The 137,998-nt window shown below is 42.9% G+C and overlaps 1 protein-coding gene across 11 annotated transcripts; it reads right to left on the reverse strand.

Moving 5' to 3' along the window:
• Nucleotides 1-829: 829 nt before the first annotated feature.
• LOC139386169 (neural cell adhesion molecule 1b) lies at nt 830-107,731 on the reverse strand. Of its 11 annotated transcripts, none has more exons than XM_071131629.1 (22): nt 107,499-107,731; nt 33,022-33,096; nt 32,454-32,663; nt 31,026-31,169; nt 30,415-30,552; nt 30,103-30,220; nt 29,520-29,680; nt 29,086-29,228; nt 27,618-27,641; nt 21,687-21,716; nt 16,252-16,402; nt 15,799-15,986; nt 15,313-15,409; nt 14,998-15,168; nt 14,582-14,710; nt 13,949-13,963; nt 11,034-11,158; nt 9,911-10,091; nt 6,144-6,336; nt 5,545-5,661; nt 3,068-4,543; nt 830-2,270 (listed from the first exon to the last, which is right to left on the reverse strand). In XM_071131629.1, exons 1-22 carry the CDS (start codon nt 107,548-107,550, stop codon nt 2,162-2,164), a joined length of 4,047 nt encoding a protein of 1,348 aa, XP_070987730.1. In that variant the 5' UTR covers nt 107,551-107,731; the 3' UTR covers nt 830-2,161. The 11 variants fall into 11 exon arrangements, 10 of the variants coding, with proteins under 10 accessions (XP_070987730.1, XP_070987731.1, XP_070987736.1 ...); XM_071131636.1 differs by having other exon boundaries at nt 2,170-2,270; nt 3,068-3,165; XR_011629015.1 differs by having other exon boundaries at nt 2,199-2,270; nt 3,050-3,165.
• Nucleotides 107,732-137,998: the final 30,267 nt, after the last annotated feature.

Here is a 137,998-nt window from a genome sequence, read left to right on the forward strand (position 1 = left end):
TGAAAGTGGCAGTACAACATATTAACATTTTGGAGTGTTGTTTTCTTCTGTTGTCAGATTACCAACCTGCCATCTGTCTCTGGCATTATAAAGTCAACAGGCAACAAGCTCATGATGCCTGCTATTGTACAAAAACAAAATCAATTCAAAGACAACATTACAGAACACTTGAACAACAACTGGGGACTAAAATAAAGCGTTTTATAGGCCTGAACAGACCTCATTCTGATAACTCCCTCTCATAACTCAATATGAAACTCACATTGCCTAAATAAATATAGGTATGTCTATTTGGGTTTCTGTTACACATATTTTATAAAGTACAGTTTGAATTCATCATGCCAAAAACTCAACATATCTCCCCAGGCTGTGTTACAGGCCACAGTAGACCGCTGTGTGACGGGGAGAGATCAACAACTGTATATATACTGTATGTGTCACAATGACCATATTAAGTCATTTGCTGTACTGTTTTCATAGATACCATTTTAAAAAGAATATATAGGTAAACCTTTCATGACAAAGCTATGTAGATATTATTGAAAGTGACGACAAGACAATCCACTGACACAGTCACAGTGCACAAGCTCGCAGTCAGGAGTGGAAAAGAAACCTTTCCATTTAGAGAGTACAAAAATGCTTTTAAAGATTTTTGCTTCAAAAACACAATGTTAAACAATAAAAGTCAAGCATTTGATTTGTTTTCTTGTGAATATGATAAGATACTCATCATAGTTGATGTTAAAACACGGAAGTGGTGAAGCTTGGGGCATGATGAGACATTCACTTAGATCACTTAAAGATCTTCTCTACAACCTTTCTCTGGATCTGTTGCACTTTGTTCTATCTTGTGTTCCATTGTGAATACCGGTACAATATTAGCTGCTCAATACGCACTTCTCCATTTAGCACAATATAGTATTCATTTTATGAACCCCTAGGTACAGTGAGTTGAAGACATCTCATATGATAACTCCTGATACGTGGTTTCTCTGAAACCAGAGCATTCCCAGCACTCTGGGGTGCTACAGGTCAGTCTCCGTCAGTTAACTTCTGTTTGAAACATGAAAACAATCTGTATGATAACCCACCCTAATACAGACATAAAGAGTAAAACAGTCAAATGTTTCAAACAAAACATTAAGAACCATTTGCAAATCAGACATGCAAACAAACTATTCGATGAGACTATTCGATGAGACTATTCGATGAGACTATTCGATGAGACTAGCCCTCAAACATTTGAACAATGTAACATGGAAATAATAAAGTAATGTCTATATAGTCAATCTCTTCATATATATATATATATATATATATTATACATTGAGTGTACAACACATTAGAAACACCTGCTCTTTCCATGACAGACCGACCAGGTGAATCCTGGTGAAGGCTATTATTGACGTCACCTGTTAAATCCACTTCAATCAGTGTAGACGAAGGTGAGGAGACAGGTTAAAGAAGGATTTTTAAGTCTTGAGACAATTGAGACATGGATTGTGTATGTGTGCTATTCGGAGGGTGACTGCGGAGGACAAAATATTTAAGTGCATTTGAATGGGGTATGGTAGTATTTACCAGGCACACTGATTTGAGTGTGTCAAGAACTGCAACGCTTCACACTCAACAGCTTTCCGTGTGTATTAAGAATGGTACACCACCCAAAGGACATCCAGCCAACTTGACACAACCGTAAGAAGCATTGGAGTCAACATGGGCCAGCATCCCTGTGGAATTCTGTCGACACCTTGTAGAGTCCATGCCCTGAAGAACTGAGGCTGTTCTGATGGCAAAAGGGGGTGCAACTCAATAGTAGAAAGGTGTTCCTAATGTTTTGTACACTCAGTGTTATGTTCCTGAATAATCCATTGTTTGTCTGCAACCGCACTGAAAACAATTATAACTCTGAGAAATGTTGTTTCCTATACCACTTGAGATCACTCAAATTGTGTTCTTTAGTGTTCAATGGGTGTAGCAAAACAAATCATACGTGACAATATTTTACTTTTGCACAATCAGATGGTGCTCTAATGGACTCTATTGCACAGACGCATGTTGTTGTTCTGAAAATGCAGAAAGGGCACTGGAAAGAAAAACTGCTGCAGACTGTAATGAGTGTTGCTGCCGCCGCCATCTTGGGTGGGCTGAGGCTGCCCAATCATGCCTTGCTGTCGCTTGTCTGTGTGACATCGTTGTGTTCTGTGGTCACCTCTGACTGGGCTGTCTTCACCTCCTCCACTTTACTCTTCTCATCTCCAAATATCTTCCTGCAATGGAGAGAATATTACAAATGAACAGTCATTACAGTCTATCTGCAATGTAATAGAGAAACAACAACAGCTGCGTTCAAACAAAAAGCACCCCAAATACACATTTACATTCTAGCAGACGCTTATGCAGAGAGACTTACAGGATACATTAGGGTTAAGTGCCTTGCTCAAGGGCACATCAACAGATTGTTCACCTAGTCGGCTCAGGGATTCAAACCAGCGACCTTTCGGATACGGGCCCAACTCTCTTAACGCTACTTTTCCAATATATTTTTGGACAATAGCCATAGGTAGTAATTGTTAGACGATTGATACCAGCACAAGTAATATAATTACAGAGCACCTCTGAGTCAAAGCGATAGAGCAGTACTAAGGACCACATAATAACCAAATGATCGTCTGTTGCAGTGTCTGGGTGAGTGAAAGGCCAGATCTAGTCTTTGGCCCTTTCCCCAGCCTAAGAGCAGTAATAATGCCCGGCACTGTCATTACAACACTGCTCCCGCACAACCTCCACAACACACTCTAAAAGGAGTACCATACTACTACACAGCACTGTACACTCCACATGATGCTACCTACACACAACCACTACCATGGCAATGACTACAGCACTTCTGTCACCATTACACAAATCTCATTAATTAACAATTATCACCACTGTTACCACAATTGACTACTACAATTTCACTTCACAGGACAAATGGAAGGTTGGTGACTGAGCGATAATAGAATAGAAGTTAAATGGGCACACAAAAACATTGACACGTATAAACCTCTAGAGGGAGCCATACTCGTTGTTGAGTGGAGCAGCCTTGGCCAGACTGTCTAACTCCTCCAGAGCAGGAGGGCCTGAGGCCTGGAGGTCTGCCCCGAACCCGTCTCCGTTAGCCTGGAAGGAGGAGGAGGAAGGGACAGGGGCAGGGGAGGGAGTGGGACTACTCTGAAACCCAGTGGACCCTGCTGGGGGCAGGGAGGGGCTCTTAGTCGCCACCCCATTGGTCAACTCAAACTCTATCTCTGGGGCTTGGGGCTCTGTGGTGATGGGTATGTGGGGGGTCAGGGTTGGTGTTGGGGTGTCGTAGGTAGTAGAGGTAGGTGTGATAGTGACCGTGGGGGCAGCAGGTGTGGCAAAGCTCGGAGCAGTGGGAGCATTAGGGGCAGGTGTGGGGGCACTTGTGGGAGCAGGAGTGGGAGTGAGAATGTCTGGGAAAACAAGGGCAGATTTGGTTGTGTCCTCATGAACGATAGCAGCAGTTACATCAGCATTGAAGGCAGTAGTAGGAGCACTAGGGACAGATGTGGGAGTGGTAGTGGGGTCTATATTAGGGACAGATGTGGGAGTGGTAGTGGGGTCTATATTAGGGACATATGTGGGAGTGGTAGTGGGGTCTATATTAGGGACAGATGTGGGAGTGGTAGTGCGGTTGATATTAGGGACAGATGTGGGAGTGGTAGTGGGGTCTATATTAGGGACAGATGTTGGAGTGGTAGTGGGGTCTATATTAGGGACAGATGTGGGAGTGGTAGTGGGGTCTATATTAGGGGCAGGAGTGTGAGTGTCTTTGGTAGTAGAGTCAGGTTTGTCAGGGTCAGGGGCTGGTGTACTAGAGCCCAGGACAGTAGGAGTACCAGGGACAGGGGTAACAGTGCTGGTGGCAGTAGGTGCAGGTTTATCGGTGGAGGTGTCAGAGGCTGGGAAAGTGAACGCCATAGGAGCAGGAGAGGGAGCAGCTTTCCTCGTGTTTTGGATAGGAGAGGCAGTGGAGGGGGAAAGAGAGGGACTGTCTGGGGCAGATTTCCTGGAGGCCACAGTGGTGAAGTGGGTAGGTGTGGGGCTCTTGGGAGTGGGAGGAGAAGGAGCAGGTCTGTTAGAGTTTCGACGCCTAGGTGGTATTGGAATAGGGGACTTTTTAAGAGATTTAGGGCAATCTGTGGCACTAACAGCAGTGGCAGACATTTTGTCCTCTGCTCTAGGAGAGCTGTCTTCTAGAAGGTCTAACAGGGGGGTTGCTGTGATGTCAGAGGTGGAGATGAGGGGGGTTGGGGGGGCTGTGTTGGACTCTGAGTTGGGTGCCGGGGCGGGGGCAGCGGCAGGCAGGGGGTCAGTAACGGGGGTAGACAGGGGGTCAGTAGAGGGGGCAGACAGGCTACAGGTGAGTGCGGTGCTCTCGCTAGAGGGGCTGTCCTGGGCGGGGTCATAGATTGTGTTGGCTGTGTCAGAGATGGTGGCTACAGATGAGAGGGTGTCCAGAGCCAGGGCAGCCAGCCTGGGAGAGAGAGCAGGGAGAGAGCAGAGACACACACACTAGACACTGAGGTGACTGGGACCCGATGTGGGGACTGGGGAGGAGGGGTGGACATGAGGAGCAGGCAGGAGGTTAGGGTTAGGGGAGGCATGCAGTTAGATATCACACACACACAGAGCAGCCAACATCAACTAGAGAGAAAGGACACACCAGGGGATTCCATGCAGTGAGGCACATCAAATATCAAAGGACACTGTCCATGCACAGACTAACATGGAGAACATGTAGCGTCTAATGAACTGAAAACACAGAGGTCTTTCTAAAGGAAAGGATCACTACACACAACCACCTGAAGGGTTGAATAGTACCAGACACTCATCTCATGTGACTTCAGTTTTTAATGTCTCAGTTTTTAGACTGGTTTCATCAAGTTCACCATATACAGGAGGACAAAAGCACAGTGGATCTATCCACGTCTTTGACTGGTAGCGATTCAACCTTGATATCGAAAAGCTAAATCTCCTGAGAAATTTCCTGAGAAAATCCTCCTGAGAAAAATGTATTATGGCAGCAAAAACCCTTTCACCCCCCCCCCCCCCAAAAAAACAACCACAGAGGAAACAACAACACACAAGGTTTTTCACACTGCATGTTGTTAGACCAGGGTTAAAACTAGCCTAGGGTTAGCTAACCCTCCTTTTACTCAATCATTTGTTAACCCTGGGCTAAGTGCAGTGTGAATGTGACTAGAAACATTTAAACAAAAAGCATAAACACATGAGCACACGACGGTGCACTATGCTTATAGGAATCACAGACATGTATAAACCAACTACCTATGCTCAAAACGTCAGAAACATTCATTACAATGTACTCAAAATTGTGCAAGAATATTGTGATTTTAACAAGAGTGAACTATTCTTTAGCCTAACAATTATATATATATGTGTGTGTGTGTGTGTGTGTGTGTGTGTATGTGCGCACCCGTGTGTATGTGTGTCTGTATGTCAAGCTTTACTCACTCTGGCTCTGTAAGGGGTGTGGTCTCATTGGGTTCTGTGGGTCCTCCTGCATTGTGATTGGCTGTGCACTCATCCTCTGTCCTCACTTCCACTATTGGCTCTTTGGACTCGTCCTTTCTGTGGACCAAAGAGGATTCTGGGATGATTACATGGACACCATGACACAGAACTACTGCATAATGAGGACGACACAATTAGAAAAATCTTAGACAAAGGTCATTACGGACCCAAAGTTTCGCAAATTTAAACTGTGAAATTGCATCTGATTGAAGTGTGCAGACTCCTTTTTCAGCTTATTGCATCCCAAATGCACCTTACTCCCTATTTTATTTTTATTTTTTACATTTATTTAACTAGGCAAGTCAGTTAAGAACAAATTCTTATTTTCAATGACGGCCTAGGAACGGTGGGTTAACTGCCTTGTTCAGGGGCAGAACGACAGGTTTTTACCTAGTCGGCTCAGGGATTCAATCTTGCAACCTTTCGGTTACTAGTCCAACGCTCTAACCACAAGGCTATCTTCCGCCCCTACGGGCCCTGGTCCAAAGAAGTGCACTATATAGAGAACAGGGTGCCATATTGAGACAATAGACACTCACATGAATGCAGCCTTGCCCTGTTCTAGGTTGTGTCCCTTGGCCCCGCTGCCTGGCTTGCCACACAGACACATGATGAGGCCACACTTGTTGGTGAAGTAGCAGGTGATGTCCACAGCCAGGAGCAGCAGGACGAAGGCCAAGATGAGGATCCCTGCCATGATGCCCGTGGAGAGGGCAGACTCCCCGTCTATATCTACAGTACAGACACAGCATGACTCACTAGGAACATATAGCACCACAGTTAGACAGCTGAATGCATGTGGACATACTGTTAGAATATGGAAATATCTCTGTTTTCTACATAATGGTTTCATAAAACACAGACAACTCACCTGTCATGCACAGTTTCATAGTTTCAAGATATCACAGCATCTAATCGAATGTTTTGTAGATGTTAACTGCATACTGGTACCTTGACGTGCTCAAATTGGGAGATCAATGTCTCCCTGACAAGGCTCAACAGACATCACACGTGACTTGTACCTTGTCTTTGGAACAGTAAAGGCATCTATCTAAATCACCTGCCCTCCAGTAAATGCAAACCCATTAAGACGCATTAAATCAACTTTATTTGATATTAGTCATAACCAAAAACACCTGAAGAAAATACATAATATGTGCTTCAAGAGATCTTTTGTAAACAACCATTTACTAGCTAGTCACTACCCCACACAATACATGATCTCTAGCATTATCTGTCTAGTTTCCATTCTGAAGAAAGCAACCTGAACGTAAACTCTCTGGAAAGTCTGCTTCATTTACAAAAAAATACTATTAACAATTCAATAATGACCTCAGGGTCTATTTATGACGCAGTTGTGGAACAAAATAATCACAATTTCATTTGATTCAAAAATCAATTGCTAGTTTTCAATGACATTTGTAGTTGTTCAAGGAATCAATAACCAACAATCAACTGCTGCAGTTCCCAACTGCTTCAAAACCACTTATATGTATGTACACAATGTGTCATAAAAACAACAATATTAATATTAGCATATTATAATTAGGTTATTTGTTAATTAAATGACTATACTTTTGTCCATGTAAAAATGAATGTTATTACAAATCTTTACAATACAATGTAGTGAAAAAATAATACACATTCTTTACCTAAAGTGTCTGGTACTCACCACCATTCACTCAGTACTCTACCACAGTATTCAAAATAGCATTACCACTCATTCAATACCCTAGTGTTCATTAATGTCAACTGGAGTGCTGCTACTAGCTGTGCTATGTTGCTGAGCAGAGTGGTACTGCACTGAGCTGTAAGAGACAGCTGATACTAGCCTAGTCCCATATATGTTTGTCCTGTTTAGCCAGCTCCTATGGTTGTCGTCAGCGACCATAGGAATTGGCTATACAGCACAAACAGATCTGGAACCAAGCTAAGCTGATACCACTGCCTTTGGTTTAGTTCAGCCAATCGGGCTGGTTTGTTCTGTAGTTACTCCATCACCCACTGAGAGACATGTCTGTCTAGGTATCTATCCAGAGAGACAGCCAGCCAGGGCAGAGAAAGGCTAGCTTTCTTTCCTCCATGTGTGTGTGAGAGAGATAACTAGCTATGAGAGCAGCAACACAGCAACGATGGACATGACGAGGGAGATCAGAGTGTATGTCACAGACGAACAGCCCTGGGTCGCTGCTCAAACCAAATATAGTCAAAACCAACCGAAAGAAGCGACACAGATTCAGAAAAGACGAATACGTAATGAGGAAAATGTTCATGTAGTGAAGTCCACCAGTTTCCAAAACCAGGCAAGAGTGCAGAGACATAGGGAGAGATAAAGAGACAAGGGAAGAGAGAGGGGGAAGGGGGAGGGAAATGAAGAGAGGGAAACGGAGTGGAAATGGACAGAAGGGTGGGAAAATGGGACGACGGAAGAGAGGAGAGAGAAGAGAAAATGTCAAGTTTGAAAACAAAACTGAATCAAGAAAAAAATTAAAGTTAAAGAAGTAGTTTTAAACTGACAAGCAGTTAAATCTGGAATCCACAAACAATAACAATGCGGCACCCCGCCTCTGTTTTGGTAAAAATCTAAGGGATGGGCCTGGAGAAAAGCAACCACTCTTAAATTCATAGACAGAGCTATGGATGCAAGGACTGACCTGACCATCCATTATATCAAAATTATAGTTTTAACCATGTTTTGAGGCTAAACACTGTTTTCACATTTAAGTTGTCTACAAACGTATAGTAAAATATATATATATATATTTTGGGTTCTGATGGTTTACAACTGTTGAACTAAGCTCATGAGGCAAGTTATATTCGTCAAGAATCAATGGGTATATATCATTCATTTATAAGTCAAAAAAATGTGTGTAGCAACTAAGGATTCTAGCTTTAAAGCAAGTTCAAGCAAAAGCACAGCATGTGAGAGAGGACTACGCCACAAACCATGAGTAAGGAAACTGCAGGTTGAACGGTTGTGAATGGGATGTGAGTTTGTCTGGGAGATGAGTTAGAAAGGAAAGCACAAACAGGAGAAGTGAGAAGGAGGGATAAGTCCTGCTATGTTTCAGTAAAGCACTCTGCATCGCCTGAGGCCTGGCAGGGATTTGTTGCATCATAGCTGTGTAGTGTTGCAACACAGGTGTCTGTGTGTGTCAGCAGTCAGTTTCAGCTAGCTAAGACCTGCTATGGAACAGGAACGCTGCTGTACCAGTTAAGGCCAAAATATGTAGAAGCAGACTGCATCCACACAAACGGACAAAGACCATCCATCTTCATACTGTACCCATCACTGTAGCAGGATAGACCATCCATCTACATACTGTACCCTTCACTGTAGCAGGATAGACCATCCATCTACATACTGTACCCATCACTGTAGCAGGATAGACCATCCATCTACATACTGTCCCCTTCACTGTAGCAGGATAGACCATCCATCTACATACTGTACCCATCACTGTAGCAGGATAGACCATCCATCTACATACTGTACCCATCACTGTAGCAGGATAGACCATCCATCTACATACTGTACCCATCACTGTAGTAGGATAGACCATCCATCTACATACTGTACCCATCACTGTAGCAGGATAGACCATCCATCTACATACTGTACCATCACTGTAGCAGGATAGACCATCCATCTACATACTGTACCCATCACTGTAGCAGGATAGACCATCCATCTACATACTGTACCCATCACTGTAGCAGGATAGACCATCCATCTACATACTGTACCCATCACTGTAGGAGGATAGCATTTGTCCATAGTGGAGGCAGCCTGTTGTAACACTGAGAAGGCAAACTCATACAGTGGGTCACACACAACTTCGGTGAAGGAGTTTAAATCTAACAGATTGGAAATTAGAAACAAATTGTGCGATGTATGCCAACATCACAAAAAATAAACTGTTAAAAACAAACTCTGGACATGGTCAAAAATAAGTGTTAGTTTGGGTGGTCCTCGCAGACAAAAATACCTTCTTCACATACCCTCTGGGACAGACAATACCTTCTTCACATACCCTCTGGGACTAACGGTGGAGAGTTCTAGTTCGAACATTTCCTGCTGCACAGCGAACACCCACGAACATCTCTGATCAACAGCTGGCTTGTTTTTCTATTTTCTTAATTTTGCCTGCTGAGAACATCTAGACGTCTAATTCTTATTAAGTGTACTGTCAGATTTATGTGGTTGGGAGAACAGAAAATGCTCCTGTTTGGGACATGATCGAGTTTGCTGCCTCAGCTGTGTGTGGCAGTGCCATTGTGAGTGCCCTGTGCACGGTGTGGGTACCTGGGATGGCAGCGGGTTGTGGAGAGGTTCTGAAGGTCAGGGTTCCAGGTTGGGACTTCCCCTGCTGGTTCTCTGCCACCACAAACACATCGTACTCTGTGTTCCACTCCAGTCCGCTCAGAACCACATACTCACTGCCACTGGGCAGCCGGATCTCTGGCTTCCAGTCGGTCTGATGCTTCTAAAGGACACACACAATCCATGGTCAACTTAATGATACAATACAGTACCTGACAGCCTCTTTTAGGAATGTATTCCTTGAAAGGACATGGGTACATAAGCATCATTTTTTTGCATATAAGAATGCACATTGTCTACAACTGTCTATGGTACTTTGTACAGTGCCCCAAACCCACTGGTTTATAGCAGACTACTGTAGGTATTGTGAGTATTCACTGGTTTATAGCGGACTAGGTAGTGTGAGTACTCACTGGTTTATAGCAGACTAGGTAGTAGCAGTACTCACTGGTTTATAGCAGACTAGGTAGTGTGAGTACTCACTGGTTTATAGCTGACTAGGTAGTGTGAGTACTTACTGGTTTATAGCAGACTAGGTAATGTGAGTACTTACTGGTTTATAGCAGACTAGGTAGTAGCAGGACTCACCGGTTTATAGCAGACTAGGTAGTAGCAGTACTCACTGGTTTATAGCAGACTAGGTAGTAGCAGTACTCACTGGTTTATAGCAGACTAGGTAGTAGCAGGACTCACCGGTTTATAGCAGACTAGGTAGTAGCAGTACTCACTGGTTTATAGCAGACTAGGTAGTAGCAGTACTCACTGGTTTAGCGGACTAGGTAGTGTGAGTACTCACTGGTTTATAGCAGACTAGGTAGTAGCAGTACTCACTGGTTTATAGCAGACTAGGTAGTAGCAGTACTCACTGGTTTATAGCGGACTAGGTAGTAGCAGTACTCACTGGTTTAGCGGACTAGGTAGTGTGAGTACTCACTGGTTTATAGCGGACTAGGTAGTAGCAGGACTCACTGGTTTATAGCAGACTAGGTAGTAGCAGTACTCACTGGTTTAGCGGACTAGGTAGTAGCAGTACTCACTGGTTTATAGCAGACTAGGTAGTAGCAGTACTCACTGGTTTAGCGGACTAGGTAGTGTGAGTACTCACTGGTTTATAGCGGACTAGGTAGTGTGTGATGGGGGAGCCTCCATCGTCCTGCTTGATCCAGTTGACTTTGAGGGAGTTGCCTTTGGTTTGAAGTGTTCCCTCCAGCTTAGGCGGTTCAGGTTCCCCTAAACAAACACATGAGTGATATCAAGGTTAGTTGGTGAGCTGAAGTGGTCATTCTGAAGATGTAGAATGTATTACAGCTGGTCAGCAGCTGCTGTTAAACCCTTAACTGGTTTCTCCTAAACCTGTTTCAAAGACGTGAAGAAAGCTGTTAATATTCTGTCCTAGTGTTCTCCAGATGGCACCCTTCCTCCATTCTGTTTTACTAGAGGCACTTGTCTGCCTCTCCAACTAAAAGTGCTCATGAACAAGCTGTGAGACTACTGTGGAGTGCTAAAGTGAAAGTAGCATTTATACAGCAATTACACATGATTGGTCAGGACACAGCCAGTAGGGGGGATGTTTGTACCCTGTACAACTACTTGAGAGGGACAAATGAGGGTTAGTGCAAAAAAGTTAATACAATGTGATAAATCTGTGAAATTGTTGGGATAAATTCAAAGTTATATCAGAAGGTGTATTTGTTTGTTGAATGAATGAATAAATACGTTATTCGGATGAATAACTCCCATTACAATCTGTGAGAGTGATCGCCACTGAAACAAACATCCAGCACACTCAACAGGAAAAGTGGGAATAGGGGGGTGCATAACAAGGAAGACTATCAGAGAAACTTGATTTAGATCTAAGTCAGTGGCCTAATGATATTCAAAAAAATGTGTAGAAGCCAATTTTACTTCACAAATGCCTTGCAAGTCAATAATTACTGCTAGACAAGTTGGATGAAAAGTCCACGCTCATAGGAGAGGATGACATGCACTTCTGAGATCACAAACTTGCTTAGGATAAAATCATTTAAGACAGGCTCATATTTTAAATGTATTTGTTGGAGTTGAAAAAAGGCCTGCTTCGTTCAAAGCAGGAAGGATTTTTTTGGAGTGGCACAAAATGAAATACATGGGATTTCTGCAGATATATACAGTAGCTAACACAAATGAGTATTGTGGATAGAAAATCCAGTAAAATATATCACTGAGCTAACAACTCTGCAGGTCAGTCAAGGAACATCATTCACAGTACTGAGAGGAGTTACAGTAGGAACACTTCCTTGCTAAATAACTGACAGTTACAGGGAGCTACAATCAGTCTCGACAGGTGAATGGCTACACATGATGGGTTAACAAGATGGAAAATAAATGGAAATAAATGGGACATTATTGAATTGGGACATTTAGTATTTATGTTATGAATGACTCTCCAGTAAAACTAAGATTCGTCTGATGAAAGTTGGGAACGAAAAGTTACCTTCTGCAGAGTGATGACATCATCAGCGCCATGCAAGCCACATGATGACAGTCACATGAAACGCACGCATGTGATTGGTTGAAAGCAAAGTGGAAACATGAAAGATATAAAAATAGACAACGTAAACATGGACAGGAAAAACACAGTTATAAGACTTGAAGACAAAATGAAACAAAACAGAAACTGAAGACTAACACAAAACAACAGTGAACTTTTGACAACACTGAAAACACAAGCAGGGACAAATGACAGGTTTTCCTCTGAGAGAAATGATGACTTCAGCTACTGTGGCTAATGCTCTAGATTTACAGTAATTTCAAATAAAATAACTTTCAAAATATGGTAATAAATGGAAAAGGGTACATCCCAAACCATCCTTCTCCTGCAAGACAAAATGATTGACAACAGAGGAAACGCTGCGGTATTTCCAACAAAGACATACATATTGGAAATACTGACAGAAAACAGCAGCATTGAAAAAGGGGACAAAAACACAGACATATTCCTAATACTACTTAGTATTGCTAATACTGACGAACATTGTAGTATCAGCTGTACATGTACAACCTACACATGACACGACAACACAATAATATTTGGGGAGAGTTAAGTTGTATCAGTAAATGACCATAGCTTCTTACTGTAGGTACTGTTCAGTAAGAAGAGCAGCAGGTAATAGGGGGTGTTCTAGGCTATTTGTCTTGGTATAACAGAGTCTAAGTCACATGCTAACTACTCATAATAACTAGGATCTTTGTCGTAATCCCTAATAACCGCATAACAAACCTGAGTCCTCAGTGAAAAAATGAAAAATGCCATCTAAGAAGTCATATATATAAACAAATTGTTAGTATGTCCGTACAAATCTGTTATCTGCAATATAATATTCCTGCAGATTAAAGGTATTCAACTATTTAGGTGAAATTGAGAGAACAGAAAGCAAAAGAAACATGAAACAATATTTCATGACTGCCAAATCTCAATGGAAAATGCAGAGGCAAATGAAAGCCACATGAAATCCACTGACTGTATAAATAGACTAGACCGTTTTAGAACTGGAGACAGACTGTTTTGCAAACACTTAGAAAGTTTGTCCAAAGTTCAAACTAATACTCAGAGTGAGTGTGTATGATGATGAGTGTGTATGATGATGAGTGTGTATGATGATGAGTGTGTATGATGATGAGTGTATATGATGATGAGTGTGTATGATGATGAGTGTGTATGATGATGAGTGTGTATGATGATGAGTGTGTATGATGATGAGTGTGTATGATGATGAGTGTGTATGATGATGAGTGTGTATGATGATGAGTGTATATGATGATGAGTATGTATGATGATGAGTGTGTATGATGATGAGTGTGTATGATGATGAGTGTGTATGATGATGAGTGTGTATGATGATGAGTGTGTATGATGATGAGTGTGTATGATGATGAGTGTGTATGATGATGAGTGTGTATGATGATGAGTGTGTATGATGATTAGTGTGTATGGTGATGAGTGTGTATTATGATGAGTGTGTATGATGATGAGGCACTTACTTGCGTAAGAATAACCTGAGCGGTCCGACAGAAAAACAGATGAGAGAAAATGAATAAACAGAAAACTACACAACAAGAGTGTGACAAAAAAGAAAGAAAATAAACTATCAAGGCTTTATGATAGCAGCATCAACCAATCAGAATGTCCTCGGATACCAAACGATCAGTTCAACTACATATGCAGTGCATGGCATAATATTCCTGAGTTAGGAGTGGGCAGACATTCCACTTCCAGTGACATTTACAACCAACAGGGGGCGATCAAGGGTAAGGAGAGAGCAAGAGAGAGAGAGAGAGAGAGAGAGAGAGAGAGAGAGAGAGAGAGAGAGAGAGAGAGAGAGAGAGAGAGAGAGAGAGAGAGAGAGAGAGAACAAGGGTTGTCTCATCATCCTAGCAGTGAGAAATCAAGCCAGTTGTGCAGTAAAAGCTTCTTCCTAGATTTACAAGCATAGGGCAAATATGTTTGATCTGAAGGTTCTAAGTCAGTGCTGACCAATATGTCTATGGCGGAGCTGACAAACAGACTGTATCAACAGGGCTGAATGTATTGATTCATTCTAATGAGGAAGTGCAATGGGCAGTGGCAAGGTGGTTGTTGGGGAGGTGAGAAGGGAGGTGTGAAGTGTGACTTACGGACAGGCTCTGTCTTGAAGACCAGAGCAGGGCTAGTTTCACCCTCTCCCTTGCCGTTGATGGCTAACATCTTCACCTCATAGTTGGTCTCAGGCTTCAGGCCTATGATGGTAACTTCACTCAGAGTTCCTGAGGATACAAGTGAGAATTACAATTACTGACAAATCCACAACAAACTGCACTCAATCCATTTGACAAGTAACAGGGATGCAATGATTACAGACAACAACATTTGCTTTTTTTTCCTCATTAGAGGGTAAATCCAACTAGCTAAATGATTATATAGGACGCATGTTTCATTTAAAAAAGGCCAATGAATGAGAAAAAGAAACATAAAGAAGCACATTTCCTTTTTTTATCCCTCACATCCCTCTCTCTTTACCCTCGTAGCACCCCCGTCCTGCCCCTGTACTCACCTCCTTGGACCTCATAGACCTTCTGCACCCAGCTGCCCCTGCCCACAGTCTTCCATTCAGCCCGGTACCGGAGGACGGGTACACCCCCGGTGGCGTCAGGCTCCTGGAACTCCACCCTGGCTGAGCTGGAGAACGGCTCCACCTCCCCGAGGGACGGGGCTGACGGGACATCTAGAGAGGAGAGGAATCACACATAAAGGTACTCATTAGAGAACTACAGTACATTTCATTCGATGACGGCATTAAATATTAGATTCACAGTAATGAAGCATTACGATTTTGGATAATTAGCTACAGATTGTGGTTGTGACTGACCAGCCTGAATGAGGAGAAACTCCTTGGATTCTGTGCCCATCTCATTGGAAGCAGTACAGTTGTAGCTCCCAAAGTCATTCTCAGACTCTGGAGTGACCTGGAACAGAGGAGAGAATCGATGCATGAAAGTGGGCAGAAAAGCATTACAAACACAAGGTGACTAAGATGCATGAGTCAGTTTGTTCCACTGTTGTTTGTCCATTAGAGATGCCTGTTTGTATTCCTCTGTCTCTGTGCTTCCCTCTACTGAATAATGAAAACACACTCAGTCTCCCCACAATGGAACTGGGGGAGAACCCTGCAAATACTAGCTGTCACACATTAAATCTTTATGACATGTAGAGTGTTCTTAATTCTGTGTGTGTATTCATGTGTGTGTGTGTGCTCAAGCATGTGTGTGTGCTCATGCATCCGTGTGTGTGTGTGTGTGTGTGCAGTATGCCTATGTGTATGCGAGTGTGTGTGTGTATTTGAGTTGGTCTCTACCTCCAGGTAGCTGGCTGTGGGGCTCTGGAAAACCTTGGCTTTGGTGACGTTAGCGTTGGGAAGCTGAAACCCGTCCCTCAGCCAGAGCATGGACACGTCACTGGGGTGGGCCAGGACCTCACAGCTGATGTTAGCTGCATTTCCCTCCCAGGTATACACTGTCACTGAGCCCTGGATCTTAGGAGCATCTATGGAGGAATGAACCAGCAATGTGAATAAGAGATTGCTGTCTTTCGTCTTAAATATTTAAAAGAGTAGGTTTTGGCTCAAATGTTGAAAGCTGCAGGCAGTATGCCAGGCCTGATGAAGACTGAACACTAGAGACAGTGGTTGCGTCCTTATTCCCTATATTGTATACTACTTTTGGGACCCTATGGGCCCTGGCAAAAGTAGTGAACTATAGCGAATAGGATGCCATTTCAGATGCAGCCCTGTGACATGTAGAGCTCTTACAGCGGACTTCCAGGTAGGCGGGTTGAGAATCCACTCCGATGGCGTTGCGTGCAGAGCAGAGGTACTGGCCAGCGTCGGTGAACTTGGCGTACTTCAGTGTGAGGGAGGACACACGAGCATCACTCCTCACTACGACGTTCCCATCCAGACTCTATAGGGCAGGAAATCACAGGGTAGCAAGCAACAAAGGACCTCTGTTTCAGTACATCAATGTTAACCTCATACCCCATTGTGATCCATGCATTATTGAGAACCAATACATTATAACACTCTGTAGTTATATAATAGTAACATTGAACTCTGAGCCTGGAGACAAACCATTGTAGCACTGAGTGCTTTTCCTATGGCTGTAACATCAAAAGGTGATGACACGACACATGGCCTGCCCTTACGAGAGAGACAGAGATACTGTAGAGAAAGATCACAACCCTCTGTATTGTACAGTAGAGATGTGTACAGTAGCAGAGCACATCACTAATGGTTCAAGAAGCTGTATGGATGGAGCCATCAAGAGCTTTTCACACAATGGCTGTATAGTAGTGGTTCCTGTAGACAAGATAACATGCCTAGCTTTATAGGTCTCAGCCTGTTAAACGCTACTGGTGTATAGTAGTGGTTCCTGTAGACAGGATAACATGCCTAGCTTGCACTTTTACACACACAGCCTGCTGAGTGGTTCACTTTATCGTGTGAAATTCAACTAGACATTAATAATATATTGACATACTAAGTGTTGAATTATTTGTGTTTCCCAACAGCAACATACTGTCTGATGTATAGTTCATACATCTACTGTATACATATTATAGGACAGGCATTCTAGTACTGTACAAAACCCGTGGTTGATCCATGAAATGTCAACTCACTAAAATGATTCTATTCCTAGGAATTAACTAGCTACCTAGTCAGAGCAGTGCAAACTGTCACTGTCTCTGTAACTCTAAAGCAATACCATGCTGACTAAATTCAATAAGGGTTAAGACTCAGAAGTAGAACAATAAGGGTTCAGAAGGAGAACGAAAGCATGTGAAATGGGGAAGAGGGCAAAAACATAGCTTGACGATACATTCAAGTCCTTGCCAATTAAAACTAGAGCAGAAACCCTGCTAATGGCTAATAGGATTGATGTTCGTCTCAAAATACACTACTTTAATTCCTTAGCGCCAGATACACAAGGTCTAAATAAACAGTCATGTACGTAACCTTTAGAGTCAGGGTCGGCTACTCTTGTTGTTGACAATGAACAGTCTGGGTCGGCTACTCTTGTTGTTGACAATGAACAGTCTGGGTCGGCTACTCTTGTTGTTGTTGTTGACACTGAACAGTCTGGGTCTGCTACTCTTGTTGTTGTTGTTGAAACTGAACAGTCTGGGTCGGCTACTCTTGTTGTTGTTGTTGACACTGAACAGTCTGGGTCGGCTACTCTTGTTGTTGTTGTTGACACTGAACAGTCTGTGTCTGCTACTCTTGTTGTTGTTGTTGAAACTGAACAGTCTGGGTCGGCTACTCTTGTTGTTGTTGTTGACACTGAACAGTCTGGGTCGGCTACTCTTGTTGTTGTTGTTGACACTGAACAGTCTGGGTCTGCTACTCTTGTTGTTGTTGTTGAAACTGAACAGTCTGGGTCGGCTACTCTTGTTGTTGTTGTTGACACTGAACAGTCTGGGTCTGCTACTCTTGTTGTTGTTGTTGACACTGAACAGTCTGGGTCGGCTACTCTTGTTGTTGTTGTTGACACTGAACAGTCTGGGTCGGCTACTCTTGTTGTTGTTGTTGACACTGAACAGTCTGGGTCTGCTACTCTTGTTGTTGTTGTTGACACTGAACAGTCTGGGTCTGCTACTCTTGTTGTTGTTGACACAGAACAGTCTGGGTCTGCTACTCTTGTTGTTGTTGTTGACACAGAACAGTCTGGGTCGGCTACTCTTGTCGTTGTTGTTGACACTGAACAGTCTGGGTCTGCTACTCTTGTCGTTGTTGTTGACACTGAACAGTCTGGGTCTGCTACTATTGATGTTGACACTGAACAGTCTGGGTCTGCTACTCTTGTTGTTGTTGTTGACACTGAACAGTCTGGGTCTGCTACTCTTGTTGTTGTTGTTGACACTGGACAGTCTGGGTCAGCTACTCTTGTTGTTGACACTGAACAGTCTGGGTCTGCTACTCTTGTTGTTGACACTGAACAGTCTGGGTCTGCTACTCTTGTTGTTGTTGACACAGAACAGTCTGGGTCTGCTACTCTTGTTGTTGTTGTTGACACTGAACAGTCGGAGTCAGCTACTCTTGTTGTTGTTTTTGACACTGAACAGTCTGGGTCAGCTACTCTTGTTGTTGTTGTTGACACTGAACAGTCGGAGTCAGCTACTCTTGTTGTTGTTGTTGACACTGAACAGTCTGGGTCTGCTACTCTTGTTGTTGTTGTTGACACTGAACAGTCTGGGTCTGCTACTCTTGTTGTTGTTGTTGACACCGAACAGTCTGGGTCTGCTACTCTTGTTGTTGTTGTTGACACTGAACAGTCGGAGTCAGCTACTCTTGTTGTTGATTTTGACACTGAACAGTCTGGGTCTGCTACTCTTGTTGTTGTTGTTGACACTGAACAGTCTGGGTCTGCTACTCTTGTTGTTGACACTGAAGAGTCTGGGTCGGCTACTCTTGTTGTTGTTGTTGACACTGAACAGTCTGGGTCTGCTACTCTTGTTGTTGTTGTTGACACTGAACAGTCTGGGTCTGCTCCTCTTGTTGTTGACACTGAACAGTCTGGGTCTGCTACTCTTGCTGTTGTTTTTGACACTGAACAGTCTGGGTCTGCTACTCTTGTTGTTGTTGTTGACACTGAACAGTCTGGGTCTGCTACTCTTGTTGTTGTTGTTGACACCGAACAGTCTGGGTCTGCTACTCTTGTTGTTGTTGTTGACACTGAACAGTCGGAGTCAGCTACTCTTGTCGTTGTTGTTGACACTGAACAGTCTGGGTCTGCTACTCTTGTTGTTGTTGTTGACACTGAACAGTCTGGGTCTGCTACTCTTGTTGTTGTTGTTGACACCGAACAGTCTGGGTCGTCTACTCTTGTTGTTGTTGTTGACACTGAACAGTCGGAGTCAGCTACTCTTGTTGTTGTTTTTGACACTGAACAGTCTGGGTCTGCTACTCTTGTTGTTGACACTGAACAGTCTGGGTCTGCTACTCTTGTTGTTGTTGTTGACACTGAACAGTCTGGGTCTGCTACTCTTGTTGTTGACACTGAAGAGTCTGGGTCGGCTGCTCTTGTTGTTGTTGTTGACACTGAACAGTCTGAGTCTGCTACTCTTGTTGTTGTTGACACTGAACAGTCTGGGTCTGCTACTCTTGTTGTTGTTGTTGACACTGAACAGTCTGGGTCTGCTACTCTTGCTGTTGTTGATACTGAACAGTCTGGGTCGGCTACTCTTGTTGTTGTTGTTGACACTGAACAGTGTGGGTCGGCTACTCTTGTTGTTGTTGTAGACACTGAACAGTCTGGGTCGGCTACTCTTGTTGTTGACACTGAACAGTCTGGGTCGGCTACTCTTGTTGTTGTTGTTGACACTGAACAGTCGGAGTCAGCTACTCTTGTTGTTGTTTTTGACACTGAACAGTCTGGGTCTGCTACTCTTGTTGTTGACACTGAACAGTCTGGGTCTGCTACTCTTGTTGTTGTTGTTGACACTGAACAGTCTGGGTCTGCTACTCTTGTTGTTGACACTGAAGAGTCTGGGTCGGCTACTCTTGTTGTTGTTGTTGACACTGAACAGTCTGAGTCTGCTACTCTTGTTGTTGTTGACACTGAACAGTCTGGGTCTGCTACTCTTGTTGTTGTTGTTGACACTGAACAGTCTGGGTCTGCTACTCTTGCTGTTGTTGATACTGAACAGTCTGGGTCGGCTACTCTTGTTGTTGTTGTTGACACTGAACAGTCTGGGTCGGCTACTCTTGTTGTTGTTGTAGACACTGAACAGTCTGGGTCGGCTACTCTTGTTGTTGACACTGAACAGTCTGGGTCGGCTACTCTTGTTGTTGTTGTTGACACTGAACAGTCTGGGTCTGCTACTCTTGTTGTTGACACTGAACAGTCTGGGTCTGCCACTCTTGATGTTGTTGTTGACACTGAACAGTTTGGGTCTGCTACTCTTGTTGTTGTTGACACTGAACAGTCTGGGTTTGCTACTCTCACGCCAGTCCAAACCACTGTTAACTCATGTTAGGTGTCGTAGAAGAGCTGAACTTCTGGGGACCTCTGCATTTTATTTTGCATGGCTTTGAAGTTCAACACCCACACATTGCAAGTGAACCATCTCATGCTGTTCAATTAGCTACAGTGGGGACCAGTCTGGGGGACAAACTAAAGCTGTGGCTCAAATAGCACACTATTCCCTACATAGTGAACTATTTTTGACCAGAGTCCTATAGACCCTGGTCAAAAGTAGTGCACTACAAAGGGGATATGGTGGGATTTGGGAAACTAACTAAGAGAGGAGTAGCGCTCATTAGTTCTGTATTCAAACTCAACAGAAGCAGCATGTCTGGGGCATTAAGTATGCCTGAGGAAACGCTTACATAACACAGACACGGCAGTCAGTCCCTTTTTCATTCCATCCCCATCTTCCTCCTCCCTCCACCCCCCCACCTTCTCCAAACACTGACAGGGATAATTACATCAGAGCTGAAAGGGTGGCCAGAGAGTGTGACAGTGTCCCGCCAGCCTTGTGCTGCTCTCACATATGCCACCCCTTATGTACAGGCAGGTCCTATTGTGTTTCTTGATGAATAAATATAGACCAGGCACATTAATACAATCTTGTTGTAGTGTAGATAGAACATTCAGTTCCCTGTTTTTGGGCTGTATTGTAAGGTCAAAGAGGGTCAACTGCAAATCATCATCGTGGCCAAAGACTGGACAACCACATGGCAGACCAGACCATGATATACAATCTCATTCTGTCCAGAGGAAGAGCATCTCCTTCTGTTCATATGCAACGTGAGAACATAGATTCATTAAAGTTTCATAACTATGGGTTTCAACAACAGAGAGTTTATTAATAATGCAGGGTGGTGGTGCCTATTGGAAACATCAAGCAATTTTTGCTTAGCTCGATCATTTGTGCACCCTAGACCTTATTCCCAGGAAAGAAAGGGAACAAACATCCTTCACCAGTTCTCTGATACCTGGCTACAAAATGGATGAGCTAGGAAAAAGAACATTCAGGTTTCAAGGATAATTTTTCAGCATGATGGTTCACAGAGCAAAGCCACTCTAACAAACCAAAAAGGACTGATAAGAGTTTCTCCATCAGTTTCCATGACTACAGCAACCATAGAAAACAGTGTTGAAGAGAATTCAATAGAGTGAAAGAGGATGCATGGGCATGGTATATGGTAGATAGTGATGGGTATTGGGTATACTATAGAAGCTATACCTTGTGTTGCTCGGGCCGAGTCCAAGAGGCCTGTAGAGGACACAGACAGAATAGAACAACAACAAAAAGCAAAGCAATCCTTGGACAGGAATCCTTATCCAGTACCTCACAGATGGAACAAACAACACTGCACGAGCATGCAACTGAACAACACTTCCCCACTCCTGTACAGAACGTGCTGCTGTAGTCCAGTGAAATGGGCTAAAACTATAACCCAAACACGCCATTCCATTGTTTTTGACACAATTTGACTCATCAACCTTTACGCTTCTCAGTGGTATTAAACTACTCAGCATGAACCTATAAATAGCCTAGCCAGCGAGCTAAACAGGTTTTAATGACGTCATTTCAACCCCTTTAGCCTGCTGGGTACATGTTCATGTGCAAATAATAGACATAACATTGGAGTTAGCTAGCATGGAGGGATGCTGAAAGACAGAAAAATCATAGAAACATTTCTAAATATATCATCTTCAAAATCAAATTATTAAGAATTGTTTTCATGATTATGAATTATAATGAATCCACATTTAATATGAAGTTATATAATCAACACAACATTTAACACTTAATTCAGTCCAACAAAAGATAATTAAACGTGATTAAAAAAGTATTGTCCACCTGAAATACATTTACTTACAGAGGATTTATTTTCTCTGAATTCTGCCATGATACATATTATAAAAAGCATGCTTTATGAGTTTCCTAATGTTAAGGAGAAACAAGAGGCATGAAGGAGAGATGATTGATAATGGACGACGACGTAGTGATGAATGGAATGTGGAGTATGGAAGCCAGACGACAAGCAAAATGGTAAGCAGCTTTCCATCAGACGTAGAAAACAACCAAGTGTCCCATCTGCTGAAACGTACTGCAGGCAAAAAGGCCCAGAACTCAATTCATTATTAATACAGTCAATCTTAACATTCCTTCCAGACCATCCTCTCTCGTTTAGAGCTGGACGCCTTCCAATCACTCACAGATGAGTGAATAATGAGTGAATTCATCTGGATTCTATCTTTAATAAGGGCTAACCTATACCACTGTAGAATCACTGCCTGTCACAGAGAAACACAACACACACATCTCTCAAGAGACTAGTTAACACTGGGAAAGCTTCAGTCACACTGCAGGGCAGAACCAAACACATTAACAGAACAAACTAATAATATGTCAAGTAAAAGATCCTGAGTGAAGAGTCATCCTAAGTAGGGAGGGGTGTACTGTATATTGAGCCATGGCATGTAGCTAATGTAGATAGTGAATGTATTAACAACAAGAGTTGTGTCCGCCCTGGACGGGTCATATGATATCACTATTCTTCACGGTCCACCTGGGTGTGGCGAGACAGGAGAGACACACATAGCAAGACAGGCACATGTAACACCTGATGTCAGAAAAGCAGTCAGGGACCAGACCCCACAGTGCAGAGGAGGAGCTGCTGCTCATTATTACAGGACGCATAACTAACAGCACCCCTGGTCCTGGCTGGTCTGACACAGCACTGTGAGGTATGCAATTGAGTTGACACATCACTGTCAGACCCATGTTTTATTTTTGTTTAAACAATGGGACGTGGACCAAAAGCAAATGATGGTGAGAGCTGTAAACACCATGCATCTAATCAGTTTAGTGCAACCAGCACTAAATAACATCCCATCAGACAAATCTAATTTCCAGGCAGCACTCCTCATCCCCTGGGTAAGCAGTGAGCAGCGATCCTCTCTCTCCCTCTAGAGTATGAAGGTATGGAGGGGAGAGGAAGAGATGCACTGTTGTAGAGGAGATTCTCCAGAGGAAACACTCACATAACTATCTCACCCAGCACCACACAAAAGGCATCTTCTCTATAGTCATAAACAGCCCAACAGCAGGGTAAGGTTACAGGACTGGGCTGGGGAAGTGTTTTTTGATGACCCCTGACTAGGATCAGTTAGGAAGCTCTCCATCATTTATCCTGTCTAGCAGAATTCCAACTGTCATACCATGAGAACAAACTGCCATTCAATGTCCAGAGAACCACATTGTACAACCACTGACCAGACAGGCACATACAGTGGGCTCTAAAATTACTGGCACCCCTGACTGGCAATGCACAAACAATACTTAAAAAATTATAAACAATATAATCATAGAGATAAACTCAAAATACCAACATGTGAGAAATACTGTACTGTATTAATGTTTCAATGGAACGAACCAAAATCCCACAATTATTTAATAGAAAATACATTTAACCAAAATCAAGGTTTCATAATTATTGGCACTCCTCATTCAGTACTTAGTGCAACCACCTTTGACAAGGATAACAGCATTTTTTCCTGTAATGCTTGACAAGGTTAAGGAACACATTTGGAGGGATTTTGGACCATTCCTCTATGCAGATCCTTTCAAGATCCTTCACATTCTTGGGTTTGCGCATGTCAACTGCCCTCTTCCACTCAGCCCACAGGTTTTCGATTGGATTGAGGTCCGGTGACTGAGATGGCCATGGCAGAACATTGATTTTGTTGTCACAGAACCATTTCTGTGCGGATCTTGAGGTATATTTTGGGTCATTGTCTTGTTGGAAAGTCCACCTACGGCCAAGTCCCAGCCTTCTGGCAGAGGCAACCAGATTGTTAGCCAAAATTGCCTGATAATTGTTGGAATTCATTATGCCATCAATCTTAACCAGTGCCCCAGGACCTCTGGAATTAAAACAGCCCCAAAACATCACTGACCCACCACCATTTTACCGTGGGTATGAGGTGCCTCTCCTTGTATGCATCTCTGTTTCGATGCCAAACATGCCGATGCTGTATATGACCAAAACATTCAATTTTGGTCTAATCTGACCAGAGCACCTTCTTCCAGTCATACTTTAAATGACGTCTGTGTCTTGGGGTCAGAAAGGGCTTTCTTCTGGCAACCCTTCCAAAGAGCCTGTGGTTGTGGAGGTGGCGTCTGATGGTGCTTTTTGAAACCTGGTGACCCCAAGACGCCACCAAGGCCTGCAATTCTTTCACAGTGATTCTTGGGGATTTTGTTGCTTCTCTCACCATCCTCCTCCCTATCCTGGGGGGCTTAATGCATTTGCGTCCTCTACCCGTGAGGTTTTCAACTGTTCCATATCTTTGGATTAAAAAATTATAATTGCCCTGACAGTGCTCAGTGGTATATTCAATCGTTTGTGGATCTTCTTGTAGCCATTACCAGATTTATGAAGATCTACGACTATCTGTCTCTTTTGAACTGCCAGTTCTTTTGTTTTCTTCATGGTGTTGGATGACAAAGGGATATTGCACGCGTGTTACCTCATTTAGTGGAACAGGAAGTGATGTAATGGCTCAATATAGTTCCTTAAGACTTAGATGAACTTCAATAAGTGGAATTTAATTCCTGGTTTAATTTTGGTAGATGTTATTTACAATAATCTTTAAGGGTGCAATTAATTGTGAAATCTTGATTTGGAGGAAATGGATTTTTAATTAAATCAATCAATTATTTTGGTGGGTTCCATTGAAACATTAATAAAGTACAGTATTTCTCACATGTTGGTATTTTCAGTTTATCTCTATAATTATATTGTTGATATTTTTTAAAAGTATTGTTTGTGCATTGCCAGTCAGAAGTGCCAGTAATTTTGGAGCCCACTGTTGATGAGCATTGTGTTGGAACAGTAGCTAGAGAACAAGAGCCTCTCTATAGTAGGTCCCTACTCTACCAGTGCTTAGTAAAGCAGGCCCTTGGATTGAAAGCATTGTTCTGTTTCAACACCCCTCCCTGAACCAATCACGTTATAGTGCAGCAGCCAACAGCAGCCAGCAGCACCACATGATTGAGCTCTCTGATCATTCAGAACACTTCACCTTCAAATGTTCATTCCCAAGAGTTAATAGCTACTTTCCTACTCTCTTTCCTACGCTCAACTATCTGAATACTAGACCGATCTCATTGTGCTTCAGTGGAGCACATTATCATAAATTAGGCAGCTCCAGTAAGACTCAATACACAGTAATCTACAGCATATGCTGTCAACTGAACAATTCAATATCTGGTCATCTGTACCACGTTTGAGCTCTGATGAGCTTTGAAGAAACCCATTTTCAAGCCCGTTTGCTCCTCCTTTCCAGAGCCTGAATGTTCTCAGATAATTGCAGCTTGCAAACCTTGTAAATCAAGTAGAATATTTCATATATATTCAAATAACCCAGCCTTTCATTTTGCGAGATAATGTCCTAAGCACGCATACACATTTTAATTTACATTTTAGTTATTAAGAATTGTTACAACAAATAAGGGGGCTGAAACAACAATGTAATGACAACCCTTGCAAACAAAAACCTTTCCTCAAAAACAAATATGAGTATGAGAGCACTATGTTTATGTAATAGCTAAAGCATAGTGTCCTCTTGGAACACAATGTTACCATGGCATGTGTTACCCACATTTAGGCTATTCTATGGATTCAATCATTTTGTCAATCTGATCCTCTCTGTTGACATCTCAATATCTCTGTAGTTATAAATATGTGACAGGGTTCATTTGTCTGCCATCACTATTGTAAACGTATAGGGAGAGAATATGCTGTGTTGAATAAAAAAGAAACCCTATCCTTTATAAAACCTTTCAGCCTATAGCCTACATTTCCTCAGACAACAGTCAGACTCAGAAGACGAGTGGAAGATAGCTGAGGGAATAATACACTGGAATGCCCTGTCAACAGAGATAATGGTAATCCAGCACCTCTTTACAGCAGGAACTATGAATACGTTCATGTCTATGAGTACAACAGTCAGCAGACTGCAATGTAAAGGAGCGTTAAGCACTGAGAGAGGTGGTAATGATATATGTAGCATGACACACTAGTGAATAGCACACCACAGCATGCACATGCACACACACTTGTAACACAGACACGATTCTCACAAATATCCCTCAACACCAATTCCACACAGGGAAAACAAAACTGCAATTGTCATGCTGATAGCCAATGAGCCAAAACAACAGCACTGATTCAAATAATAGGCCTATATAAAACAAGTCACCATAGTAGCTGGATAGATAGAAGACTATGGCACATATTTCATGTGAGAGTTGATCATTAGCTTACCCTTTCACCTGTCCTATGATTAGTGCTGATAGCATGTCAGATGAGCCACAGCCAGGTTCAAAAACAATTAGCAGCCATTTTCCAAATCACACTATCCTGGCTTCTCGCTAGTAAAGACATTACCTCAGGATCATTGTCCACGAGACCCACAGTGCCAGACCACCGCTGTGAAGGGGTTTCTATTAAAGCTCCTGTTCCTAATGATAATTCAATGGAGGCTGCTAATAATTTCTTCACCCACCACCGTGGAGAGACGGCTGTAGTAGTACAACACAGACCAGATACAGATACAGACTTAGGCACTTTGATTTTAGCTTCAACCTTGACAGAATGATTGATGATTGATGACAGATATGCAGTGAGACAGATCGTCTACATGAGAGGACAGAGAGGGACATAGACTGAGCAGCAGTAGGGCATGAGGCTGCCCCGGTGGATGGAAGGAGACGGAGATGATCGGACCAGGAATGGCAACACAGAAATGAGGAGGTCCTCTTTTAAATGTCATTACGGTAACCATGCTTTCTTCTGACCTCAATAGATAAGGCAGAGGAAACCCCCAAAGTTGAACCATTCAGAACCACTCTCTTGCAACGCAACAGTCAGGCAATAGTCAGGCTATATTTGGAAAACATGCAACTTTGAATCGATTTCATAAACCCTGATGAGATCATATCTTGAGGATTTTCAAGGAATATTGACTGAAGAGCAGACAAGAAAATTCCATAAAAATACTTATTTGATTCTATCAGGGTTTTTGTTGAATCTCATACCCCATACGTGATTTGTTCTATCAATTGATTTTGTTCCATTTCTGTGCCACGCTGATTTCATACCTGATAGATCCTGTTAAGATGTGCCTGCAGGGGAGAGAATGTAGCGATGTAAACCGACCTTCCCGGCGGCTCCGCCTATCTACACTCCCCCTATAGTGTACAGGTACCTACAGCTTGTCTCTGATGGAATGGCCCCACCATTACCTGTCTATCGGACTAGATGAGGTCATTGGTACTATAGGGAACTAGCTATGTGGACAATGGGGCATTATATGAAAATATAAGATCCATAGATTACTGTATGGAGCAGTCTGCAGGGGACAAGCAGAGGCTGCTACAGGAACATATACTATATAAACGAAAGTATGTGGACACCCCTTCAAATTTGTGGATTCTGCTATTTCAGCCACACCCATTGCTGACAGGTGTATAAAATTGACCACATAGCCATGCAATCTCCATAGCAAAACATTGTCAGTAAAATGGCCTTACTGAAGAACTCAGTGACTATCAATGTGGCAGTGTCATAGGATGCCACCTTTCCTGCTAGAGCTGCCCCACCAACTGTAAGTGCTGTTATTGTGAAGTCGAAACGTCTAGGAGCAACAATGGCTCAGCCGCAAAGTAGTAGGAAACACAAGCTCACAGAACGGGACCGTCGAGTACTGAAGGGCATAGCGTGTAAAAATCATCTGTCCTCGGTTGCAACACTGTGTCTAGAAGCAACGTCAGCACAAGAACTGTTCGTCGGGAGCTTCAGGAAATGGGTTTCCATGGCCGAGCACCCGCACACAAGCCTAAGATCACCATACGCAAGCATCAGCTGGAGTGATGTAAAGCTCGCCACCATTGAACTCTGGAGCAGTGGAAACGCGTTCTCTGGAGTGATAAATCACTCTTCACCATCTGGCAGTTTCAGTATGACAATGCCCCTCTGCACAAAGCGAATACAGAAATGGTTTGTCGAGATTGGTGTGGAAGAAATTGATTGGCCTGCACAGAGCCTTGACCTCAACCCCATCGAACACTTTTGGGATGAATTGGAACGCCAACCACGAGCCAAGCCTAATCGCCCAACATCAGTGCCGAACCTCACTAGTGCTTTTGAGGCTGAATGGAAGCAAGTCCCCACAGCAACGTTCCAACATCTAGTGTAACGCATTTCCAAGAAGAGTGGAGGCTGTTATAGCAGCAAAGGGGGGGCCAACTCCATATGAATGCCCATGATTTTAGAATGAGATGTTCAACAAGCAGATGTCCACATACTTTTGGTCATGTAGTGTAGGTCTAAGGTGCTATAGGGACAAGGTCTAAGGTGGGATGGTAACTAGTTAGCTACGAGGTAGTAATATGAACTTCACTGTGTGACCTTCTATTAGCTAGCTGCTGCTCTGGGGCCATACTTAATCAGTAGAGATGAACCTGGCTATGGGAACCTTGCCATGTTTAAGTGAAACACATCCTCTGAGTGTCCCTCTGCAGTGGGGACACAGCCCCAGGCTGGCCTCTCTCTGTGGGCTGACTGTACCTGTTCTCCCTCAGTGAAGGTGCGTAAGCCGAAGCTCCAGTTGATGGTGGGGGTGGGGTCCCCTGACGCCTCACAGGTCAGAGTCACCTGCTCCTCCATCTCAGACGTGCTCTGGTTCAGCAGGAAGGTGATCTTAGGTTTCACTGTAGCAAAGACAGACACACACAGAGCCATTATAACCAACCTGCAGGGACACTCACCTGTATGACCTACAGTAGAGCTACATTCACAGTGTGCACACACCCATTACAAGCAGCACCTGCCATATCTGATGCTAGTACTTAATACCTATGGCTATAAGCACAACATAACCCCCCCAAAAAATCCCTTGTTAAAATCCTTCCAAAGTGAATATAGATAAACCATTGATAAACCACCAGAAACCCATCACATAGTCAATCATCTGTCAGTACCAAGTGAGAGGAGTCCCTCACCAAACACCCTGAGGCTGAGTTCCTGTTCGCTCTCCCCAGCCTTGTTCTTAGCGATGCAGGTGTACTCTCCCTCATCCAGCTTGGCCACCTCCATGATGGTCATCTCTGAACCGTCCTCATTAAAGCTGTACTTGTCTCCTGACTCCAGAAGAACACCGGCCCTGGGGGAGAAGAGACGGGGAACACACACATACACACACTCTGATTTACAATCAGCTTTAATGAAACGATGAGAAGCGACCTTCACGACACAACTAAGTTGCTAACTACGCTTGATGATCATTTGTATCAAATAAATATAATAAAAGACGTCAAAACAAGTATTTTTCCCCTTGAATTAACTCAGACTTAATTCATATTAGCACAATTCAGTTTTATCAAAATAATCTTTCAGTGTGACATTAAATCGCTCTTTCAAAATGAATATTTTTCTTCCAGTCTTCAATCAACAGAGAACCATTTACTTCTTGGCAATGACAATGACCCTTAAGGTCAAGGTTTGTGTGTGTGTGTGTGTGTGTGTGTGTGTGTGTGTGTGTGTGTGAGTGTGTGTGAGAGAGAGAGAGTATGTGCTCCAGTTTACCTTGCCCAGGTCACCATTGGCTCTGGGTATCCATCAGCTGCACAGGTCAACATGGCAGACTGGCCCACGCCTGCTGTGGCATTCACCTCAGACTGCCACACCCGGATGGTAGGGAGCACTGAGGGAGGGAGACATATTAACACACTTGAGACCATGCATAAGACTCCCTGTCAGCAAAGTTACTACTGCTGAAATCCAGCCCACAGTCGTCTGCTGTCTAGGATGTTGATAGATGACTTAACACCACAAAATGTTGGCAAACCCATGAATAAAGTGACAAGGGAATAGAGAGGGAGGAAGAAGAAGGCTGACCGTTGACGATGACCCTGATGATCTTGAGGTCGATCTCTCCCCGGGCCATGAGGCGGCCCTCGCAGGTGTACGACCCCTCGTCTGTCTTCTTGATGCCTCGGATCTGCAGGTGGTTGTTGGGAAGGATCTTAAAGCGGACTGAGAGGAGAATCAAATCAGAATGAATATGTAATGGATGAGGGAAAAAAGGGATTTCAGACAGAGATCCCTGTACACCAGAAAATCTCCCTTTCTATGTAAATTGTTTAATTAAAGTGTTTAAACAGTTTCATATTCATACCCAGCAGTTATAATATTAGTCAGAGAATCGCTCAAATGGAACACTGTCTGACAGCTGTAGAGGGACTTTCTGACATGGTTGAGTAAAAAATGGTGACAAGACTGACAGTCAAAGACAAAAAAAAAGTGGAACAGGAAAAATGTAGGTACCCTTTAGGGTTACACAACTCTGATAACTTTCCCCAAATTCACAGACTTTCCATAAATCCTGCTTTTGGATTTAAGCAGGAAATCCTAATTCCTTCAAACTGGATTTCTGGAAAACATGGAGATTTTGGGAATGTTACTGGAATTGTGCAACCCTACTCCTGGCTAAATGGCATCTATCTCACCATCCTTCTCCATTTGAATCTTAGCTCCTTTGTGTTTCCAGATGATGGTGGGGGGAGGGGAGCTGATGACGTCACACACAATTTTGGCGTTGTCCCCTTCATTGAACTCTTGGGGGGAGGGGGCGTTCTTGAAGGTGATCCTTTCTACAAGACAAAATACAATAATGTTAGTCAACCATTTAAAACCATGAAGAACATAATGGGTGTATCCCACATGGCACCCTATGCCCTACATGGTGTACTAGTTTTGACCAGGACCCATAGGGTGCACTACATAGGGAATAGTGTGCCATTAGAGATGTAGCAATGGGTTCATTTAACTGTTTTCCTCTACACCTCAGCCTCTTAACTGCCTTCATTCTGATCACATTAACATGTTGTGCCTGGTGGGAAACCATAAAGGGTTGAGGTGATGGACATCTTCTGATGCTTGGCAGCGTCTAGCTGTAGAAACCATTAGTCAGAAGACATGCACCACAGACAGGTTCATTAGGCCTTGTTTTAATGCTCTATGGAGGGGTTTATTGACTGATGGAAAAATCCATCTCCAGCTGAAAAACAGAAAATAATAGACATTTTGCCCTCAAGCCCTCAATAAAATGTTCAAGCTTTTCCCTCAACACTATACTGAAGGTTGAGGAAATGTAATCATCTAATTCTCCTTAAAGAAAGCTTGGGGTTCTTAATATAACCATTTAACGCTCTGTGATCAGGACATCCCCCTGAGATTATACTATTTCATAAAGGAAACACACACTGGTTTTGAACGGGACATCTAACCTACGTCCCAAATGGCACCCTATTCCCTAAATAGTACACGGAACTCCGATGGGACTCTGGTCAAAAGTAGTGCGCTAGAGGCCTCCCGGGTGGTGCAATGGACTAGGGCATCGCATCGCAGTGCTAGCTGTGCCACCAGAGACTCTGGGTCCGAGCCCAGGCTCTGTCGCAGCCGGCCGCGACCGGGAGGTCCATGGGGCGACGCACAATTGGCCTAGCGTCGTCTGGGTTAGGGAGGGCTTGACCGGTAGGGATATCCTTGTCTCATCGCGCACCAGCGACTCCTGTGGCGGGCCGGGCGCAGTGCACGCTGACCAGGTCGCTAGGTGTAATATGCTACGGTGTTTCCTACGACACATTGGTGCGGCTGGCTTCCAGATTGGATGTGTGCTGTGTTAAGAAGCAGTGTGACTTGGTTGGGTTATGTTTCGGAGGACGCATGGCTCTCGACCTTCGTCTCTCCCGAGCCCGTACGGGAGTTGTAGCGATGAGACAAGTTGGTAACTACTAACAATTGGATACTACGAAATTGGGGGTAGAAGAGAAAAAGAGTTGTGCGCTATATAGGGAATAGTGTACATTATAGGGAGGGATTAGGATGCTCTTTTGGACACATCCCTAGAGAATGAAGAAGGAGGAGCAGTTTACGGTAGAACTTGACGTTGACGGTGGCTTCTGCTGACTGGTCTCCGTTGGTGGCCAGACACTTGTAGGTCCCAGCGCTGTCCACCCCGGCCTTGTAGAGCGTGAGTGTGGACGAGGACTCGTCGTTTCGGGTTACGGTGATCTCTGGTTTGTTGGGCTCTATCCTCTCCCCGCTTGGCGAATACCAGTCAATCTCCTTTGCTACCCCAACAACTGCACAGAGACAAGAGACGGTTAAATGTGTTTGTTTTTGTATCTAACTAGAAAATCATTACGATCACATATTGGTATCACAATGTTGAGTCGCTCTACAAGACAAATAAAGAGCCACAAAGAAGAGTATCAACCTAGGAAACAACCTATACACCTTATAGGAAATAGTACTCTGTTATCCTAGAGAAGGTTACAGCTACCTTGTTCCTGTCTAGTGGCCTGACAACTGTTGTCTACGCACAGCATATCAGGACAGGACACAAAAGGTCAGTGTATATGCAGTACTGCACAATGGGATCTATACAATTACAAAGAGACAGTAGACTACTACAGTATAATGATACAAGGGCAAGCTTACCTTCACACAGAAAGAACTTGGACTCTCCGACACTGATCTCTCCCTGGGTGGGAGTGATCTCCACTTCCAGACAAACTGACAACAGAACAAAATAGATATCAGATTAGACAGAGCAGTACTTGGAAGCAATATGTTACGTATGTGTGTGTGTGTGTGTCTGTGTGTGTGTGTGTGTGTGTCTGTGTGTGTGTGTGTGTGTGTCTGTCTGTGTGTGTGTGTTTGTGTGTGTGTGTGTGTCTGTGTGTGTGTGTGTGTGTGTGTGCATGCGCGTGTGTGAGGGGGAATGATAGAGAACAGAGTGAGACAACATTTCATTAATGACATGTGATATTAAAGCTTATGTCTGCAGTGCTGCTTATAATTTATAATTCAGGCGCTGTGCCTGTGTCTCCCAGTGTTCTTCATTCATTCCTTATCAGTAGTCTCCTTATCCTCTCTGCTAGTACAGCAGCCTGTCATTATGGAAAGCACTGCTTGCTCTTTGGGCTTTTAGGCTGAGTTCTGCTGTAAAAAGGTCTTGATAAATTCATTTGATTTGATTTGATGGAAACCTCCAGTTCTGCCACAGCAAACCATGACAGACGAAATAGAAAGCTAGTTGGCTTTATTACTGCAACCACATGGGCATAGGCTACTACTCTGGGTCTACTGTATATCACCTGGGTTGAGTTCCAAATGGCACCCTATTCCCTATATAGTGCACTACACTTCGGCTATCCCCATAGGATAATTCATTTTGGGACGCAGTCCTTGACCCCTCCACAGCAACAATATCCTACTGTAAACCAAGCTCGGGTGAACCAGTAGGAAGAAAAGGAAATGGTAAACAAAACACAGCAAAGAGAAAACTGTCTGCAGAGGTGAAACAGTAGCCTCCATCTCAGTGGTGTTGAGAGCAGCAAGCAGGTAGCTAGGTAAGGTTCTACTGCTCTTATTGACAGTGGAGCAGGCAAGGGGGGAGAAAAAATGCCCCTTCCAAATCAATAGTTCAATCACAACACAGAAATCTATTCCAAGCCATGGCTCATGTCTCAGAGAAGCACCTCTGGCAGATTGATTGAGGCTTTGCTTTATTGAAAGACCACGTTAAGACGATGCACTTGGCTGACACCCGCAGAGAGTAAAGCCCTGTTCACACTGGCAGTATGAAGTGACACATTTTCTTTTGCATATCTGATTTGAATCTCATATTTTTGCAGTCTAAACAGACAAAATGGAATCAAATATTTCAAACCACATTTTAAACCACCTTCATGGCCATGTCACCTGTGTCTGAATGGTCAAATCTGATTTAATTGCCCTTAAATGATTTTTACTGTTATTTGGCATACCTTGTAGCTTGCTAGCTACACTGTTGACAGTTTGACAAGAACACGAGGTAGCTTGTTAATTGTTTACAAACAATGAAAGAATGTGCTAGCAGGCTAAACAGCTACCTAGTTAGCAAGTTGACTGCTGTGGCTAGCCAAAAGTGACATGTTTTGAAAGTTGGACCTCCCGAGTGGCACAGTGGTCTAAGGCACTGCATTGCAGTGCCCACTGTGCCACTAGAGATCCTGGTTCGTGTCCAGGCTCTGTCACAGCCGGCCACAACCGGGAGACCATGGGGCAGTGTACAATTGGCCCAGCATCGTCCAGGTTAGGGGAGGGTTTGTCCGGCAGGGATGTTCTTGTCCCATTGTGCACTAGAGACTCCTGTGGCTGGCGGGATGCAATGCACGCTGACACAGTTGCCAGGTGCACAGTGTTTCCTCTGACACATTTGTGCGGCTGGCTTCCGGGTTAAGCGGGCATTGTGTCAAGAAGCAGTGCAGCTTGGCTGGGTTGTGTTTCGGAGGACGCACGGCTCTCGACTTTTGCCTTTTTACAAATTTGCATCATCTTATCCTTTGAGGCTTCAAAACTGCTCTTACACTATGATTTCAAACATTCAAAGCAACAGGGAGACTTCAGTGGCAGGCATTGTTGTCACCTTAGCTTGCTACACTACAACTTTTGAGTACACACACACACACACACACACACACACACACACACACACACACACACACACACACACACACACACACACACACACACACACACACACACACACACACAGACACACACACACACTTGACATCACTATGACAACTAGCGTAGCCATGTCAGTCTGAACACATATCTGATCTGGTCACTCGTAACTTGCTGTTTGGAAAGTCAGTATTCCAAAACGGATTTGAAAAACAAAAATAATTTGAGCATTAAGGCCTGCACTGTGAACAAGGCTTTAAAGACAAGGGAATAGACATCAACCATCTGATAGTAATATGCTGAGAAGAGAAGGCGACACGGTATTAAAGGCCTGCAGCATATCAGTCTGTATTTGTTGGATATTTCCTATAAAACATTTGATTGCATCAGAGGTGATTGATGTGAGATGTTATCTACTTTCCATATAAGCCAAATGCATCAACCCAGAGAAATAACATTCTGGAAATGGCACTACTAATTTATAACACTGTCAACAGCTCTGATATCAGATTTATAAAGCTCCAAATAGAAGTTAAGAGCCAAACATTAGCAGATTGGGATAGTCCACTGAGTATGGAAAATGATAATTGACCAAAACATCAACGACATTCCAAGTATCCTGGAATCGTGAAGACAACGAGCGGCATAAAAACAAACTGGTTATACAAACTCATTAGCCGCCCCTTGGAAGAACCTTGTGCTAATCGATTTCATATCAATTATTTGGGGAAAACACCTTACTTATATTGCAGCTTTCAATTAGACAAATCCCATGAATCCCATGAAGACACATCAATATCAAATTTACATAGAGCCATTTGGAAATAAACAACATCACACCAGAAAATAAACTCATAGCAAATGTCTGTCTCCATTCCACTTAACAGGATAGATTCATACGTTCAGCGTTCTCCCACACACCATCAGCACCACCCACTTCTGACTGGAGAAGACAGCCCTCCGAGGCCAGGCAGCTATCGTCTCATTCACCAGCCTTTTGTCTGGTTATCCAGAGTGATTCGGTGAGGAGCCTGATGAGAGGGCCAATATGAGACCTGGGGTTGCATCCCAAATAGCACTCTATTCCCTATGGGTCCTGGTCAACAGTAGTGCACTATATAAGGAATAGGCTGCCATTTGGGACTCAGCCCTGACCTATCAAAAGCGCTCCTGAATTAGCTAGTTTTCTCTGAGGAGCCTCTGTCTGGGCCAGCCCGTATGGAAGATACACAGCTATAATGGGGTCTCCACCACCAAGAATAGCAAGTAAGTAGTCATTTTCAATATAGGGCAAGCAGAAACATCATAAGCCAAGCAAAACTAACATCAAGTACCAAGCAGTAGATTAACTATGCATATCCGGTTGGTTTCTGATGGAGAGTGAGACATGTAATCCTTGCCTCTGTGATACATACTGTATCTCTGTGTGCAAACATCAAAGCTCCAGATGACCAGTAGAGTATTAGCTACAGATGTTCAGTAAGATTAGGTTCTCTCACTCTGTCATCCAGTATAAGCGCATAGCATGGAATGTCCCATCAAAACAAAAACAACGGTAGCTAGGTATCATGGCGATATCCATTTGTGCATGCAAGATTAGCTTGCTTTTGAAATGTAAATATGTCTAATTGCAGAGGGCATTATTACCAAATGGGTGATATTAAGGATCTGGCTGTCTAGGCTGCAGTAGACTGGATTAGGGGAAGTCAATTTACTAAGGCACCCCACAAGGAAAGGGAAGGATCAGATTTCTGAGAGAGATAGCCTCTAATACATGAGAGAATATAGGCTCCAGATACTGTAAGTTATCGTAAAGTCTGCTCTGGCCACGGGAACTTGAAGCCAATGTAAGATTGTGTCACTCAATCTCACACTCAATTCGTGCAAATATGTACAAAAAGTGTTTCATGCGTTTTTGTGCAGCCTTATTCATGAGAAAATACACACATTTTTGTGCAACTTCATTCATAGAAAAATACGTTCTTTGGGGGCAAACTTCAGAACATTCTTTTGAAAGTTATTGGAGCAATGCATTTGGGGCAATGGTGTTCTACACTGCCTTTTTTTGTGTCCCACAATTATTAATTAGTAAAAAACAAACAAATGTGTTAACAACCCAATATTGTTTAACAACCAGGTTGTCACTGAAAAACACATTATATAATAGAAGCCTTACATTTGTTCAATGCCAAAGTTATTTTCTTTGCTTGTTTTCGCATAATACTTTGGGATACTTGTGCTATGTCAGATTTTATGAGGGTTGCCAGATTGGAATACAGATCTGTATTTGTCTGTTTTTTTGGGGTGGTATCGATGAAAGAATTTGATTGGGGATAAATGTTCATGATGGGAAATTAATTCATCAATAAATGTGAGGAAACAGAAGACCTGCAAAAACAATCTGTTTGGTTTAAATTCCCCAGGCACAACTGCATGGTATTTGCAACTATAACGAGTCTGGACTATGATCAATTAAGCCATATCAATGCAGTTAAACAGGTTCATGTAAAATAATGAATTATGTTGGCTTACATTTATGGCACTTCCAAGGCCATTTCATGATGATTATTATGGTCATATCAATCATGTTATATACATAGGCTGTTGTAACAAGGCATATGCCAGCATTGTAGGCCTACTGCCTCTGCCCAGAGGCCGACTGGGCTTTCATGTCAACGGCCGTTAGAGCTCACTTTGCCACGTATGAGCTCTGGTTAGAGTCCCTGTTGAAGCTTTTACTTTTTTCCGCTACATTGGTGGAAGTGTTGGGATCACGCCTAGCTCATGTCTAGTTATGTGAACTAGTGGTTGGAAGCATTCTGTTTTTCAACATTGTGTTGGGTGTAATTACATTAATATATCTAGTGAACAATGGATAAGCAACAATGGACATGACGGATAGAAGTAGTCACTACAGGTGTGATCAAGCCTTACATCAAAGTTGCCTGAAGCTAAATGGAAAGTGGTATGCCCTGACCAGTTATTCAGAACAAAATCCTCTGACTTTCTAATTAGTTAACATATCAGCGTGGACCCAAAACAAACACATTCTACACATTTACAAACAATCTGTATAAAGTGTTATTACAACCATGGTGTTATTTTGTTACTGAAGCTTATACATCTAATAACCTTTCAATGATCCACATCATATGGGTAGACAGATAATGTAAGTGTGTTACGCAGCAAAACACAACTAGCCTTTTTTTAGGATGTAAACCAGTAATATGTTGATCCATCCTGTTCTGATCTAATGAGATGGATGTAGGATTTTATATGGCCTAGAATCAAGTCCTTTCCCAGTCATAAAGGACGAAGCTAGGCCCCTTGGTTCTCATTGGCTAAAACTGAACTCAAGTTAGGGGTTATATGTCAGACTCTCCTGTACCACTTTGCCCAACATGTTATACCCCAGAGGTTGTAAATAAGCCATTTTTAAGGTGATATAACTTGTATAATTATTATAGGGCTGTGAAACCCATAGTCGAATGGCTTCAGACTGAGCATTTCTCACCATTCATTTACGGAGAGCAATTTCTGTTTTATAACAGGTAGTGTCCATTTATTTACAGTAGCATGTTGATGAATTATTATTTTTCTTCAGTGGATATACAGAATATGGATAAAAATGCCAAATATACCAAAAGATAAATCAAGCAGAGATTTACAACTATTTAACAATGTTAATCATTACTGAAACATGCAAACTACAAACTTTAACCAGTTAAAGACAATGAATACATGACAACTAAACTCAGCAAAAAAAGAAACGTCCCTTTTTCAAGACCCTGTCTTTCAAAGATAATTCGTAAAATCCAAAATCCAAATCTTCATTGTAAAGAGTTTAAACACTGTTTCCCATCCTTGTTCTATGAACCATAAACAATTAATGAACATGCACCTGTAGAACGTTCGTTAAGACACTAACAGCTTACAGACGGTATGCAATTAAGGTCACAGCTATGAAGACTTAGGACACTAAAGAGGCCTTTCTACTGACTCTGAAGAACACCAAAAGAAAGATGCCCAGGGTCCCTGCTCATCTGCGTGAACGTACCTTAGGCATGCTGCAAGGAGGCATGTGTGGCCAGGGCAATAAATTGCAATAAATTGCAATGTCCGCACTGTGAGACGCCTAGGACAGCGCTACAGGGAGACAGGATGGACAGCTGATCGTCCTCGCAGTGGCAGACCATGTGTAACAACACCTGCACAGGATCAGTACATCTGAACATCACACCTGCAGGACAGGTACAGGATGGCGACAACGACTGCCCGAGTTACACTAGGAACGCACAATCCCTCCATCAGTGCTCAGACTGTCCGCAATAGGCTGAGAGAGGCTGGACTGAGGGCTTGTAGGCATGTTGTAAGGCAGGTCCTCACCAGACATCACCGGCAACAACGTCGCCTATGGGCACAAACCCACCGTCGCTGGACCAGACAGGACTGGCAAAAAGTGTGAGTCGCGTTTTGTCTCACCAGGGGCGATGGTCGGAGAAAAAAGGGCCTTTCTGAATAAAAACTACCAATCTAAAGCTACTATTATATTAGAATTATTTTGGTGACAACCTGGTTGATTAACAATATTGGGTTGTTAACACGTTTGTTTTCAAATCAAATCAAATCGTATTAGTCACATACTTATATGTAGCAGATACTATTGCCCATGTCGCACAATTATTGTGTTCCTAGCTGCAATAGTGCAGTAGTATCTAACAATTCATAACAATACACACAAACCTAAAAGTAAAATAATGGAATTAAGAAATATATAAATATTAGGACAAGCAATGTCGGAGTGGCATTGACTAAAATACAGTAGAATAGAATACAGTATGTACATATGAGGTGAGTAAAGCACCTTCTTCACCACACTGTCTGTGTGGGTGGACCATTTCACCTTCTCTAATGCAGTCCTGTTGATATGGTTAGTGGTGTGCTCCCTCTGCTGTTTCCTGAATTCCACGATCAGCTCCTTCGTTTTGTTGACATTGAGGTTGTTTTCCTGGTACCACTCCTCCAAGGCCCTCACCTCCTCCCTGTAGGCTGTCTTGTCATTGTTGGTAATCAGGCCTACTACTGTTGTGTCGTCTGCATACTTGATGATTGAGTTGGAGGTGTGCGTGGCCACGCAGTCATGGGTGAACAGGGAGTACAGGAGAGGGCTGAGCACGCACCCTTGTGGGGCCCCTGTGTTGAGGATTAGCAAATTGGAGGTGTTGTTTCCTACCTTCACCACTTGGGGGCGGCCCATCTGGAAGTCCAGGACCCAGTTGCACAGGGCGGGGTTCAGACCCAGGGCCCCGAGCTTAATAATGAGCTTGGAGGGTACTATGGTGTTGAAGGCTGAGGTATAGTCAAAGAACAGCGTTGTTACGTAGGTATTCCTCTTGTCCAGATGGAATAGGGCAGTGTGCAGTGCGATGGCGATTGCATCATCTGCAGATCAAATGGGGTGGTAAGGAAATTTAATTGGGTCTAGGGTGTCAGGTAAGGTAGAGGTGATATGATCCTTGACTAGTCTCTCAAAGCACTTCATGATGACAGAAGTGAGTGCTTTGGTAAATAAATGTGGGACACAAAAAAAGGCAGTGTAGATCACCATTGGCCTTAATGCATTGCTCTAATAACTTTCAAAAGATTGTTCCGAAGTTTGCCCCCCAAAAATGGTTTTCCTATGAATGAAGTCGCACAAAAATGTGTCTTTTCCTACAAATTAAGTTGCACAAAATGAGTGTTTTCGCACGAATTAAGCCACACAAAAACGCACAAAAACACACAATATCTGCTGAAATACTTTTGATACGAATTGAGTGTGAGATTGTGTTGGATTGAGAGAGGAGAGCAATTTATAGTTTACAGTAGATAGGGGGCTTTAAAGACAAGATCCAAATACAATATGAAGTCAAGCCCTGGCTGAGCACAGTGGCCAGCAGATAAATGTTATCTCACAAACACACACACACACACACAGAGACAGAGACGGGGTGAGAAAGCGAGAGAGAGAGATACGGGGGTGAGAAAGAGAGAGAGGGGGGGGGGGGGGGGTGAGATAGCGAGAGAGAGAGCGAGAGCAAGAGATGGCTGCTTCAGCAATGCCCAGACAAGCATATCTCCTCCCTATTTTGCTAGCAGTGTATTTATACAGAAATAAGGTCAGCCCATCAGAACTGCTCAACAACACAGCAGAATGTAGGCTAAAGAAGGCATCTCCATGGCAATGACTGGAGTTTTACAGTCCAAGCCCATGGTGTAAAATGTGTTTTAAAGCTCCAATAAATCAATAATTCCGGTGAGCCTACAGTGTGATAGAATAACTCTTACTGACTTAAACAAAAAGTCCACTTGGAAGGAATTCATCCCATTCACAATTACTGACAATGGTTATGTGCATGCTTAATAACCCATTAACAGCTGGCCAAGTAAATTCTCCCCCATGGCGCTAGCTCTGCTCTTCCCTCCCTCTCACTACTGTAAAGAAAGACCACTGGAGTGGAGCAGAGACGCCAAACTGCCAACATGGAAGCAACATGTTAGCCCTCTGCCTCAACATTATTCATCAATTAACAAATGTTCTAAGATTATTCATTAGTAACACTTTTCATCTCCTGCTGTATGGACTGCATGTCAAACACACTGCAATGACAGAAATTGCATCTGAAGATTTTCTCTCCACCCCCAATTCCCCATTGCACTAACATACAGAAACACCATCACACATGCTTTAGTGGGATTTTGGTCACCAGAGCAACACCCACCTATAGCACGCGCTCCAGCAGGTTTATTTCAATGGTCATCCCCAAAGCCAACACCTCCTTTGGCCGCCTTTCCTTCCAGTTCTCTGCTGCCAATGACTGGAACGAATTGCAAAAATCAAAATCATCTCCCTCTCTAACTTTAAGCATCAGCTGTCAGAGCAGCTTACCGATCACTGTACCTGTACATAGCCAATCTGTAAATAGCCCACCCAACTACCTCATCCCCATATTGTTATTTATCTTTTGCTCTTTTTCACCCCAGTATCTCTACTTGCACATAATCATCTGCACATCTATCACTCCAGTGTTGATGCTAAATTGTAATTATTTATTGCCTTACCTCCCTAATCTTCTACATTTGCAAATGTGTAACTCTGTGTTGTTGTTTTTGTCGCACTGCTTTGCTTTATCTTGGCCAGGTCGAAGTTGGTTAAATAAAGATGGTTAAATAAAGGTGAAATAAAAAATAAAATATATATATACAGTGCCTTGCGAAAGTATTCGGCCCCCTTGAACTTTGCGACCTTTTGCCACATTTCAGGCTTCAAACATAAAGATATAAAACTGTATTTCTTTGTGAAGAATCAACAACAAGTGGGACACAATCATGAAGTGGAACGACATTTATTGGATATTTCAAACTTTTTTAACAAATCAAAAACTGAAAAATTGGGCGTGCAAAATTATTCAGCCCCTTTACTTTCAGTGCAGCAAACTCTCTCCAGAAGTTCAGTGAGGATCTCTGAATGATCCAATGTTGACCTAAATGACTAATGATGATAAATACAATCCACCTGTGTGTAATCAAGTCTCCGTATAAATGCACCTGCACTGTGATAGTCTCAGAGGTCCGTTAAAAGCGCAGAGAGCATCATGAAGAACAAGGAACACACCAGGCAGGTCCGAGATACTGTTGTGAAGAAGTTTAAAGCCGGATTTGGATACAAAAAGATTTCCCAAGCTTTAAACATCCCAAGGAGCACTGTGCAAGCGATAATATTGAAATGGAAGGAGTATCAGACCACTGCAAATCTACCAAGACCTGGCCGTCCCTCTAAACTTTCAGCTCATACAAGGAGAAGACTGATCAGAGATGCAGCCAAGAGGCCCATGATCACTCTGGATGAACTGCAGAGATCTACAGCTGAGGTGGGAGACTCTGTCCATAGGACAACAATCAGTCGTATATTGCACAAATCTGGCCTTTATGGAAGAGTGGCATGAATAAAGCCATTTCTTAAAGATATCCATAAAAAGTGTTGTTTAAAGTTTGCCACAAGCCACCTGGGAGACACACCAAACATGTGGAAGAAGGTGCTCTGGTCAGATGAAACCAAAATTGAACTTTTTGGCAACAATGCAAAACGTTATGTTTGGCGTAAAAGCAACACCCTGAACACACCATCCCCACTGTCAAACATGGTGGTGGCAGCATCATGGTTTGGGCCTGCTTTTCTTCAGCAGTGACAGGGAAGATGGTTAAAATTGATGGGAAGATGGATGGAGCCAAATACAGGACCATTCTGGAAGAAAACCTGATGGAGTCTGCAAAAGACCTGAGACTGGGACGGAGATTTGTCTTCCAACAAGACAATGATCCAAAACATTAAGCAAAATCTACAATGGAATGGTTCAAAAATAAACATATCCAGGTGTTAGAATGGCCAAGTCAAAGTCCAGACCTGAATCCAATCGAGAATCTGTGGAAAGAACTGAAAACTGCTGTTCACAAATGCTCTCCATCCAACCTCACTGAGCTCGAGCTGTTTTGCAAGGAGGAATGGGAAAAAATGTCAGTCTCTCGATGTGCAAAACTGATTTAGACATACCCCAAGCGACTTACAGCTGTAATCGCAGCAAAAGGTGGCGCTACAAAGTATTAACTTAAGGGGGCTGAATAATTTTGCACGCCCAATTTTTCAGTTTTTGATTTGTTAAAAAAGTTTGAAATATCCAATAAATGTCGTTCCACTTCATGATTGTGTCCCACTTGTTGTTGATTCTTCACAAAAAAATACAGTTTTATAACTTTATGTTTGAAGCCTGAAATGTGGCAAAAGGTCGCAAAGTTCAAGGGGGCCGAATACTTTCGCAAGGCACTGTATATGCATACATGTATATATATTCTGCACGTCTACCATTCCAGTGTTTAATTGCTATTGTAACGGATCTCGTCCTCCTCTTCTGAGGAGGAGTAGCGAGAAGGATCGGAGGACCAATTTGCAGCGTGGTAAGTGTTCATGATGTAATATTTCATGAATCAAAACTGAACACTGAAATACAAAAAACAATAAAGTGAACGAACGAAAACCGAAACAGTTGTGTCTGGCGACATACAAAAAGACAGAAAATAGACACCCACGAAACACAGGTGGGAAAAGGCTACCTAAGTATGATTCTCAATCAGAGACAACTAACGACACCTGCCTCTGATTGAGAACCATACTAGGCCAACATAGAAACCAACATAGAAAAACAAACATAGACTGCCCACCCCAACTCATGCCCTGACCATACTAAAACAAAGACAAAACCATGGAACTGAGGTCAGAACGTGACAGCTATATTGTAATTACTTTGTCACCATGGCCTATTTATTGTCTTACCTGCCTTATCTTACCTCATTTGCACACACTGTATATAGACTTTTTCTACTGTATTATTGATTGTATGTTTGTTTATTCCATGTGTAACTCTGTGTTGTTGTATGTGTCGAACTGCTTTGCTTTATCTTGGCCAGGTCGCAGTTGCAAATGAGAACTTGTTCCCAACTGGCCTACCTGGTTAAATAAAGGTAAAATAAAAAACAAGTACACAAACCCGTGGTTAGCATGAACATTTTAGGAGATCTAGCCTATCATCCACACAGAAATGAATAATTCTGGTCCTGATCTCCTGAAGAACAAATTAAGACTTGTTTTCTATCGACCCATGTTAGCAGACTGAGAATATTGAGATAGATTGTTAACAGTGAGGGCTAGGCTAAACTTCATAGCCTTCAGAGAAATCTAGGCAAAGGACAGTAAAGTAAAGTAAAGAGCTTCTTGTAGGTACAGAACAGAGATACTGTAAAACAGTAACACAGGAAGAATCCCAACACGAGAGGACTTGACAGTGTGATATAACACTTTAGCTACGGGGATTGACACATTTGGATCCAGCCAGATCATGCAACCCCTACTTGACAGTTGGCGAGCTGTAATAATTCAGGGTTCTATGAATACATGCATCTCCATCTGAATTCTGAATAGGCACTACATGCATCTCCATCTGAATTCTGAATAGGCACTATATGCATCTCCATCTGAATTCTGAATAGGCACTACATGCATCTCCATCTGAATTCTGAATAGGCACTACATGTATCTCCATCTGAATTCTGAATAGGCACTACATGCATCTCCATCTGAATTCTGAATAGGCACTACATGCATCTCCATCTGAATTCTGAATCGGAACTACATGCATCTCCATCTGAATTCTGAATAGGCACTACATGCATCTCCATCTGAATTCTGAATAGGCACTACATGCATTTCCATTCCAATATTAGATTGAGGAGGGCTTAGTTTATATCAGAAAATAACTAAATATATTACTTTGTATCCTGTTATATTGTAAAAGTAATTTTGCAGCAGTAATTGATCAATTGACTGTCATAGCGTACCTCCTCCATTCTAGAAACAGAGGAGAGAGTAAAGTAGCCTACGTTTTAACCCAAGGGTTTCTTTCCTTCTATTGTACAAGGACAAGTTCATCGATGCCCTGCTCCAAGCTCCCACATTCCCTTTGGGATCCCTCTGTTACTTAGCAGCAGCTAAGTGGTGGCACCCTGTGTGTGTGTAGCCTATAGAGTATGGTAATGAACTAATGATTACCATGGTGTATGTCCTCTTTGAGAGGCCCATAAGATTCAGTATTTAGTACTAGGAAGAAAGTCTAGGCCAGTGGCTTACAAACTGTGGGTTAGGACCCACTTGCGGGTCGTGACAGGGGTTCAGGTGGGTCATGGGATGATTATTTAATTATATTTTGAAAAATGCTTTCAGAGTTAACTTAAATGACTAAAACCAAATAGAAAGCATGGGGATGCTACCATGATTACGGATATTCCTGAATTAATCGTGAATATTGATGAGTGAGAAAGTCGTAGATGCACAAATATCAAACCCCCAAGACATGCTAACCTCTCACCATTACAACTATAGGGGAGGTTAGCATTTTTGCGGGGGGTGTGACGTTTGTGTGTCTGTAACTTTCTCACTCATCATTATTCACTATTCATTCAGGATTATTCGTAATCGTGGTAGCATCTGCATTTGTGTACAAGTGCTTAGAAACCTATTATATTCTTATTTACAACAAAAGTGACTCCAAAATGACACAAAACATAATTTACCATTAATTTGTATTGGGCACAAAATTATCTGAAACACAAACAAAACAAACACCAAATGCTTCCAACAAATGCGTGTAGTCACAAGCTTGATGTAGTCATTGAGTACTATGATTATAGGACCAAATACTTCACTTTTTACTAGTTTAATACACATACAGTGCCTTCGGAAAGTATTCAGACCCCTTGACTTTTTCCACATTTTGATAGGTTACAGCCTTATTTCCTCATCAATCTACATACAATACACTATAATGACAATGCAAAAACAGGATTTTAGAAATGTTTGCTAATTTATTAAAAATTTAAATATCAAATGTACAAACGCTACAAATCAAAGAGGTCACTTGTTATTGAAAGAAAAGCACATTTTCTGTCCATTAAAATAACATCAAAATGTTGTAAATGACTATTGTAGTTGGAAACGGCAGATTTTTTATGGAATATCTACATAGGTGAACAGAGGCCCATTATCAGTAACCATCACTCCTGTGTTCCAATGGTACGTTGTGTTAGCTAATCCAAGTGTATCATTTTAAAAGGCTAATTGATCATCAGAAAACTCTTTTGCAATTATGTTAGCACAGCTGAAGACTGTTGTCCTGATTAAAGAAGCAATAAAACTGGCCTTATTTAGACTAGTTGAGTATCTGGAGCATCAGCATTTGTGGGTTCGATTACAGGCTCAAAATGGCTAGAAACAAAGAACTTTCTTCTGAAACTCGTCAGTCTATTCTTGTTCTGGGAAATGAAGGCTATTCCATGTGAGAAATTGCCAAGAAACTGAAGATCTCGTACAACGCTGTGTACTACTGCCTTCACAGAACAGTGCAAACTGGCACTAACCAGAATAGAAAGAGGAGTGGGAGGCCCCGGTGCTCAACTGAGCAAGAGGACAAGTACATTAGAGTGTCTAGTTTGAGAAACAGATGCCTCACAAGTCCTCAACTGGCAGCTTCATTAAATAGAACCCGCAAAACACCAGTCTCAACGTCAACAGCGAAGAGGTGACTCCGGGATGCTGGCCTTTAAACTAGACATTCTAATGTACTTGTCCTCTTGCTCAGTTGTGCACCGGGGCCTCCCACTTCTCTTTCTATTCTGGTTAGAGCCAGTTTGCGCTGTTCTGTGAAGGGATTATGTTTAAGATGTGTTTTAAAGCTCCAAGAAATGAATGATGCCTGTCAGCCTAAAGTGTGATAGAATAACTCTTAACAACTTAAACAAAAAGTCCACTTGGAAGGAATTCATCCCATTCACAATTACTGACAATGGTTATGTGCATGCTTAATAATCCATTAACAGCTGGCCAAGTAAATTCTCCCCCATGGCGCTAGCTCTGCTCTTCCCTCCCTCTCACTACTGTAAAGAAAGACCACTGGAGTGGAGCAGAGACGCCAAACTGCCAACATGGAAGCAACATGTTAGCCCTCTGCCTCAACATTATTCATCAATTAACAAATGTTCTAAGATTATTCATTAGTTACACTTTTCATCTCCTGCTGTATGGACTGCATGTCAAACACACTGCAATGACAGAAATTGCATCTGAAGATTTTCTCTCCACCCCCAATTCCCCATTGCACTAACATACAGAAACACCATCACACCTGCTGTAGTCTACCCAGAGTTGGGATTTTAAATACTTCTAAACTGCAAGCGCTAATTGGTTCTCCGTTCACAGTAGCTCCACTGCATAGACAGTGATGAATGGACGGCATACTAATTGTTCTCCTATCAACAGTTCACTTAAAATAAATTAAAGTATCTCCAGCTAGCTAGAGTCCAGTTGGAGGGCAAATAGAAAAACTTGCTCGTAGGCAGTAGATGGCCAACGGAGGAGCACTAATCAGGGAAAGGCAGGCTTAGGGATATGCAGTGTGCTATAATCTTAAAGGGGTAGTTTGGGATTTTGGCAATGAGGTTGATCTATTTCCCCAGAGTCAGATGAAGTGACCGCAAACTTTTGAACGGTAGTGTAAGTATTAAGACCCTTTTCTCAGTACTTTGTTGAAGCACCTGTGGCAGCAATTTCAGCCTCTAGTCTTCTTGGGTATGACATTACAAGCTTGGCACAACTGTATTTGGGGAGTTTTTCCTATTCTTCTCTGCAGATCTTCTCAAGCTCTTCAGGTTGGATGGGGAGTGGCGCTGCACACCTACTTTCAGGTCTCTCCAGAGATGTTCGATTGCGTTCAAGTCCAGGCTCTGTCTGGGCCACTTAAGGACATTCAGAGACTTGTCTCGAAGCCACTCCTGCGATGTCTTGGCTGTGTGCTTAGGTTTGTTCTCCTGTTGGAAGGTGAAGCATCACCCGAGTCTGAGATCCTGAGCGCTCTGGAGCAGGTTTTCATCAAGGATCTCTCTGTACATTGCTCCGTTCATCTTTGCCTCAATCCTGACTAGTCCCCCAGTCCTTGCCACTGAAAAACATCCCCACAGCTTGATGCTGCCACCACCATGCTTCACTATAGGGATGGTGCCAGGTTTCCTCCAGAAGTGACACTTGGCATTCAGGCCAAAGAGTTCAATCTTGGTTTCATCAGACAGAGTCCTTTAGGTGACATTTGGAAACTCCAAGCGGGCTGTCAAGTGCCTTTTACTGAGGTGAGGATTCAGTCTGGACACTCTACCATAAAGACCCAATTGGTGGAGTGTGTCAGAGATGGTTGTCCAACTGGAAGATTCTCCCATCTCCACAGAGGAACCCCAGAGCTCTGTCAGAGTGACCATCGGGTTCTTTGTCACCTCCTTGACCAAGGCCCTTCTCCCGATTGCTCAGTTTGCCCGGGCGGCCAGCTGTAGGAAGAGGTGGTTCCAAACTTCTTCCATTTAAGAATTATAGAGGCCACTGTGTTCTTGGGGACCTTCAATGTTGCATACATTTTTTGGTACCCTTCCCCAAATCTGTGCCTTGACACAATCCTGTGTCAGAGCTCTATCGGACACTTTCTTCGACCTCACGGCTTGGTTTTTGCTCTGACATGCACGGTCAACTGTGGGACCTTATATAAACAGGTGTGTGCCTTTCCAAATCATGTCCCACCCAATTGAATTTACCACAGGTGGACTCCAATCCAAGTTGTAGAATAATCTCAAGGATGATCAATGGAAACAGGATGCACTTGAGCTCAATTTCGAGTATCATAGTGAAGGGTCTGACTACTTATGTAAATAAGATATTTCTGTTAACAATTATCTGAAAACCTGCTTTTGTTTTGTCATTATGGGGTACTGTGTGTAAATTGCTGAGGATTTGTATTTATTTAATACATTTTAGAATAAGGCTGTAATGTAACAAAATGTGGAAAGGTCAAGGGGTCTGAACACTTTCCGAAGGCACTGTATACGTGATTTTTTCCCAATACTTTTGCGTCCCTAACATGGTGGGATCATGTACAAAAAAGTGTTGTAATTTCTAAACGGTTCACCCGATATGGATGAAAATACCCTCAAAGGTAAGCTCACAGTCCACACTTTAACCTCGTGGTCATTGTTTGATTTTCAAATGGAGTATTTTGGAGTATAGAGCCAAAAGAAGAAAACATGCTTCACTGTCCCAATAATTACGGAGGGCACTGTATAATTTACAATTTACAATAAACAAAATAAAAGCTAGACAGTCAGGCCCCCATTGATTTTGTGATTATGTTTGAGTATAAGAACAAAGCATAAGAACAAAGTATTGCAAAAAGCATAGAATTGCAGGAAATGTGGCTTTAAAACAGCAACATTTTATTTCAGCTCCATTGCAAAACATGTAGAATTGCAGGAAATTAGCTTAAAAGGAGAAGTTCACTATTTTACAACTTGATGTTAGAACGTAGTCTGTGGACCAGGATAAACTGTAATGCATGGTTCAGTTTTCCTTAAACAGCAACTATAAACTTCAGCTAACTTTAGCCACCACAAGCTAACAATTAATGGAAGTGATAGGGGCATGTGAGTATGTTTTAAAAAAGAATGTCCAATCACCATAAATCTATTCAAATCAACTCCATATTTGGATTGATGTTACTTGACCCTAGTCTCTCTTTTTCTCGTCCTCCTGGTTTTCGACCTTTGCCTGTCTCTGACCCTGAGCCTGCCTGCTGTCCTGTACCTTGGCCTCTGCTCTGGATTACCGACCTCTGCTTGTCTCTGACCCTGAGCATGCCTGCCATCCTGTACCTTGGCCTCTGCTCTGGATTACCGACCTCTGCTTGTCTCTGACACTGAGCCTGCCTGCCGTCCTGTACCTTTGGTCCACCTCTGGATTACCGACCTCTGCCTGACCTGACCTGAGCCTGCCTGCCGTCCTGTACCTTTGGTCTACCTCTGGATTACTGACCTCTGCTTGTCTCTGACCCTGAGCCTGCCAGCCATCCTGTATCTTGGCCTCTGCTCTGGATTACCAACCTCTGTTTGTCTCTGACCCTGAGCCTGCCTGCCGTCCTGTACCTTTGGTCCACCTCTGGATTACCGACCTCTGCCTGACCTGACCTGAGCCTGCCATCCTGTACCTTGGCCTCTACTCTGAATTTCCGACCTCTGCCTGACCTGAGCCTGCCAGCCATCCTGTACCTTGGCCTCTGCTCTGGATTATCGACCCCTGCCTGCCTTGACCTGTCGTTTGCCTGCCCCTGTTGTTACAATAAACATTGTTACTTCACACAGCCTGCACTTGGGTCTTACCTTGATTCCTGATAAGAGAGGCTGGTCTAATGAAAAAAAGGCTTTGATTTAGACTGATGGACTGTGTCATCCCCATGGCCTCCACTCAGACAGGCGTGATTTATTTATTTTTGCTACTGCTTGACTAAAGAAATCTTGGTTGACCAACAGCCTATCAACAAAACAATCGACCAGTCGACTAAATGGGGTCAGCCCTAATTCACTATAATATAAAAGGCTAAACTGATCCCGGATCAGATTCAGCACTACTACTCTGAGACGCTTCACGAATACAGGCCCTAGTTATGTTGTTATTAGGATTCTGCATTGAACTCTCCTCCCGTCTTGCTCCCCTAGCTGTGTGTGCTGGGATGAATCTTATTATCTATGTGCCTCACTGCCTCCTTTCAGGCATACAGGTCAGGGACAGGGACACCCAGATTCACCGGACTAAACCTTTGTGTGACAGGCTGACTGTCACAGCCAGGTCACATAACTCTGTTTGTCAGACAGACTCTAATCCACAGAACTCCATGGGTATGTCCAAATGGAACCCCATTCCCTTTATAGTGCACTTATTTTGACCAGGGCCCATTGGGAACTGGTCAAAAGTAGAGCACTATATAGGGAATAGGGTGCCATTTGGAACACAAATTGTCACACAACAGCAGGGAGAGGAGGATGGAACCTCTCTGTGGGTGGCCCATCAAACAAATCAATTTACAAGACACCAATTAATACAGTGTGGATGATGTGGGCATCCAATCTCAACAGCTTTTTGGGGCAATTATTTTCAACTCAGCTGTGAAGCAGATAATTCAGTGTTATATCAGCTTGTAGCTACTGACTTGTAAAATAGGCTAAAATACCATCAATTTGTCACTGCACACCAGCAAAGAAGCAATATCGTTACTGTTTGAAGTGAACTCCTCTGACTTTTACAAAAGGTTTTGTTTAACAAAATAATAAAACCACTGCACTGAGGTTTCAAGTAAACATTTGCCTCCCAAAGCTCATCTGACAGTGCAGTTAGTTGGCTGTATTAAAAGGGGTAGGTTAGAGAGGGAGCCAGCGGATGGATGGGAATTTGCTTGCTGCTCATGCTTCTCAACCACAGTTATACTCACTGCTACCAGTTGCTATGGAAACATGTTTCCCAGCTCGCTCTTCTCATCCGCCTTCACTCCTCCCTCTCACTCCACAGCCATGTCTGATTCAAGGACACGGCCTCCAAGGAAGTGGATTAACATCGACATGGCCAGGGTGTTAGTAGATAGTGTGTGTTCATGTGTGCAGTATCTAACACACATTCATGTGGTCAACATCATGGGGCATTGGGTTGATTCATGGTCCAAAGTCTGAACAAGTTGATCAGGAGAAAACACACTGGTCCATTACTCTGAAGAACATGTCATCTGGGTGCGATGCGCTTTGAAGAAGTGCAATACTTTACGTATCATTTGAGGCTCAGCCGGTGCTGTCAATACATACTGTGCCCTTCAGTTGAAATCACAGGCATCAATATCTACCAGGCTCAAAACAAACCCAGGACATTTAATTAGTGCATTTACTCTTAGCCAAAAACAGAAGTGGCACAACAGAAAGCAGGATAGAACATATAACTGGGTTTCTAATATGAGCGGCATTAACAGGTCCGGGACAATTACTCTATAACTATTGTAACCGACAGTTATGGATGAAGACAGCCATAACATAAAATAACTGTTTACAATTGGCTCATTCATCCCCCTCCTCTCCCCTGTAACTATTCCCCAGGTCGTTGCTGCAAATGACAATGTGTTCTCAGTCAACTTACCTGGTAAAATAACGAAAAAATAAATAACCATTCTTTTTTTGTGTGTGGAACATACAGCCGACTAAAGAAGGAACAGCCGGGAATTGGTGCAGTTGAGTCTGTTTCTGCGGTAACATGGACTCTACAACGTAATGAAACTTTGTTGATCCTTGCTGAAACAATCAAGGTGTTGTAGCAATTGAGACTTTGGTTCCCTAGGCAATGCCCCGTCGCTGCAGCAGCACATGCAGTCAGAAGCTGAGAAGAAAATCTTTAAACAACATTTAAATAATAATAATATACACTACCGGTCAAAGGTTTTAGAACACCTACTCATTCAAGGGGTTTTCTGTATTTTTACTACTTTCTACACTGTAAAATAATAGTGAAGACATCAAAACTATGAAATAACACATATGGAGTCATGTAGTAACCAAAAAAAGTGTTAACCTCTTGAAACTAGGGGGCACTATTTTTTATTTTTGGAAAAATAACATTACCAAAGTAAACCGCCTATTTCTTAGGACCAGATGCTAGAATATGCATATAATTGACAGCTTAGGATAGAAAACACTCTAAAGTTTCCAAAACTGTCAAAATATTGTCTGTGAGTATAACAGAACTGATATTGCAGGCGAAAGCCTAAGAAAAATCCAATCAGGAAGTGACTCATGTTTTGAAACCGTTGTGTTCCTATGCACCCCTATTGGCCGCTGAAAGGGATATCAACCAGATTCCTTTTTTCTACGTATTCCCTAAGGTGTCTACAGCATTGTGACGTAGTTTCACGCCTTTATGTTGAAGAATGAGCATAAACGACTACATTGCGTAAGTGGCCCGCTGAGGGCTCTCAGAGTGATTCTTGCGTAAAAGACAGAGGTAGTCATTTTTCCTCTCGCTCCTACTGAGTAGCCAATTGTCCCAGTTGATATATTATCGAATAGATATTTGAAAAACACCTTGAGGATTGATTATAAAAAACATTTGCCATGTTTCTGTCGATATTATGGATATAATTTGATTTTTTTTCCCGGCATTGTCGTGACCGCTTTTTCCGGTGGATTTCTCAACACAACTTGACAAACAAACGGAGGGATTTTGGGTATAAAAATAATCTTTATGGAACAAAAGGAACATTTGCTGTCTAACTGGGAGTCTCGTCAGTGAAAACATCCGAAGATCATCAAAGGTAAACGGTTAATTTGATTGCTTTTCTGATTTTTGTGACCAAGCTTCCTGCTGCTAGCTGGACATAATGCTATGCTATCGATAAACTTACACAAACGCTTGTCTTGCTTTGACTGTAAAGCATAATTTCAAAATCTGAGATGACTGGGTGATTAACAAAAGGCTAAGCTGTGTTTCACTGTATTTCACTTGTGATTTCATGAATATGAATATTTTCTAGTAATATTATTTGACCGTTGCGCTATGCTAATTAGTGTTGTTGATGACAATTCTCCCGGATCCGGGATGGGTAGGTTCCAAGAGGTTAAACAAATCAACATTTATTTTATATTTGAGATTCTTCAAATAGCCACCCTTTGCCTTGATGACAGCTTTGCACAGAGAACAAATCTCTTTAATGTCATTACATATAAAAGCAACCGCCCGAGGCTTCCCAGCCTGCTCATTCCAGGAAGACGTTATTTGTTAACAGTAAATCCATTATCATGAAAAAGCTTTCATATTTACATATGAAAATACTACATTCATAGATATTATTTTCTACTACAATCATCAGCAGACAACCAATCTTGTTTGCAGTAGCAGCTGGATGTTGCATGTACTGTAAGTGAAAGAGAGCATAAAAACAACAGTTGACATAACAGGGCAGCATATGTATAGGTTATGTAACCTAGCTGTGCACATTAGAATAAGGAAGAGGGTCAAAACCAAGCACTGCTCTGCCCCAAGGTGGACCATTTTGAGCCCTATCATTGTGTAGGATTGTCTATTTGATTTCTATTGCCATTCCATCTCAGTCAAATCTAAAAAATTTAATAAAAGTGCTGAAAACAAATTGGCTCTCTATTTAAAAAGAAGATGGAGAACAAGCTATGAAAGACAAATACTGGAATTTTGGTGCAGGTACAGCCAACTAGTGCAAAAATAATATTGCAATGTTGTCAAAACGATATAATGAAATATATACTGTTAAAAATAATATGCCGAAATGTAACTGTATCGACTTTTTACCTCATCACTACAAGGTGAGCATAAACAGTAGATCTGGATGTAGGGATGAAACACGTTATTTTTGCACTAGTCGGCTGTACCTGCACCAAAATTCCAGCATTGTCTTTCATAGCTTGTTCTCAATTTTCTTTTAAAATTAAGAGACAAATTGTTTTCAGCACTTTGTTTTCGATTACTGATCAAAACTCGTTTTCTCTTGTCCCTCTACAGCAGTCATATAGTGAGCAATATGTTTGGAACATCGAATCGCAATATCAAATTGCAATACATATAGAATCGTGAGAATCATAATACATTTCGTATCTGCACCTAAGTATTGTGATAATATCGTATTGTGAGGTCCCTGGAAATTCCCAGCCTTACCCGCTTGTATCATAAACCTCCTGCAGTAACTTCAAGATTCAAGATTTCCCTTCACTGGAACTAAGGGGCCTAGCCCGAACCATGAAAAACATTATTCCTCTTCCACCAAACTTCACAGTTGGCACTACGTATTCGGGCAGGTAGTGTTCTCCTGGCATCCGCCAAACCCAGATTTGTCCGTCGGACTGCCAAATAGTGAAGAGTGCTTTATCACTCTTTCCACTGCTCCAGAGTCCAATGGCAGCAAGCTTTACACCACTCCAGCCAACGCTTGGCCCTGCGCATGGTGATTGTGTGCGGCTGCTCAACCATGTAAACCCATTTCATGCAGCTCCTGATGAACAGTTCTTGTGCTGATGTTGCTTCCAGAGGCAATTTGGAAGCCAGTAGTGAGTGTTGCAACCGAGGACAGGCGATTTTTACGTGCTACTCGCTTCAGCACTCGGCAGTCCTGTTCTGTGAACTTGTGTGGCCTACCACTTTGCGGCTGAGCCGTTGTTGCTCCTAGACGTTTCCACTTCACGTTAACAGCACTTACAGTTGACCAGGGCAGCTCAAGCAGGGCAGATATTTGATGAACTGACTTGTCTATGACAGTGCCACGTTGAAAGTCACTGAGCTCTTCAGTACGGGCCATTCTACTGCTAATGTTTGTCTTTTGAGATTGTATGGCTGTGTGCTCAATTTTATACACCTGTCAGCATCGGGTGTGGCTGAAATAGCCGAATCCACATACTTTGGCTGTGTAGCGTATCATGAGCCAGACCAGGTTCAAATAAACTAACAGAAATCAGAGCTAGCAATACCCCTCGAAGTCTCTGAATAATTGCCAGGTTATTTTTCTCCTCATTGTTGAAGATTAGCAGTGACTCAATGCCCTGTGAGCTGCTGCTTGTAGCCAATGAGATTCACCAATAATCAGGCAATTTAGTGTGAGTGCCCCTCAGCATCTGCCTCAGCTGTGCACAGCACAACAAAAGCCCAGGGAGGCAGAGTGAGAGCAGGGAGAGAGCAGGGAGAGAGCAGGGAGAGAGGAGGGAGAGAGCAGGGAGGGAGCAGAGCATCTGTAGCCCATCATGGCACGATGAGCTCTTCTGTAATGAGACAACATTTAGTAGGCTGAATACAGGCCATGATAGGTAGGCTAGGCAGGAAATGGCACTTATAGAGATAGAGCTCCTGAAAGGTCAGTTGCACAACTGAATGCATTCACCTGAAATGTGTCTTCCACATTTAACCCAACCCCTCTGAATCAGAGAGATGTGGGGAGCTGCCTTAATCTACACCCACGTCATCGGCGCACAGGGAGCAGTTGTTGTTGGGGGTTAACTGCCTTGCTCTAGGGTAGGACAGCACATTTGTTCACCTTGCCGGCTCAAATCTGTTCTGGCTATAGAAGATGAGTCATTCTGAGGTTTACAGGGATACTTCGGTATATTGGCAGTGAAGCTCTTTATCTACTTCCCCAGAATCCAATAAACTCATGGATACTATTTTTATGTCGCTGCATCCCGTATGAAGAAAGTTAGAGGAAGTTGAACGAAGTTGCTAACTAATATTAACAAAATGACTGGATGTCTTTGGGATCTACTAGCATGCTAGCAGTTACTATAGACGTTCAGTCATTGCGCTAACGCTAGTTAGCAACTTCCTTCAAATTGCACGCAGAGACATAAAAATGTTCATCTGATTCTTCATTGCCAAAATGTAATCAAGTCATGAGTCACGACACCATCACATGGGCAAAACAATGAGCCCACGCAGCAGCTGTCCTCTCTAGCATCGAGGTAGCCATTTAGGCTCTACAGATTGACCCGTTTCTATTGTACCTCTGGTGACTAACAAAAACACAGACAGGGAGAGAGAGAGAAAGGACAATGACCACTCAGCCACAAGCTGCCTTGCCTGCGTCCCAAATGGCACCCTAGTCCCTACACTATGTAGGGAACATGGTACCATTTATGGCTCTCTGCGTGTGCAGGCAGGCAGGCAGGCAGACAGGCAGGCAGGGAAGCTGGAGGATGGGGCGTGTCGGCTAAGACAGCCTGGGAGTCCACCAGAGGGAGGATCAATAGGAGGGGAAGCACTGATTCAGATGTAGCCAGACAGAGAGAGAGAACGGAGGCGGGCAGGGAGGGGACTGAGGAGGGCATGGGAATGCAGTGGAGCACTTGAGCACTCATTATGGGGTGTAGCATGACACACTCTCCCCTCTGGCTGCTGCTGATGCTCTACGCTTACTTAGAACAACAGAACTGTCTGCCTTAGAAAACCAGACCAGTCTTGGAACAACAGAACTGTCTGTCTTAGAACAACAGACCAGTCTGCCTTAGCACAACAGACCAGTCTTAGAACAACAGAACTGTCTGTCTTAGAACAACAGACCAGTCTGTCTTAGAACAACAGAACTGTCTGCCTTAGAACAACAGAACTGTCTGTCTTAGAACAGCAGAACTGTCTGCCTTAGAACAACAGACCAGTCTTAGAACAACAGAACTGTCTATCTTAGAACAACAGACCAGTCTGTCTTAGAACAACAGACCAGTCTGTCTTAGAACAACAGAACTGTCTGTCTTAGAACAACAGAACTGTCTGCCTTAGAACAACAGACCAGTCTTAGAACAATATAACTGTCTGCCTTAGAACAACAGACCAGTCTTAGAACAACAGAACTGTCTGCCTTAGAACAACAGACCAGTCTTAGAACAACAGAACTGTCTGCCTTAGAACAACAGACCAGTCTTAGAACAACAGAACTGTCTGTCTTAGAACAACAGACCAGTCTTAGAACAACAGAACTGTCTGCCTTAGAACAACAGACCAGTCTTATAACAACAGAAGAACTAGTATCCCAAAGGGTCGGAATCTTTCCAGTAAATGTCCATGTTAAGTTAAGCCCGGGAATTTGGGGAATTCATCAAAAAAGTTAGCTTATAACAGTGAAACTTTTTTGTGGGATACACATAAGGAAATTCTAGGTCTTGTGGCATGTTTTGGTTAAAATATGCACAGTGATGGCCTCCAGGGTGGTGCAGCTGTGCCACCAGAGATTATGGGTTCGAGCCCAGGCTCTGTCGCAGCCGGCCAAGACCGGGAGGTCCATGAGACGCACAATTGGCCTGGCGTCGCCCGGGTTAGGGAGGGTTTGGCCGGTAGGGATATCCTTGTCTCATCGCGCACTAGAGACTCCTGTGGCAGGCCAGGCGCAGTGCACGCTGACCAGGTCGCTAGGGGCACGGTGTTTCCTCCGACACATTGGTGCGGCTGGCTTCCGGGTTGGATGCGCTCTGTGTTAAGAATCAGTGCGGCTTGGTTGGGTTGTGTTTCGGAGGACGCATGACTCTCGACCTTCGTCTCTCCCAAGCCCGTACGGGATTTGTAGCAATGAGGCAAGATAGTAACTACTAAAAACAATTTAATACTACGAAATTGGAGAGAAAAAAGGAAGTAATTAAAAAATATATACAGTGCCTTGCGAAAGTATTCGGCCCCCTTGAACTTTGCGACCTTTTGCCACATTTCAGGCTTCAAACATAAAGATATAAAACTGTATTTTTTTGTGAAGAATCAACAACAAGTGGGACACAATCATGAAGTGGAACGACATTTATTGGATATTTCAAACTTTTTTAACAAATCAAAAACTGAAAAATTGGGCGTGCAAAATTATTCAGCCCCTTTACTTTCAGTGCAGCAAACTCTGTCCAGAAGTTCAGTGAGGATCTCTGAATGATCCAATGTTGACCTAAATGACTAATGATGATAAATACAATCCACCTGTGTGTAATCAAGTCTCCGTATAAATGCACCTGCACTGTGATAGTCTCAGAGGTCCGTTAAAAGCGCAGAGAGCATCATGAAGAACAAGGAACACACCAGGCAGGTCCGAGAAACTGTTGTGAAGAAGTTTAAAGCCGGATTTGGATACAAAAAGATTTCCCAAGCTTTAAACATCCCAAGGAGCACTGTGCAAGCGATAATATTGAAATGGAAGGAGTATCAGACCACTGCAAATCTACCAAGACCTGTCCGTCCCTCTAAACTTTCAGCTCATACAAGGAGAAGACTGATCAGAGATGCAGCCAAGAGGCCCATGGTCACTCTGGATGAACTGCAGAGATCTACAGCTGAGGTGGGAGACTCTGTCCATAGGACAACAATCAGTCGTATATTGCACAAATCTGGCCTTTATGGAATAGTGGCAAGAAGAAAGCCATTTCTTAAAGATATCCATAAAAGGTGTCGTAAAGTTAAAGTAAAGTTTGCCACAAGCCACCTGGGAGACACACCAAACATGTGGAAGAAGGTGCTCTGGTCAGATGAAACCAAAATTGAACTTTTTGGCAACAATGCAAAACGTTATGTTTGGTGTAAAAGCAACACAGCTCATCACACTGAACACACCATCCCCACTGTCAAACATGGTGGTGGCAGCATCATGGTTTGGGCCTGCTTTTCTTCAGCAGGGACAGGGAAGATGATTAAAATTGATGGGAAGATGGATGGAGCCAAATACAGGACCATTCTGGAAGAAAACCTGATGGAGTCTGCAAAAGACCTGAGACTGGGACGGAGATTTGTCTTCCAACAAGACAATGATCCAAAACATTAAGCAAAATCTACAATGGAATGGTTCAAAAATAAACATATCCAGGTGTTAGAATGGCCAAGTCAAAGTCCAGACCTGAATCCAATCCAGAATCTGTGGAAAGAACTGAAAACTGCTGTTCACAAATGCTCTCCATCCAACCTCACTGAGCTTGAGCTGTTTTGCAAGGAGGAATGGGAAAAAATTTCAGTCTCTCGATGTGCAAAACTGATAGAGACATACCCCAAGCGACTTACAGCTGTAATCGCAGCAAAAGGTGGCGCTACAAAGTATTAACTTAAGGGGGCTGAATAATTTTGCACGCCCAATTTTTCAGTTTTTGATTTGTTAAAAAAGTTTGAAATATCCAATAAATGTCGTTCCACTTCATGATTGTGTCCCACTTGTTGTTGATTCTTCACAAAAAAATACAGTTTTATATCTTTATGTTTGAAGCCTGAAATGTGGCAAAAGGTCGCAAAGTTCAAGGGGGCCGAATACTTTCGCAAGGCACTGTATATAATAATTAAAATATGCACAGTGCATTCTTCCATCACAAATACAGCTGATTCTCAAGATCTTGCACACTAATGAGATGCTATTGAGCCCACACTACTGTCTGAGCCTAGGACTACATACTTTCTGGTAAGTTTTGATTACAATACTGAGTGGGGTGAATATATTTTATACGAAATACATGATTTGTTGTTAACTAGTAAATAGTAGCCTACAGCAAAGTGTGTTTAAATCATTTCTAACTTGTTAACAATTTCTGCTACCATGTGGGTTTTAGCTTGCTTGAGCCCGCTACGTTCTTTGCTTCACGGAAACATGGCTCACTCGAGAGACGCTATCGGAGTCGGTGCAGCCAGCTGGTTTCTCCACGAATCGCGCCGACAGAAACAAACATCTTTCTGGTAAGAAGAGGGGCGGGGGCGTATGCTTTATGGTTAACGAGACGTGGTGTGGTCACAACAACATACCGGAACTCAAGTCCTTCTGTTCACCTGATTTAGAATTCCTCACAATCAAATGTCGACCGCATTATCTACCAAGGGAATTCTCTTCGATTATAATCACAGCAGTATATATTCCCCCCCAAGCAGACACATAGATGGCTCTGAACAAACTTTTTTTGACTCTTTGCAAACTGGAATCCACATATCCCGAGGCTGCATTCATTGTAGCTGGGGATTTTAACAAGGCTAATCTGAAAACAAGACTCGCTAAATTGTATCAGCATATCGATTGCGCAACCAGGGCTGGTAAAACCTTGGATCATTGCTATTCTAACTTCTGCGACGCATATAAGGCCCTCCCCCGCCCTCCTTTCGGAAAAGCAGACCACGACTCAATTTTGTTGCTCCCTGCCTATAGACAGAAGCTAAAACAAGAAGCTCCCACGCTGAGGTCTGTTCAACGCTGGTCCGAACAATCTGATTCCACGCTCCAAGACTGCTTCCATCACGTGGACTGGGATATGTTTCGTATTGCGTCAAACAACAACATTGACGAATACGCTGATTCGGTGAGCAAGTTCATTAGAACGTGCGTTGAAGATGTCGTTCCCATAGCAACAATTAAAACATTCCCAAACCAGAAACCGTGTATTGATGGCAGCATTCGCGTGAAACTGAAAGCGCAAACCACTGCTTTTAATCAGGGCAAGGTGACCGGAAACATGACCGAATACAAACAGTGTAGCTATTCCCTCCACAAGGCAATCAAACAAGCTAAGCGTCAGTATAGAGACAAAGTAGAATCGCAATTCAACGGCTCAGACACAAGAGGTATATGGCAGGGTCTACAGTCAATCACGGATTACAAAATGAAAACCAGCCCAGTCAAGGACCAGGATGTCTTGCTCCCAGGCAGACTAAATAACTTTTTAGCCCACTTTGAGGACAATACACTGCCACTGACACGGCCCGCAACCAAAACATGCGGACTCTCCTTCACTGCAGCCTAGGTGAGTAAAACATTTAAACGTGTTAACCCTCGCAAGGCTGCAGGCCCAGACGGCATCCCCAGCAGCGCCCTCAGAGCATGCGCAGACCAGCTGGCTGGTGTGTTTACGGATATATTCAATCAATCCCTATCCCAGTCTGCTGTTCCCACATGCTTCAAGGGGGCCACCATTGTTCCTGTTCCCAAGAAAGCTAAGGTAACTGAGCTAAACGACTACCGCCCCGTAGCACTCACTTCCGTCATCATGAAGTGCTTTGAGAGACTAGTCAAGGACCATATCACCTCCACCCTACCTGACACCCTAGACCCACTCCAATTTGCTTACCGCCCAAATAGGTCCACAGACGATGCAATCTCAACCACACTGCACACTGCCCTAACCCATCTGGACAAGAGGAATACCTATGTGAGAATGTTGTTCATCGACTACAGCTCGGCATTTAACACCATCGTCATCAAGCTCGAGACCCTGGGTCTCGACCCCGCCCTGTGCAACTGGGTACTGGACTTCCTGACGGGCCGCCCCCAGGTGGTGATGGTAAGCAACAACATCTCCACCCCGCTGATCCTCGAACACTGGGGCCCCACAAGGGTGCGTTCTGAGCCCTCTCCTGTACTCCCTGTTCACCCATGACTGCGTGGCCACGCACGCCTCCAACTCAATCATCAAGTTTGCGGACGACACAACAGTGGTAGGCTTGATTACCAACAACGACGAGATGGCCTACATGGAGGAGGTGAGGGCCCTCGGAGTGTGGTGTCAGGAAAATAACCTCACACTCAACGTCAACAAAACTAAGGAGATGATTGTGGACTTCAGGAAACAGCAGAGGGAACACCCCCCTATCCACATCGATGGAACAGTAGTGGAGAGGGTAGTAAGTTTTAAGTTCCTCGGCGTACACATCACAGACAAACTGAATTGGTCCACCCACACAGACAGCATCGTGAAGAAGGCGCAGCAGCGCCTCTTCAACCTCAGGAGGCTGAAGAAATTTGGCTTGTCACCAAAAGCACTCACAAACTTCTACAGATGCACAATCGAGAGCATCCTGTCGGGCTGTATCACCGCCTGGTACGGCAACTGCTCCGCCCACAACCGTAAGGCTCTCCAGAGGGTAGTGAGGTCTGCACAACGCATCACTGGGGGCAAACTACCTGCCCTCCAGGACACCTACACCACCCGATGTCACAGGAAGGCCATAAAGATCATCAAGGACAACAACCACCCGAGCCACTGCCTGTTCACCCCGCTATCATCCAGAAGGCGAGGTCAGTACAGGTGCATCAAAGCTGGGACCGAGAGACTGAAAAACAGCTTCTATCTCAAGGCCATCAGACTGTTAAACAGCCACCACTAACATTGAGTGGCTGCTGCCAACACACTGACTCAACTCCAGCCACTTTAATAATGGGAATTGATGGGAAATGATGTAAAATATATCACTAGCCACTATAAACAATGCTACCTAATATAATGTTTACATACCCTACATTATTCATCTCATATGTATACGTATATACTGTACTCTATATCATCTACTGCATCTTTATGTAATACATGTATCACTAGCCATTTTAACTATGCCACTTTGTTTACATACTCATCTCATATGTATATACTGCACTCAATACCATCTACTGTATCTTGCCCCATCTGCTAACCATGTGTATATGACAAATACAATTTGATTTGATTTGATTTGATTTACTGTACTCGATACCATCTACTGCATCTTGCCTATGCCGCTCTGTACCATCACTAATTCATATATCTTTATGTACATATTATTTATCCCTTTACACTTGTGTGTATAAGGTAGTAGTTTTGGAATTGTTAGGTAGATTACTCGTTGGTTATTACTGCATTGTCGGAACTAGAAGCACAAGCATTTCGCTACACTCGCATTAACATCTGCTAACCATGTGTATGTGACAAATAAAATTTGATTTGATTTATCTGAGGATAGTTAATTTGCCTGTTTCCATACATGTTTAATTTTAAAACATCTAACTGCTTAAATATTTATCTGTACATGGATTTGTATTTGTTTTTTTTAAACAAATTTTTCCCGTAATCTTTACAAAAAAATGCCACAGGCTCACAAGCAACCTCTGACAAAAGTCCCTCTACTCTATTTGAGGTGAAAATGATGAATCAGACACCTTATCGATAGCAACAGCTCATTGTCCTCCTGGAATCAGAAGTTGTTTGACTCAATGTAGGAACGTAGTCATGGGAAATGCCGATGAATGTCTTGCTCGAGCTGTGTATGCAACTGGTTCACCTCTAATGCTCACAGGCAATGTGTATTGGAAGAGATTTCTGAACGTTCTTCGCCCAGCATACACCCCTCAAACCAGAAATGCATTATTTACTCATTTGCTGGATGCAGAGTTCAACATAGTTCAAGTGAAGGTCAAGCAAATCATAGAGAACGCAGACTGTGTTGCAATCATCTCTGATGGGTGGTTGAATGTTCGTGGGCAAGGAATAATTAACTACATCATCGCTATTCCTCAACCAGTATTCTACAAGAGCACAGACACAAGGGACAACAGACACACCGGTCTCTACATTGCAGATGAGCTGAAGGCAGTCATCAATGACCATGGACCATCCAATGCAAATAACATCTACATTTAAATAGAATTAATATTAATTCCCATATATTCCCGTTAATTCCCAGAGAAAGTTTCCACCTCTGAATATTCCTCAAAACGTGCAACCCAACTTAGAACAACAGCACAGTCTGTCTTAGAACAACAGCACAGGTTGTCTACAGTCTGCTGTAGAACAACAGAACAGGCTGTCTTAGAACAACAGCACAGTCTGTCTTAGAACAACAGCACAGCCTGTCTTAGAACAACAGCACAGTCTGTCTTAGAACAACATCACAGTCTGTCTTAGAACAACATCACAGTCTGTCTTAGAACAACATCATAGTCTGTCTTAGAACAACATCACAGTCTGTCTACAGTCTGTCTTAGAACAATAGAACAGTCTGCCTTAGAACTGCCCTCAATCTCACACAAATCATCAAGGAACCCACCAGGTACAACCCTAAATCCGTAAACATGGGCACCCTAATTGACATTATCCTTACCAACTTGCCCTCCAAATACACCTCTGCTGTCTTCAATCAGGATCTCAGCGATCACTGCCTCATTGCCCCTCATCACTGTCAAACGCTCCCTAAAACACTTCTGCGAGCAGGCCTTTCTAATCGACCTGGCCCGAGTATCCTGGAAGGATATTGACCTCGTCCCGTCAGTTGAGGATGCCTGGTCATTCTTTAAAAGTAACTTCCTCACCATCTTAGACAAGCATACTCCGTTCAAAAAATGCAGAACTAAGAACAGATATAGCCCTTGGTTCACTCCAGACCTGCCCTCGACCAGCACAAAAACATCCTGTGGCGGACTGCAATAGCATCGAATAGTCCCCGCGATATGCAACTGTTCAGGGAAGTCAGGAACCAATACACGCAGTCAGTCAGGAAAGCAAAGGCCAGCTTTTTCAAGCAGAAATTTGCATCCTGTAGCTCTAACTCCAAAAAGTTCTGGACACTGTAAAGTCCATGGAGAACAAGAGCACCTCCTCCCAGCTGCCCACTGCACTGAGGCTAGGTAACACGGTCACCACCGATAAATCCGTGAAAATTGAAAACTTCAACAAGCATTTCTCAACGGCTGGCCATGCCTTCCTCCTGGCTACGCCAACCTCGGCCAACAGCTCCGCCCCCCCCCTCGCAGCTACCCCCCCACGCCTCCCCAGCTTCTCCTTTACCCAAATCCAGATAGAAGATGTTCTGAAAGAGCTGCAAAACCTGGACCCATACAAATCAGCTGAGCTTGACAATCTGGACCCTCTATTTCTGAAACTGTCCGCCGCCATTGTCGCAACCCCTATTACCAGCCTGTTCAACCTCTCATTCGTATCATCTGAGATCCCCAAGGATTGGAAAGCTGCTTCGGTCATCCCCCTCTTCAAAGGGGGAGACACCCTGGACCTAAACTGTTACAGACTTACTGTATATCCATCCTGCCCTGCCTATCTAAGGTCTTTGAAAGCCAAGTCAACAAACAGATCACTGACCATCTCGAATCCCACCGTACCTTCTCCGCTGTCCAATCCGGTTTCCGAGCCGGTCATGGGTGCACCTCAGCCACGCTCAAGGTACTAAACGATATCATAACCGCCATCGATAAAAGACAGTACAGTGCAGCCGTCTTCATCGACCTGGCTAAGGCTTTCGACTCTGTCAATCACCATATTCTTATCGGCAGACTCAGTAGCCTCGGTTTTTCTAATGACTGCCTTGCCTGGTTCACCAACTACTTTGCAGACAGAGTTCAGTGTGTCAAATCGGAGGGCATGTTGTCCGGTCCTCTGGCAGTCTCTATGGGGGTACCACAGGGTTCAATTCTCGGGCCGACTCTTTTCTCTGTATATATCAATGATGTTGCTCTTGCTGCGGGCGATTCCCTGATTCACCTCTACGCAGACGACACCATTCTGTATACTTCTGGCCCTTCCTTGGACACTGTGCTATCTAACCTCCAAACGAGCTTCAATGCCATACAACACTCCTTCCGTGGCCTCCAACTGCTCTTAAACGCTATTAAAACCAAATGCATGCTTTTCAACCGTTCGCTGCCTGCACCCGCACGCCCGACTAGCATCACCACCCTGGATGGTTCCGACCTAGAATATGTGTACATCTATAGGACTACCTGACATGATGACTCCTTGCTCCTTGCTGTCCCCAGTCCACCTGGCTGTGCTGCTGCTCCAGTTTCAACTGTTCTGCCTTATTATTATTTGACCATGCTGGTCATTTATGAACATTTGAACATCTTGGCCATGTTCTGTTATAATCTCCACCCGGCACAGCCAGAAGAGGACTGGCCATCCCACATATGCTCTCTCTAATTCTCTCTTTCTTTCTCTCTCTCGGAGGACCTGAGCCCTAGGACCATGCCCCAGGAATACCTGACATGATGACTCCTTGCTGTCCCCAGTCCACCTGACTGTGCTGCTGCTCCAGTTTCAACTGTTCTGCCTTATTATTATTCGACCATGCTGGTCATTTATGAACATTTGAACATCTTGGCCATGTTCTGTTATAATCTCCACCCGGCACAGCCAGAAGAGGACTGGCCACCCCACATAGCCTGGTTCCTCTCTAGGTTTCTTCCTAGGTTTTGGCCTTTCTAGGGAGTTTTTCCTAGCCATCGTGCTTCTACACCTGCATTGCTTGCTGTTTGGGGTTTTAGGCTGGGTTTCTGTACAGCACTTTGAGATATCAGCTGATGTACGAAGGGCTATATAAATAAATTTGATTTGATTTGATTTGATAAGTACCTATGTGTCTGGCTAGACTGCAAACTCTCCTTCCAGACTCATATCAAACATCTCCAATCCAAAATCAAATCTAGAGTCGGCTTTCTATTTCGCAACAAAGCCTCCTTTACTCACGCCGCAAAACTTACCCTAGTAAAACTGACTATCCTACCGATCCTCGACTTCAGCGATGTCATCTACAAAATAACTTCCAATACTCTACTCAGCAAACTGGATGCAGTTTATCACAGTGCCATCCGTTTTGTTACTAAAGCACCTTATACAACCCACCACTGCAACCTGTATGCTCTAGTCGGCTGGCCCTCGCTACATGTTTGTCGCCAGACCCACTGGCTCCAGGTCATCTACAAGTCTATGCTAGGTAGAGCTCCGCCTTATCTCAGTTCACTGGTCACGATGGCAACACCCACCCGTAGCACGCGCTCAAGCAGGTGTATCTCACTGATCATCCCTAAAGCCAAAACCTAATTTGGCCGCCTTTCCTTCCAGTTCTCTGCTGCCTGCGACTGGAACGAATTGCAAAAATCTCTGAAATTGGAGACTTTAATCTCCCTCACCGACTTTAAACATCTGCTATCTGAGCAGCTAACCGATCGCTGCAGCTGTACATAGTCCATCGGTATATAGCCCACCCAATTTACCTACCTCATCCCCATACTGTTTTTATTTTATTTACTTTTCTGCTCTTTTGCACACCAGTATTTCTACCTGCACATGTTCATCTGATCATTTATCACTCCAGTGTTAATCTGCTAAATTGTAATTATTCACTCCTATGGCCTATTTATTGCCTACCTCCTCATGCCTTTTGCACACAATGTATATAGATTTTTTTTTCCTACTATGTTATTGACTTGTTTATTGTTTACACCATGTGTAACTCTGTGTTGTTGTCTGTTCACACTGCTATGCTTTATCTTGGCCAGGTCGCAGTTGTAAATGAGAACTTGTTCTCAACTAGCCTACCTGGTTAAATAAAAGTGAAATAAATAAAAATAAATAAAAAAGAACAACATCACAGTATGCCTTAGAACAACAGTTCAGTTCAAGGTTTCACAGTCTGCTGCTTCTCTGCCTGAGTCATACTTTTATATTAGTCCTAAACAGTGCTTCAATTGTGATGAAAGATGATTGACTGCGAGCAGTCATTGGTGAATCATTGAATGCCACTTAGGTAGCCAACTGAAGAGCAAACAGAATCCCTTTTTCAAGGAGTGAAGAAGAACATGAAGCGCTGAAGAGAACCATCTTAAAGGCCAGATCTAGCAGAGCAGAGCACACTTGCTAAATACACAAAAGTGGACAAAACTAATATTGAGTTGCGTCCAATTTTTCCATCAGAACAGCCTCAATTCTTGATACACACGGGAAGCTGTTGAGCGTGAAAAACCCAGCAGCAATGCAGTTCTAGACACACTCAAACCGTTGCGCCTGGCACCTACTACCATACCCTGTTCAAATGCACTTACATCTTTTATCTTGCCAATTCACCCTCTGAATGGCACAAATACACAATTCATGTCTCAATTGTCTCAAGGCTTAAAAATCCTTCTTTAACCTGTCTCCTCTCCTTAATCTTCACTGATTGAAGTGGATTTAACAAGTGACATCAATAAAGGATCCTGGCTTTCACCTGGATTCACCTGGTCAGTCTGTCATGGAAAGAGCAGGTGTTCCTAATGTTTGTACACTCAGTGTATGTGTATTATTAATGCCGTGACTCATCCACTGCAAACGCAACAATTGATTTTGATGGAGGTGAACAGATTGGTAATCAAAATGAAAGGGAGAACCATCTGCCGTGTTTCAATTTTAGACGAAACGCATGTCAATGTCTGGCATGTCAATTCTCTGTGGTGCAATTTGAGAGATAAAAGACAAACATAGTAAAACATCTGACAGCCCTAGCAGTGTACGATCCTACTTAGTCAGTAATCAATCCTCATTCCCACGTAAAACCCCACGCAATATGAGGTAATGTGGCGTGTTGTTTCTGTTCGCTTCCCTGGTAGAGATTCATGTTTGATATAGATTTTAGATTTGACACCCCGTCTCTGAGGCAGAGATGCTGCATTTCCTCTGCCGGCAGTTGAGGCCAATGATAGTCTCACCTCAGGCAGAGCAGAGAAGAGCAGAGAAGAGAATCTCCCCATCTCTACAGAGTCGTGGAGTCCCTCTCTAATGAGCTCCATTCATCTTCATGATCTCTGGATCTATAAGCCTGGAAATATGCCTCTCAGGTTCTGTCCCAAATGGCACTATACTCTGTATATAGTGCATTACTTTTGAATAGAGCCCTATGGGCCCTTGTAAAAAATAGTGCACTCAATTGGGAATAGGGTGTCATTTGGGAGGCAGACTGAGTCTGACTGTACCACAGTACCGTACGCTGGCCCTCAGATCTCGGATCATCTCCAATGGGGCTCATCTCTTCCACCATTAAAACAGAACATCCATTACTTTTTTAACCATTAGATTTAAACACATTGAAAAGCTAACTGTTAAATTAGCAGTCACAGGAATGATAGGACAGTTCTGTACGGTACATGTAATATCTTCACTCAGAATTGTACAGGGTCTCAATTGTTCCTGGCTACACACGTGACCTAACCAGGAAAAAACTCTATATAGCCCCTATACAGTATGGGCCTACACAGTATGACACAGTATGACACACTGCTGGTGGCTTGTGGCTTTGCTATAGCATCTCAAGGTTATGGAACAAATAGTAGTCACTGGGGATCATTCTATTCTGCTCACATGGAGCATAACGCCAATTGATTCCTATATGCTGTTTTGTGCCGCTGTGTGTAATTTCTCCTAGTGTTGTTATATGTGTACTGTAGCACATGACATGGGTAATACTGTATATGTCACAGAGATCATTCAACGTGTCACGATCTTGGAAATGAGTGGACCAAGGCGCAGCGTGAGTCTAGTTCCACATATTTATTAACCTCTTATGGCTGGGAGGCGCTATTTCCACGTTCGGATGAAAAGCATGCCCAGAGTAAACTGCCTGCTACTCAGGCTCAGAAGCTAAGATATGCATATTATTAGTATATTTAGATAGAATACACTCTGAAGTTTCTAAAACTGTTTCAATGATGTCTGTGAGTATAACAGAACTCATATGGCAGGCAAAAACCTGAGAAAAATCCAACCAGGAAGTGGGAAATCTGAGGTTTGTAGTTTTTCAAGTGATTGCCTATCCAATATACAGTGTAAATTTGGTATGATTGCACTTCCAAAGGCTTCCACTAGATGTCAACAGTCTTTAGAACGTTGTTTCAGGCTTCTACTGTGAAGGGGGAGAGAATAAGAGCCGTTTGAATCAGGGGTCTGACAGAAAGTCTTGAGTTTAGTCACGCGCACGGCCGTGAGCACGAGCTGTGTTCCTTTTCATTTCTAAAGACAAAGGAATTGTCCGGTTGAAACATTATAAAAACATCCTAAAGATTGATTCTATACATCGTTTGACATGTTTCTACGAACTGTAATATAACTTTTTTGACTTTTAGTGCTCGTGCCTTGTGCATTTGGATTACTGGACTAAACGCGCAAACAAAAAGTAGGTATTTGGACATAAATTATGGACTTTATCGAACAAAACAAACATTTATTGTGGAACTGGGAAGTGAATATTTATAATGCTATTTCTGACTTTTGTTGACTCCACAACATGGCGGGTATCTGTATGGTGACTGAGCGCTGTACTCAGATTATTGCATGGTGTGCTTTTGCCGTAAAGCTTTTTTGAAATCTGACAGCGGTTGCATTGAGGAGAAGTATATCTTTAATTCTATGCATAACACTTGTATCTTTCATCAATGTTTATGATGAGTATTCCTGTAAATTGATGTGGCTCTCTTCAAAATCGCCGGATGTTTTGGAGGCAAAACATTACTGAACATAATGCGCCAATGTAAACTGAGAGTTTTGGATATAAATATGAACTTTATTGAACAAAACATACATGTATTGTGTAACATGAAGTCCTATGAGTGCCATCTGATGAAGATCATCAAAGGTTAGTGATTCATTTTATCTCAATTTCTGCGACTCCTCTCTTTGGCTGGAAAATGGCTGTGTTTTTTGTGACTAGGCGCTGACCTAACATAATTGCATGGTATGCTTTCGTCGTAAAGCATTTTTGAAATCGGACACTGTGGTGGGATTGTGGGATTAACAACAAGTTTATCTTTGTGTGTAATACTTGTATGTTTGAGGAATTTTAATTATGAGATTTCTGTTATTTGAATTTCGCGCCCTGCACTTTCACTGGCTGTTGTCAAAACGATCCCGTTAACGGAATTTCAGCCGTAAGAAGTTAAAGTGAAACTAACAAAACAAAATAACAAAACATACAAAGACCGTGAGGACGTGGTGCCCAAACACACTAACAAACAATTAATATCCCACAAAACACAGGTGGGGAAAAAGCTACCTAAATATGAACCCCAATCAGAGGCAACGATAAATAGCTGCCTCTAATTGGGAACCACATTAGCACCAACATAGAAATAGATATACCAGATCACCCCCTAGTCACGCCCTGACCTACTACACCATAGAGAACCAAGGGCTCTCTAAGGTCAGAGCGTGACATAATGTTGCAAACATGGAGCATAACACCAATTGATTACTACATGCTGTGTTGTAAATCTGTGTGTTATTTAGGGCTGTCCCCGACAAAAAAAATCTTGGTTGACCGAAAGTCGTCTGTTCTTTTGACCAACCGATTTCTATATATACAGTGCCTTGCGAAAGTATTCGGCCCCCTTGAACTTTGCCATCTTTTGCCACATTTCAGGCTTCAAACATAAAGATATAAAACTGTATTTTTTGTGAAGAATCAACAACAAGTGGGACACAATCATGAAGTGGAACGACATTTATTGGATTTTTCAAACTTTTTTAACAAATCAAAAACTGAAAAATTGGGCGTGCAAAATGATTCAGCCCCCTTAAGTTAATACTTTGTAGCGCCACCTTTTGCTGCGATTACAGCTGTAAGTCGCTTGGGGTATGTCTCTATCAGTTTTGCACATCGAGAGACTGAAAGTTTTTCCCATTCCTCCAGGATGCATCTAAGCAAAGGGTCTGAATACTTATGTAAATAAGGTATTTCAGTTTTTTATTTTTAATACATTTGCAAAATAAAAAACAATTTTCGCTTTGTCATTATAGGGTATTGTGTGTAGATTGCTGAGTTTTTTTATTTTACTAGATCCATTTTAGAATAAGGCTGCAACGTAACAAAATGTGGAAAAAGTCAAGGGGTCTGAATACTTTCCGAAGGGATTGCATGACGATTAGCTTAGCAACCGCGTGACGCAGTTTGACAACGTGAACGTAATCGGTCGACAGTCTGCTGGGTGGGGCGTTATAAGTTCCTTCATTCATTGGATTCCTATCTCCTTTCTATAATATCTCTGGCAACGGCACCATGCAATGCATCCTGGACTAAAGAGGCAGACAAATAGGAAAAATGTGCTAGACTCTCCGTTAAATTTCACATTTCTCGAGGTAGGAATATCACAAAAATATGATCAATTGCTCATTCGAGAGAAGACATGTATGATAAGACATTGTCAAGATCTAAAAGTCGTATTCCTAATAACTTTAGTGTAGTGAGAGCGACGTTATCACAGTGTTAAGTCATACCGGCCGGATTTCTGCCTGCTTTGAACGACAATAACTCAGATACACATGAAAACATGAAATGACCCAGGGAATCAATAGAACATCACTCAGAGATGCACAAAAACAATATAACACTCAAAATGTGTTAACCTTTCCTTTAATCAAAATTCGATCCAAATCTAAATTAAAATGATACAAATCTAAAAAGTACTTCTATTGCCATTGACAACTATGTAAAAAATAGCAGACATAAAGCCAATAAATACAAACATTGCAGCCCGCAGGTAGAAAATATCCAGATAAAAAAATATATCCTATAAATCACATTGGCTTCGCATGGCCTGCCTGCAATGAACTTTAAACATTGTATCAATTATCAACTTGGGCCTGGCTGGAAATTTGCACTAGCAAACTTGTAACATTGTATGAAATATTCTGGGCCTTCAGTCAGAGGTCATGTCTACACTTACATGCTACTTCTGCTATCAGAATATGAAGATCGCATTGAAAAGACGGGTCTATACACGCAGAAGTCGCTTTGTGGTCTGATTGTGTTCAGATCTGGCTGACAACTTCAGGAGGTGGTCAGGGATGCATTGTGTATCGATTTATCCTCAGTCTGGACGCATTCAGACTACCGAAAGAGTATACAGTGGATGACATCATCAGCACTCCTCCCACAAGTCTCCAGAAAACTTGTGTGTTTGGGACCGTTCATTATAATGTTGGTGGAAATACGTTCCTAGTGTGTGAGGAAAGTGTTTGCTGGCCTCAAACAATGGTAGCCAGCTAGCTAAAATTTAGAATAAAAAGTTTGGCTGGAGCTACAGAGGTTAGCTGGCTAGTTAGCTACAGTAGTTAGCTACTGCTATCAGTTGTTGTTCTGTTATTATCATATTTTGCCTATTCCACCATTTGTAGAATGCATATGAACATAACACGGAAAAGGGGGATTCGGGACACACTGTGGACATGGTAGACAGATTTAAATGTAGGTTTAGATGCATGACTCGTTCGGAATTCCATGATCAGAACTCTATGATCAGAATACAAAATCTGCATGAACTGTCATATCTAGACAGGGCCAGAGTTTCTCGTGCCAGTGAGCTCGGGACAAACACAGCTGTAGGCTATTTGCGCAAGGGATAAGACGTCGTCAAGGTAGGTTTATTTTATGACGTTTCCACTGGATCAGAGCATGACGTTTTTCCCATTCATGCTGAGTGGTTATCGAAAGGGAGAGAGCTTGAAAGATGTTTTAAATACATTGAGGAACTATTGTCATTCTCAATGGATGTAAAAACAGACTTTGTTTGCTTGCTGTTTGAGGTGAAGAAAACATTACTTTGAGGTGCTCCACAGCTCATTAGTGGTGGTGCATTAAGTCAATCAGAAATACTATCAGATCCCTAAATGGGCAGGTAGCCTATAATGGCCATGTAGCCAGGTAGCCAGGTAGCCTATATACCTACTTCTATGCGTAATCAGGTGCACGTCCTTGACAGGAGCGCTCAAAACAAAAGACAATGACTAAATGGACAAAACTAGTAAATGGAATAAAATAAACCAAAACGTGTTTCCAACAAGCATAGGTTGTGCACTCTGAAAACAACGTGTCCAATCAGACAATGAGAACTGCAAAAGACTTGAATAGTAATATACTGAAGCATTAACATACATTTGTGTAACCAAACAAACATTGTAGATTAGAAATGATAGGAATGAATGATAGATGTACTGCTAGTGATATATGTAACAGGGAATTAATAGACACTAACAATAATACGCAAACAATTCACACAATGAAGTTATGAAACAATGAATGTGCACAAATTAACGGGAGATAGTACATTCTGGAGAGAGACATGCATTGTACATCTTAGCCACACTCCCATTCTGCTTGGACTGTGCCATCCCAGCGGCCTCCGCAATGGATTAGTCTCGGCCTCCGCAATGGATTAGTTGACTGAGATGGACGCGATTCAAACAAGTGTCTCAAGTGCCATAAAAAAATACATATATTTGCTACTGCTTGACCAAAAAAATATTGGTCGACCAAACAATAGACCAGTTGAGTAATTGGGGTTAGCCCTAGTGTTGTTGTACTGTAATACATGATGCAACCTATTACTGTAGCATGTTAGCCTGCTGCTAACACCAACTGATTACTACACTATTCTGTGCTATGAATCAGCTAATGTCTATGTCTTCTAGTGTTGTTGTACTTTTACTGGAGTGACACTGTCGCTAGCATGTTACCTTAGCCTGCTGCCTGCACTGGATTAATTGAGTCTGTCCTTGACAATCCTCATTAATCCACGCCACATCTCATTATGCTAATCCCCAACAGCAGGCCATGTGTGCTCTTAGGCCACTTTGCAATGCTCCTCAAAAATGTGTTGAGCTCGGACTGATTAGCCACCAGTGACACTGGCGTCACCTTGAAAAGCATAGAGTACAATCACTGTTGAGCGTGAAAAACCCAGCTGCGTTGCAGTTCTTGACACAACCGGTGCACCTGGCACCTACTACCATACCCCCTTCAAAAGGCACTTACATGTTTTGCCTTGCCCATTCACCATCTGACACATACACAATCCATGTCTCAATAGTCTCAAGGTTTAACAATCCTTCTTTAACCTGTCTCCTCACCTTCATCTATACTGAATGAAGTGGATTTAACAAGGGACATCAATAAGGGATCATAGCTTTCACCTGGATTCACCTGATCAACCTATGTGATGGAAAGAGCAGGTGTTCTTAATGTTTTGTATACTCAGTGTATATTATAGTGTAAAATAGATTATTTAAGAATCAATGGGTACATTAGCAATGGGTACATTAGGCATGGGCCACATACCATTTTTACCGTATACCCAGGTATTTCTAAATACCGACGGTATGATTTTCAATACCGTTTTATTTATAAAAACAGCCTTGCGGGGTTGAGTACTACGCCACTTCTTAGAACTATAAGTTAAGTATAACTATAAGAAAAGTAAAATGTGTCAAATAAATTATATCCAGCTCAGGTTTGCCCACTTGCTAAGTAAGTGTGTAGATGTTAAGATGAATCTTCTTGGTCACAGCAGAGACATTCGATCCCCTCCTGGATCAAGATCCCTGTTGCCTAAATCCCTGTTGCCTAACACTAGGAAAAAAATGATGGTGCTATTTTTTTATAGCGCCCCTTGTGTGCACTTCCCTTAATACTGTATACCCCAGTATGGTACAGAAACAGTATGATGGTATGAAAATCTAGATACCGCCCAACCCTAGGGTCTAGATACCGCCCAACCCTAAACCTAACCCTACCACTAATTTAAGTACAAAACTGCATGGCCAGGCACGACTCCAACACCATCATTACTTTTGCTGACGACACAACACTGGTAGGCCTGATCACCTACAACGATGAGACAGCCTATAGGGAGGAGGTCAGAGACCTGACCGTGTGGTGCAAGGACAACAACCTCTCCCTCAACGTGATCAAGACAAAGTAGATGATTGTGGACTTCAGGAAAAGGAGGACCGAGCACGCCCCATTCTCATCAACCAGACTGTAGTGGAGCAGGTTGAGAGCTCCTTGGTGTCCACATCACTAACAAACTAGCATGGTCCAAGCACACCAAGACAGTCATGAAGAGGGCACGAGAAAACCTATTCCCCTTCAGGAGACTGAAAATATTTGGTATGGGATCCTCAGATCCTCAAAAGGTTGTACAGCTGCACCATCGAGAGCATCCTGACGGGTTGCATCACTGCCTGGTATGGCAACTGCTCGGCATCTGACCACAAGGCACTACAGAGGGTAGGGCGAATGGCCCAGTACATCACCGGGGCCAAGCTTCTTGCCATCCAGGACCTCAATACCAGGCGGTGTCAGAGGAAAGCCCTAAAAATGGTAAAATACTCCAGCCACCCTAGTCATACACTGTTCTCTCTGCTATCGCACGGCAAGCAGAACCGGAAGGCCAAGTCTAGGTCCAAGAGGCTCCTAAATAGCTACTACCCCCAAGCCATAAGACTCCTGAACAGTTAATCAAATGGCTACCCAATGACTATTTTCATTGCCCCCCCCCCCCCCCCCCCCCCCCACCCAGAACCTGTTGCTACTCTCTGTTATTATCTATGCATAGTCACTTTAATAACTCTACTCTAGATGTACATATTACCGCAATTACCTCGACTAACCAGTGCCCCTGCACATTGACATTGACTCTGTACCGGTACCCCTTGTATATAGCCCCGCTATTGTTATTTACTACTGTTTTTTAATGATTTGTTATGCTTATCTCTTACTTTTTTTGTATTTTTTTAAAACTGCATTGTTGGTTAGGGGCTCGTAAGTAAGAATTTCACTGTAAAGTGAATACCACACCTGTGGTATTCGCCACATGTGACAAATACAATTTGATTTGATTTGAATAATGGACGTGGCAACTGCAGATTGCCCATTTCAAGGGATACTTGGGGATTTTGGCAATGAGGCCCTTTATCTACTTCCTCAGAGTCAGCTGAACTCCTGGATACAATTTTTGTCTCTGTGTCCAGTATGAAGGAAGTTAGAGGTAGTTTGTGAGCCAATGTTAACTAGCGTTAGTGCAATGACTGGAAATATTTGGCATGGGTATGCTAATCTGCTAATTGCACTAGAGCTAGTTAGCAACTTCTTTCAAATTGCACGCAGATACATAAACATGGTTCATCTGCCTCTGGGGAAGTAGATAGAGGGCCTCATTGTCAAAATCCTGAAATATCCCTTTAATCGTTGGTAGCTTGGGTCAACAGAGCTGCTGTGTTGTGTATGGGCATCAGGTAGCTTAGCGGTTACAGTGGTTGGCCAGCAAACAGAAGGTCGCTGTTTTGAATCCCTGAGCCAACTAAGTGAAAAATTTGTAAATTAAAAAATAATAATAATATTTAACTAGGCAAGTCAGTTAAAACTTCTTATGGCTACAGGGGCAGTATTGAGTAGCTTGGATGAAAGGTGCCCAGAGGTGCCCAGAGTAAATGGCCTGCTCCTCAGTCCCAGTTGCTAATATATGCATATTATTATTAGTATTGGATAGAAAACACGCTGAAGTTTCTAAAACTGTTTGAATGATGTCTGTGAGTATAACAGAACTCATATGGCAGGCAAAAACCTGAGAAGAAATCCAAACAGGAAGTGGGAAATCTGAGGTTGGTCGATTTTCAATCCAGCCCCTATTGAATACACAGTGGGATTGGTTATGTTGCACTTCCTAAGGCTTCCACTAGATGTCAATCGTCTTTAGAAACTTGTTTCAGGCTTCTACTGTGAAGTGGGACCGGATGAGAGAGGAATGAGTCAGGTGTCTGGCAGATTGCCACAGGGTCTGAGGCGAGGTCACGAGAGAGTTAGCTCTCGTTCCATTGCTATTCTACAGACAAAGGAATTCTCCGGTTGGACCATTATTGACGTTTTATGTTAAAAACATCCTAAAGATTGATTCCATACATCGTTTAACATGTTTCTACGGACAGTAACGGAACTTTTTGACATTTCGTCTGCAACATGGGAGCGCGCTTTATGACTTTGGATTTGTTTACCAAACGTGCTAACAAAAGTAGCTCTTTGGACATAAATGATGGACATTATTGAACTAAATCAAACATTTAATGTGGAACTGGGTTTCCTGGGAGTGCATTCTGATGAAGATCATCAAAGGTAAGTGAATATTTATAATGCTATTTCTGACTTCTGTTGACTACCCAATATGGCGGATATATTTTTGGCTGCTTTGTTGTCTGAAAGCTGTACTCAGATTATTGCATGGTTTGCTTTTTCCGTAAAGTTCTTTTGAAATCTGACACAGTGGTTGCATTAAGGAGAAGTGTATCTATATTTCCATGTCTAACAATTGTATTTTCATCGACATTTATGAGTATTTCTGTAAAATGATGTGGCTCTCTGCAATATCACCGGATGTTTTTGGAACTAATGAACGTAACACGCCAATGTATACTGAGATTTTTTTATATAAATATGCACTTTATCGAACAAAACATATATGTATTGTGTAACATGACATCTTATGAGTGTTATCTGATGAAGATCATCAAAGGTTAGTGATTCATTTTATCTCTATTTGTGCTTTTTGTGACTCCTCTCTTTGGCTGGAAAAATGGCAGAATTTTTCTGTGACTTGGCGGTGACCTAACATGTGCCCTTGAGTAAAGCACTTAACCCTAAATGCTACTGTAAGTCGCTCTGGATAAGAACATCTACTAAAATGTAAAATGTGTATCTATTTTGCTGGTTAGAATGCCACAATAGTTTAATTGTGACAGAGATTTCAGTGAAGTCATGCTGGGGTTAAGGTTTCTAATCCCTTTGTGTGTACAAAAAGGCAGCATGCTACAGATGGGACATATTGAGCTGCTCTGTTGTTAGCACACCAGATGGCTTGCCTTGCCCTCCACTTCATCTGCAACCCTGAAGATCAATGCAGTGCGACTGAGAAGAGGTTTCTTTGTCCCTGTCTGGATTAGACATACTGTAGTATAATGTAAGACATCTACTGTAACTTTGTAATACACGGTCACTGCCAAACAAACCCCAGGTTGGCTTATAATAAGCAGCTAAACCTTAGCCTGGTCCCAGACCTTCCTGCTCTTGATTACTCCATTGCTGTTATTGTCAAGCCAAACATATCATGATATTGAGTGACATGGGGTTGTAACATTCATCACATTGCCATGAGCGTTACAATACTAAATTGTTCTACACTCTTCTTAATACAATGATTGTAACAAGTAACAAGGGAAACCCAAAAAGATTCCCTGCCCTCCCTGCAGGCCTGAGACTGACTGACTAGACATGGTCTGTTGTCAGTGTGGCTGAGAGCAGGACGACAGATGGCAGAGAAGCACCTCATCACACAACATGGGCCACACACACCTTACTGACCAATCAGAAGCTGGGCGATAAAAATAGTCTGTAATGGGAACAAGGCTTTCCTCCAGAGAGTTGTAGGCTACACTCTAGGTCCCACTGGGCTTGTGTCTGTAGTCAGATCTACATCAACTGTCTCTCCAGTCACTGACAAAAAATTCTGAGGGTGCATCCCAAATTGTACCCTATTCCCATATTGTTATTTATTATTTTGCTCCTTTGCACCCCAGTATCTCTACTTGCACATTCATCTTCTGCACATCTATCACTCCAGTGTTAATGCTAAACTGTAATTATTTCGCCACGATGGCCAATTTATTGCCTTACCTCCCTAATCTTACTACATTTGCACACACTGTAAATAGATTTTTCTATTGTGTTATTGACTGTACGTTTTGTTTATCCCATGTGTATCTCTGTGTAGTTCGTGTCGCACTGCTTTGCTTTATCTTGGCCAGGTCACAGTTGTAAATGAGAACTTGTTCTCAACTGGCCTACCTGGTTAAATAAGGTGAAATAAAAAATAAATAAAATAAAATTCACTAGGGATGCACGATATATCGTGAACATTTCGGAATCGGACGATATTCGCTAAAAATTCCAACATCGGTATCGGCCCGATGTCTAGTTTAACACCGATGTAAAAACCGATGTCAAAGCTACCGTGCATACCTACATAACGTACATGACATAATGACGCCACGTAAAATTTGGCGCTAGACGTGCAACACAGCATTCTTAACCTAGCCCACAATGTCTGCTGTGTGGATCAAGCAGTCAACAAGTCAAGCAGTCATTTGAAAGAGTAAGAACATTTCAGCGAGACAACTCAAAGGCGAAATCCGTTAAAGCCAAGATAATGGAATTCATTGCCCTTGACAATCAACCATTCTCTGTCGTGGGTGATGTTGGCTTTCGCCGACTGGTCGAGCACCGGTACACACTACCAAGTGCGCTATCATTCAGATGTTGTCCTACCGGAGTTACACAGTAATAGCGTCACTGCTATTAACTTCACGACATACATACTATGGAACGCCGTTTGGGTCTTTGCGTGTCAAAAAAGATACAATAGCACTGTCAAAGCTGTACAAAAAAGTCTGCAAACAAGCAAACACCGGCCACGAACGATGTGTTTACAATACCGCATTGGTAATAAAGCATCATTTGTTTGACCGCAACTTCTAGGGTAGCTAGTTTTAGCTTGGTACCTAGCTAGCATCAACACAACCAGCCTGAAAACAATGACCAGTGGAAACTGCAGTCATTTTCATTATTCTTAGCAATGATTTAGGAATCCTTGTGAGTAAGTATTAGCTAGGTTGCCACTTGTTGTTCGACTATTGAAATTGAACTTCAGTTCATGAAAATAATAGCTAGCCAGCTACTGAACCCTGTTGGCCAAAGCTAACATTATAAGCAGCCAGCTAGATTCATCTGGCTAGTGAGGCTCGGCCGCACCGGGTTATGTGTTGTGAAGCTAGCCACAATAAGGATTAGGCACAATAGTGGAATTTGCAGTTTGCCTTCAAAATTAAAGTATGTAATTGACAGTGATGCAAATTAATACATATAGTAGAATTATGCCATACTTTTATTTTGAAAGCTAATCGCAAAGTCCACTATTGGGGCTAATCCTTTTTGTGGCTAGCTTCACATAGATGGGTCCGGCCACCATTAATCAAATAAGAATTGTCTTGCATCTATGAGCTAGCTAGCTATTTTTATGACCAGTACTGTAGGTGCGCGAGACAACTTTACCAGCATCATAGCATACGTATCGTTGTGACATATACAATACGAGTTATAGTGTAATCAATGTGTAATAACTACGTAAAAAAGTGTGTGTACCTTTATTTAACTAGGCAAGTCAGTTAAGAACAAATTATTATTTACAATGACGGCCCGGACGACACTGGGCCAATTGTGTGCCGCACTATGGGACTCCCAATCACAGCCGGATGTTATACAGCCTGGATTCGAACCAGGGACTGTAGTGACACCTCTTGCACTGAGATGCAGTGCCTTAGACCGCTGCGTCCACGTGTGTGTTAACTATTTAACTGTACCAGAATGCTTAAAAGGCCGCTAAAATGTTAAATATCGGTATCGTTTTTTTTGGCAAGGAAAATATTGGATATCGGTATCGGCCAAAAATATAATATCGGTGCATCACTACTCTTCAGTATATATGCACTATTTTGTCCAGAACCCTATGGGCCCTGTTCAAAAGTAGTACACTACATAGGGAATAGGGTGCCATTTGAGCTGCACATCAGTCTAATACTGACTGACTAGTCTAGTGAGTCTACTACAGAGCAGCGTGATGACTCAACTGACACATTGGAGGTCTTAGTGGGGAGGTCTGTGAGGTGGTTTTATCCCAGGATTAGACTGCTGCCTGCTAGGATTCATAGCAACAGTATGGGTCTGCTCTGCTTATTGTAGGAGCTAGCCAATATAAACTGATCAAACAGAATAAGAAAAAGATGTGCCTGAGAAGGAGGATTACACAATGCCCACAGCAGAGATCACATGCACGCCGGGATGCACGCGCACACGCGCGCGCACACACACAAATTCTGAGCTCATTACAGCGAGAGGGAAAAGCAGGCGGGTAAGGAAAAAGTCATGGGCTGCATGTTAAAAAACGAAAACATCAGAAGGTAAAGAAACATGAGGAGGCTTCAGTCAACAACACAAAGTTTGGAAATTGAAGTTCTGTTCCATTTCAGAAGTGATTTTTGTAAATGCCTCGATCAAACGACGGATCTCAGAGCCTGTTTCCATATTCAGCTGTGAAAAACAACAAATAACCAACGCATCATGTAGCAAGATATTCATTTAAACAGGTTTTTCCTCCCCAATTTCTCTTGGTCGCTACTTGGTTTTGACTTTGATGTGAAGCTTTGCTTTTGAAGTTTCATACAGAGTCCTCGTACATCAAACAAACTGCAGTCTAAAATCACCTCACAGACCCTTTTAAGACCAACCTAAAATCCCCAGCAACTATCATGAGTCTGGGCCACAAAGAGAGAATCCTTTTCAATTCCTTCCCACATTGGCACTGCATTGTACCTGGGCACCAGTACAGAAATGTCCTTATATGGTACCACCGTAAATCCTGGCATTTGGCATGCCTGTATGGTGCCATGTATCATGACCGCACTGCATTACACAGACAGGCAGATTCTATACAGGAGAGGAGAGGCGCCTTCAGAGGGTCGTGGTTGTCACATGGGTCTGGTAGCTGAAAAATGTCCCATATCTAGACAATATTCCATATACATGAGAGATTCTACCCAGCAGGATAGTCACAACAGAAGCTAGTCTTAAGTAGAACCATACATATATGCTCTGGTCTCAAGCATATGCCTCAAATGCATTCATGCTGTGATGCCAGGGGTTTTTCATTGCGTTTAATGACCAAATGCATCTAGACTTATAAATAGCCACATTACAGACACAATGCATCCTCCTCCATAGGAATTCATAGCATTTCAGTAGCATAAACCATGCCCAACAGTTTGTCTACATCATCAACACTCTAGTCAAGGAGAAATAAAGTTGATCCTGTTCAGTTATATTAAGTTTCCACTGTGCAAAAGTCTGGGCAGTGAGGCAGAAGGAACAGCACTGTGCTCTGACTGCTGTACTAGATCTGGTCAGAAAGGGACTGACGTGGGGACTTCCTGTCCCTCTGCCTCTTGATGGGGATGTGGGTTGGTCCTGATGAATCAAGGAACCTCTCGTGGCAGCGGATGTAGGGACTCCGGGTGGCCATTCATAGAAATGGAAGGGCTTCCTACTACGCTGGCAGCAGACCAAGAAGCACATTTGTGACTGCCGCATACAGCTCCCTCAAACCAACTAGCTTCCATAATAAAAGATGTGAGGAGGAGAAAAAAAGGGAAACTTTCCCACTTAGTGCATATCTCAGAGTGACTTAGTAACAGTAGGGCTCACTGTGTTGAGCTCCACTCGTCTAAGACAAAAGGCAGTGACCCTGGCATCTCTCAGTGGTCGCTTGATCTGTGACTGTCTGTAAGATAGTTTGATTTCCCTCAGATGGCCCTGGCTGTCAGCTGTCATCAGCCTATCTTGCACTCCATGACATCTGTGCAAAGGCAGAACAATGGGGTTCATGACACATCCGGTTCATGTTGGCCAAGAGAGCAAGAGGAGAGCGAGAGGAGAGAAGAGCGAGAGCAAGAGGGGAGCAAGAGGAGAGGAGAGTGAGGAGAGAAGAGGAGAGCGAGAGGAGAGCAAGAGGAGAACGAGAGTAGAGAAGAGAAGAGCGAGAGGAGAGCAAGAGGAGAGAAGATGAGTGGAGAGTGAGAGGAGAGCGAGAGGAGAGCAAGACAAGAGGAGAGCGAGAGGAGAGCGAGAGGAGAACGAGAGGAGAGTGAGAGGAGCGCAAGAGAAGAGGAGAGCAAGAGGAGAGAAGAGCGAGAGGAGAGCGAGGGGAGAGCGAGGGGAGAACAAGAGGAAGGGAGAGCCAGAGGAGAGGAGAGAAGAGTGAGAGGAGAGTGAGAGGAGAGCAAGAGGAGAGCGAGAAGAGAGGAGAGAGTGAGAGGAGAGCGAGAAGAGAGCGAGAGGAGAGTGAGGGGAGAGTGAGGGGAGAGCAAGAGGAGAACGAGGGGAGAGCGAGGGGAGAGCAAGAGGGCTTCCAGGCAGAGCAGGGCAATGAGTCACACTGAGGACAGACTTTTCAGGGGAGAGAGAGAGAGAGAGAGAGAGAGAGAGAGAGAGAGAGAGAGAGAGAGAGAAAAGAGGGGTGATGAGACATGCCAGCTGAACAAAGCATTTATTTAGTCTAAATAGGGAACTAGAATTATGAAAAACATGGAATCATCCTATAATCAGGCAGAAAAAACAGACTTTAATGCCCCTCAAGCAGTCTCACTAAAAAGCTCTCAGACATCATCTCAGTCACTGGGCTGCTGGTGTTCAAGTCTATGGAACCTAGTCCTCATAGAGAATATTACATCGGTTTGGTCATCATGATAAAGCTTTTTTAATCTAGTTTGGGGGACCACAGTTCATTCAAGCCTGCATGGAACCAAATTGTGGGGTGTGTTATTAACATGAATAACTAATAGACAAGATGCTTTGATTCTCTACTCTAGACTTGCATATTAACTTAAAAATACCTCTCAGGGGAGTCACACTTGAGTTGTACTCAATCAATAAATATACACATGAAAGTAAAGGTTAAGTTAGATGTTTGGCCTTTAGCGATAAGACAATGATACTGCATTTATTGGCCCTGTATGACTCAGATGAGAGATCACATTCCACTTCTTGCACGGCGATTTGAATGCTGCAGGCGTTTGTCAGCAAAAACCCAGAACCCACGTTAAGTAGAGGATGTCTGCTCCAGAGTTTAAGCAAGTATTTCTCAGAGTTAAAAAGGCATTAAAAGATGCTATGCTTTTCCTGTTAAATAAATGCTGTGTACTGTATCACACAAACCACAGTACTGTAAGCATATACAACATAATATGCTAGTTTAGAATAGCCTCCGGTTGGTTGAGATATCAGAGGTCTGAGAAGATTGGATTGGAGAAGATTTCCATCTATCTACTCCATGCTAGCTGGTTTACCAGTGTAGGGCTTACCACTTTCTTATCCTTCTCTGAGAGCATCCCCTCTCCTTATGTCTCTCTCCCACATCTCCCTCTCTCCTTTCATTTAGCTGCCATGAGCTTCCAGCATCACTTCATAATTCATGAGGTTCAGCTGCCAAATGAAAGGTTGAGTCAGCCAAACATGGGTGTGTGGAGCAGAACTATGAACACTTCATCAGCCCTACAAAGCCTCCACATGGACATCCAATTTTCAGGCAGATGGAAAAATATAACTTTTCCATTTGTTCGTTTCATTTATTCAAAGCCATTCTTTCTGCTCAACAATGTCATATGTTGTTAATGGAGTGTGCAAGGTCAGACGTAGCAAAAATATGAAATGCCACAGCGTACAGCCGCAAGGTAACGTTCCGTTTATTTTAGGGACCTTGTTATTCTCTGGCACCTAGCTGTACACAACTCTCCTAAGAGCATTAAACGCTGATACACACACTTGGCTTGCATGAGAAATGAACAGGCAGTGAGTAAAAACTTTCTTACAGCTTCAGTGTCACAGCAGTATTTCTCCTGAGCATTGCAGAGTGGTCAAGCACAGAGGCAAACAGTGGTGGTGGTGAGAGAGAGAAGGACCACAACCGTTTCATTAGTCATTCATTATTCATTGGGAACACAACAGCCATGGTTGTGTTTTAGAAACGAAAAAGGACAAAGTGGACCCTGAAGGTCTACGGTGGCCCTGTGTTATGTCATGATGAAGTTTGACCAAATGCTGAAGAATGTTTTACTGAAACGTGTGAATAATTAAACTGTGAATAAATTACTGTGCCATTTTTGAGGGGGGCCTAATCATTAATTTCACTGTTAATATTGAGTTAAATCAGGAGTTGACCTGCTAAGATATTCAGGATTATTAGTTGCCAAGTCTCTCCAAGACACCAGGATTAATGTTCATGCAATTTCTTATTAAGCTTTACACTCATTTAGGATTCAGCTGGAGTGACTAGTGTGCCTGGATAATTGTGTTTTAATGTTTAATGATGGGCAGAGTCTCTACACGATTGCTCCTCTGGAGATAATGCCCTGTCTGTCAACACCTAGAATGGCCTTCCCAGACCCCAGCAGCTCTAATAAACCCTAATTATTAGGGCCCAACATCGCCCACATACACTGTTATTTTCCATTAGTTAATATGCGCTTTCAGCTTCACTGATTTTCTAATTTTGTACTAGTCATGCTAAACATGTTCAGGGTTTAGCATAAGCCTTGTGCAAAATCCTGAACATGTTTAGGATGGCTAGTTTACAGTATATATACAGGAAATATACATTGACAAGGGATGACTAAAGGTTTAATCTTAGCTCTGGGATGATGGGTAGGATGTTGCTGTGTAACTGCCTGAGGGTGAACAATCCCTATTTTCCATGTTTCCTGTGTACAGGCAGCTGGGCTGGCAGTACTATCTTCTATAGTGTTTTATTATTAAATGCATAAAAGCAGTATTGTGCATGGATGCATGAATACAAAAGACAGTAGTCGGCTGTACCTGCACCAAAACTCCAGTATTTTTCCTTCATAATTTGTTCTCCATGTTATTTTTAAATAGGGAGCCAATTTGCTCATGGATCTTTCTTGTCCCTCAGCAGCAGACACATGGTGAACAATACGTTTGGAACATCGAATCGCAAAAAAAATCACAGTTTCGAATCGCAATCAATGTTCCCTCTAAGCTGCACATGCACAGTAGCCAGAGACGGCCACGCAGCTCCCTCAGAGGACTGCCGCAGAGCTCCGAACAAATATCAGCCCATGGAGAGAAGCACAAGATAGAACTTCACTTAACTTTCTAGAGTTTTCCCTGTTAGTTAACACTATCAACGTTTCCCTTTACTGAGGCAATTTTGAAGGAATCAAAGCAATTTTAGCCACTTCCAATGCAACATACAGTGTTTCGTCCTTTAAATATTGCAGCGTACCACAGCACAGCTTGCGTGGTGCCACAAAATTCTATGGCACGTTATTTAAGTGCCAACCACTGGTACCATTAATGCTCGTTGGTGCTAGTTTGACCACCAGAGGGCATCTTTGAGAAGCATTTGATAGCCATCAGTAATGGCTGTACTTGAGAATTTAAAACCTTTTTTGTAAGAACATAGTATATGGGACTGATTTTAAGACATTTTGCTTAATTAATTTGATTAATATTATGGTGTTTCTATTCCAAGAAAAATGAAAAACCCTCTGGATATCTGTTAGGATGGAATGGAAAAGATGGCGCTGCACAACGTGATGGTCGGGAATAGGCTACAGTGCTGGGCTATTTAACTAAACAATCCCCTTGTTGTTCGAGCACACGGGAGACCGGGGTTCAATTCCCTGACGTGGAGGAAGGAAAGAAAAAAAACCTGGAATGAGTAGGTGTCCAAACTTTTGAGGCCATCAAGACGTTTTGGCTAGAGAAATTGACGATAATATATTGATCATCTCAGCAAGGTTTTACCTGTGTTGTCGTGGAGCAGGGTGGAAGTGCAACTAAAATGTAGTTTAACCTCTTATGGATAGGGGAGATGCTAGCGTCTCAACTGGCCAATTGCTGGGGGAAGTGCAGAGCGCCAGATTAAAATAAAATGCTATAAAATTCAAACTTTCATTAAATCACACATGTAAGATACTCAATTAAAGCTACACTCGTTGTGAATCCAGCCAACATGTCAGATTTTAAAAATGCTTTTCGGCGAAAGCATAAGAAGCTATTATCTGATAGCCTGCGCCATCTGCACCAGCAGTAAACAAAGGAGCTAGCATAGCAGGCGCTACACAAAACGTTGAAATAAAATATAAAATATGCATTACCTTTGACGAGCTTCTTTTGTTGGCACTCCAATATGTCCCATAAACATCACAATTGGTCCTTTTGTTCGATTAATTCCGTCCATATATATTGAAAATGTCCATTTATAAAGCGCGTTTGATCCAGAAAAAAACAGCTTACAAAAACTACAAAATATTTCAAAAGTTGCCTATAAACTTTGCCAAAATATTTCAAACTACTTTTGTAATACAACGTTAGGTATTTTTAAACATTTTTTTTTTTTTTATGAATGTGAGCGATAGTAATCTGAATAAAGGCCAAAACATTTTTTTCTGTTTTTAGAGGGAGAGGAACACTGGGCCAATTGTGCGCCGTCCTATGGGACTCCCAATCACAGTTGGATGTGATACATAATAATAATAACACTTAACTTAGAAATACATTTGAAAATAGAATTCTCCCCCTAGCCTCCATCTAAGCAAGTCTATTGTCCAGCTACCTGCTAGAGCAGCGGGAACGTTTCTCTAGTCAGCTCCATTATTAGTGCAATGCCCCTTAAAGTGTTGCTCTGTGCTACCTAGTGTGGCAGGGTGGGGGTCCACCCCCCTCCCTCCTCCTCCGTTTCCCATGGGCTAAGTCTGTCTTCTCTGCGTGGCTCTGCGGCCCATCCTGTGCCCTCTGCCCTCGTACCTTGATCCTTGCTCACTTTCATTGGATACAGCTGGAGAACTGCAAGGCAGTCCCATTGTGCACCACCTGGAAGCCATGACCAATATATATTGTCATGCTAATAACAGGGTTAATAATATATCTGTGAGAATATCCAAGGGGATTTTATATCATTCTAAATTAATAATAACAATAATAATAAATATCGTGTTTTTTTTTTATAAGAATCATATTTTGGAGATTATTTTGTTGTCAAATAATGTCAAATGAGCGAGACAAAGGCCATTCTTGAACATAGACATTGTTACTAATTTGTAAATAAAACCAGTTTGTTATTTAGAATAGGCATTTGTGTTTTTAGAGGGAGAGAAACCAAAACCCTCCAGTCATCTCATGGGTCTCCCAGTCAAGGCCAGCACAGGTATTGAACCAGCATCTGTAGCAACACAGCTTGTACAACTCTGCAGTGTCTTAGACCGTTGTGACCCTCTGTCGCTGTTTATTTATTTATCCCTTATTTTACCAGGTAAGTTGACTGAGAACACGTTCTCATTTTCAGCAACGACCTGGGGAATAGTTACAGGGGATGAATGAGCCAATTGTTAACTGGGGATTATTAGATGACCGTGATGGTTCGAGGGCCATATTGGGAATTTAGCCAGGACACTCTTACGATAAGTGCCATGGGATATTTAATGACCTCAGAGAGTCAGGACACCCGTTTAACATCCCATCCGAAAGACAGCACCCTACACCCAATCACTGCCCTGGAGAATTGGAATATGTTTGTTTTTTTAGACCAGAGGAAAGAGTGCCTCCTACTGGCCCTCCAACACCACTTCCAGCGGCATCTGGTCTCCCATCCAGGGACTGACCAGGACCAACCCTGCTTAGCTTCAGAAGCAAACCAGCAGTGGTATGCAGGGTGGTATGCTGCTGTACAACGTGACCCATCGGGAGTGGGCTACAGTACTACAGTAAGAGCAAAATAATCCTAACAAAATAAAAGAATAAAAACCTTAGTGTAACAACAGTTTTAGTAAGTAATGCTGAAGTCGTGCACAATTATCAGTTTCTATTTACGTTTATGTCACCCATTCATTGTCAGTTAGAGACACAGTAGGACCCAAAAGCATAATCAGAGCTCTAACTACCCCTTCCGCTGGTCTGGAGCAATGAAGTGGTGACGCAGGGTACCGTACTAAACAACAAATTACCTCTAAGTACCGCAGCATAATCACAAAACATTTAGTGGAGCAACCACTGTACCAAAACAAAACAAAATTTCAAGAGATTTTGTGGTAGGCAGAACACACCGGAGTAGGATTCTTTTGTGCACGACTCAGCCCGTACTCTACACAGACCAGTGCAGCATAACCAATCAGATCTGCAGAAGGCCTTAGGGTTGCAAAGGGTCAGAAACTTTCCAGTACATTTCTGGACATTTTCTATGGGAATTTTGCTTAAATTCATCAAAAAAATTATAACAGTGCACCTTTTTTTGTGGGATACACAAGGCAATTCTAGGTCTTGTGGCATATTTTGGTTAAACTATCCCCAATTCAATGGAATTGCAACCCTCTGCATGCACAGTGCACTCTTCCATCACATGCACAGCTGATTCTCAAGATCTCGCTGTCACGCCCTGACCTTAGATATTTATGTTTTTTCTTTATATTTTGGTTAGGGCAGGGTGTGACTAGAGTGGGTATTCTAGTTTTGTTCATCTAGGGTTGGTTTTGTTCTTCTAGGGTTTTTAAAAAGTTCCCTCAACAAGCAACCTCTGAAAAAAGTCCCTCTACTTCTATTCGAGGTGAAAATTACACCTTATTGATAGCAACAGCTCATTGTCCTCCTGGAATTAGAAGTTGTTTGACTAAATGGAGGAACGTAGTCAGAGAAATGCTGATGAATGTCTTGCTCGAGCTGTGTATGCAACTGTTTCACCTCTGATGCTCACAGGCAATGTGTATTGGAAAAGATTTCTGAATGTTCTTCGCCCAGCATACACCCCTCCAACCAGAAATGCTTTATCTACTAATTTGCTGAATGCAGAGTTCAGAGTTCAAGTGAAAGTCAAGCAAATCATAGAGAACGCAGACTGTATTGCAATCATCTCTGATGGGTGGTCGAATGTTCGTGGGCAAGGAATAATTAACTACATCATCGCCACCCCTCAAACAGTATTCTACAAGAGCACAGACACAAGGGACAACAGACACACCGGTCTCTACATTGCAGATGAGCTGAAGGCAGTCATCAATGGCCTTGGACCACAGAAGGTATTTACACTGGTGACAGACAATGCTGCGAACATGAAGGCTGCTTGGTCTGAAGTGGAGGAGTCCTACCCTCACATCACACCCATTGGCTGTGCTGCTCATGCATTGAATCTGCTCCTCAAGGACATCATGGAACAAAAAACAATGTCTACACTCTACAAGAGAGCCAAGGAAATGGTTAGGAATATGAAGGGTCATCCAGTTATAGCAGCAATCTACCTCACCAAGCAAAGTGAGAAGAATGACGTTGTCATCATGTTTGACAGTCCTGAAACCTATAGCAGTAGCCATTGCAAGGATTGAGGGAGACAATGCCCTCTTGTCTGATGTTCAGACTCTGCTTGCAGATGTAAGAGAAGAAATCCGTACTGACCTGCCCACTTTATTGTTGCTCCAAGCAGAGGAAACTGCAGTTCTGAAATACATCAAAAAGCGTGAAGACTTCTGCCTAAAGCCCATACACGCTGCAGCGTACATGTTGGACCCCAAGTATGCTGGCAAGAGCATCCTGTCTGGTGCAGAGATCAACAAGGCCTATGGTGTCATCACTACCATGTCTCGCCACTTTGGCTTGCATGAGGGCAAGGTTCTTGGCAGTCTGGCGAAGTACACCTCCAAGCAAGGGCTTTGGGATGGAGATGCAATTATGGCAGTCATGCCAACATATCTCATCAGCCACCTGGTGGAAGAGACTTTATGGATCTGAGGCTCTTTCCCCTATTGCCTCCATCATCCTCCAAATCCCACCAACATCAACCGCCTCAGAGCGCAACTGGTACTTGTTTTGGGACACACACACCAAAGCACGCAATAGGCTGACCAATACAAGGGTTGAAAAATTGGTGGCCATCAGTGCAAATTTGAGGCTTTTTGAGTCTGAAAACGAGCCATCCTCAACAAGGTTGGAAAGGGACAGTGAAGATGAGGCCTCAGAGTCTGATGTTCAAGAGGTGGACATTGAGGAGGTCCAGGGAGAAGACATGGAAGCCTGAGAGGATTACAACCAAAGCTTCAGTTTCTTTAGTTTCATTTTAGTTTTCATGTTGAAAACATTTTTGGGGGAGATGCGATGGATAATTGGTGATCATTCAATATTCATTTTCTTTTGTTGTTCAGTGAAATCATCCATTGTGAAGAGTCAACTCATTTAATTAAAGTTCAATTCGTAACTAAATTGTTTTTAAAATTTCTATTGGAAGAATTTAATCATTTGCAATTATGTGTCCTTATGATAAGGTAAAAGGTTTATGTTTCTGTCTCCATATGATATGGTAAATATATCCAATGCAAAAAAACATTAACATTTCAATAGAATTATTATTAATTTACATATATTTCCGTTATTTCCAATATATTCACGTAAATTCCCATATAATCCATTTAATTCCCATATATTCCCGTTAATTCCCACGGAAAGTTTCCACCTCTGAATATTCCCCAAAATGGGCAACCCTAGTAGGCCTATATACAAATAGAACATTGCCATATATGGATCTGTGACATTTACTATGAACTGGACTGTGTTTACAGCTGTGATCTTGAGTAGATGCGCTTGTTTTGAGATCAAAGCAAGAGCTGCATGTAGCCACGTGCACATTTTTCTTCATATCCTTTGCTAGTTAGTGAGTTATTATCCCAGTTATAGATCATTTGTAGTCAGCAATTAGGGAGGGATTGCTTCCTACTACAGCACAAAGTGTGTATAATTTGTGTCTATAATTTCTTTCTTTGAAAAGCAAGTCAGTTAAAAAGCTTTTTTCTGTCATAAAGCGGCAGTGTTGTATTTTGAGACAGGCTTGAATAATCAACGTTTTTTAATAGGCAGAGATTAGCATAATTTGTCTGATTCTCTGTAATAATGGTATGGGAATAATAATGCACTTTATTTTGTAAACTGGTTTCTTGTATCAAACAACTACATTTTCTGTCACCTCCTTGTCTGAAGGACACGTGGGATAAACAGATTAATGTCAAGCCCTGCATGTTTTTTTCCAAAGTCTCATGGCATATAGGCCTACATTGAGCACCACACATTTGCTGCTACTGTAGGTTGAATGGCTACTGTAGGTTGAATGGCTAGAACAGCTATTTCCATGTTAAACGGTTATGGGATGCATTTTCTCCATTGTTTTTGATGTTAGGCCACTCTGGTAGGCCTACATTAGGCTCAGTGCCGAAAGAAATTAGAGGGAACTTTGATCGCAATTCTTATAGAATCTTGAGAGTCGCAATACTATCATAATCGGCACCTAAGTATCGTTAGGTCCCTGGCAATTCCCAGCCCTACCTAGCACCACATAAATGACGCATAACGCTCATCATCAACCTGGAGATTAGCCCACTGGATTATTTTAGCTTAGATGAGACACACAGTCATTATTATGTCAGCTCAGAGAGAAACTGAGAGACTGCCGCTGAAGTTTTTATTGAAAAACTTTGAGATTTGGACTGGACTTCCTCTCTGCTTGGCTCCCGAGTGGCGCAGCAGTCTAAGACACTGCATCTCAGTACTAGAGGTGTCACTACATGCACCCTGGTTCAAATCCAGGCTGTATCACAATCCGCTGTGATTGGGAGTCCCATAGGGTGTTGTCTGGGTTTGGCCAGTGTAGGCCATCATTGTAAATAAGAATGTGTTCTTTACTGGCTTGCCTAGTTAAATTTAAATCTCTCACTGCCCGACAGGGAATACTCCTGAATGAGGAGCATGCTCTCACTGCCCGATAGGGGATATTCCTGTTTGAGTAGAATGCTCTCACTGCCCGACAGGGGATATTCCTGTTTGAGTAGAATGCTCTCACTGCCCGACAGGGGATATTCCTGTTTGAGTAGAATGCTCTCACTGCCCGACAGGGGATATTCCTGTTTGAGTAGAATGCTCGCACTGATTCCTGTTTGAGGAGAATGTTCTCACTGCCCGACAGGGGATATTTCTGTTTGAGTAGAATGCTCTCACTGCCCGACAGGGGATATTCCTGTTTGAGTAGAATGCTCTCACTGCCCGGCAGGTGATATTCCTGTTTGAGGAGAATGCTCTCACTGCCCGACAGGGGATATTCCTGTTTGAGTAGAATGCTCTCACTGCCCGACAGGGGATATTCCTGTTTGAGTAGAATGCTCTCACTGCCCGACAGGGGATATTCCTGTTTGAGTAGAATGCTCTCACTGATTCCTGTTTGAGGAGAATGCTCTCACTGCCCGACAGGGGATATTTCTGTTTGAGTAGAATGCTCTCACTGCCCGACAGGGGATATTCCTGTTTGAGTAGAATGCTCTCACTGTCCGGCAGGGGATATTCCTGTTTGAGGAGAATGCTCTCACTGTCCTGCAGGGGATATTCCTGTTTGAGGAGAATGCTCTCACTGCCCGACAGGGGATATTCCTGTTTGAGTAGAATGCTCTCACTGCCCGACAGGGGATATTCCACCCAAACTCTGTATGCCATGGCCTCTCCAACATTGTTCCTGCAGCTACCCAGTGCTTAATTTAGGAAACCAAGTGAAATCTGTTTGGGAACATTGATAGTAACATGTTTTCTCAAAGAAACACATTTCATAAATTGTTGACAGACCGTCTACACGCTTGAGAAAGGAATAAAGGAGAGAGAGGAGATGGAAATGCACGGTGTTGAGATATTCTGTATAGCTAAAGGTAATGTGTCACCCAATTAATTATTAAAATATTTTACAAAATTCCTATTCCTAGGCTATTCAAAATCAAATACAAATTTGAACCAACAGCATCGCTTAGGGCTATACGTTCTCTCCCAGACTCATGGATAGAAATGTTGGAGTGTAGCATAAGGTAACCAGTCCATCCAGTGTACATAATAATACAGTCCACACTCAAAGGCTAGACCAATTATGTACCAAATACCTCTTAAATCAGTTTTGTTTTATGTTTTTCTGCCATCTGCAATATGCGGCAGGTTATGTATGGTAAAAGGGCACAATCCTAATTTTAATTCAGGGACATTTTTGGGGGCTTGGGCTCATAAGCCTATGCATATGCATAAGCTCTAATATGCGTATGGGTGTTTTGAAATAATCATCACCTAAGAAAGCGTTGTCCATTTCGTTGTGTTGTGGTTTGAAAATACATCCACAACATTTAAACCTGCTTTTGAACTGCTTTCTTCAAATTGATCAACACAGTGAGGTGAGTTTGATATGCCTTCTGTTTTGATGATAAGTGTTTGATGTGATTTTCCATTTAATTTGCAATGATGTCAGAGTGTCAGCAGGCCATTAGGACCTGATGGTAGTTAGCAAGTTGGGTACTACCAAAGCATGTCCAGAGTGCATAAAAGGAGATTACCATGACTCAAGGGTCACGTGGAATTTTACTGAGGTCATGACTCATGACTGCTGGTGCGCCGGTAATACGGTCACCGCCACCCGGTCACTGCAACAGCCCTAATCATGGCCCATACTTCTCTAATTGCTCCTCTATAAAAACCATCATCATACGATTATGTAATATGGACTGATGGGATGCTCTCATCAAAACAAGCCGCAAAAGGACAGAGCTGGTGGTGGACCCTAACCCAAAGCTCAAGAACATGACCAATCTGACTGACACCGTCACTGAGTTACAGTGCCTTGCGAAAGTATTCGGCCCCCTTGAACTTTGCGACCTTTTGCCACATTTCAGGCTTCAAACATAAAGATATAAAACTGTATTTTTTTGTGAAGAATCAACAACAAGTGGGACACAATCATGAAGTGGAACGACATTTATTGGATATTTCAAACTTTTTTAACAAATCAAAAACTGAAAAATTGGGTGTGCAAAATTATTCAGCCCCCTTAAGTTAATACTTTGTAGCGCCACCTTTTGCTGCGATTACAGCTGTAAGTCGCTTGGGGTATGTCTCTATCAGTTTTGCACATCGAGAGACTGAATTTTTTTCCCATTCCTCCTTGCAAAACAGCTCGAGCTCAGTGAGGTTGGATGGAGAGCATTTGTGAACAGCAGTTTTCAGTTCTTTCCACAGATTCTCGATTGGATTCAGGTCTGGACTTTGACTTGGCCATTCTAACACCTGGATATGTTTATTTTTGAACCATTCCATTGTAGATTTTGCTTTATGTTTTGGATCATTGTCTTGTTGGAAGACAAATCTCTGTCCCAGTCTCAGGTCTTTTGCAGACTCCATCAGGTTTTCTTCCAGAATGGTCCTTTATTTGGCTCCATCCATCTTCCCATCAATTTTAACCATCTTCCCTGTCCCTGCTGAAGAAAAGCAGGCCCAAACCATGATGCTGCCACCACCATGTTTGACAGTGGGGATGGTGTGTTCAGCTGTGTTGCTTTTACGCCAAACATAACGTTTTGCATTGTTGCCAAAAAGTTCAATTTTGGTTTCATCTGACCAGAGCACCTTCTTCCACATGTTTGGGGTGTCTCCCAGGTGGCTTGTGGCAAACTTTAAACAACACTTTTTATGGATATCTTTAAGAAATGGCTTTCTTGCCACTCTTCCATAAAGGCCAGATTTGTGCAATATACGACTGATTGTTGTCCTATGGACAGAGTCTCCCACCTCAGCTGTAGATCTCTGCAGTTCATCCAGAGTGATCATGGGCCTCTTGGCTGCATCTCTGATCAGTCTTCTCCTTGTATGAGCTGAAAGTTTAGAGGGACGGCCAGGTCTTGGTAGATTTGCAGTGGTCTGATACTCCTTCCATTTCAATATTATCGCTTGCACAGTGCTCCTTGGGATGTTTAAAGCTTGGGAAATATTTTGTATCCAAATTCGGCTTTAAACTTCTTCACAACAGTATCTCGGACCTGCCTGGTGTGTTCCTTGTTCTTCATGATGCTCTCTGCGCTTTTAACGGACCTCTGAGACTATCACAGTGCAGGTGCATTTATACGGAGACTTGATTACACACAGGTGGATTGTATTTATCATCATTAGTCATTTAGGTCAACATTGGATCATTCAGAGATCCTCACTGAACTTCTGGAGAGAGTTTGCTGCACTGAAAGTAAAGGGGCTGAATAATTTTGCACGCCCAATTTTTCAGTTTTTGATTTGTTAAAAAAGTTTGAAAGATCCAATAAATGTCGTTCCACTTCATGATTGTGTCCCACTTGTTGTTGATTCTTCACAAAAAAATACAGTTTTATATCTTTATGTTTGAAGCTTGAAATGTGGCAAAAGGTCGCAAAGTTCAAAGGGGCCGAATACTTTCGCAAGGCACTGTATGTCGGAAAGGAATACCATCTAATCAACAGCTCAAATAGGTAATAAGAAAGTGGCTATTCTGAAAAGACAGGTTGTTTTCGCCCCATTGCCAAGTCTGATTAGAAATCCTGATCTAATGCCAAATGATCTGCCAATACCAAGGTAACCATTACTTGTGAAATGGCGAATACCATTATACGTTTATGTCTAATTGTATTATCTGAAGCGCTAAAACCCAATCTGTGCTCCAACTAGACTATATCAGCAGCCAGCTGCTGCTTTGACAAAACATCGACCAAGTCAGACAGCTTTTATATACTTTATGTTCCCTTCAGCCTGAAGGGCAAACAGTGAAACAAGACAACTATGTAGAAAGGTAGAAAAGAGTACAACAAGAAACTGTATTTATAATAGCTGCTGATCAATGGAAAACTAGCCCTTGCTATATAATATTATTAATGAAAATGACAGGGGATTAGTCACTGATTAGACAATTCTTATTCTAATCAGTGACAAAAGCAGCAGGCACTGTGTAGCACACAGCAACCCTGGGGGTCAGAAGTCATCCCTCTGATAGTGTCTGAGAGGTAGGGCTGGGAATTGCCAGGGACCTCACAATATGATATTATCACGATACCTAAGTGCCGATACTGTGATTTTATTGAGATTCGATGTTTCAAACATATTGCTCATCATATTCAGTGCATTCGGAAAGTATTCAGACCGCTTGACTTTTTCCATAATCCTGTCTCGGAGCTCTATGGACAATTCCTTCGACCTCATGGCTTGGTTTTTGCTCTGACGTGAACTATCAACTGTGGGACCTTATGTAAATAAGGTATTTCTGTGTTGTTGTTTTTTGAAAAATTTGCAAAGAAATATCAAACCTGTTTTCTCTTTGTCATTATGGGGTATTGTGTGATTGATGAGGATTTTTGTAATTTAATAAATTCTAGAATAAGGCTGTAACGTAACAAAATGTGAAAAAAGTCAAAGGGTCTGAATACTTTCCAAATGCACTGTATCTGCTGCAGAAGGACAAGAGAGACACTTGAGAAAACTAGTTTTGGTCAATCATGGAAATAAAAGTGCTGAAAACAAATTGGCTCCCTACTTAAAGAAGATGGAGAACAAGCTGTGATGGAAAAATACTGTTTTGGTGCTGGTACAGCCAATTAGCACAAGCATTATTATGTGGTATTGTCAAAACGATATGATATATCATCAAAAATAATATCCCAATATGTAACAGAATCCATTGTTTCCCCCATCACTCCTGAGAGGGTCACTGTTAGGACTGGCACAATTACCATATAAACGTGTAACCGAGGACTTTGGATGAAAACCAACATGAAAATAAAATAACCGCCATAACCATTATATATTAGAGGTCGACCGATTATGATTGTTCAACGCCGATACCGATACCGATTATTGGAGGACCAAAAGAAGCCGATACCAATTAATCGGCCGATTTTTATATATATATTTGTAATAATGACAATTACAACAATACTGAATGAACAATGAACAATTTTATTTTAACTTAATATAATAAATACATCAATAAAATCTATTTAGTCTCAAATAAATAATGAAACATGTTCAATTTGGTTTAAATAATGCAAAAACAAAGTGTTGGAGAAGAAAGTAAAAGAGCAATATGTGCCATGTAAAAAAGCTAAAGTTTAAGTTTCTTGCTCAGAACATGAGAACATATGATAGCTGGTGGTTCCTTTTAACAGTTGAATGCTTGAAGCATTGCGAAGAGCTGCTGGCAAACGCAGTAAAGTGCTGTTTGAATGGATGCTTACGAGCCTGCTGCTCCCTACCACCCCTCAGTCAGACTGCTCTATCAAATCATAGACTTAATTATAATATAATAACACACAGAAATACAAGCCTTAGGTCATTAATATGGTCAAATCCGGAAACTATCATTTAGAAAACAAAACGTTTATTCTTTCAGTGAAATACGGAACCGTTCCGTATTTTATCTAACGGGTGGCATCCATAAGTGTAAATATTGCTGTTACATTGCACAACCTTCAATGTTATGTCATAATTACGTAAACTTCTGGCAAATTAGTTCGCAACGAGCCAGGTGGCCCAAACTGTTGCATATACCCTGGCTCTGCGTGCAATGAACGCAAGAGAACTGACACAATTTCCCTAGTTTAATATTGCCTGCTAACATGAATTTATTTTAACTAAATATGCAGGTTTAAAAAAATATACTTCTGTGTATTGATTTTAAGAAAGGCATTGATGTTTATGGTTAGGTAGATTCGTGCAACGATTGCGAATCCGCTTTTGTTAAATCATCCCCCATTTGGCGAAGTTGGCTGTCTTTGTTAGGAACTGCTCCATATACCCTGACTCTGTCGCACAGAACGCAAGAGAAGTGACACAATTTTCCTAGTAAAAATAAATTAATGTTAGCAGGCAATAATAACTAAATATGCAGGTTTAAAAATATATACTTGTGTATTGATTTTATGAAAGGCGTTGATGTTTATGGTTAGGTACACATTGGTGCAACAACAGTGCTTTTTTTGCGAATGCGCTTGTTAAATCACCAGTTTGGCGAATTAGGCTGTGATTCAATGATAAATTAACAGGCACTGCATCGATTATATACAACGGAGGACAAGCTAGATAAACTAGTAATATCATCAACCATGTGTAGTTAACTAGTGATTATGTTAAGATTGATTGTTTTACATAAGATGCTAGCTAGCACCTTACCTTGGCTCCTTGCTGCACTCGCATAACAGGTAGTCAGCCTGCCACACAGTCTACTCATGAAGTGCAATGTAATCGGCCATGATCGATGTCCAAAAAAGCCAATTACCGATTGTTATGAAAACTTGAAATCGGCCCTAATTAATCGGCCATTCCGATTAATCGGTCGACCTCTATTATATATATATATATATATATATATATATATTGTTTTATGAAACAAACAGCTGACTAAAGATGGGATGGCATTTGTGCGGTTGAGTCTGTTTCTGCGGTAACATGGAATATTAACAAAGTGATGAAACTTTGTTCCTCCTTGCTGAAACAAGCAAGGTGTTGTAGCAAATGAGTATTTGGTTGCCTAGGCAAAAACTCCCTGCAGCAGCAGCACATGCAGTCAGGAGCGAAGGAGAGGAGAAAATGTGCGTCTTTGCTATTCTAACGGTTATAACGGTGACCGCGATCATTTGACTGACCAATAACTGTCATCCAAAATAAAATGACCATCACAGCCCTAGTCACTGTGAGTGTTGTTTTGTGTGTAGTCAGAACACTGAGTTAGTCAGAACACTGAGTTAGTGTGCATGTGTAACGTCATGTTTTTAGTTCCCTAGGGCCAAGCATCTCTCATCTCTCAGAGGCCCGGATCTGTCTGCTCCACTCACCATCAAAGGGGAGGCTGAGGAAGGCTGCAGCAGTCCTCTCCTACCCCTCTGAGAGAGGCTCTGCTCTGATGGATATCCAGAATATCAAACAGTGCATACTCTGGTTTTAATGAATCCTTCATCCATACAGTCCTCCTAGATCCTCCATCCATATCCATCCATTGCTGTAGCTCCTCCATCCAAGAGGAATTCAAACACCCCATGGTCCCAGTTGGGTCTGGTCGTCAATCTGAGATCATCATCATTTTGTACTGGTAAATATTTCCTTGTGGATTATTTGGCCAGCCTCACAAGATCCACACCTCAGTTGCACACACGCACGCACAAACACACACACTCACAGCTGCCTATACAGGGTTGAGGATGAATAAAGGCAGATGCCAACTGGGCTTTAAGGATAAAATGCAGATATGAATCTTGGCTTGATCCAACAACTTAGTCCACAACACATCAAATATACCGGTATTAAGGTATATTGATAATACAGCCATAAAATAGGATTAATAAACATTACTTAAAAGCCATATTGAAAGAAAAGTTTCACTATACATGCTAAGTGCTCCAAGGTGCCAACCAGCTGGTCTGAGAGGGATCCCAGCCATAAACAGCTTAAGTAACACATGCTATTCAAACACCAGCTGAACTAAAGATAGCAGTCCAGCAACTAAGTGTAGGCTAGTAAGTGTGTTATAACGTTCTGTGCATATGCTTATTCTTCTCAGAGAAGGTTGTAATGGAGGAGCCCTGGGTGGAAGCTCACTGCAGGTATGTCCATGCTGTTCAATATGAAGAAAGAGCACTGGCCATTGCGTCCTGATTTGTTTACAAACAAACACAGCTTTAGTAGATAATGCTGGTAAGTGGTCAGCTATGATCTGAATAAAGATTATCCTATGATTCCATGGCAACTGAGATTGGAGTATAACATCCACTCACATGATTGGCGGGTTTCGTCACCATCCTATGACAGGATCCAGCAGAAATACAAACATAGACCTAGGCCTACATGATTGGCTGTAGTGTTGTTGTTGTCAAAATCACCACTCATAAGACAGTGCAGACAGTCACAGCAGGAACTAAAATTGTCCATGGAGAGATGAGGCATAGCCTACGTCTGTGTCTGCCTCTGCCAATATTCTACTTTGAGATATTACTTCTTGGATATTCTTTCTTGGATAGAGAGAAGGCTAACCAGCATCACCAAGTTCAGGACTGTAATCTTCAACCTCCATACCGCTGATTTATCTAAACACAAACCTCGAAATGGAGATGTTACTCTAAAAGCATTATGAGTCAGGTTACGTATTGACTCTTTCTGTCATTTCCAACCTCCTCTCTCCATCTTACAGTGCAATCGGAAAGTGTTCAGACCCCTTGACTTGTCCACATTTTGTTACGTTACAGCCTTATTCTAAAACGGATTAAATAAACATTTTTCCTCGTCAATCTACACACCATACCCCATAATGACAAAGCGAAAACAAGTTTTTTGATTTTTTCCCCCAAATGTATTAAAAAATAAAAACAGAAATACCTTATTTACATAAGTATTCAGACCCTTTGTTATGAGGCCCGAAATTGACCTCAGGTGCATCCTGTATCCATTGATCATCCATGAGCAGTTTCTACAACTTGATTGGAGTTCACTTGTGGTAAATTCAATTCATTGGACATGATTTGGAAAGACACACACCTGTCTACATAAGGTACAACAGTTTACAGTGCATGTCAGAGCAAAAACAAAGCCATGAGGTCGAATAAATTGTCCGTAGAGCTCTGAGACAGGATTGTGTTGAGGCACAGATCTGGGGAAGGGTACCAAAAAATGTCTGCAGCATTGAAGGTCCCCAAGAACACAGTGGCCTCCATAATTCTTAAATGGAAGAAGTTTGGAACCCCCAAGACTCTTCCTAGAGCTCTTCCCAGCCAAACTGAGCAAGCGGGGGAGAATGGCCTTGGTCACGGAGGTGACCAAGAACCCAATGGTCACTCTCCCTAGCAAGCAGGGAAAGTACTTGATGGTACTTAATGGAAACAATTATTTGTTTTAAACCTTTCCCAAACCATAGCCCTAACCTTAACCACTTGGAATTAATACCTAAACTTAACCTTTTGAGTTGTTTCTGTTTTAACCCTGCAACCACATGGAACTAACCCTGTAACTAGTGATGCACCGATATGACATTTTTGGCCGATACCGATATCCAATATTTTCCTCGCCGATATACCAATATTTACAATTTTAGCAGCCTTTTAAGCATTCTAGTACGGTTAAATAGTTAACACACACATGGACGCAGCGGTCTAAGGCACTGCATCTCAGTGCAAGAGGTGTCACTACAGTCCCTGATTCGAATCCAGGCTGTATCACATCCGACAGTGATTGGGAGTCCCATAGTGCGGCGCACAATTGGCCCAGCGTCATCCGGGCCGTCAATTGTAAGTAAGAATTTGTTCTTAACTGACTTGCCAAGTTAAATAAAGGTTACACACACACACACACACACCAAAAAGTTATTTTGTTGGCATTCACGTATGTCCCGATTACCAGTAAAACATCATCAAAACCTATTTATTTACTTACTTGGTGTGTCGTTTCGTTGTTCATTTGTTCAGTCGTTTCAATCTCAATCAGGATTTCCTTGTGGATTATTGTGGATTGGTATTGTAAACACATCGTTCGTGGCCGGTGTTTGCTTGTTTGCAGACTTTTTTGTACAGCTTTGACAGTGCTACTGTATCTTTTTTGACACGCAAAGACACAAATGGCGTACCATAGTATGTATGTTGTGAAGCTAATAGCAGTGACGCTATTACTGTGTAACTCCGGTAGGGCAGCATCTTAAAAATAGCTCCCTTGGTAGTGTGTACCGGTGCTCGACCAGTCCGCGAAAGCCAACATCACCCACGACAGAGAAGGGTTGATTGTCAAGGGCAATGAATTCCATTATCTTGGCTTTAACGGATTTCACCTTTGAGTTGTCTCGCTGAAACGTTCTTACTCTTTCAAATGACTACTCGACTTGTTGACTGCTCGATCCACACAGCAGACATTGTGGGCTAGTTTAGGAATGCTGTGTTGCACATATAGAGCAAAATTTTACGTGGCGTAATTACGTCAGCTTTGACATCGGTTTTGCACATCGGGGCGTTAAACTAGACATCGGCCGATACCAATGTTGGCATTTTTAGCTAATATTGGCCATTTCTGATATGTTCGCCGATATATCGTGCATCCCTACCTGTAACCACATGGAATTAACCCTGTAACCACGCATAATTCGCCGTTCAAAAATCCAATTAAAGCAAATTCCAACGTGAAACTATGAGATTATATTGATATAAAACCATCGACAGATGTGGAAAAGCGTCAAAGGGCCTACTTTTTTAAGATACAGTAAAGTTAACAGCATTTGAGGATATTCTAGCCAAAATGTATATTCAAATGGCGGATATGTTGAGAGGAACAACAGCATTGCTTGTTGACATGATAAGCAAAGGTCTATTTCCAATTAGCATCTCCTTCTCGCACTACTATAGAATCTCAGGGGAGTAACACAGTGTTCTGCTTCTGGGAGGAATGCAGCATTATTAGCAGGCTCAGCCTCCATCCCAGCTAAAGCTTGAGGACCGTAACTCGTCACCATATCAGGAGGTGACATCACAGAGATGAGTCACACACAGCGTGTACTGTTGAGTGAGCATCACCACTGAAACCTTCAGTAACGATCTAGTATGTTCACTAAGCATTTATTACACTTCTAGCTACATGTATATGACCATCATAAACATGATTTTATAGCCAAAGTGAGACACAAAGAGAGATGCAATCACAGATTCCCAAGATAAGAAGCCTATTTATCGATACATAGGCCTATGTTTTATTATAACACAAGACAATAGGGGCCATGTTTTGTAATCAAGTAGGGAAATACTGGGATTCCTGCACCTATGCACCACCAATAGATTGGGTAGGCTATAAAAACATACAAGGGTGTCTGTATACTAACTTGAACAGATTTTCACCCCACTGAATGAAGACCAGCATCCCTGAGTCGCCTCTTCTCTGATGACGTTGAGACTGGTGTTTTGCGGGTACTATTTAATGAGGCTGCCAGTTGAGGACTTGTAAGGCAAAAATAGACTACCAAGTTTCAGAAGAAAGTTCTTTGTTTCTGGCCATTTTGAGCCTGTAATCGAACCCACAAATGCTGATGCTCCAGATACTCAACTAGTCTAAAGGCCAGTTTTATTGCTTCTTTAATCAGAACAACAGTTTTCAAACATGGGTTTTCTAATGATCAATTAGCCTTTTAAAATGATAAACTTGGATTAGCTAACACAACGTGCCATTGGAACACAGGAGTGATGGTTGCTGATAATGGGCCTCTGTACGCCTATGTAGTTATTCCATTTAAAAATCAGCCGTTTCCAGCTACAATAGTAATTTACAACCGTAACAATCTACACTGTATTTCTGATCAATTTGATGTTATTTTAATGGACAAAAAATATGCTTTTCATTCAAATACAAGGACATTTCTAAGTGACCCCAAACTTTTGAGCGGTAGTGTACAGTATGTGTGTCTTTCGGAGGGGGTGTGTTAAAAGCTGAAGTAAAATTTCTGTTGGACCTTGTGTGCGTGCAATTGACCAATAAAGTGATCTTAATCGTAATCTTAGGGGCTTTGCTTTGTTTTGAATGAGAAGCCTTGCTGGATTCATAGCTCAGTAACATCGAAAGAGTTATCTCTGCTTGACCATCATGAGTGATATCAACCCATTGAAGTACAATTGTTTTCTTCACAATCTATACTGAACAAAAATATAAAACGCAACATGTAAAGTGGCACCATGATTCATGAGCTGAAATAAAAGATCCCAGAAATGTTCTATTCGCACAAAAATATTATTTCTCTCAAATGCTTGCATCCCTGTTAGTGAGCATTTCTCCTTTGCCAAGATAATCCCATCCACCTGATAGGTGTGGCATATCAAGAAGCTAATTAAACAGCATGATCTATACACAGGTGCACCTTGAGCTGGGCACAATAGAAGGCCACTCTAAAATGTGCTATTTTGTCACACAACACAATGTCACAGATGTCTCAAGTTGAGGTAGCGTGCAATGTCCACTAGAGCTGTTTCCTTTTAATTGAATGTTCATGACTCTACCATAAACTGCCTCCAACATCATTTCACATCCGGCTTCTTCACCTGGGGGATTGTCTGAGGCCAGCCACCCAGACAGCTGATGAAACTGTGGCTTTGCACAACCGAAGAATTTCTGTACAAACTGTCAGAAACCGTCTCTGGGAAGCTCATCTGCAAATGGCGTTGTGTGGGCGCGCTGTTTGCCTCATGGTGACGGTAGAATTATGGCATAGGCAGGCATAAGCTACGGACAACTAACACAATTGCATTTTATTGATGGCAATTTAAATGCACAGAGATACCATGACGAAATCCTGAGGCCCATTGTTGTACCATTCATCTGCCACCATCACCTCATGTTTCAACATGATAATGCAATGCCCCATCCATGTCGCAAGGATAAGTACACAATTCCTGGAAGATGAAAATGTCCCAGTTCTTCCATGGCCTGCATACTCACCAGACATGTCACCCATTGAGCATGTTTAGGATGCTCTTGATTGAGGTGTAGGACAGTGTGTTCCAGTTCCCGCCAATATCCAGCAACTTCGCACAGCCATTGAAGGGGAGTGGTACAACATTCCACAGGCCACAGGCCTGATCAACTCTATGCGAAGTAGATGTGTCTGGCTGCATGAGGCAAATGGTTGTCACACCAGATACTGACTGGTTGTCTGATCCATGCCCCTACCTTAAGGTATTTGTGACCAACAGATGCATAACTGTATTCCAAGTCATGTGAAATCGATATATTACGGCCTAATTACTTATTTTAAATTGACTGATTTCCTTATATGAACTGTAAATCTTTGAAATTGTTGTTAAAACTGCTGATAGGGCTGGACCACACAGGTGTGGATCTGGACCATAGGTTAAATGGATGCTGATAAAATGTAAGCGAGTGAAAGTAGCCACACTTGTGACAGTAGCTTAATCTCAATTTCACACAATCCTTCAGTGATGGCAAAATTTCAATTTGCGTGCAGTCGCTCTCCCGCCTACGGACGGATACTAGGCTCGAGGACCAGAGTCATGATGATGTTTGGGAGAGAAGACCAGGAGGAGAGTTACTGAGTAGCAACATATGCATTGATGTACGCACGTAAGCAGTGTCTTAAACGCTATCCATCCAATAGACACATCCATACTGTATTCTATATCAATGCAATTACTAGTGATATGACGATAAAAGATAAACCCTAATGTAATGAGATTAACTTCAACCTATCACACGTGCATGCCAAATTGTTTTAGCAGAATGTAAATGCCTTGCTGGAAGGATCAATGCTGATGGGTTGCTAGTTAGCTAACAGTTGTAAAAATGACACTTGTCCTAAGAATATGATAAAACAACCAGCTATATATATCAAATAAAGTCATGCATTCTTAACTAAGAAAATGTTTAATCGTGTACACCATGGCAGAATATGTTAACAACATATTAACTGCGTGGCAGCAGCTAACCAGCCAATTCACATTAAAATAGCATCTCATTCAAAAACGTTGTATTGTACAATCTTCCTTCATCCATCCATCCACCTGCTACTGCCGAGGGAGGGACATGTACTGTACACAGTCCTTCAATGGATGGGGATTGTCATGGACGCACAGTCCACCTTTTTCCTGATTCGAGTATTTTATCAAATACCTGGCCTGAATAGCAGCCATTAGGAAAAACAGTAACATTAGCTTAGCCATCTTACCTGTAGAGCCCACGAGAATGAAGGCTAAAATGATATCCTTCGCGTGGATCATTGCAACTCCTTGATTAGACCACGCAAATGGCTTAATAAAGAATGTGGTCCCTGTAGGATGTGGTTGTTCTTGATATTTTCAATAACAATACATTCCCATATTGCTAGCTATTTATTTTTTTGTATGGCAAATTGGTAGTATTTCTAGTTTATTAACGATGTAGTAACGGCAGAAGACCTGCGCCAGCACACTGTTCAACGAATGAGTGACAAAGCCACTGCCTCCATACACACATGAATTAATCCGCCCAATCTGAATCACAAGGATTTGCTGTGAAATAGTGCGCTATGCGCAGTAGTCCGTGGACCTCTTACATTTTTATTCAAAATAGGTCGAGCATAAACTAAACGTCTATTCGAATCGCCATACCATGATTCAACATTTTGACGTATTCAAAATATCAATTTCAAAGCTGCGATATGATGCTAACAGAGGGAAGATCTAGACTGACACTTTCTGAGTTCATGCACTTTATTTCTTGTAGATTTGTGTGCAGGTGTAGGCTACTGCTGCTGAGCAGACAAGGAGGATTGTCACACGTTCTCCAACAGCTACTGTTGATTTCGGGAACGACTGCTGTATTAATATAAAACATCTGTAAAAGCCTAAACATAGCAGGCATACATACAGCAGCTGAAGTTCAAGCAGATCAGATGGTTAGATAGACATATCTTATCTCTATCTGTGAAGTCAAATTATTTATCTTTGTCATCTCTGACAGAAAACAGAATACATCTCTTATTCCACCTCAAAATTCGTATTTCTAGACAATGCACAAGTAATACATATGAAAAAGAAAGTCAATCAATCAAATGTATTAATAAAGCCCCTTTTACATCAGCAGATGTCACAAAGTGCTATAAGTCAACTTGCTCCGTGTATTGTTGTCAAATCAAATTGATTAATTGATACGCTAGTGAAAGGTTTGGTCACGCCATCATCATGAACCTTGTTATCACTATGTATCACAGGAAGAACAGGTATAATTGAAGGATAAGATTCCCTGTGATCTCAGAGCTGCGATATCTGCACATGTATCAGTTAGCAGGAGTTAGCGATGGTGTTGTCAGACAGTGGAGTCATTGTCCTGGGAGTCGTCCTGCGGGGCATAGAGGGCCCCTTTGTACAGGCCTGATATTAATCTGGGAAGGCAGAGAACTGGAGGAGACTGCTTGTGTCTCACATACACACACACACTGACGTGCATGCACACACAAACACAAACGCAATTCTCCTAAGTCTTTAAAGGAAATGAGAAGCTGGTATCACTGCAACTGGCTTGTTATTACCATCAAATTAGAGATGTCGTATCTAGCTCAAGGAGTTATATATGTTTATGTCATTAGAGGTTATACTATGTATTTTCATGTTAAAGTGTCTAATGTTCCATTATTAAAGTGGCTAGTGATTACAAGTCTATGTATATAGGGTAGCAGCTTTTAAGCTGCAGGGTTATGTAACCGGGTGGAAGCTACCTACTGATAACCCTTACCAGAGCTATCACCCCAGTCGACAGAGGGCTCTTCGTTACACTACATAGTTGGCCAGTGTTTCACTGGTCAGCCATAATGATGCCAAACATGTCATCACCTTTGCTCCTATCTAGCATGTTTGGGGTTGTTGTGTAAAGTACAGTTCAGACATTCTGTGAATGCTTTACATCTTACCAGAGCTATTGTATCCGTTGGTAAGATGACGTCTTAGAAGACAGAGCATGGGTTTGTCTTTATGAATGCTGTGTGAAAGGGTCAGTGCCAGGGCCCGTATTCATAAAGCGTCGTAAGTATGAGTACTAATCTAGGATCAGTTGGCCTTTTAGATCATGATGAATAAGATTACATGGACAAGGGAGACCTGATCCTAGATCAGCACTCTTACATTTGAATACGGGCCCAGGGCTGTAGATACACCTCTATGGAACCAATCTGCTCTATCCTACATTTATAATGAATGTTGCCCAAAATTGTCATGTACTGTCATGTTGTGTCTTGTCTCTGTCCTTTCCCTTCACCCTGTCTCCCTCTGCTGGTCGTTGTTAGGTTACCTTTTCTCCCCCGCTTTCCCCCAGCTGTTCCTTGTCTCCTCTGACTACCCATTCACCCCGTTTCCCACCTGTTCCCTTTTTCCCTCTGATTAGGTCCCTATATCTCTCTCTGTTTCTGTTCCTGTCCTTGTCGGATTCTTGTTTGTTGTGTTTCATGCCTGAGCCAGACTATCGTCATGTTTGCTGTAACCTTGTCCTGTCCTGTCGGAATCTGCCGGTCTATCTGAGCCTACCTATGTTTGGTTATTAAAGAAGCTCTGTTTAAGTTAGTTCGCTTTTGGGTCCTCATTCACTCACCATAACAGAAGAATCCGACCAAGAATGGACCCAGCGACTTCGGATCCTCTCCACTCAGCCGTCGGGATCCAGGGAGCGATGCTAGGCAGACACGAGCAGGAAGTGTCTGCTGCTCGACATGCCGTTGAGACCCTGGCCACCCAAGTCTCCAACCTCACAGAACAGGTTCACCATCTCCGCCTCGATCCACCGGCCACTTCCAGGGCTTTCGAATCTCCGGAGCCCAGAATCAATAACCCGCCGTGTTACTCTGGGGAGCCCACTGAATGCCGCTCGTTCCTCACCCAGTGTGATATTGTGTTTTCTCTCCAGCCCAACACTTACTCCAGGAGCACTGCTCGTGTCGCCTACGTCATATCTCTCCTTATTGGACGGGCTCGTGAGTGGGGCACGGCAATCTGGGAGGCAAGGGCTGAGTGTACTAACCAGTATCAGGACTTTAAGGAGGAGATGATACGGGTTTTTGATCGATCTGTTTTTGGGGAGGAGGCTTCCAGGGCCCTGTCTTCCCTATGTCAAGGCAATCGATCCATAACAGACTACTCTATTGAGTTTCGCACTCTTGCTGTCTCCAGTGGCTGGAACGAGCCGGCCTTGCTCGCTCGTCTTCTGGAGGGTTTCCGCGCAGAGGTAAAGGATGAGATTCTCTCCCGGGAGGTTCCTTCCAGCGTGGATTCCTTGATTGAACTCGCTATTCGCATTGAGCGACGGGTTGATCTTCGTCACCGAGCTCGTGGAAAGGAGCTCGCGCTCTCCGTCGCCTCCCTCTCCGCATCACTACCATCTTCCTCTGCCGGCTCGGGTGCTGAGCCCATGCAGCTGGGAGGTATCCACATCTCGACTAAGGAGAGGGAACGGAGAATCACCAACCGCCTCTGTCTCTATTGCGGTTCCGCTGGTCATTTTGTCACTTCATGTCCAGTAAAAGGCCAGAGCTCGTCAGTAAGCGGAGGGCTACTGGTGAGCGCTACTACTCCTGTCTCTCCTTCAAGATCCTGCACTACCTTGTCGGTCCATCTACGCTGGACCGGTTCGTCAGCTTCCTGCAGTGCCTTAATAGACTCTGGGGCGGAGGGCTGTTTTATGGACGAGACCTGGGCTCGGGAACATGACATTCCTCTCAGACAGTTAAAGGAGCCCACGGCCTTGTTCGCCCTGGATGGTAGTCCTCTCCCCAGGATTCAGCGTGAGACGCTACCTTTAACCCTCACTGTTTCTGGTAATCATAGTGAAACCATTTCTTTTTTAATTTTTCGTTCACCTTTTACACCTGTTGTTTTGGGCCATCCCTGGCTAGTTTGTCATAATCCTTCCATTAATTGGTCTAGTAATTCTATCCTCTCCTGGAACGTCTCTTGTCATGTGAAATGTTTAATGTCTGCTATCCCTCCTGTTTCCTCTGTCTCTTCTTCACAGGAGGAGCCTGGTGATTTGACAGGGGTGCCGGAGGAATATCACGATCTGCGCACGGTGTTCAGTCGGTCCAGGGCCACCTCTCTTCCTCCACACCGGTCGTATGATTGTAGTATTGATCTCCTTCCGGGAACCACCCCCCCCCCGGGGTAGACTATACTCTCTGTCGGCTCCCGAACGTAAGGCTCTCGAAGATTATTTGTCTGTAGCTCTTGACGCCGGTACCATAGTCCCCTCCTCCTCTCCCGCCGGAGCAGGGTTTTTTTTTTGTCAAGAAGAAGGACGGGTCTCTGCGCCCCTGCATAGATTATCGAGGGCTGAATGACATAACAGTGAAGAATCGTTATCCGCTTCCTCTTATGTCTTCAGCCTTCGAGATCCTGCAGGGAGCCAGGTTTTTCACTAAGTTGGACCTTCGTAACGCTTACCATCTCGTGCGCATCAGGGAGGGGGACGAGTGGAAGACGGCGTTTAACACTCCGTTAGGGCACTTTGAATACCGGGTTCTTCCTTTCGGCCTCGCTAACGCTCCAGCTGTCTTTCAGGCATTAGTCAATGATGTCCTGAGAGACATGCTGAACATCTTTGTTTTCGTTTACCTTGACGATATCCTGATTTTTTCACCGTCACTCCAGATTCATGTTCAGCACGTTCGACGTGTCCTCCAGCGCCTTTTAGAGAATTGTCTTTTTGTGAAGGCTGAGAAGTGCACTTTTCATGCCTCCTCCGTCACATTTCTCGGTTCTGTTATTTCCGCTGAAGGCATTAAGATGGATCCCGCTAAGGTCCAAGCTGTCATTGATTGGCCCGTCCCTAAGTCACGCGTCGAGCTGCAGCGCTTTCTCGGCTTCGCGAACTTCTATCGTCGTTTCATCCGTAATTTCGGTCAGGTGGCAGCTCCTCTCACAGCCCTTACTTCTGTCAAGATGTGCTTTAAGTGGTCCGTTTCCGCCCAGGGAGCTTTTGATCTCCTCAAGAATCGTTTTACATCCGCTCCTATCCTTGTTACACCTGACGTCTCTAGACAGTTCGTTGTCGAGGTTGACGCGTCAGAGGTGGGCGTGGGAGCCATCCTTTCTCAGCGCTCCCTCTCTGACGACAAGGTCCACCCATGCGCGTATTTTTCTCATCGCCTGTCGCCGTCGGAACGTAACTATGATGTGGGTAACCGCGAACTGCTCGCCATCCGGTTAGCCCTAGGCGAATGGCGACAGTGGTTGGAGGGGGCGACCGTTCCTTTTGTCGTTTGGACTGACCATAGGAACCTTGAGTACATCCGTTCTGCCAAACGACTTAATGCGCGTCAGGCGCGTTGGGCGCTGTTTTTCGCTCGTTTCGAGTTCGTGATTTCTTATCGTCCGGGCTCTAAGAACACCAAGCCTGATGCTTTGTCTCGTCTCTTCAGTTCTTCAGTAGCCTCCACTGACCCCGAGGGGATTCTCCCTGAGGGGCGTGTTGTCGGGTTGACTGTCTGGGGAATTGAGAGGCAGGTAAAACAAGCGCTCACTCACACTCCGTCGCCGCGCGCTTGTCCTAGGAACCTTCTTTTCGTTCCCGTTCCTACTCGTCTGGCCGTTCTTCAGTGGGCTCACTCTGCCAAGTTAGCCGGCCACCCTGGCGTTCGGGGTACGCTTGCTTCCATTCGCCAGCGTTTTTGGTGGCCCACCCGGGAGCATGACACGCGTCGTTTCGTGGCTGCTTGTTCGGTCTGCGCGCAGACTAAGTCCGGTAACTCTCCTCCTGCCGGCCGTCTCAGGCCGCTTCCTATTCCCTCTCGACCGTGGTCTCACATCGCCTTAGATTTTGTCACCGGACTGCCTTCGTCAGCGGGGAAGACTGTTATTCTTACGGTTGTCGATAGGTTCTCTAAGGCGGCTCATTTCATTCCCCTTGCTAAGCTTCCTTCTGCTAAAGAGACGGCACAAATCATCATCGAGAATGTTTTCAGAATTCATGGCCTTCCGTCAGACGTCGTTTCGGACAGAGGTCCGCAATTCACGTCTCAATTTTGGAGGGAGTTTTGCCGTTTGATTGGGGCTTCCGTCAGTCTCTCTTCCGGCTTTCACCCCCAGTCTAACGGTCAAGCAGAACGGGCCAATCAGACTATTGGTCGCATCTTACGCAGTCTTTCTTTTCGTAACCCTGCGTCTTGGTCAGAACAGCTCCCCTGGGCAGAATACGCCCACAACTCGCTTCCTTCGTCTGCGACCGGGCTATCTCCTTTTCAGAGTAGCCTCGGGTACCAGCCTCCGCTGTTCTCATCTCAGTTCGCCGAGTCCAGCGTCCCCTCCGCTCAGGCTTTTGTCCAACGTTGCGAGCGCACCTGGAAGAGGGTCAGGTCTGCACTTTGCCGTTATAGGACGCAGACTGTGAGGGCTGCTAATAAGCGTAGAACTAAGAGTCCTAGATATTGTCGCGGTCAGAGAGTTTGGCTCTCCACTCAGAACCTTCCCCTTAAGACGGCTTCTCGCAAGTTGACCCCGCGGTTCATTGGTCCGTTCCGTATTTCTCGGGTCATTAATCCTGTCGCAGTTCGACTTCTTCTTCCGCGATACCTTCGTCGCGTCCACCCGGTCTTCCATGTCTCCTGCATCAAGCCCGTCCTTCGCGCCCCCGCTCGTCTTCCCCCCCCCCCCCCATCCTTGTCGAGGGCGCACCCATCTACAGGGTCCGTAGAATTTTGGACATGCGTCCTCGGGGCCGTGGTCACCAGTACCTCGTAGATTGGGAGGGGTACGGTCCTGAGGAGAGGAGTTGGGTTCCCTCTCGGGACGTGCTGGACCGTGCGCTGATCGAGGATTTCCTCCGTTGCCGCCAGGTTTCCTCCTCGAGTGCGCCAGGAGGCGCTCGGTGAGTGGGGGGGTACTGTCATGTACTGTCATGTTGTGTCTTGTCTCTGTCCTTTCCCTTCACCCTGTCTCCCTCTGCTGGTCGTTGTTAGGTTACCTTTTCTCCCCCGCTTTCCCCCAGCTGTTCCTTGTCTCCTCTGACTACCCATTCACCCCGTTTCCCACCTGTTCCCTTTTTCCCTCTGATTAGGTCCCTATATCTCTCTCTGTTTCTGTTCCTGTCCTTGTCGGATTCTTGTTTGTTGTGTTTCATGCCTGAGCCAGACTATCGTCATGTTTGCTGTAACCTTGTCCTGTCCTGTCGGAATCTGCCGGTCTATCTGAGCCTACCTATGTTTGGTTATTAAAGAAGCTCTGTTTAAGTTAGTTCGCTTTTGGGTCCTCATTCACTCACCATAACAAAAATACTTGCACACAAGCTTGGCTCCCATGACACAGTTAATGCAGAGGTTAAAAGCATGCATTACAGTTCGATCCGGAACTGGTGAAGAAGCTTGGATATTATTTTGAGAGATTACTGATGTGAAATCATCAACTGGTGTGGTCTGCCCTGCGCATGTTTTCATTACATGAAATCTACATGGGAAACATTGAACAAATCTGGCAAAACAGAGAGACGATTAAGTTGATCTTTCAGTGCCTAGATGGCCTGTTCTCTCAGCAGCTTTGAGCATCTCATGTTTTTATGAGCTTCTTTGTATTAGTTTATTTTCTGGTACTGTGTTAATATGCCCATAGCATAATGCAATGATTGTGACCTCATCACGCCCATGGTCCCGACATCCTATGTCCTTCTCCAAATACAGTGCCCTACTTTGTAAGCTACACCAAACAGTAGACTGCCACTATGATTGTCATTGTTGTTTGTTATATCTTAATATAATCTTAATATCTTAAAGCAATGTAGCTAGCTACCTATGAGACATCTGAAGGCAATTCAACTGAAACTATATCACCCTTCATCCACTCTCTTGTTTGTGTCTGAATTCTGTGTTTCAGCCTAATTAAAACTCGTAAGAATATGACAGGCCTTGCACAGGAAGAATCAGAGAACAGAGGCACCGAGGAACTACTATTGAGCCTGCTTCTCACTCGACTCAACAGCACTTAGATATAATTTTGAGTAGCTACTACCATCTAGTGGTAGTATAATGCCACAGATGTTGTTGCAGAAAATAAACATGTCGAGAATCTCGGATTCTATGGAAGTCCAGAGATGACATATAAACAGAACGATTCCCTTGTAATGTCGAGATCATGACCCATTTATCTCATGATCACTACATAACAAAAGTTGTCATCAGCCATTCATTTGTTCAGGACGGTAGGTAGCCTAATGGTTAGAGCGTTGTCTGGCAACCCTGTTTCCAAGGCTGTGTGCCACCACCATGACCACAGCCAATCACATGCAAGGCACATCGCAGCTATTGTGAGCTAGCTAGGTAGTCTTGTTGGCTAGTTAGCTAGCAAGCTAGCTTGAAATCTATACTGGTTGTTTGCATAACTGTTATGTGTCACTTTGTATTTTGTGGATAATATTTGCATTCACAGTGGGTGAGCTCCATTTCTGACAGGATGATCAGATTACATTTCAGCCTTCTATTTCAGGATGCTTGCAGGCTGTTTCGTAGGTAAGGCTCCTTGCAGGCAGATTAGCTGTCAGAGTGCTTTATTGGCAGATGTGTATATGATCCAGGGGGTAAACTCTATTCCTGGAAGGCTGATCAAATTCAATAGCAGCCTCAAAAAGCTGATGTCAGGATGCTGCCTTTTAGGCTGTTTCATAGGTAAAGCTCCTTGCAGTAGGCAGCATCCTGATTTATCCACCTCCGAGGCTGCTATTGAGTCTGATCCATATGACAGAAATAGATCACACCCTCTCTTGATCATATACATAATGCACTGAGTCCTAATCTGCATGCAAGGAGATTTACATATGAAACATCCTACAAGGCAGCATGGTGAATTATCAGCCTCTGATAATTGAATCTGATCTGCCTGTCAGGAATGGAGCTCACCCACTGTAAATTATACACATATCAGTGAAGCAAGCAAACAGCCAGAATAGATAACAAGACTATATAACGAACTAGCTAGCTCGCTCACTCACAAGATTTACCAAGTTAGCTGAGTTGTTGCTTGCATGCGATTGGCAGTGGTCTTGGGGGTGGCACACAGCCTGGGAGACTGGTTTGCCCGTCAGGCATTGTCAAGGCTTACATGCCCCACAAGAGCTTAGCTGTCCCATGAACTCTTAGCTCAAGGTAGGGGACATTTAGCTTGCTAACATTCTAACTTATAAACTGATAAATACAAATGAATGCCTAATGTTAACATGAAATGCACCATCCCTTAGTGTAGCAATCAATAAAACGTATGTGCTAATCTACCGTGGTCTCAGCTGCCTCAGCCATACTGTCGATCTATCATCAGTACATCCAGTAAAGTTTATATTGTGAGCTCGACAAAACAACCTTTGTCATGTTATGTAGTGACCGTGAGATAAATAATTAGTGATCTCGACATAACAAGGGAATTGTTTTTTTATGTCCTCTCTGGGCTTCCATAGGATTCAGCAGGGATCTACAATGTTCCTGCAATGCTGCCTTGATGTCTTTTGGGGGCAGCAACTGTCTACATTTTCATTGTAGAAAACTTATAGGTTTCAATGATAAATACAAGGTACATTTAGGGCAGTCCTGAGACAGAGACATCCATAGACAAATATACTGTAGACCCACCCACTGTAACAGCCCTGCTGTCTTGAAAGATAGTGGTTCCATGTACTTTCTCCATTACCATGCATTAAATCTTTACTTTTTCTTTCACGTTGTTGTCTGATCTCATCTCTGGTTCTACACTTTACCCCTGGATCTGAAAAATCCCAACAACATGAACATCCACTTCTGTCTGACACCCACACACACACACACGTGAGAGAGAGAGTGAGAGACAAAATGGCACTCTAAATAAGAGAGACTAAAAAGCTTACCTTCTGATAATGCATTCTATTTTCCATTTAATAAATTACACACTCTGTTTGAAACAACCTTGCAATCTTATCATGCTTTACAAAAAAATAATTACTTTGGAGTGACAAATGAATGAGCGAGAGAGACTGCTACTGAATTAACTGGCAGCATTGATTTGGTCTGAAAACAAAACAATAAAACGCATGACACCATCATAGGGTCCATAAATTAAAAAGCTAATGAAAATGTGCATTGTTTTCATCCAATTACTAATCAGTGGAATATGAAGAGACATAACTGCTGTTCGTTGACAAGTCTACCTCAGATTATCAAGAGTGTAGCCAAGATTAAATTAAATTCAATATAAAGGTTTCTCTGATACAAAAATACACTTAGTGCATTGTCCCCTTACAACAAGAACAATGTCATTATATAAAAAAGTATTTCTTAATTTCTCTCTCACGTTTCCATATGTAGGTAGTATCCTCATAATGATATATGCAATTTAGCAGACATTTTAACACATGGGTGGCCGCTTGAAGTGAACATCAAACCCTGGCAGTGCAAGCACCATGCTCTACCAACTGAGCCATACAGGACAACTTACTGCGAGTGCCTCTGAATCAAACACACTCATACAGTACAAACACTCTTACCACACAATCATAGTCACTCACTCACACAGCAGCAGCCATACCAGAGGAGAAAAAAAAGTAATTCTTTGCCACTCGATTATTGTGATGGATAACTGAAATATAAGTCCAAATTACACTAACTGAAATACAGATCCAAATTACAATCTGATAATGACATAAAATGGCGTCATCACAGCTGTGTTGTTTGAACAGGTGGTGAAGAACTGCCTAGCATCGTAAATCTGTCAAAACATAAGCATCCAAATGATCCGATCTAGCTGGATGAAGGACATAACAGACATTATTGATTAACGGACAATGCAGTGGAGTTTATCTTTTTTTTTTGGTGAGATGCGACAGTCCTCAGAAATATGGTATTTGTACTCAGTATTCACAGCTAATGTGCAATGTTATTATGTTTGTTTCACGTCTTCAATCTCTCTAGAATGTTGTCTGGGATTGTCAGTTTATTCCTGATGTATGACAAGCCACTCACTTAATTTAAATTCATCTCTTTGTTTTAATGTTTCTCATGTTGATTCATGCTCAGCAGGTATTTTTGTTTGCTCATTGCTTATTCTTACATTGCAAATACTGGTAATTCATTCACAAACGTTGAGACACAGCCAGGTGTGTCATGCACCCAAAAATCTGAGGGGGCACTAAGTGCGTGAATTGGGGAATTTTGCATTTTTCAAACACATGAAACAGCTTTTTCTTGCAATCTAGAGCTGTAATCAATTGCTTAATTATATCTAAAAATATATATACACTGCTCAAAAAAATAAAGGGAACACTTAAACAACACAAGGCAAAATAACTATAAGTCAATCACACTTCTGTGAAATCAAACTGTCCACTTAGGAAGCAACACTGATTGACAATAAATTTTACATGCTGTTGTGCAAATGGAATAGACAACAGGTGGAAATAGGCAATTAGCAAGACACCCCCAATAAAGGAGTGGTTCTGCAGGTGGTGACCACAGACCACTTCTCAGTTCCTATGCTTCCTGGCTGATGTTTTGGTCACTTTTGAATGCTGGCGGTGCTTTCACTCGAGTAGTAGCATGAGACAGAGTCTACAACCCACACAAGTGGCTCAGGTAGTGCAGCTCATCCAGGATGGCACATCAATGCGAGCTGTGGCAAGAAGGTTTGCTGTGTCTGTCAGCGTAGTGTCCAGAGCATGGAGGCGCTACCAGGAGACAGGCCAGTACATCAGGAGACGTGGAGGAGGCCGTAGGAGGGCAACAACTCAGCAGCAGGACCACTACCTCCGCCTTTGTGCAAGGAGGAGCAGGAGGAGCACTGCCAGAGCCCTGCAAAATAACCTCCAGCAGGCCACAAATGTGCATGTGTCTGCTCAAACGGTCAGAAACAGACTCCATGAGGGTGGTATGAGGGCCCGACGTCCACAGATGGGGGTTGTGCTTACAGCCCAACACCGTGCAGGACGTTTGGCATTGGCCAGAGAATACCAAGATTGGCAAATTCGCAACTGGCGCTCTGTGCTCTTCACAGATGAAAGCAGGTTCACACTGAGCACATGTGACAGACGTGACAGAGTCTGGAGACGCCGTGGAGAACATTCTGCTGCCTGCAACATCCTCCAGCATGACCGGTTTGGCGGTGGGTCAGTCATATCAAATCAAATCAAATGTATTTATATAGCCCTTCGTACATCAGCTGATATCTCAAAGTGCTGTACAGAAACCCAGCCTAAAACCCCAAACAGCAAGCAACGCAGGTGTAGAAGCATGGTGGCTAGGAAAAACTCCCTAGAAAGGCCAAAACCTAGGAAGAAACCTAGAGAGGAACCAGGCTATGTGGGGTGGCCAGTCCTCTTCTGGCTGTGCTGGGTGGAGATTATAACAGAACATGGCCAAGATGTTCAAATGTTCATAAATTACCAGCATGGTTGAATAATAATAAGGCAGAACAGTTGAAACTGGAGCAGCAGCACGGCCAAGTGGACTGGGGACAGCAAGGAGTCATCATGTCAGGTAGTCCTGGGGCATGGTCCTAGGGCTCAGGTCCTCCGAGAGAGAGAAAGAAAGAGAGAAAGAGAGAATTAGAGAAAGCACACTTAAATTCACACAGGACACCGAATAGGACAGGAGAAGTACTCCAGATATAACAAAGTGACCCTAGCCCCCCGACGCATAAACTACTGCAGCATAAATACTGGAGGCTGAGACAGGAGGGGTCAGGAGACACTGTGGCCCCATCCGAGGATACCCCCGGACAGGGCCAAACAGGAAGGATATAACCCCACCCACTTTGCCAAAGCACAGCCCCCACACCACTAGAGGGATATCTTCAACCACCAACTTACCATCCTGAGACAAGGCTGAGTATAGCCCACAACCCAAGGGGGGGCGCCAACCCAGACAGGATGACCACATCAGTGAATCAACCCACTCAGGTGACGCACCCCTTCCAGGGACGGCATGAGAGAGCCCCAGTAAGCCAGTGACTCAGCCCCTGTAATAGGGGTAGAGGCAGAGAATCCCAGTGGAAAGAGGGGAACCGGCCAGGCAGAGACAGCAAGGGTTGTTCGTTGCTCCAGAGCCTTTCCGTTCACCTTCCCACTCCTGGGCCAGACTACACTCAATCATATGACCCACTGAAGAGATAAGTCTTCAGTAAAGACTTAAAGGTTGAGACCGAGTTTGCGTCTCTGACATGGGTAGGCAGACTGTTCCATAAAAATGGAGCTCTATAGGAGAAAGCCCTGCCTCCAGCTGTTTGCTTAGAAATTCTAGGGACTATTAGGAGGCCTGTGTCTTGTGACCGTAGCGTACGTGTAGGTATGTACGGCAGGACCAAATCAGAGAGATAGGTAGGAGCAAGCCCATGTAATGCTTTGTAGGTTAGCAGTAAAACCTTGAAATCAGCCCTTGCCTTGACAGGAAGCCAGTGTAGGGAGGCTAGCACTGGAGTAATATGATCAAATTTTTGGGTTCTAGTCAGGATTCTAGCAGCCGTATTTAGCACTAACTGAAGTTTATTTAGTGCTTTATCCGGGTAGCCGTAAAGTAGAGCATTGCAGTAGTCTAACCTAGAAGTGACAAAAGCATGGATTAATTTTTCTGCATAATTTTCATTTTTGGACAGAAAGTTTCTGATTTTTGCAATGTTACGTAGATGGAAAAAAGCTGTCCTTGAAATGGTCTTGATATATTCTTCAAAAGAGAGATCAGGGTCCAGAGTAACGCCGAGGTCCTTCACAGTTTTATTTGAGACGACTGTACAACCATTAAGATTAATTGTCAGATTCAACAGAAGATCTCTTTGTTTCTTCGGACCTAGAACAAGCATCTCTGTTTTGTTCGAATTTAAAAGTAGAACGTTTGCAGCCATCCACTTCCTTATGTCTGAAACACATGCTTCTAGCAAGGGCAATTTTGGGGCTTCACCATGTTTCATTGAAATGTACAGCTGTGTGTCATCCGCATAGCAGTGAAAGTTAACATTATGTTTTCGAATGACATCCCCAAGAGGTAAAATATATAGTGAAAACAATAGTGGTCCTAAAACGGAACCTTGAGGAACACCGAAATTTACAGTTGATTTGTCAGAGGACAAACCATTCACAGAGACAAACTGATATCTTTCCGACAGATAAGATCTAAACCAGGCCAGAACTTGTCCGTGTAGACCAATTTGGGTTTCCAATCTCTCCAAAAGAATGTCGTGATCAATGGTATCAAAAGCAGCACTAAGGTCTAGGAGCACGAGGACAGATGCAGAGCCTCGGTCCGATGCCATTAAAATGTAATTTACCACCTTCTCAAGTGCAGTCTCAGTGCTATGATGGGGTCTAAAACCAGACTGAAGCATTTCGTATACATTGTTTGTCTTCAGGAAGGCAGTGAGTTGCTGCGCAACAGCCTTTTCTAAAATTTTTGAGAGGAATGGAAGATTCGATATAGGCCGATAGTTTTTTATATTTTCTGGGTCAAGGTTTGGCTTTTTCAAGAGAGGCTTTATTACTGCCACTTTTAGTGAGTTTGGTACACATCCGGTGGATAGAGAGCCGTTTATTATGTTCAACATAGGAGGGCCAAGCACAGGAAGCAGCTCTTTCAGTAGTTTAGTTGGAATAGGGTCCGGTATGCAACTTGAAGGTTTAGAGGCCATGATTATTTTCCTCATTGTGTCAAGAGATATAGTACTAAAACACTTGAGCGTCTCTCTTGATCCTAGGTCCTGGCAGAGTTGTGCAGACTCAGGACAACTGAGCTTTGAAGGAATACGCAGATTTAAAGAGGAGTCCGTAATTTGCTTTCTAATAATCATAATCTTTTCCTCAAAGAAGTTCATGAATTTATCACTGCTAAAGTGAAAGCCATCCTCTCTTGGGGAATGCTGCTTTTTAGTTAGCTTTGCGACAGTATCAAAAAGGAATTTCGGATTGTTCTTATTTTCCTCAATTAAGTTAGAAAAATAGGATGATCGAGCAGCAGTAAGGGCTCTTCGGTACTGCACGGTACTGTCTTTCCAAGCTAGTCGGAAGACTTCCAGTTTGGTGTGGCGCCATTTCTGTTCCAATTTTCTGGAAGCTTGCTTCAGAGCTCGGGTATTTTCTGTGTACCAGGGAGCTAGTTTCTTATGAGAAATGTTTTTAGTTTTTAGGGGTGCAACTGCATCTAGGGTATTGTGCAAGGTTAAATTGAGTTCCTCAGTTAGGTGGTTAACTGATTTTTGTCCTCTGGCGTCCTTGGGTAGACAGAGGAAATCTGGAAGGACCACAAGGAATCTTTGTGTTGTCTGTGAATTTATAGCACGACTTTGGATGTTCCTTGGTTGGGGTCTGAGCAGATTATTTGTTGCAATTGCAAACGTAATAAAATGGTGGTCCGATAGTCCAGGATTATGAGGAAAAACATTAAGATCCACAACATTTATTCCATGGGACAAAACTAGGTCCAGAGTATGACTGTGACAGTGAGTGGGTCCAGAGACATGTTGGACAAAACCCACTGAGTCGATGATGACTCCGAAAGCCTTTTGGAGTGGGTCTGTGGACTTTTCCATGTGAATATTAAAGTCACCAAAGATTAGAATATTATCTGCTATGACTACAAGGTCCGATAGGAATTCAGGGAACTCAATGAGGAACGCTGTATATGGCCCAGGAGGCCTGTAAACAGTAGCTATAAAAAGTGATTGAGTAGGCTGCATAGATTTCATGACTAGAAGCTCAAAAGACGAAAACGTCATTTTTTGGGGGGTAAATTGAAATTTGCTATCGTAAATGTTAGCAACACCTCCGCCTTTGCGGGATGCACGGGGGATATGGTCACTAGTGTAGCCAGGAGGTGAGGCCTCATTTAACACAGTAAATTCATCAGGCTTAAGCCATGTTTCAGTCAGGCCAATCACATCAAGATTATGATCAGTGATTAGTTCATTGACTATAATTGCCTTTGAAGTAAGGGATCTAACATTAAGTAGCCCTATTTTGAGATGTGAGGTATCATGATCTCTTTCAATAATGACAGGAATGGAGGTGGTCTTTATCCTAGTGAGATTGCTAAGGCGAACACCGCCATGTTTAGTTTTGCCCAACCTAGGTCGAGGCACAGACACGGTCTCAATGGTGATAGCTGAGCTGACTACACTGACTGTGCTAGTGGCAGACTCCACTATGCTGGCAGGCTGGCTAACAGCCTGCTGCCTGGCCTGCACCCTATTTCATTGTAGAGCTAGAGGAGTTAGAGCCCTGTCTATGTTGGTAGATAAGATGAGAGCACCCCTCCAGCTAGGATGGAGTCCGTCACTACTCAGCAGGTCAGGCTTGGTCCTGTTTGTGGGTGAGTCCCAGAAAGAGGGCCAATTATCTACAAATTCTATATTTTGGGAGGGGCAGAAAACAGTTTTCAAACAGCGATTGAGTTGTGAGACTCTGCTGTAGAGCTCATCACTCCCCCTAACTGGGAGGGGGCCAAAGACAATTACTCGATGCCGACACATCTTTCTAGCTGATTTACACGCAGAAGCTATGTTGCGCTTGGTGATCTCTGACTGTTTCATCCTAACATCGTTGGTGCCGACGTGGATAACAATATCTCTATACTCTTTACACTCGCCAGTTTTAGCTTTAGCCAGCACCATCTTCAGATTAGCCTTAACGTTGGTAGCCCTGCCCCCTGGTAAACAGTGTATGATCGCTGGATGATTCGTTTTAAGTCTAATACTGCGGGTAATGGAGTCGCCAATGACTAGAGAGTTTTCAATTTGTCAGAGCTTATGGTGGGAAGCTTCGGCGTCTCAGACCCCGTAACGGGAGGAGTAGAGACCAGAGAAGACTCGGCCTCTGACTCCGACTAGCGACACCGGTTGAGCATTCCTACAGCATTTCCTTCCAGAAACGGTGAAAAAGTTGTCCGGCTGCGGGGACTGTGCCAGGGGATTTATACTACTATCTGTACTTACTGGTGGCTTACTGGTACTTACCCTTGCCTAACGATTGCGTCTGAAGCTGGGCTTGTAGCATTCTCCTGTATATTATGAGTACAGCGACTGCAATTAGAAGGCATCATGTTAATGCTACTACTTAGCTTCGGCTGTTGGAGGTCCTGTCGAACCGTGTCCAGATAAAGCGTCCGGAGTGAAAAAGTTGAGGGAAAAAACAAAAATATAAACGGTAATTAAAAAGTAAAAACCGTAAAGTTGTCAGGTAGCAAAATAGGTTGGCAACAAAACGCACAGCAACTCGTAAACAAGTCTGCTGGTGTGGGGTGGCATTTCTTTGGGGGGCCGCACAGCGCTCCATGTGCTCCTCTTCACACATCCCATTATGTGCTTGCAAGTGTTGTTGCATTTATTCTCAAAAGAGAATATGTGTTTGCAAATCTTTTTTGCAACTACAAAACTGATTATACAGGTGCAACTCATATTTTACATGTGCAAATAGTACTTTACATGCTTGTACACTTATTGCACTATTTTACATTCATACTATGGTAGCTATTCTAACTTGATTGACATCAAAACTATGAAATAACACATATGGAATCATGTAGTAACCGAAAAAAGTGTTAAACAAATCAAAATATATTTCATATTTCAGATTCTTCAGAGTACCCTTTGCCTTGATGACAGCTTTGCACAATCTTGGCATTATCTCAACCAGCTTCATGAGGTAACTGGAATGCATTTCAATTAACAGGTTGGCCTTGTTAAATGTGTTAATTTGTGGAATTTCTTTCCTTCCTAATGCGTTTGATCAGTTGTGTTGTGAAAAGTTAGGGAGGGGTATACAGAAGCCCTATTTGGTAAAAGACAAACCTCCATATTATGGCAAGAAGATCAAACAAAAGAGAAACAACAGTCCATCATTACTTTAAGACATGAAGGTCAGTCAATATGGGAAATCTCAAGAACTTTGAAAGTTTCTTCATGCGCAGTCACAAAAACCATCTAGCGCTATGATGAAGCTGGCTCTCATGAGGACTGCCACAGGAAATGAAGACCCATAGTTACTTCTGCTGCAGAGAACAAGTTCATTAGAGTTACCAGCCTCAGATTGCAGCCCAAATAAATGCTTCACAGAGTTCAAGTAACAGGCACATCTCAACATCAACTGTTCAGAAGAGTCGGCGTGAATCAGGCCTTCGTGGTTGAATTGCTGCAAAGAAACCACTACTAAAGGCCACCAATAAGAAGAAGACACTTGCTTGGGCCAAGAAACACGAACAATGGACATTAGACCTGTGGAAATCTGTCCTGTGGACTGATGAGTTCAAATTTGAGATTTTTGGTTCCAACGCAGAGATGCAGAGTAGGTGAACGGATAAACTCTGCATGTATGGTTCCCACTGTGATGGTATGGGAGTGCTTTGCTGGTGACACTGTCTGTGATTTATTTAGAATTCAAGGCACACGTAACCAGCATGGCTACCACAGCATTCTATAGCAATACGCCATTCCATCTGGTTTGCGCTTAGTGGGACTATCATTTGTTTTTCAACCGGACAATGACCCAAAACAAGCCTTCAGGCTGTGTAAGGGCTATTTGACCACAATCACCCGACCTCAACCCAATTGAGATGGTTAAGGATGAGTTGGACCACAGAGTGAAGGAATAGCAGCCAACAAATGCTCAGCAAATGTAGGAACTCCTTCAAGACTGTTGGAAAAGCATTCCTCATGAAGCTGGTTGAGAGAATGCCAAGAGTGTGCAAAATGGTTATCAAGGCGAAGGGTGGCTACTTTGAAGAATCTAAGATCTAAAATACACTTTCTTGGTTACTACATGATTCCATATGTGTTATTTCATCGTGTTGATGTCTTCACTATTATTCTACAATGTAGAAAATAGTAAAAAACAAAGAAAAACCCTTGAATGAGTAGGTGTGTCCAAACTTTTGACTGGTACTGTATGTATTCTTTAACAGGACAAATGTGAGGGGGTGCCCTTTTACCCCCTATGGGCATGATGCCTTTGGGCACAGCTACATGCTTGCTCTTGAATTGTATTTACCAAAATCTTAAAGCAACCTTTCACATTTGTAGCAACCACTGTATCAACATTTCATCTCTATGGATAAGATAGCAGATGGGATTGCAGAGTAGGTGGCAATTATATCTGTTGCTAATTCCATATTGATGAGTTACTGGAATTTTTGTTGGCCTCCAATCTGCAGGGGATGGTGTATCATAACCACTGATGAAGGATCATGTTTTTTTCATATTTTCAGGATTTGGACTTTGTAAATCTGTTCCTAGACCAGATACATGGTTATTAGGACTAAATCAAATCAGATCAAACTTTAAATTCACTTTAAATAAAGTTTATATTTGATTTTGTCCTGTTCTTTAACTTAGATTTTCGATTGAAATTAAGACGCGAATCCAACATATTCGTTATTAACTTGAAGACTACATTTGACATCAACCAAAGCTTGAAACCCTAGGCATGAATGTATTGTCTATTTTTAGTTGAACCCTGGGATGAATTGAAACAACAGCTGGGGATGACTTCGCAAATGCTATTTAGGCCTAAATGATTACCGCCCATGGTACTCACGTTGGTAGCCGTGAAGTACTTTAAAAGGCTGGTCATGGCTCACATCAACAGCATCCTCCCGGACACTTCAATTAGACTCACTCCAATTCGCATACCGCCCCAACAGATCCACAGATGATGCAATCTCAATCGCACTCCACACTGCCCTTTCTCACCTGGACAAAAGGAATACCTATGTGAGAATGCTGTTCATTGACTACAGCTCAGCGTTCAACACCATATTGCCCTCGAAGCTCATCACTAAGCTAAGGACTCTGGGACTAAACACCTCCCCCGGCAACTGGATCCAGGACTTCCTGACGGGCCGCCCCCAGATGGTAAGAGTAGGCAACAACACTTCCGCCACGCTGATCCTTAACACTGGGGCCCCTCAGGGTGTGTGTACTTAGTCCCCTCTTGTATTCCCTGTTCACCCATGACTGTGTGGCCAAACACGACTCCAACACCATCATTAAGTTTGCTGACGACACAACAGTGGTAGGCCTGATCACCGACAACGATGAGACGGCCTATAGGGAGGAGGTCAGAGAACTGCCAGTGTGGTGCCAGGACAACAACCTCTCCCTTAATGTAAGCAAGACAAAGGAGCTGATCATGGACTACAGGAAAAGGTGGGCCGAACAGGCCCCCATTAACATCGACTGGGCTGTAGAGGAGCGGGTCGAGAGTTTCAAGTTCCTTGGTGTCCACATCACCAATGAACTATCATAGTCAAAACATACTAATACAGTCGTGAAGAGGGCACGACAAAACCTTTTCCCCCTCAGGAGACTGAAAAGATTTGGCATAGATCCCCAGATCCTCAAAAGGTTCTAAAGCTGCACCACCGAGAGCATACTGACCGGTTGCATCACCGCCTGAGCAACTGCTCGGCATCTGAACGCAAGGCGCTACAGAGGGTAGTGCGAACGGCCCAGTACATCACTGGGGCCAAGTTTCCTGCCATCCAGGACCTATATAATAGGCAGTGTCAGAGGAAAGACCATAAAATTGTCAGGGACTTCAGACTGTTTTCTCTGCTACCGCACGGCAAGTGGTGCCGGAGTGCCAAGTCTAGGACCAAAAGGCTCCTCAACATCTTCTATCCCCATAAGACTGCTGAACAATTCATAAAATTGCCACTGGACAATTTACATTGACCCCCTCACCCCCTCCCTTTTGTACACTGCTGCTACTCGCTGTTTGTTTGTTACCTATGCATTGTCACTTCACCCCCACCTACATGTACAGATTACCTCAACTAGCCTGTACCCTCACACACTGACTCGGTACCGGTGCCCCCTGTATATAGTCTTGTTATTGTTATTCTTATTGTGTTACTTTTTATTATTACTTTTTATTTTATTCTAATTGGTATATATTTTCTTCTTCTTGAACTGCACTGTTGGTTAAGGGCTTGTAAGTCAGCATTTCACAGTAAAGTCTACACTTGTTGTATTCGGCACGTGACAAATAAAGTTTGATTTGATTTGATTTGAATTTGATGGCAACAGTGAATCTATTTAGTTATTAAGAGATCTCTCAGTAATGATTATCACGATAGCACATTGGTAGTGGTAGTAGTCAAAGACAAATATCATAGCAGGTCTGGGCTTGGTTAAAACCCTGGATGGGAGACCAAATGGATATCTGTATATAGATCAACTCTCCAGTAGAAGGTGCTGCCCAGCCTATTGTTTTTTTCTGATAGTGGATATAATGGGTAAGATCTGATGTTGTTTCAAACAGGGGAGGCTGCTGAGAGGAGGAAGGCTCATAATAATGGCCGGAACCATAGCAAATGGAATGGCACAAACACATGGAAAACATGTGTTTGATGTTTTTGCAGTGGTGGGACGTCAGGGCCAGCAAGGCCTTCTCTGCTGGCCTAAACATCATCAGAATATGATTTTTTTTTAAATATATTTTCCCACAAATATGTATTAAATTATTCCCCAGAGTAAGAGTTATACTCTTCATTTCATAGCTTTCTTCTTGGTTGCACTTGCTTCCAGCCCCAGGTTGAGATTTGGAGGGCTGGTCTTTATGTTAGATCTTTTATCCAATCATATTCAGCCATCATGTGTTGCCAGGGGTCTAAAATCTGCCCTCAGGCCTTCAGAATCAACAGTGCGGGCGCTTGTAGCTTAAAGTGAATGGAAATTAAAATTTAGTGTCGACCAATCAGCTTTAGAGTTGGCTATTGTACGCCTGCTGGCTGGCTCCAGTGTTACACAGGAGCCAGCTAGCAGGCGTAGTGCGTGCACGTCTTAAAAGACGTGAAGAGGGGGACTCAAAAGTTTGGTTTCTACCAAATTGTTTGGTTGCTCCATATTCTATTTCTATTGTTCACGTCTTAAAAGACGTGAAGAGGGGGACTCAAAAATTTGGTTTCTACCAAATTGTTTGGTTGCTCCATATTCTATTTCTATTGTTCACGTCTTATAGATGTGAAGAGGGGGATTTGTTATATAAATAATCAAATATCAAGCATTACTAGCAGGCCAACGCTCTGGTTAAACCGGATGTCCTCAGATAACTCTGGGCCCAGTATCCTCAGTCAAGTTTAGAGCCTACATGCAATAACATGATTATCCGAAGGACACATGGCTGCCATCACTCCTATATACTCCCCGGTAAACTACAAAGAACATCGGCAGGGTAGCCTAGTGGTTAGAGCGGTGGACTAGTAACCGGAAGGTTGCAAGTTCAAATCCCTGAGCTGACAAGGTACAAATCTGTCGTTCTGCCCCTGAACAGGCAGTTAACCCACTGTTCCTAGGCCGTCATTGAAAATAAGAATTTGTTCTTAACTGACTTGCCTAGTTAAATAAAGGTAAAATAAATTTAAAAAAATCCTGCAACACTAACGAGCTTAGAGTGCCAAACTATTTCACTGACACTGTTCCTTTCATGCACTCCTGCAAAAATAGGAAACACCTGAGCCTAAAGCAGACACTGCCAGTCCCCCCTATCCCACGCTTCCTTGACACACAAACATTTCATCGCACGAACACACACACCTCACTCCCCCCTCTACTGGTCAGGTGCCAAGAGCAGAGGACTCTGCTGTGCACCAATGGGGCTCCTGCTCTGGCTAGAGCAGGCCCGCCTCCAACCTTCACCGACCAGTCAGAAGAAAGAACTACAAGAATCAACCTACGTCATTCTATGTACAAAATCCCCTGCACACTCTGTTTGAGCACCCTTTTTTCAGCTGACTCCTTCTGAGCCAAATGAATAGGGTCCGTGCACGTTAAACTGCTAGGACAAGATATCTTTGACCTTAATAAACTGCCTTTTTGCTATACTTGATTCCACTCTGTCCAGCGTCTTGATTTGGTCTCTTTCTCCTGTAGTTAATCATCAACACGCAACGCCTGGTTATACTGCGTTTCTGTCTAAATGTATAGTGTCTAGAGCCATGATTACCATAATGATGGTAATAAGAGGTGGATTAATTTGTGTGGGACTGTGTAGGACTTCACTGAAGGCCCAGGCCCACGGCACGCTACTGTGTTTTTAATACCATTCCACCAATTCGGCTCCAGCCGTTACCACAAGCCCGTCCTCCCCAATTAAGGTGTCACCAACCCCTTGTGGTTTCAAAGGTAAAAATTCAACATATTTTATACAAAGTTTGTCTATGTTGAAAATTGGTTACCATGACATAATTCTGTGGTTGAAATTTCAACCTCAAAACAACAGAAATCAACAACAGAAATCATCCATCATCCATTTTGCATCATATGACGCAAACGCGCAAAATGCATCAAATGTGGAGGAGTTCTGTATTTTGAAAGTGACATATCTTGAAAACTTGCTTGCTGACAAAAAAAATATTTTGGGACTATGTCATGGACGAAGGAAACCAACACCAAAATATAGTTTTGGGTGGAGTTTTCCTTTAAGGGGAAGGTAATCCAAAAGTAACTGAAAGTAATCAGATTACGTTGCTGAGTTTGGGTTATACAAAAGTTACATTACTGATTACAACATTGGACAGGTAAACTATTAACTGTAACGTATTACGTTTAGAAAGCAACCAAACCCAACCCTGATAGGCCTCATCTGGGAATGTGAAGACACGTTATACATGCTCAACCATACCTATACTCAAAAGTCAGAGACAAGCCTGTGATGACTCATTCATGTGCCCTGGCATAACTCTAGTCTTCAGAGTACAATAAAGGCTACAAACAGCATAAGCCGGACTTTGAAGGGACCTCTTTTTTCCTCTGTTCAATTCCATTGATTGTGTGATATGTTGTGGGCAGGTAAAAATATCATTTGTTTCTTATTTCCAATTCTCATCTTTCTTCTGAAAAAAAGCTTTTCTCTGCTTTTCTACTACTGCAATATTTTGTGAGAACACAATAAACAAAAGTCTAACAAAGTTTAACATGACTCAAACAATCTGACAGACTGGATTTATGTGTGGGAACACGGGCTCCGGTTGATACCTTCATTATTGATAAATGCACACCATGATCTTGTGTGTTATATGTTAATAGATTCTATTTAGCAGATGCAGTATTGCATCGCAATCTCACACAATTTGTGCAAATATGTACAAAAATGATATCAGCAGATTTTGTTTTTGTGTGGCTTAATTCATACAAAAAGACACATTTTTGTGCAACTACAGGAAAAAACATTTTTGGAGGACAAACTTGGAACAGTCTTTTGAAAGTTATTGGAGCGATGCATTTTGGGCAATGGTTTCCCACACTGACTTTTATTGTGTTCCACATGTATTTCTATTTTTTTTTTAAACTATATTGTTAATCAACCATGTTGTCACCGAAATACTTATTATGTAATAGTAGCTTTACGTCATATAATTGTTTTATTAATGCCAATGCTGTTTTCTATGCTTGTTTCACTTAGCACGAGTATCCCAAAGTATTATGTCGGATTTTATGGGGGTTGTCAGATTGGATTGAAAACCTGTATTTGTCTGTCTGTTTGTGGTATCGATTTCGGTATTTGATTGGGGAATGGGGATACATTTTCATGATGGGAAGTTAATTCCTCAATAAATGTGGGGAAAAAGAAGACCTGCAAAAACAATCTGTTTGGTTTAAATTCCCCAGGCACAACTGCATGGTATTTGCAACTATAACGAGTCTGGATTATGATCAATTAAGCCATATCAATGCAGTTAAACAGGTTCATGTAAAATAATGAATTATGTTGGCTTACATTTATGGCACTTCCAAGGCCATTTCATGATAATTATTACGGTCATATCAATCATGTTATGTACTTAGGCTGTTGTAACAAGGCATATGACAGCATTGTAGGCCTACTGCCTCTGCCCAGAGGCCGACTGGGCTTTCATGTCAACGGCCGTTAGAGCTCACTTTGCTACGTATGAGCTCTGGTTAGAGTCCCTGTTGCAGCTTTCACTTTCTTCCGCTACATTGGTAGAAGTGTTGGGATCATGCCTAGCTCATGTCTAGTTATGTGAACTAGTGGTTGGAAGCATTCTGTTTTTCAACATTGTGTTGGGTGTAATTACATTAATATATCTAGTGAACAATGGATAAGCAACAATGGACATGACGGATAGAAGTAGTCACTACAGGTGTGATCAAGCCTTACATCAAAGTTGCCTGAAGCTAAATGGAAAGTGGTATGCCCTGACCAGTTATTCAGAAGAAAATCCTCTGTGACTTTCTAATTTACATAGTTCCCATACCAGCGTGGACCCAAAACAAACACACTCTACACATTTACAAACAATCTGTATAAAGTGTTATTATAACCATGGTGTTCTTTTGTTACTGAAGCTTATACATCTAATAACCTTTCAATGATCCACATCATATGGGTAGACAGATAATGTAAGTGTGTTACGCAGCAAAACACAACTAGCCTTTTTTTAGGATGTAAACCAGTAATATGTTGATCCATCCTGTTCTGATCTAATGAGATGGATGTAGGATTTTATATGGCCTAGAATCAAGTCCTTTCCCAGTCATAAAGGATCAAGCTAGGCCCCTCTTGGTTCTCATTGGCTAAAACTGAACTCAAGTTAGGGGTTATATGTCAGACTCACCTGTAGCACTTTTCCCATCATGTTATACCCCAGAGGTTATAAATAAACCATTTTTATAAGGTGATAGAACTTGCATCATTATTATTGGGCTGTGAAACCCATAGCCAAATGGCTTCAGACTGAGCATTTCTCACTGGGAATTGCTGCTGACATTGAACATAGCTTAGGGTTAAGGTATTTAATTCATTTCAGACTCTCCTACTTGTATAATTATTATAGGGCTGCAGTGGCGATTTAACATGTAAACCTTGGTGGGACAAACCAAAAAAAAACAAGATTTTACGCATGCTAGCAAAGACACTATACAACACAGCACTAAACAATACATTATTTGGACTATAACGGTGACAAACGGTTCCCACAAACTGTTAGGGCCTACATACAGCTGTCCCAACAGCAGAGTCCCAGCAGCAGTCCCAACATCTTACCACTGCTATACCTGGTTATCAGAGGAGATTTGTCTGGTGTTCCGTTTTAGGACCACTATTGTTTTCACTATATATTTTACCTCTTGGGGATGTCATTCGAAAACATAATGTTAACTTTCACTGCTATGCGGATGACACACAGCTGTACATTTCAATGAAACATGGTGAAGCCCCAAAATTGCCCTTGCTAGAAGCATGTGTTTCAGACATAAGGAAGTGGATGGCTGCAAACGTTCTACTTTTAAATTCGAACAAAACAGAGATGCTTGTTCTAGGTCCGAAGAAACAAAGAGATCTTCTGTTGAATCTGACAATTAATCTTAATGGTTTTACAGTCGTCTCAAATAAAACTGTGAAGGACCTCGGCGTTACTCTGGACCCTGATCTCTCTTTTGAAGAACATATCAAGACCATTTCAAGGACAGTTTTTTTCCATCTACGTAACATTGCAAAAATCAGAAACTTTCTGTCCAAAAATGCATGCAGAAATGATGCAGAAAAATGTATCCATGCTTTTGTCACTTCTAGGTTAGACTACTGCAATGCTCTACTTTCCGGCTACCCGGATAAAGCACTAAATACAGTGCCTTGCGAAAGTATTCGGCCCCTTTGAACTTTGCGACCTTTTGCCACATTTCAAGCTTCAAACATAAAGATATAAAACTGTATTTTTTTGTGAAGAATCAACAACAAGTGGGACACAATCATGAAGTGGAACGACATTTATTGGATATTTCAAACTTTTTTAACAAATCAAAAACTGAAAAATTGGGCGTGCAAAATTATTCAGCCCCTTTACTTTCAGTGCAGCAAACTCTCTCCAGAAGTTCAGTGAGGATCTCTGAATGATCCAATGTTGACCTAAATGACTAATGATGATAAATACAATCCACCTGTGTGTAATCAATTCTCCGTATAAATGCACCTGCACTGTGATAGTCTCAGAGGTCCGTTAAAAGCGCAGAGAGCATCATGAAGAACAAGGAACACACCAGGCAGGTCCGAGATACTGTTGTGAAGAAGTTTAAAGCCGAATTTGGATACAAAAAGATTTCCCAAGCTTTAAACATCCCAAGGAGCACTGTGCAAGCGATAATATTGAAATGGAAGGAGTATCAGACCACTGCAAATCTACCAAGACCTAGCCGTCCCTCTAAACTTTCAGCTCATACAAGGAGAAGACTGATCAGAGATGCAGCCAAGAGGCCCATGATCACTCTGGATGAACTGCAGAGATCTACAGCTGAGGTGGGAGACTCTGTCCATAGGACAACAATCAGTCGTATATTGCACAAATCTGGCCTTTATGGAAGAGTGGCAAGAAAGCCATTTCTTAAAGATATCCATAAAAAGTGTTGTTTAAAGTTTGCCACAAGCCACCTGGGAGACACCCCAAACATGTGGAAGAAGGTGCTCTGGTCAGATGAAACCAAAATTGAACTTTTTGGCAACAATGCAAAACGTTATGTTTGGCGTAAAAGCAACACAGCTGAACACACCATCCCCACTGTCAAACATGGTGGTGGCAGCATCATGGTTTGGGCCTGCTTTTCTTCAGCAGGGACAGGGAAGATGGTTAAAATTTAAGGGAAGATGGATGGAGCCAAATACAGGACCATTCTGGAAGAAAACCTGATGGAGTCTGCAAAAGACCTGAGACTGGGACAGAGATTTGTCTTCCAACAAGACAATGATCCAAAACATAAAGCAAAATCTACAATGGAATGGTTCAAAAAGAAACATATCCAGGTGTTAGAATGGCCAAGTCAAAGTCCAGACCTGAATCCAATCGAGAATCTGTGGAAAGAACTGAAAACTGCTGTTCACAAATGCTCTCCATCCAACCTCACTGAGCTCGAGCTGTTTTGCAAGGAGGAATGGGAAAAAAATTCAGTCTCTCGATGTGCAAAACTGATAGAGACATACCCCAAGCGACTTACAGCTGTAATCGCAGCAAAAGGTGGCGCTACAAAGTATTAACTTAAGGGGGCTGAATAATTTTGCACACCCAATTTTTCAGTTTTTGATTTGTTAAAAAAGTTTGAAATATCCAATAAATGTCGTTCCACTTCACGATTGTGTCCCACTTGTTGTTGATTCTTCACAAAAAAATACAGTTTTATATCTTTATGTTTGAAGCCTGAAATGTGGCAAAAGGTCGCAAAGTTCAAGGGGGCCGAATACTTTCGCAAGGCACTGTAAACTTCAGTTAGTGCTAAATATGGCTGCTAGAATCCTGACTAGAACCAAAAAATTTTATCATATTACTCCAGTGCTAGCCTCCCTAAACTGGCTTCCTGTCAAAGCAAGGGTTGATTTTAAGGTTTTACTGCTAACCTACAAAGCATTACATGGGCTTGCTCCTACCTATCTCTCTGATTTGGTCCTGCCATACATACCTACACGTACGCTACGGTCACAAGACGCAGGCCTCCTAATTGTCCCTAGAATTTCTAAGCAAACAGCTGGAGGCAGGGCTTTCTCCTATAGAGCTCCATTTTTATGGAACGGTCTGCCTACCCATGTCAGAGACGCAAACTCGGTCTCGACATTTAAGTCTTTACTGAAGACTCATCTCTTCAGTGGGTCATATGATTGAGTGTAGTCTGGCCCAGGAGTGGGAAGGTGAACGGAAAGGCTCTGGAGCAAGGAACCGCCCTTGCTGTCTCTGCCTGCGCCGGTTCCCCTCTTTCCACTGGGATTCTCTGTCTCTAACCCTATTACAGGGGCTGAGTCACTGGCTTACTGGGGCTCTCTCATGCCGTCCCTGGGAGGGGTGCGTCACCTGAGTGGGTTGAGTCACTGATGTGGTCATCCTGTCTGGGTTGGCGCCCACCCCCTTGGGTTGTGCCGTGGCGGAGATCTTTGTGGGCTATACTCAGCCTTGTCTCAGGATGGTAAGTTGGTGGTTGAAGATATCCCTCTGGTGGTGTGGGGGCTGTGCTTTGGCAAAGTGGGTGGGGTTATATCCTTCCTGTTTGGCCCTGTCCGGGGGTGTCCTCGGATGGGGCCACAGTGTCTCCTGACCCCTCCTGTCTCAGCCTCCAGTATTTATGCTGCAGTAGTTTGTGTCGGGGGGCTAGGGTCAGTTTGTTTTATCTGGAGTACTTCTCCTGTCCTATTCGGTGTCCTGTGTGAATTTAAGTGTGCTCTCTCTAATTCTCTCTTTCTCTCTTTCTTTCTCTCTCTCGGAGGACCTGAGCCTTAGGACCATGCCTCAGGACTACCTGACATGATGACTCCTTGCTGTCCCCAGTCCACCTGGCCGTGCTGTTGCTCCAGTTTCAACTGTTCTGCCTCATTATTACTGGACCATGCTGGTCATTTATGAACATTTGAACATCTTGGCCATGTTCTGTTATAATCTCCACCCGGCACAGCCAGAAGACTGGCCACCCCACATAGTCTGGTTCCTCTCTAGGTTTCTTCCTAGGTTTTGGCCTTTCTAGGGAGTTTTTCCTATCCACCGTGCTTCTACACCTGCATTGCTTGCTGTTTGGGGTTTTAGGCTGGGTTTCTGTACAGCACTTTGAGATATCAGCTGATGTACGAAGGGCTATATAAATACATTTGATTTGGTTTGATTTGGCAGCGAAGCAGTTCATTCAGCCTCATTTACTGCCTTTAAAAAAAACATAGCTGATATGGCTGACTTGCTTAAACAAATGTGATATCTACTGACAATGGAGATGTAAAAACTATTGCATAAGGGGATGACGAGTGGATAAAAGGCAAGCTGTAATTTCGATTAATGCATTAATGAACAAGCTAGAACGAACGTAATCAATATAATTATTTGTTCAGCACTTTTGAAATATACAGCAATAGAATTCAGAACATGGGCCATTCTTACAGTATTCTCCCTTTACACCATGTCAGAACCGTAGGATAAATAAAGGGGGCATATAAGCAGACAATGAAGGCTCTTACAATATTCAATGATTCCGTTTCTCTAAAACAGGCTATAGGCTACATGTGCACCACTAAGTCAGAACAGTAGGCTAAATTATGATTGGAATGCCTGAGCTGGACAGTGTCACGTTCGCTGGAAGCATACTCGGACCAACATGCAGCGTGATCTGGGTTCCACATCTTTATTTAGAAATAAGTGAACCACACAACAAAACAATAAAGACTAAACGAACCTTGACGACAATTGCGTGCTAACATGCAACTACACATAAACAATATCCCACAAACACAGGTGGGAAAAACAGCTACTTAAATGTGATCCCCAATTAGAGACAATGATTACCAGCTGCCTCTAATTGGGAATCATACAAATCATTAACATAGAAAATAAACTAGAACACCACATAGAAATAAACTAGATCACCCTCAGTCACAAACAGGAGGGGGAGCCAAAGCGCAGGCTGGTGTGACAGTTGCAACTGTAGGGCTGTTAAACACATAGCCAAGTGGCTACAGACAGATTTTCTCACCATTTATTTACAGAGAGAAATTTCCATTTTATAACCGGTAGTGTCAATTGTTTTACAGTAGTGTATTGATAAATTATTGCTTTCTTCAGTGGAAATACAGAATATGTATAAAAATGCTAAATATGCTAAATATACCAAAAGCAATGTTAACCATGTTAATCATTACTGAAACATGCAAACTACTAACATTTCACCTGTTGAAGATAATGAATACATGACAACTAAATACAAATGTTTTATTAAAATGAATTCATACAAAAGTCAAGAGTTGTCTATAACATGAGTA

Source organism: Oncorhynchus clarkii, chromosome 27 (assembly GCF_045791955.1).
Source record: "Oncorhynchus clarkii lewisi isolate Uvic-CL-2024 chromosome 27, UVic_Ocla_1.0, whole genome shotgun sequence".
In the NCBI taxonomy this organism is placed as follows: domain Eukaryota; kingdom Metazoa; phylum Chordata; class Actinopteri; order Salmoniformes; family Salmonidae; genus Oncorhynchus; species Oncorhynchus clarkii.

Bases quoted from the DNA above. Each gene is read 5' to 3' on its own strand.
- LOC139386169 (XM_071131629.1), bottom strand. From the start codon at position 107,550: ATGATCCACGCGAAGGATATCATTTTAGCCTTCATTCTCGTGGGCTCT. The intron at 29,229-29,519 runs GTGAGGGACTCC...TCTTTGCTACAG, and splicing joins ACTCAGCCTCAGGGTGTTTG to TGAAACCTAAGATCACCTTC. The intron at 15,410-15,798 runs GTAGAGACCAAC...CCTCTGTTCCAG, and splicing joins CCACAGCCAGCTACCTGGAG to GTCACTCCAGAGTCTGAGAA.